The sequence below is a fragment of the Harpia harpyja genome, chromosome 1, assembly GCF_026419915.1.
Source record: "Harpia harpyja isolate bHarHar1 chromosome 1, bHarHar1 primary haplotype, whole genome shotgun sequence".
NCBI lineage: Eukaryota > Metazoa > Chordata > Aves > Accipitriformes > Accipitridae > Harpia > Harpia harpyja.
In genome coordinates this window covers 92,761,518-92,873,907 of record NC_068940.1, presented here as the reverse complement: position 1 = coordinate 92,873,907, position 112,390 = coordinate 92,761,518, and the positions used below count along the sequence as shown (strand labels likewise).

At 40.0% G+C, this 112,390-nt stretch overlaps 1 protein-coding gene across 12 annotated transcripts; it reads left to right on the top strand.

Moving 5' to 3' along the window:
• Positions 1–8,142: 8,142 nt before the first annotated feature.
• On the top strand, positions 8,143–111,936 carry ARHGAP12 (Rho GTPase activating protein 12). Of its 12 annotated transcripts, none has more exons than XM_052805717.1 (19): positions 8,143–8,390; positions 37,873–38,627; positions 66,251–66,514; positions 72,532–72,672; positions 74,271–74,351; positions 82,695–82,820; positions 86,431–86,505; positions 89,314–89,375; positions 90,999–91,080; positions 93,066–93,188; positions 98,039–98,143; positions 98,493–98,591; positions 101,207–101,309; positions 102,340–102,459; positions 105,347–105,445; positions 107,566–107,643; positions 108,502–108,636; positions 108,921–109,023; positions 109,439–111,936. In XM_052805717.1, exons 2-19 carry the CDS (start codon positions 37,959–37,961, stop codon positions 109,611–109,613), a joined length of 2,640 nt encoding a protein of 879 aa, XP_052661677.1. In that variant the 5' UTR covers positions 8,143–8,390; positions 37,873–37,958; the 3' UTR covers positions 109,614–111,936. The 12 variants fall into 12 exon arrangements, with proteins under 12 accessions (XP_052661677.1, XP_052661695.1, XP_052661668.1 ...); XM_052805735.1 differs by lacking the exon at positions 8,143–8,390 and adding an exon at positions 31,642–31,773 and having other exon boundaries at positions 102,343–102,459; XM_052805708.1 differs by lacking the exon at positions 8,143–8,390 and adding an exon at positions 31,642–31,773.
• The last annotated feature ends 454 nt before the right edge of the window (positions 111,937–112,390 follow it).

Genomic DNA, 112,390 nt, shown 5'->3' with positions numbered 1-112,390 from the left:
CTCAAACCCTTTTAATTGTACACAAGGACTAAGGGATGCTCAAAAAGGAAAGCAAATTTCCTTTCACTCTGAAGTTTCTTAGGAGCAATGGCATGACCTGAAATGACTTCTGAAATTAAGAAAAAATGTTATTACGTCCCTGACAAGGAAAAACTGCAGTTACCTGCACTGATAATCTACAAACTGCTAAGGAATTCATTGACAGAAGAAGATTGTTCTGTTGGCTGGCTTGGGGTGGCTTCCGTCTTGAATGTACCAAGAAGTTGTAACACCAATTTAGGAAGTGTCAAATGCATTACTGTATTTAAAATGCGCTATGTGCAGACTGTCTCAAGTCACTTAAGTACATGATATAACTTCTCTAAATGACGTAGAAAACATATGGAAGATGATTACTGAAGACTGTTGGGTGCATCAGAATTTTTGCCTGTGGAGTTTTGAGCTGATGAATCTTCCTGAATTCCCTGCAGGAGTGTTCATCATTTTATGTTTAACCAATCCTTGCTGGGGGGGAATGACAAGTGAAGTGGGACTGGGCAGGGAGAGTAATTTGAGCTGCTAACTCCTTTTAGTGTTTCATTATGAAAGTTGAAGGTGCAGAGGGTATCAGTCAGCTAGGCTATCCAGTGTGACAGGAAAAGTTACCTGAAGAAGAAAAATATAATGCAGAAGAAAAAAAATGCATGCAAATATGACTATTGTAATAAAGCATATTTAGCCTATTTACTTTGAAAAGGAAAATAAGAGGCTAATGACTATAAAGGGGAAAGAAAGGGGCATTGCGTAGGATGGTGTGGCATATCTGCGCCCTGGATGCCTTGCGGGTGTACGTTTCAGCAGCATACTCCCTCTAGGGTCTGTTGTGCTCCACAAGGTAGGCATACCGGTATTGCGGAATGGAGCTAAATCCATCCAGTGTCTTCACCTAAGGTACCAAGGGAAGTGTTAATATGTACCTCTGGCAAGTAGGGAGAACAGCATAACCCACATTCTCCACATTCCTAAATCCACAAAACTGGGTGTGGAAATGACTCAGAGGTGCCCCCAGGTGTGTGTTTTAGAGAGCTATTTCCACAGCGTCTGTTGTGAGTAACAAATACCTGGGAGCCCCTGTCTTGGTCTGAAAGTCAACTCAAATTATCTCCTGCAGTTGGAAACAAATACACTTCACAGCTGATGACACCATATTGGAGATACCCGCAAAGCTACTTACTGTTCCAGTGGATGTTTGATTTGGCTTTTGTCAGCAGCAGCATTAAAAATTGTGTTAAAAAGTAAATTAGCTCAGCAAAGCATAAATGTGTTATCCTGTCTGCTTATTGCCTCCATCAACAGGTCTGGTTCCAATCAGCCTGGGGAGGGGGAGTGTTGCGCTGTCAGGATAGGTGTTTTACGTGATCATTCAGCATCCTATCCTGTTAACAAGCAGGTATTTGCAGAGTTTTTTGCGCTGGTCTTTTCCTGAGAGGGTGTAAATGATTCTTTAAATGCCTTTTGCTGCAAGAAATACCTGTCAGCAGAAACCATGACAGATCTTAGACTGCTGCCCAGGAAAGCTGGTTTCAACCGCAGCTTACTGCAAGGCCTTTCTGTTTTTTGTGTCAGCTGCACACAGCAGCCTGGTGACCGTCTGTGTTTTCTAGGGCCTGGTTTGCAGTGGGGACTGCAGCGGGGTGAGCCCCCTTCCCACTGCTGATGGGAGAGGGAAGCTCCTTTAGGCGATGGTATCCTCTGATACGTGCTCTGGGAGCTGTGCCTTGCTGGGTTTCCACGTCCTGGTGATACCGAAAAGCCGGTCGAAGAAACTCTCTAAGACTCATTTTGGAGTTTTAGAAAGCAGGCATTCTTTATTGCAGCACTGGAAGCATGGAGGATAGTTCCACCTAGCGTGCATACCACAGCTTTAGCACAAACAGGTTATATAGAATAACTAATTGCATATTAATCAGATTAGTATACATATACATAAAAATGATTGTAACTGATTATCATAGTACTGCCTGTATCCGATCATGCGCAGTGAAGGATCCATTTGAGTCAAAGGGCTGCTTTTATGACCACCGACCCATTTGAAGTTCTTGTTGGCTGTCCTTGAAGTCTTTATTCTTGTCCTTGTTCTTTGATCTTGAAGCTTAACGCAGTTTCAATCACATGTGGTCAGTTTCAACATTGTTCTCATCTAGCGTACAGAAACATCTAGTCATGAGAGCAAAGAACTGCAAAACTTACGAGTAACTACCTCTACTAGTTAATTGCTTGGCTACACTTTTGTCTATTGTTTCAATCATAGTGTTAGTATAAGATTTCTAATAATTATTTACCAAATCTCACTTTTACAGTCACCTAGCAGCAAACCAGTTTCCACGGCTGGTACAAAATATTAAAACCATCAAGATATTTAGACATACCATACAGAATGTATGGAAATATGCCATCACTGGTGGGTTGTTGTGCAGAGGCAGCGCAGCTCCCTTTGCCTGCAAGCGGTCAGCCCCGAGTCCTGGTCCTGCTGCCGCCAGCCTCAGCCCCTGCCGCCTTTCCCCTTGAGGCCAGAGGGCTTCCCCCTGCCCACCTTGGGACCCTGGTGTGAGTGACGTGTCACTGTGCTGGGGGAAGGGAGGAGCTGCCTGCTTTTCCTGGAAGAACTTTGTATTCCTGCTCCAACAGGTCTGTCCTCTCTAACTGTGAGGCCACAGGGCCCCGTAACAGGAGAGGAGCTGAAGCGCAGATCCTCGAGTGGGAGAAATACAGGCCAGGCTGTGAAGTAATAAAAGTTTTGTTTGGTGTTTTGTTTTTCTAGGTCTGAAGTTCAGCTTATAATAAAAAATGAAGAGTGCTTCCTCTGTCATTGCTGAGGTCTTTCTAGCTGTCCATTTTGTTGAGGAGCCTACGAGGTCATGATGAGGTGTGAGCCACACTTGTCGTGTCGCTACTTGGGGCAGTAAAAGCAGAATTTCCCAGCTGGGGTTATAATTTCAGCTATGCAGAGCTAGTTATTAACAACCAGAAACTAACCTACCCGGTGCAAGCCCCTTCTGAGGGTGCTTTATTAACCCGAGACCTCGCGGATGCGAGAGAGACAGGAGAGGGCTGCCCCGCGGCAGAAGGGATCCCGTGCGCTGGGAACCTCTGGTGCAGGGATCCAGCTGTTGAAGCCGACGGATTATCGAATCCCTGCTCTCTCCCTTGGCTTGGGCCCCTTTCCTGCCTTTAATCTGAAACCCCAATTTGGCAGCCAGGCCCTAAACCTGTTCGGATGCTTAAAATGGGGGCGGCGCGCGGCGCGGCGTCCCAGCGCCCCTCGGCCGGCTGCCGGCGCCGCTAGGGGGCGCCATGGGCCGGCGGGCCCGGCGGCGGGCTGGCGGGAGCGCGGCGGGAGGGGAGCGCGTGGCTGGCGGAGGGCCGTGGGTTCGGGCTTGCGGGCGTTAATCACCGGCAATGGCCTCTCACATCGTTTGCGTTTAGCGGCTCTGGGGCTCTTGGGCGGTACTGCTTACCCGCCTGTATTTCTGCGTCCCTCTCCCGCCCCCCGCAAGCTGCGTTTTCTCACATTCACTGGTCGGCAGGCAGCGGCCGGGCCGCGGTGCAGCCCTCTCCTCAGAGGGCTGAAGCTTTACTAGCTCTCTTCAAGTTGCCGGCTGTTTTTCTTCCTTTAAACGTGTTTATTTTTTGTGCAACTCCTTCCCATCCCACAAACCTCTTCCCCATCTCTGATTTCAGAGGGGACACTTCACCGGGTAACAGAAGAACTGGCTTTGGCCTCCTCGGCACCGAGTCTGTAAGAATACTAACCCCTGCCCAGGGCCTGCTGGCCCCCGCTTTCCAGATGTAGCTCAGCAGGCAGTTTGCCTTTTCCGCACATCGTTGACTCTTACAGAGCCTCACGACCCCAGAACCCTGACATCCGTCGCTGCAGGGCTGCTGCTCAGCACCTTGGTTCCCAGCCTGTCCTGATGCATCCACCTACCTGTGGGGAGAAACCCTGCGGTCCTTCTTCAGGTGTAGTATCACTGCGGACTCCCCTGATGTGTGGCGTTTATAAAGTCACTTAAATAAAACCTGTAGAATTCATACTTATGCTAAATACCCAACTAGCTCTACTGGTATCGCGCAGAACGAATGGCATTTGTCACAAAGAAAAGGGCTGGGAGCAGATCCTGTGTGTGTCTTTCTATATCATGACATGTAAAGCGGCAACTGTAAAGCTCTTCTATCCTACAGAGCTGCATAGAACTGAATCTTGACATTAAAATATTGTGAAAAGCTGCACATTATGTTTCTGAATAAGTACCAGAATATTCTCCTAGGCATTTTCCACTCCTTACTTAAACCCTTTTTTTTCAGGAAGATACTTCAAAATGTCACAAAATTTGGTATCTTTATTTGAGCTGCAAAACAGTGATATAAGATGCAGAAAGTCAGACCTGTGCAGTGGATGAATCATTATCAAATCCACTCATAGATGAAGCTTTGAGGCATTTTTGTATTTTTCTCTCGTTTCCAGCTGACTTATCTCCATTGATCCACAGACACATGAGCAGCACAAGAGAGGCAGGAAGAGTCATTCCTGATGAGAAATGGATTTTTCCCCCCCACGCTCATTATTGTAGAGGACTGTCAATTTCCCTTGGCAGCCCGTACAATGGGCCTGCTCTCTAATAAATGCAGATAGCATTAAATTAATGTTTCATTCCCATGGTGACAAACAGTGGCATCCAGTTCCAGCGCAGGATAATTCAGTGACAATATGGCAGCAAACAAGTACCTCGCCTGTTATGAGCTAATCAGAGATGCAGAGTATTCGAATGGGACTCAAAGCATCCACCGTCAAAGCTTGGAATGAGTTTATTAACCTGGAGACACATTGTTGAAAATTAGCTGGAAACTGGGAAATGAGAGAATATACGTTAAAAAAAGATCCAAAGCACATAAAAATAAGTATAAAAGCATGAATCAATTTTAATAAAAATTTTCATTCTGCTCTTCATCTGGCTCTAACTGGAACCTGTGCAGGAGCGTAAGTATGTGTGGAGATGAAGAAGAGGATCCTTGGTTCATATGCTTGGTTGATGAAGCTGGTAGAGATTGGGCTGCCAGCCTGGCGAACTGTGGAGTTTGGCTTTGTCGTGTTCTTTGGTCAGAGATTGGCAACCTAGGTTAAGGCAAGGCTGTAGAGAACCAGACCCAGAGGTGTTTGGAAACTGTTACGTGAAAGAGCTCCAACGGACAAGAGCAGATATCCACAGCAAAGAGATTCGAAGGGCTGTTGAAGCCTGAAGGGTGACCGGAGCCCTTCAGCACCCTGCCATGCTGCTGGGAAGGGAGCTGCTGGCACTCAGGCAAGACCTGGCTCTGAGGTTCCTCTCTCTGCTTCTCTGCTGCTTTTGTCCCCTCCTGCTGGATGCATAGCTGGTGGGCCTTCATTAGGCCCAACAGTGAATGCACCTTTCTTTTGAATTTATAATACATATGGGTAGATACTCCAGAGGGAACAAGATACTGAGCTCTTGAGACAACTTGCAAAGAAAGAGAGATTTTGCAAGGACAGGGAATTCAGCCTTCATTATTATGACTTGCCCCAGGGTTTTGTTCTGCACATCAGCAGTTCTTCAGGAGGGGAAGGACCAGCAGCAGCCTCTTAGAACAGAGGGTTCCCCTTTCATTTGCACTCAGCTTATGTCCTGCATGTTTCTGAAAGGCTATTTTGCTGCATGTGTTCTCAGTGAGAGCAATGCTTCAGCTGGTGCTTGGGATAAAATCTTACGGGTGCTAGTTGCTTTTTTCTTTTCATCAGATTAGTTATTTAAAAGCATCTCATTCATGTCCCCTAGAATTATTCTAAAGATTCTCATCACACTTGTTTTTTTTTATTAATGAAAGCTCTTGGAGCCACATCTGGCATGTTTTATTGATCATAATCTCATGGCTGGAAGCTCATCTTGGTAGCTATAGCAACAGAACTTTTTTTTTCAAATCTCAACTCCACAAAAAGTGGAGTAGGGGGAGCAGATCATTTAAATTACTGAGCAGCCAATAACTCTTTTTTCTGTAACCAATTCTGAGTTTTCTAATTTGATACAGTAAATAATGGATAGGAACAAAGTCTTTTGACAGCTACATCTGCTGTGGAAGCTCATGAAAGAGAATAACATGGATGCACATGGTGTCTCGAGAGTCCTTTTTGCTGGTTGTGCGTTGCTCCCATCCTCCGCTGGGCTGTAGGCATCACGGGCAGGCTGAGGGCATGGACCCTGGAGGAACGGCACCATGGAGCACATATTCACAGCCCTCCCTCTGCTACCCAGCCAGGCAGGGGTCTCAAACACTGCCCACGGCAGCAGGGCTTGCTCCAGCTCTTGGGGGCAAGAGGCACTCCTGAAATGTGCCTAAGGGTTAAGGTGAAATGATATGCATTCTGATGCCTAAAGACCCCTGTGAGGTCGGCACCGCCAAGTTGTTCTTATCAGAGATTTTCTCAGGTATGTCTACTCAGGCAGAAGTTACCTCTGAACCAGAGGACTAGCAGGTAACCTGGCCTTCATTGCAGGATGGCTCTTTCCTCTGCTTCCAGCTCCGATGTTTGGCTCCGAGAGCATTCGGAGCAGTGTTTCTTCATCCCGCTGTCCTGGTTTCAGCTGGGATAGAGTTAACTGTCTTCCTAGTAGCTGGTACAGTGCTATGTTTTGAGTTCAGTATGTGAAGAATGTTGATAACACTGATGTTTTCAGTTGTTGCTCAGTAGTGTTTAGACTAATGTCAAGGATTTTTCAGCTTCTCATGCCCAGCCAGTGAGAAAGCTGGAGGGGCACAAGAAGTTGGCACAGGACACAGCCAGGGCACCTGACCCAAACTGGCCAACGGTGTATTCCATACCATGTGACGTCCCATCCAGTATAGGAACGGGGAAGTGGGGGCAGGGATTCGCCGCTCGGGGACTGGCTGGGTGTCGGTCAGCGGGTGGTGAGCAATTGCACCGTGCATCATTTGTACATTCCAATCCTTTCATTATTGCTGTTGTCATTTTATTAGTGTTATCATTATCGTTATTAGTTTCTTCTTTTTCTGTTCTATTAAACCGTTCTTATCTCAACCCACGGGTTTTGCTTCTTTTCCCGATTTTCTCCCCCATCCCAGTGGGTGGGGGGGAGTGAGTGAGCGGCTGCGTGGTGTTTAGTTGCTGGCTGGGGTTAAACCACGACACCTGCCTAATAGCGGCATCCTGCTAGCACTTGAAAATGGTGATGCTGGGACAGTGAAATGAAGCAGTGGGTGGATGCTGTTGCCTTCCTTGCTTTCCCTTAGGGCTTTCCAGCAAGGCAAGTGGAGAACCGCCCTCAGCCTCCAGCCAGAGCAGAAAGTCAGATCCAGCTGCGGCTGCCTGCCTTTTTCAGGTCTGCAAGAAACTACATATGGGTATAAACTGTATTTCTAAAAAATTCCTAGAGATTCAACCCTTGACATCATCTTTTCAGCAGCTGACAAAAATAGCCCTTTGGAAGTGCTGGAGAGCACAGCCCTGAGAAAATTGCAGAGGGCAGGCTCCTTCCCTGGGGCCCCTCACAGCTCCCCAGGTAGGGGCTGGAAACTGTTCCCATCAGCTCCCCGGTTGGTGATCCATGCAGAACGCTTCGGTGGCCTTGACGTGTTTCCTCAGTTGACGCTTGCCTTCCCCAAGTCCCACTCCCGGCATGGGAAGGTCTCCCTGGGGCACACAGCCTCAGGCAGGGCTGAGGTTCTTGGCAATACCCCACAAAGGGCCTATATTTATTATTATTAATTATTGAAATCAAGCTCACAGCTGGAGGGCAAGTCATCTGGGGGCTCTGCTGCTCTAAATATCACCTATTTGACCCCTACTTCTGTGCAGTCCTCCCTGCAGCCCCACCAGCAATGCAGTGCAAGGCTTTCCCTGCAGATGCCCTTTCCACCCAAGAAACCCCATAGATCAGCCTGTTCTTTTCATCCTGCTCAAAAAACAGGGTGGATTGGGGCTTTTTTTGCAATGTCTTTCCTGAGTTATGTTAAATGTCCATCCATCCAGCGGATGGCTGCGGCTGGGTATAAGTGGCCGATGCAAAGGCGTGCCCCGGCCACTTACGCCCGGCTGCAGCCCCGGCATTTTTTCCCTGTGCAGATGATGCAGCCGCTCATGCGTGTTAATCCCAGCGCCAGGTCACTGAGCGGGAACAAGGCGAGGATTGTTCCTCTGGAGCCCAGGGGAAAGCAGGAGCGCAAGGCACGGGGAGGGGAGAGGAAAGACGCGCCGCCTCATCCCAGACAGCGGCAGAGGGTGAATTGTGTCTCCGTTTCGCTCTGGGTAAAACCAAGGGCTGGTTGCTGGAAGAGATGCTGGATGATATGCGAAGACCTTCTTGCTGCCGAATAAAAGGGTGAGTTGGCGCGGGTTGGCGCTGACTTGTGAAACACGTTTCTCCTGGGCTGCACCCACAGAGCACCCCGGGAAAGGAGATAACCATCGGGAAAATATGTAGCTACGGTGCTGCCAGGGATTTGACACAGCAAAATACTTCTGCTGTTATCGGTTTCTGCTGGTTGAAGCGCACATCCCTGCCGGGGCAGGTCCCTCGCTGCTTTAATGCTTAGAAATTTAGGGAGGCGAGGTGGTGGGTAGAACATCAGCGGGAAGGACCAGTCTGCCGTGTGGTTAAGGATGGGCTTCGTGATGCTTTGCTTCGAGTTCAGCCAGTCAAGTGCATTGTAGTAAAGAGTGCAATTTTATATGGTGAGAGCAGAAATGGAAGAGTAAAGTATGTCCGTAAGAGTAGACAAAACCAGTGTGCCTGAAGAGAATTTCAAAGACAAAATGGCTCATGTGGTTGGGGGAAAGTCAAGGGGACTTCTTCAGAGAAGTGGGTGTTGTGTGGGGCTGGAAAAGAATAAAGGTGTATAGAGCTTTTCTTTCCTCAATTTCATTTCTTCCCCTACCCCTACATTTCCTGAACACTATCCTGGGAAAAGCCTTTCACCTCAAGCAAATATTTTCTTGTATTAGCATAGCTTAGGGCGTCTATCAGAGCAGAGCTAGAGGAGTTTGCCTGCTGCTGCTACTAGCAAAGGGCAGTGTCATTGGCAGGATCATCAAAAGAAAATTCAGTGTCCACTGGGAAGTTTTGGACTCATACAGACCTCAGATATTTTAGAAAAGATTAATGAGACCAGCTTTTATTTTAATTTGTGTTGTATCTTTACAGCAGTGACTTGGTGGTGATTATGTACCACCGCACACATCTAAGAGGAGCCTCAGACAACATCATAACCCAACATTTAGGTGTATTCACAGCAACCTGCCCTGACCTTGTAAAGATCTAGTTCTGTTACATCCTGCTTTTCCACACACGCAGTCATCAAAGTCCCTACATGTCTGTCCCCTCCCAGGCCACCGCAGCCAGGGAGAGGGGAGGTGCTGACCCCTCTTACACCCAGATTAGGAAGTCTTGGTGGCAGGCAACATGCTGGAGGGAACATTTCAGTATTTGGTATTCAATAATTATAGGAGCGAGGATGGGAAAGGGCTTTTCTGCCTCTGATGATGAGTGGTGACCTCTAGGCCAGAAACTCACTCTGACTTGACCCAATAAATATTTATGGACTCCGTACAAAAAAGGGAGAGCTTCCACAGGTGGAGCTGAGAGGGCAGCGAGAGCACGCAACTGCCCTTGGGCGGAGGAAGGGGCTGGACCAGGGTTTCCCACATCTTGGCTGACTATTTTAACCACTAAACCAGTGGGTGAAAGTAGGAGCAATGAAGACCAAACCCAGCTCCTAGATGAACCAAAACAGAAAGTCATGATTCATGTATGGGTCTACAGAGAGGATTCCCTACTCCCACTTCCTATATACCTTCAAAGAGCTGAAAAGCCTCCCCTTTTTTTTTGAAGATGGGATTAGAAAGAATATTTGCAAAGAAGTGTTTCAGCCCTCGTGGGGAGCGGGACTGGGCTCTACCCTCCCCAGCAGCTATTGCAGCGGCTGCCTGGGGCACGCCGTGCTCCCTGCACTGGCTTTTCATCTTGCGGGTAGGTACCTATCTCTTCTGTGTCCCCTGTGTAATTGGGATGTTATGAATGCTAGCTGAAAAGTTAAATATCTGTGGTGGGTTAACCCTGGCTGGACGCCAGGTGCCCACCAAAGCCATTCTATCACTCCCTCTCCTCAGCTGGACAGGGGAGAGAAAATATAACAAAGAGCTTGTGGGTCGAGATAAGGACAGGAGAGATCACTCACCAATTACCGTCACGGGCAAAACAGACTCAGCTTGGGGAAAATTAACTCACTTTATTACAAATCAACCAGAGTAGGGTAATGAGAAATAAAATCAAATCTCAGAACACCTTCCCTCCACCCCTCCCTTCTTCCTGGGCAGAACTTCACTCCCAGATTCTCTACCAAACCCCCCCAGCGGCACAGGGGGATGGGGATAGGGTTTACGGTCAGTTCATCACACATTATTTTCTGCCGCTTCATCCTCCTCAGGGGGAAGACTCATCACACTCTTCCCCTGCTCCACCGTGGAGTCCCTCCCACGGGAGACAGTCCTCCACGAACTTCTCCAACGTGGGTCCTTCCCACGGGCTGCAGTGCTTCACGAACTGCTCCAGCATGGGTCCTTTCCATGGCGTGCAGTCCTTCAGGAGCACACTGCTCCAGCGTGGGTCCCCCGCAGGGTCACAAGTCCTGCCAGAAAACCTGCTCCAGCGTGGGCTCCTCTCTCCACAGATCCGCAGGTCCTGCCAGGAACCTGCTCCAGCGCGGGCTTCCCACAGGGTCACAGCCTCCTTCGGGAACCCACCTGCTCCGGCGTGGGGTCCTCCACGGGCTGCAGGTGGATATCTGCTCCACCGTGGACCTCCCTGGACTGCAGGGGGACAGCCTGCCTCACCATGGTCTTCATCACGGGCCGCAGGGGAATCTCTGCTCCGGCACCTGGAGCATCTCCTCCCCCTCCTTCTTCACTGACCTTGGTGTCTACAGGGTTGTTTCTCTTACATGTTCTCACTCCTCTCTCCGGCTGCCGTTTTTGTCTGTCCCAACTTTTTTTCCCTTCTTAAAAATGTTATCACAGAGGCGTTACCACTATCGCTGATTGGCTCGGCCTTGGCCAGCGGCGGGTCTGTCTTAGAGCCGGCTGGTATGGGCTCTCTCGAACACAGGGGAAGCTTCCAGCAGCTTCTTACAGAAGCCACCCCTGTAACCCCCCGGCTACCAAAACCTTGCCACACAAAGCCAATACAATATCACAGGGTACCATTGCAGCCTAAATCATCCCTGTGACTCTAGTCAATATTTGCAGCTAGTCGTGTGTGATGATTGTAGCAGGATTGTTTTCTAGGCTTGGAGCCTAAAAATGCCAGAGAAGGAGAGCAGGGCAATGCATTTAGCTGAGGAGTTAGGTTTATCTTCTGTATATATTACTGATATGATCATTTGTATTTGACTCAGTCAGTGTTCATTTAATACACATGCATTAACAAATACTCATTAAAGTCAGATAGAAGCTGACTGCTGTCTGGTATAGCAAATAACTCAGGCTACTCACAGCACTACACAATGTATGCAGTATTTATTCAGGTATATATGTAAAAATGCATATGTATGTACACATATGTGTGTGAATGTATGCATGTATATATATGTTTGGATTTCTTATTCCTCGAGACAGTTACATTCTGCTGATCCTTTGATACAGAGGCAGTCTTGTGGATGCTCTCCAGCTGAAATGAGCTAATTCAGTTTACGCCATGAGTGTGGGGTTAGGCAGGGCCGTTCTCCATTGCACATGCAGCCTCAGCCCACACAGCCTGAAGTCAGCAGCAGCCCCACCAGTGCCCGGGGAGGCTGCGGCCGGAGATCCCCCCACTCCAGGGAGCAGAGCAGCCAGGGGCGAGCATCTCTCTGTCCGGCGGGAAGGGAGCAGCTACCCTGCCCCAGCAGGGCATTAGCTGCATAAACCAACTCGGCGCAGATTGGGCCTGGTGCCAAGTGTCAGAAAAGCTCATGGTTTATTTAATACGGCCACTTCCAAGGCAGAGCCTGAGTTTGCAACAGTCCTGCGTTGCGGGCTCCCTGCTGTGAACTTGCTGCCCACTCCACGGAGCACAGTGAGCGTTCGCTGAGGAGCACGCAGCACCCTGAAAATGCAGTGTGTCATCCTCACGCTGTGGCTGGTCGTACCGCCATTGCTGGCAGCAGCACCGCACCGGCTGCTCGTACCAGGGCAGACAGAGGGGGCAGCTGGCAATTCAGGCACCTCGCTGTCAAGTAGCATCGGTGGTTGCAGCCACCTCTCTTTCTGCACAAGCATCCCCAGAGCAGCAGTAAAGAGGAAGATCTTGTCCTGTACTCCAATTTACTTGGAAAAAGATATGTCACTAAATATTGACTCTCTGCAATGAGACTAATACTTTCCAAACAGCTGCAGGTCTCTCCTACCCTCTGAAATATTCTTGTGGGGGAGTGACGTGGAGTATGTTCCTCTCTCAAATGTTATTTTCATTTGATGTGTATGCTAATGTGTGTGCAATACTGTCACTGAGATTACCACAGACTGTCACATGTTGGAGACTCTGTACAGTTTGTTTCTATAATGGCACTTCTTACTGCTAAACATTTTAAACTATTTTTTTAAAAATGAAAAGCAGACAAATATTGGGAAAGTCTTGCTCGAGACAGGGAAAACAGCTCCTGGGGGAAAACCATTTTTATTGCTCCCAGTTTATGAAACACTTTGCAGAGGTCAGACTTCTTTTCTGTGTAAAGATCGCACATGGGGGTACAGAATGATTTTCTGAAACTCTCATAGCATGTTCGTGGCAGAGGTAGAATATCTGTTATTAATTAGGCATTAAATAATTAAGATGCTGATGGAGGAGATGGGGTGGTAGGGCTGTGTTCAGGCTAAAGCACCTTGCTCTTAGTCTGCCTCTTAAACTGCTCTGAAACAGACTGACACAACATCTTGCCTCTACCTGTACGATTCAGCTGCGCTAGCTGAGCTGTGTCCCAATCCTCCCTATTTCCCCTTGCAAAGGAGGGCAGGCCTTTGCCCACAGGAAAGGGAATATTAAAAGAAAAACAACAACCCCCAAACCTCAGGAAAGGGCACTGTGCTTTGGAGGGAGCCGGCCGGCTCACCCGCTCCCCGGTGACTCACGTCCTCGGTGGCTGTGAGCAGCAGCCACGGCACAAACCTGAATCAGGATGTTGATGGATGCCACGGGCAGCCGTGGGCATGTTTAGACTAAACGGGAGGTTCGGGTCTCGGGTAGCAAGGCTGTGGCTCACATCGCCGTTCCTGTCACAAAACAGGCACATACCAGACTTGGCACCGGCGCTTAGGGATGCTGCGTTTGCTTCGCAGGCACTTTTTCAGCGCTCCTGGCTGTTTACGACAGCGACCAGTGTGTCACCTGTGGGAGAGCCATAACCTTAATTGCCCGATGGCTGGGTAGCTCCAGAGGTGCAGGAGGCGGCGTGCGGGCGGAGGTGTTCGGCAGGGAGGACCCCACGGCACCGGGGTGCTACAAGGAGCGGTGACTCAGCGGAGCGTGCTGCCGGGCCCGAGGCGCCCGGCCGCCACCGAGCTGCCCCGCGGCAGGCGTGGGCGCGCTCCGGCCGCCACGCTCCTTCCAGGATGGAGTCTCTGCCTCTGTTCCTCTTTAAAAATTAGGAAATTAGCTTGTTCGGAGCGGTGTTACGCATAGTCATGTTTCGCTAGATAAACCTCCAGGTTGGGTGTGATGCCGGGAAAGGTGCGAGGTTAACGAGTCAGGGTGTCGGAATCTGCTCTTCCTACTTGACAAACACATGTATGAATTTCACTCTCACACCGTGACAGGGGGATGTACCTCCAGCTGGCCCTCAGCCTTTTGCTGGCTCTCCTTGCCTAAGATTCATTGCGATTTTACACTTCTTGAATGACTGGCTTGGATAGATCAAATCTTTGATGTGTTCCTTCCAACCCTGTGTGTGCCAACAGGAGGAATTATAGGCGAACTCATCAGGACAACAGTAATTAGTTGCAACTTCTGAATCGAAATGCACAATTAATGCTGTGTCACGTACCAAGCATCAGTCATGCAATGAGAGGGTTGTGATGGCAATTAGGAATTCCAGAGTTTTAAGGCAATTGCTGTGCCAAAAATCCCACTCAGCTTGTACAAGTGGTCCTGGGCAGTATTAATTCATTGTGCAGCATCAGGCAGAGGGACTGTTTGCATCTCACAGTAACTCTCTTGCAACCCGATCTCCAAAGTGATGGCAGTTCCTCTGTCCTGGAGCACCCCTCTGGGTGATAAAGTAACCCTGAGCCCAGCTGAGAGCCAGCTCTCTCCCTGCAGAAAACTCCCTGCAGAAAACAGTCAGTGAATATTGAAGGTCCTCCTGCTCACCTTTCTTTGGTTGAAGTCTCCTCCTATGCAACTCCAAGAGCCCCCTCCCTCCCTCATGAGCTTCTCCCCTTCCACGGAGAATGGGGAGTGGACATGCAACAGGCAGCCCAGGGCTCCAGCCCGCTGACCCATCGAAGACCAGGGGCACGGTGATGGCAGCACCCGAGCAGCACTTCCCTCCACCACAGTCACCAGCAGGTTATGTGAGTATTGCACACACACGACTGACGGTGAGTGTCTCTCCCTGACAGCGCCTGGGAAGGGACCTCCTCACCTGTCCTACAAACGTGGAGCCCCGCAGGTCCTGTGCTCTGCCGTGCTGGAAGGGCTAGAAGCCTGACAGCTTCACAAAATCATGTTTTCTAGCTCTTGGAGGCAAACAAGCCAGTTTTACAACTGCCAGCTTCCCTTCCCTGCCACCTACCAGTTTGGGGAACAGATCTCAGACTTGCCCATGCCATCGGAGATGTGTGAACAAACCTGATCTGTGCCTGCCTCAGTGCCTGCGGCTCAGCAATGCTGTCCACTGAAACCACCGCGTTACACAGCTTGTCCATGGGTGTCCTACCTTCATTGTTACACATCCAAAACACCTGTCCTGGATTTGAGACACCTTTGCAATGACTAAGCTCCTGAGTCGCCTACCAATAACATTTGCCATTGCAAAAGACATCCCGAAGGACAGCTCTGCCTGGCTGATGACACCGCATTTGTCGCCTGGTCTCATTGAAGGCTTCCAGCATCACAGAGGCACTGCCAGAAGTGTTTGGTTTGGCGACCCAACCTGGGATTTCCTAGTGTTAGGGTTTTCTCAGTCATGGTGAATGTTGGGGCATTTTCATGGTCACCTCTGAATGCAGGGAAAGGCTGGGCTAGCTGCCTACCGAACAATGGGGGGACAAAAAAGTGGTGTCCCCACTGAAGCTGTAATTTAAAATTACGATGCTTTTAATGTGCTAAGGCACTTCATAAAAGAGGGAGCTTGGTGCCGGCGCAGACAGCGTAGCGCCCCGTGCCTGTCAGAGGGAGGGGGACAGTGAGCTCCCCAGTTTCCCCATTAGCACCATCCCTGCTCTTTTTTGATTTTCAAGAAAGCAAACTTGTTTTTTCACCAAATGCCTCCTGCCTCTATACCCCAAATTCTTCATGGCCCGTTACTGGTTTTCCTAAAGCGTTTTGAACTAAATGCTGCTTTCAAACCTGTCCCCCAGCCCTGCTGGTACTGTTGGATCAGCTTTTTTAACCTTTCGCCCCTTAATGGTCCTTTTACAATATTTACTGCTCCCACTTTGAATAATGGGAGATTAATTTAGTGCTGCATCTTTTTCACATAATAATTGTTATTAAATCTCTGAATCCTGATGTAGTATTTTGAGTCGTACAGGACTCAAGGAGAACCAAATATTATTTTCACTGCAGAGTTTCCACAGGTCACTAAACCGATGCCTGCACTAAACTGACTGCATTATTATTCTGAACAGGGAAGCAGCCCCATTCCAACATTATGAACTGGTTTGAGAAAATTACTGATTTTTTTCAGTTCAGCATCTGAACAAAAATGTTAATAAAAGAAACAAAGATCTGAGTGAGCAGTATGTAAAATTTGCAGGTGTTTCTTTTAGGTTAAAAAAGCTTTGTCCACATAAACCATCCCATCTGACCCAAAGCAAAACATTTTCTTTCCTTGCATTTATAAAAACAAAAATAAGGAGACGCTCCATGCACAGCTCTGTTTCTAGACACCCAAATTTATCCCTCACCAGTAGTACCTCACACAGCAGGTGGAACAGATGGTAAAATAAGGGAAAATTAAACCTATCTGCCATTTAGGGTCAGTGGAGACTTCCCTGGAGTGGGCTGGCCCGGAGTGGTTGGGGACAGCTATATATTTGGGGACCAAATGCCTTGGGAGAGACAGTTGTTCCTCCGGCTCTTTTCCTCCCCCACAGCAGGTTTGCAGGAAATCATGTGAATAAAAGCCTTTGTAAGGAGAAAGGAGAGAGGGTCACGGAGACAAGCTGGAGAGGACGATGCCAGCCAGCGCCATGCTGACAAGTCCTCCCTCAGAAAGCAGCTGTGCTCCCATTGTGCTTGGGTGAATGACAAGGCTCTGCCAGGATGTCACGCTGACCCAAAACGTTGCCGCTGTGTCCAATTGACCAATAAATCATGTCTTGTTTGGGGATGCTCTCCTGAATAGCTGGGTAATCGCGGTTTGCTGGCTAAATGCTCTCTAATGGGTGAGGTTTCATTTGGAGTAGATATGAGTCTCCGATGCCTAGGGGTGAGTGTCTTTCAGTGGTGCAAACTGGAAGAGCCTCTGAGTGAGCAGGGCCAAGAGCATCCTGCAGCATCCCCCTTCAATAGCGGGGAGAATTGTCACCAACAATTAATCACATTTTTCTTTGTTGCTGCGTTTTTTCCCTAGAAATAACTATTTGGGTCAAATTTGTGAACAGTTTTGGGATGACCAAATTACTTTTGGGGGAGAATTTGCAATTTCCTTCTAAGAAACTGCTGAGAGCTACCTGTTAATTACTATTAGCAGCTCTGAGGATCCTTTGGGCAGGTGGAGACCATGTAGAACAGACAGAAGTGAGACAGAACATTTTCCAAGCAAAGATATAATTAGGGATTAGAGAGACTGATCCTACTGCATAGTATAATTAGGAGATTATGGCATGGCATTGGCCTGGATTAGACTTGACAGAAAAATCTCTACCTGCTATATAAAACCTTGCAGGTTTTGAAACGGAAACCTGTAAACAAAAGGTCCTCACTGTCTTAAACCCGTGTCCTACAGCAGCCTCGCACTGCTAAGGCTCACGTGTTGAAGAGTGAATGGAAACTTGGGTGGTCTCCTGGGTTAGAGGTAGAGAAACCCCTGACAGGAGGTGAGCACCAGCGCTGTCTGCTGCTTCCCCTTCCCCACAGGGAAACTGGTCCCAGCTGAGACTCTTCTGCTGTCCCCAGCCCTTCCCTGCCAAGCCTTTCTCTGAGCCCCTCCTGGGTGTCGGCACCACGGGGCAGGGGGCTTAAGGCCCCCCTGCTCTGGCTTCTGGGCAGGTTCCTGCTGGGATCTCCCCTCGGGTTTGGGAAGAGGCCTGAAGGGCACCCGCCGCCCCCCCCAGCCCTGGGCATCGCGTGGGAGGACAGAAGCACTCCCTTACGTGGTAAGTGGGGCCAAGGAAGGCACCCGGTGGGCCGGTGGGCCGGTGGGCCGGGGGAGAAGGAGGAACTCACCTGTGCACGGCCCTGGTATTGCAGAGTTCTGCATCAGCCAAGCCAGCCCCTAAATCAAATGAACACAAATAATGCTCTGAGAATCAGCTACACGGATTACATTCCCTTACTTCCTACCCTAAAGCATTTCTAAAATCAGTAACTCCAAAAAAAATTAAATCATACCACTAAATGGACCACCAGCAGGATAGGCTTGGTGTGCTTTTGGTACATCAGTTGATTAATTCTTGCTAAAAGTCAACAAAACACTCCAGTGAAGCATCCCCCAAATCAAGCAGTAAGACCAATGCTGCCATTCAACTGCAGTATTTTTTGTGGTGCCCAGAGCCATAGATTTCCCAAGTAGAAGAGGGGAGCGGGGAAGCGTAGTGCCCTCCCGCAGCTCCAAGCACTTTGCCATGGGTTTCTTTGTCACGCAGTACGGTTGCAGCAGTAAGGCTGTCCAGTTCCCACGGCATCTTATTCTCTCCCTGTACCACTTTTATCTGGTATTAATTCTTCAGCACAGAAGCCACCTTCTTACTGTATTATATCTATTACTTCTTCATGGCAGTATAGATTGTAAATGCGAACAACTCTGAGTACTTCACTTCCCTAGTTATACACTCTTCAGGATACAGGTGGATAATAAAATAATATTCTGCATCTTATGGCCAATTAACAAGAATAAAACTGTGGATGAAATGCATGTGACAAAAGCCCAGTGTGAGAAGGCCCTGCAGACTCCGCCAATCCATTTCCTGTTTCTCTTTCTGATGCTCAAAAATCAACGTATAGTAAAGTTTCAACAGTCTTCACATGTAAGTGCCAGATAGTAAGAGAATATCTTGACCAAATCAAAGGTTTCTTTTACTTTGGGGACCATTGATTGTAACAAGGTCATTTGTCTTTCTCTTGCCATGCAATCACAGAATGAAAAATTGCAGAATTTACAGAAAATAGAGTCACGAGCACATCATCTTGTCAGACTGTGATTTGTCTGGAAATGAATGACTGCCAGATTTCCTCAGCATAGGAAGGTAATCTGAACACTGCCTATGGTCTAGTAATTTTGCTAAACTTCCCAGCACTCACACCAAGACAAATATTCAGGATACTAAAATGAAGATATTTAAACATGTGATTTTAATGAAAAATTATTCCAGAGCAAGTGCTTGGATTCTCAGATCCATCCTCTTTTAAGGTATTATTTGGAATTGTTTTGCAATTTTTTCTGTAATATGAACTAAATCTTTGTGATACACCATAGGCTTGTCTAGTAAATGTAATTGTCTCCCCTCTACATTGTATTTTCCTTGATCAAGACTATTACCCCCTTGAGTACCTTACTTAGCCTTTTGCTATCTGACAAGCCAATTAAAAAGTTATTTGACATTGTAAGTAAAGAAGTAAAAGAAGATTTAGAACTATAAAAAGTAATCTGTATACTTCTATAAAAGCACCCATCTTGGGGATATTACATGACTGCAATGTACAGTCAGGAATAAAAGGTAACACAGCAAATTGGAGCTGTCATTTCATCTCCTCTTCATAAGAGATTAATTAATTTTCTTTTGACAGTGATAGCAGTTGAGCTTCAACATAACGACACATGATACAAAAGCATAAAAGCTTCTTTTAAAAGTGCATATTGATAGTCATCTGCCTGGGATCCTACAAAGTACAGTAGATTTTTTTTTCCCCACATTTGCCCCAGCAGGACCATTAGGTGGTTTGTCAGAGACCACAGAAAGGCTCAGGAGCTCCTGAAATCAGAGTGCATCCCTACTTCCAGAGTGGTTTTTTGGTTTTGTAAGATGTTGAAGATCTTACTGTTCCTAAAATACCTGCTTGCTTAGGGGAATTTTAAACATGCGTCTTCTCACTGTGTTTGGGATTAATTAACCCTTGGGAGAAAAGTCTTCTTGTATGTTTAACGAAGTGACCTGAAAAGCTCTGTATTTAAAAGAAAGCCTACCAATTGCTTGACAGCCCAGTTCTGGATAATAATCCTGTCGCTGCTGCACAGCGGTTGCTTTGGGGTTCCCCCAGCGCCCCTGAAGATGCCACTTGCGCTTCGGCCAGCCCCAGCCCACAGCTCAGCCACCCAATTTAAGGGGCCTGAGTTAACTTCCAGGAACTGGGATGAGTTTCTCCGGCAGCCCACCCTGGTTTTCCAGCAGATGGCAATAACCCATAATGGGTGAGCGGGAGGAGCGGGGGGGCTGCGCACTGGTGGGACAGGAGCCTCCCCAGCAGCCCTGCCAAATCCCAGTGGCAGGGAGAGAGGGAAAAAGCAGGGAAGAGAGAGCAAGCCAATGAATAATAGATTACTAAAATCTAGCCAGCTAGAAAGTGCATACACAGGAGAGGGGAAGAGTGCATAATTCAACTATAATTGCTCGGGGGGGGGGTTAAATAAAGAAAAGAGACGAGTTGCACATTCCCTTTGTTTCTTTTTTAAGTTTTCCAGCAGTGGAAACGTGTTCTTATTCACCCGTCTTGGCCTTAGGGCTCAAAGGTGACCCAGCTACCATCCTGCCATCTGTCAGGTGGTGTGGCTGGTCACATACAGGGTGCCAAGGCATGACTGAAGCATGACCTAAAAATGACTGTTGCCTGTAATACTGCAGGCAAAAAAACTGGTGAGCATAGAGGATGTACCTTTAAAAAGACAGGGACAAAATCCTGGTACTATCTGGACAATGGCTATTTCATAGCTCCTGAAAATACTCTGGAGGAATTTCTATCTTGTGACTCACTGTTAATCATCCTGCTCACTTTGCAAACCACCAAATTTATGTGAGGTTGGCCTTTGTCACAGCAAATGGAAACCTTTTTAACTTTCTTGTGTTTCTCCAGAATAAACAAGGGAACAGGAGAGAACAAGACAGGTTGGCTAACCTGGAGTCTATAAAGGATGCTTCCCTGGGAATCGAGCATGTTCGTGTCTAGAAGTGATGATTTTATGTGATAAACTTACACCCTGCATTTGTCAAGATTAAACACTTCAAAATTCTTACTGGCATTACAGAAAGCAACATAAATATAGACCCATGCTCTCAGCTCAGAGGTCTGTTTGTGCCAACACCCTGTCTCTGAAAGTCGAAAAAATCAAGCTCTTCTGGAGGAATAGCAAATGAGACAACATGCCCTGGTTTCCTATTCACCGGGGGGAGGTACAAAAGGCTGGTCTACGCTGTAAAACCTGAGCATTTGTAACCACCGCTGTTCCACTGCTACCTGTGTAAAGCTCCTTTGTTTTCTCATTTTGTTACACTCTTGGCCTCAGCGAAAAACTTTGGCAACAAGTTCCATGTTCTAGTTTGTGTGAAAACCTTTCTCAGTTTCTACTTTGTAACATTTCAAGATCACTGAATGTTCCCTTCTTTTTTCTTTTCTTTTTATGAAAGAGCGCGCTTAGAAACTTTTGATCTTTCTTCTTACCATGATGTTATATTTTTTCTTATAGTGTTTCCTTGTACTGGTCTCTTCCAAAGATAAATTATTTTTAAATCTCTTAAAAAAAGGCATAATGAAGTGGGAAGAGTGGGTAATGCCCACTCATAAAACATGCAGAAAAATACTGAGCTACTCTTAAAAGAAAAGGCAATCCTTCCATTTTTATGTCTCCCTCACTCTCTTCCAAGAAGCACATTAAAAGGGCTGAGGAAGGTAATTGTTTTGGGTGGGTATGTGATTGAGATCCTAATAAAAATGTAATTGCAAGAGCAATAGTTGAAGACCTGTATCTGTTAAAAGTTAGTAACTATTTATTATTTACCCACCACTGTATCGATGGACCTGTTTTAACTTCTGCTGGCATGACAGATTCTCAGCCTCCACAGCAACAATCTGCTTCATGCTTATTTTTGAACTATTGTGTGTTCAGCACCTAACGAGACACTCAGTTTGTGGCATGCATGGAGTACGCGGTCCAGATTACCAGCTCTGTGTTTATTTTACTATTCTGTTATGACAAAGCTGATGCAGGGAGGTAAGCGCTAGCATATCATTCAGTGCCAGATGGACTGGCACAGATAAATGCCGTTTGAGAGACCTGCTCAGAAGTAACTGTCTTGTGCTTTACTTGCAGACCAAGAGACAAGATGCCTATAGAAACTGTGTTTCTTTTGGTGATAACTTGTGCTTATTAATGCACTAAACAATTTCCATTAAACAAGAGTAGAAATGGATGATATATTTCCCAGTGAACAGTAATATCACAACAAATATGGTCTCATTCATTCAAAAACTTCATAGATTGGATCTGAATTCATTTGAATGATGCTGCCTAGGGAGAGCAAAGGAAAAGCAATGTCACCGCATTCCCATCACGGAGCTGGGGGAGGGGGCTGCCTCTCTTTGAACATTCACTCTCAGCATGAAAGACGCAGGTTCAGTGTCTGCTTGAGGGGATTTAAGCCCCCCCCCCCATCTTAGTCCGTCAGTGCTAACCGCCACGCCATTAGATATTCTGGGGTGCTTGCAATCCTGTTGCTGCTGTTCCACTTAGCATTAATAATTAAATCGTTACTGGCAGAGGGACTGAGCTTCAGATATCTTCCATCCTCGAGGAGCGCTCCAGGCTGAGAAGCATTCATGTCCTTTGTTGAAATGACTGCTCATATATTTTCCACACACCAAAACTGTGCCAGCCAGAGGGACTGAAGGTGGCCCACTTTAGACTGGTTAGGATGCTAATCTGAAAGAGATGGTAAACATGATTTTAAATCCAGTTTCTGCTTCATTTGAACTAAACTACAAGGTCTTTGTTGTGCTATAAGAACTCTCACATTTAAATTTGTTTTGACCCAAGTTGGGGCTTGTTTTTAATCTTGTTCCCCCCCTTCCTTTTTTTGTCTCGGCAGGAAGCCTGAGAACTCTCTCTCTCTTTTCATTAACTGCAAACATAATGATAACAAAACTCTGAGCCAGTGAACACCTCTCACTTGGCTTTGGAGTTTATTCATCCCTAAGGTATAGCTATTATTTCGTAATTGGAAGCACCTTCTAGGTATTCTTTTATCAGTAGTATAATAGATACCTACAGCTCTGCTATTACTTCCTTGTGAAGCTGCCTTGGTGTTAAGAGCTTTTATCTTGGCTCAGCTGTTTGCAGCAGCTCTGGGGCTCCTCCCTTCCAGGACATAGTTTCAATCTGACCGAAACCGGCATCCTACACAGTGTTGCTCTGTCGTTAGGGCAGACAGGTGCTGCACCATATTTCTTACCACTCTGCAGGAAGAGATCATGACCTCAGTTATGTAAAAGACCATATGGAGCATACATATTATATACTGCTAAAGTCATGATCTAGTATGCACAAGGCTTCTAGACTTTCTAATTAGGGACTGAGCTAATGAGAACTGGCTAAAATGTCCATATATTGGACATATTTCTATTTCACGAGCTTCAAAAACATAAGCATCTCCCCCTTCCAAAAATGTTTATATTTGCCATCAACATTGTCACTAAAAGGTTTAGCATTCATTAAATTGAAACCTGACTTTTCAAATGAAGTTTGTGGTTACATGAATCAATGGTTTTGATGAAAATAAGAGAGTTTGGGGATTGGCTTAATGACAGTGATACAGGTAAGAAGTTTTCATGAACACTTTAGGGAGTGCCAGCACAGTGAATGGCTGAGCCTGGGGGAAAAGGCATTAGACAACAGCTATGGTGAAGAGGTGCAGTGCAGTGTCAAGCCAACAGAGTCTTTCTTTTTCCCCTTTCTTTATCACGGAGCAATTTTAAAGTCAAGTTACGATCTACCCAAAACGTTCCAGGGGATCCTTCACATCAGCCTGGGGTGAAAACCTACGCTAGTCCTGCCAAAATACTACAAATTCCCATTCTTTCTAACGACAAATCAATTTTACTATTTAAAAAACACATACAAATAACGAAGGCCCAGCCAATCCCTTTTTATGAGTTTCTCCCATGGTTTGCTCTCTAGTGAAAAACTTGAATGACTCATTTCTGGCTAGAAACAGCTGAGACAACAGAACTAACGACAGCATTGACTGCATCACCTACAGTATTATTGCTATGCCAGTCTTAGAGCAATGACAGACTTTGTAAGGGTTTCTTTTCCTTTTTCAATGGAAAACAATTGGGCAAACAGAAAGGGCAAGGAAAACCAGCAGAGAAACTTGCAGGAAAGCAAACATAATACAAAATGGGGACTTGGATTCCTGGAGATATCTCTCTTTGAAGGAGTGACAGGATTGGAAAGGGTTTGGTCCCTGAACTCCAGTGACTCCTTGGGAATGGCTATGATATGCTGAAATTACTAAGAACTCTGAGCCAGCACATAGTTTCCTTCATACCAGCCCACTCAGGGACTTGAAATAACTTTTTTGTCAGAAGCAAAACACAGAACTAAAAGAAACACAGCATGTCATGGAAATGTCATAACCCTCTACCTGACTCTTTCTGCAATAGCTATTGGCACAGAAGGTTTGTTTTCTCTTTTATAAAGAAGAATTAAATAGAGAAGGGTTGACGCAGAGGCTATAATGAAACAGAGGAACTGGAGAAGGAAGAATAAAAGGTGGCATCTGTACTAGTAAATTAAACACGGTCACAGGCACTGGAACTTGATCATCTATACTGTGAATTGTTAGAACAGTCTTTCCCATGGTTTGGTCAGAGGCTAGCTTGCCATCTCCAACACATGTCCTGTGATGAGACCTTTCCCAATAGGTAGTTTAGATGTAAACACCAGATTTTGAAGAGTAAGAGCTCTGTGACTGTGGGCCCTTCTGGGCTGGTTGGCCTCACTATCTTGAGAGATGTTCAGGCCTGTTTAACTGACTGGTATAAGCACAGCCATAGAGAAATCAGGGACCTTCACATTCTTCTTCCTTTGACGTAAGCAACCAATGTTTAAATGTCTAAATGTCTAAACAGCGTCTTGAAACAAGTTAAGATTTTTCCTGATTCTAGTGCTCTCTCTGAAGCCATTCAAAACCTCTACCCTCCTGATGGCAGGGGGCTTTAAAAGAAACGAACAAAAAAAAAGGCCAATTTGCATCTGTTTTGCTTAGAGAGAAAAACTTCTGTTGGTGTTTCCCCTGACATTCCTCTGTTTACAGGGAGGAATCAAAATCCCTCTTCACCTTTGTTGTGTTCAGGTTTTTTTACCCTTGCTACTGCTGGCTATTCTAGTTCTTATGGGTAGAAAGCACCTCCTAATTTCCGACTCACATCTATTCACAGCTCAGATAGGAGAGCCACCCTGCACATACAGTATTTCATGCAGCAGCAGCTTGGCCAGTCACATAGACAGCCCTGGACACTAAAGCTGTGCCTGTACTAGTAAATAAAACAGGCTAAGGCTGTCCTCTGGCCCTGGTGAACTGGCAGCACCCATCAGCTAAACTCTTTCACCCTCAAAACCAGAGTGGATGCATCCAAAGTTCCTAATGGGAACAGTCACTGGTCCGTGCTAATTCTCAAACTGCTTGAACATGGAGAGATTCAGTTCAGCCAAAAACATGTGCCAAAACCATGCCAGGGAGCATGCTAACAATTTAACACGGTGGGTGGCCCCATTTGTTGACCAGCACAGCCATAACCTTAGACTGTGATTTGCAAGAATGTTTACTGAGTTGAATATCACAGTTACCAGATGAAATGTTTTTCTGAATCACTGGGATCCGTAGAATGAAACCTATTCCATCAGGATTGCTCTGTAGCTCTGTTTTCTTCAAGACCAACCCCATGGTGACCAAGCAACATCTTTAAGAGAAAACATCATGCTTATAGAACCAAAGATTTCAGAGAAAAACTGAAATATAACACATGTATGTCTATTTTTTCTGAGAATAGCTAGGATTAAATTAACTTCAGGCAGCTGAAAATTAAAATTCCAAGTCACACAATTTTTTCTCACGAATTTGTCTAGTTCTTTTTGAACATGAAATCTTTTGGCATTCACCAGCTCCAGTAGCAGTGATTTCCACTGTTTAACTACATCAACAGGCTCTAGCGTGCAATCGTTCTGATCACATATGTGCACCAACTTTAAGATGAGATGAATTATTCTCCAGACTCTTTTGACTGTAACAAATACAACTCCACTGATTCTCAAGGGAGCTTAGACATCTACCGTTGGTGTAGATACATACTATTAGACACTCAAAAATCGTGGGCAGGATGAACCTCTCGCCTGACTTTTAGCTATGCCTGGTAAGCTGAGATGAATCCCATCCAGTCTATCAATTTCTGCTGTTCCTCAGAAATAGCATTCAGTATAAACTGGACAATCTCATATAACTTCACTTTGACCGTCCACCGGGAACTTCATTGGACCGTGAGAAGCCTCTGCGGTTGCATGGGATTAGCAACGCGCAGTGCGAGTTTGAACTTCCAGTTCCAAAGTGCCCAGAAGCGAGCACGTTGCTTGCTGAGCCACGCCGGGCCCTTGCACTGGAGCAAATTCTGAACTTGAGTGACTTGGGGAACGAGAAACTCCCTCGTGTATCTTCTCTAAGCCTGAATTTTGTGCAGTATAATGAAATGAACTCCGTTACAAATAAAACATTTAACCCACGAGGTTTTAGTTCCTTCTTTTTGCACAGCTCTGTAATATCTTTATATTTATTTTGATTCTGCTTATCAGTGATTCATAAACACAATTCCTTCCTTCTTATTAGACAAAAAATAAGCTTATTAGAAATTAAAGACACTGGTGCAGGACTCTTCTTAATTCTCCAAGGTATAAATGAACATTTACTTTGTGCTTTTTGGATATCAATACCTTTCATTATAGGTCTATCCCAGAAAAGAGATACTATTATTTAAAGGATTAATTGTGTCTTTTGTATGTTTTGCCTGTTAGCTCAAACCACGGCTAGATCAAGACACGACTAGTTGTGCAGAGCTGACTAAGATTTAGCTTAGGCGAAGGTCTTAAGTCAAGGTAGCACAAAGAAATGTCCTCCTTCACCCATTGTCTGCTTTAGCAGTTCTGTCAGAAAATTATTCAATACCTGTCCTAGTTTCAGCTGGGATAGAGTTAACTGTCTTCCTAGTAGCTGGTATGGTGCTGTGTTTTGAGTTCAGTATGTGAAGAATGTTGATAACACTGATGTTTTCAGTTGTTGCTCAGTAGTGTTTAGACTAATGTCAAGGATTTTTCAGCTTCTCATGCCCAGCCAGTGAGAAAGCTGGAGGGGCACAAGAAGTTGGCACAGGACACAGCCAGGGCACCTGACCCAAACTGGCCAACGGTGTATTCCATACCATGTGACGTCCCATCTAGTATAGGAACGGGGAAGTGGGGGCGGGGAATCGCCGCTCAGGGACTGGCGGGGTGTTGGTCGGTGGGTGGTGAGCAATTGCACCGTGCATCATTTGTACATTCCAATCCTTTCATTATTGCTGTTGTCATTTTATTAGTGTTATCATTATCATTATTAGTTTCTCCTTTTCTGTTCTATTAAACCGTTCTTATCTCAACCCACGGGTTTTGCTTCTTTTTTCCCGATTTTCCCCCCATCCCACTGGGTGGGGGGAAGTGAGTGAGCAGCTGCGTGGTGCTTAGTTGCTGGCTGGGGTTAAACCATGACAATACCTTTCACCACTTTTAATTCTGTGCTGTGACTCAAGAGGTACATTTTCATGCTCAACATAGAAGTGATACAGTTTGGAATACTATGCTCAAGAGGAGAAAAGCGATAAACAGTTTAACTTCACAGGTAAGTAGTGAGCCTGGTCTTGGAAAGAGCAGAATTAAAGGATCAGTTTGACCAAAACAAATCTCACTTTGATCTTCAGTAATGCTGACAATCAGATAGTTGTAAAAAATTGTTCTTTATTTGCAAACTGAGACTGCTAATACAAACAATAGGCACATTTGAATTTTTGTCACAGTTTCCATTGGATGATCTCAGAGAGAGATACAAATACTGAACCCCATAATGACCATGTGGCAAATGAACAGAGCAAAGTAGAAAAGCATGTGTTGACCACAGTCCATTCTGGCTAATACGATTTACAAAAACAATCTGCTGGCAAGATGGAAAAATCTTACAAATTCCTCCCCGATTTTTCACAGTAAAACAAATTACCTTCTCTGAACTGTGGATAAAAGTTCCTCCTTAAGGCAGAGAACATCCCTTTGTAGTGTCATGGTGAAAGAACTTCTTCACTGAACTGAGAAATCTGGGCTCCTTTTTCTACATTCTTCACTTTCCTTGTTCCCTTTTCAATTGATTTTCCTTATAATGCACAGTTATGTAAATAAAAATGGCTCATCTGTTAGTTGAGTCAGGAGATGGGGAGTAAATTGACAAGTTCATGCAAAAAGCCCACAGTATCTGCACTTTGTTAAAAAGTGCTTTTGTAGTAGTGGGAAAGAACAGAAAGGAGGAATTGATTGTATGTATATGTGTAGGTGGTAAAAGAATTTTTAGATGGAGGTGAGAGGCTAGAAGCTGTCAAAAAACTGAGAGTAGAAGCAGAATAGACAGGAGATGCCCCAGGTGATGTGCTTTATATCAGGGAAGTGGAACCATTTTATAAAATACACTTGTAAGTAGTATTTGAAGTAAAATAAAAATATTTTCTGTTTATATCAGAACTGTTTGCTTAATTAAGCGCATTTCTTTGTCTAAATTCAGAATGGTTTCTCTAGTGCATATCACTACTGAGGTTATAAGACCAAACACAGAGAAAAAGTCTCTGAAAAAAGGAGGGAAAACCCAAGAAAACAGCAAAAAGGGCAAGGTGGATAGTTGCAGTATCTGCCTGTTGGATGTGAGAAAGCTTTTCGTATTTGCCTTCCCAGTCATTTCTGAGGGAAAGAATCAACATCGTTCATAATGAGATTAGTCTGTTTGGTAACGGGGGGTGGCAAACAATGAATAAACAACCCGGATTTAATACCGATCATGTTTTAAGCAGCACATTTCTGTTGGTTACCTAACATCAGTCCTGGCATTATGAGTAACAGGACAGCAACGTCCAATCTCAGATACGCATTTCAAATTAATTAAATCACGACATGCATCTAGAATTACTGCGACTGGGGCATAAAATAATGGACAGCTGAACTTGTAGAGATTTGAAATAGAGGACTCAGAAGGAAAAAAATAGCAAAAAAGTAGAACGGGAATTTGCCCTTCAAATTTAATAGGCTCAGATTTTTATATACATGACCCTGGTATTTCAGAACTTTGAATCTAAGGAGAGAAAGCATCCTTTCTGCATCTAATTCAAACACCAAAAATGGATTTTTCCAAGACTGGATTTTCAGAACTATGAAACTTGTTTTCTATGGATTTGTGTTTTATGATAGATAGTAAGTATTGGGTCAACTTTTTCTCCACAATTGCAGCATTTATAACATCACTTTCTTATGTGGCATTTCCTGCACCTCTATACAGCTGCCTGCTTTCACAAAACTTCCGAGAGCTTAATTACTTTTGAGACAACTCCCTTTTGGCAAACATAGTTAAATTTGAACAAAGGTTTTGAAAGTTTAGCGTAACAGGACAGACGGACACAGTTCAAAGACTGACTTTTCATAAGGTATCAGTTTACAAAGACAGAGATTGACGTCTTTGTGTGTGAGTTATGACAAAACATTCAGAACGCAATAGATACATGAATTAAGAGTTCCATAGGTTCTACCATAGCTCACACATACTACATAAAGCAATTGTAGTTGGCGATTCTTTCAGTCTGAGATTCGTGAGGTCACTACGTGTACTGGATCTTTCCAACTAACAAGTACATATAGTCCCATCTGAGGTGTCAGTATGACAGCCATCCTACATCTCCAGGGAAAACAAGTCACAGTGAGGAAAGGTTGCAAACTCTAGCTCTTTCTGCTCCAGTGAAATGACAGAGAAATCCTTCACAGGCGGAATATGTAACAGATGCTAAAATTGGAACTTGGGCTGGACAGTTTAGTTTATTTGTAATGTGGAATCTTTCATGACTGCACTTGGGCAGGGACACAAAATTACATATCTTCTGGCACCTTTTGACTCTATTATGCATGTTGATATTATGTGGGACCATTGGTTTTCAACACTGACTCAGAGGGAAGAGTGCTTCAGACTGAATCACTAATGCCATATCCTGCAGCACTCTAGTGAAGCCTTGGCAGCAAGGGAGGATAATTACAATGTGGTTACTATGACTGATTTTTTAGATGCTTTTATGTATACCTCAGGCATGTCAGTAGGTAAAATGCAGTCGGCTTGCTCAGAAATATCCAAGTATATTATTTTCTACCACAAAACTGGACATACAGACAGAATCCTATTAGACAAAAACATCCAGCTGAACACGACATCCTGAATTATTATATATCTTTTTCACATACATGTAATTTACAAAAGAATAAGTACGAATACAAAACTACTGTCCTTTTACAGGCTTCTTTTGCTTTTTAGTGATAAATAATGGACATCTATACACAAGATGTTGTTTCCCTTACAATAGAAACACTAGTCTCTAGTCTGTTTTTCCGGACGCTGTGAATAACTGCTGAACGAGTAGGTGCGACAGTAGCATCAGCCTTACAACATCAACAGAGTTTTAATAATATGTTTTGTGGACAGACAGCTCAAGGTCAAATGATCCTTGGTGTCAAGGGGACATTTTCACAGGTATTCAGGTTAAGATACACAGAAGCAAAGCTTTAAGATATTTGCAGTGTTTACTACTTGCCTTGCATGTTGTCACATACCACCTGATAGGAGGCATCAAGGAAATATCGATATTGGAAACATCATTCAATGTGAAAATGTGTCCACGTGTTCAGTTACACCCGTTGATGCTATTTTTATCTTTTCCTCAAATAGCATCTCTGTTTTTCTCTTGCTTGCACTCCTCAGGTCTCTTCCCATTGCCTTTCTTTCCCTTCGGCAACCCTGTTCTTCCCACCTTTTGAGGATTTTACCCTCTCCTTCCTACTTCCATGTGTTAAAATAATCAAAGAAAAAGTTAGGGCCAACATTAGTCTTGATTAGATGAATAGAGCGTGGACAGTTTACACGTCTCAGTGCCATTGTTTCAGGATGTTTGCAGATTCATTCAGATGCCACTGTATCAGTTACAGTCAGTTCATGCTTTCAAGGTTATCTTTGCCCCCAGGAGGACGAGATGCCACTTTTTTTAAAAGAGAAAGATAAGATTACTTAAAGTTTGAAAATGCTGTGAAGGCCACGTAAAGGTTCCCAGACTGGAAGTTTGACAACTTTTACTAACACAGTAAGAAATACCAAGCCAGTTAACTTGGAATAACCGAATAGGACTATTTCTTATTATTTCTTTTTGGTCAGACTATTAAAAAATTGTGGTTTCTTCAGTTATCAGCTATTAAACACGGAGACAGACCCCCTGGCTGCAGCAAGGAAGGGGCGCGGTTTTTGTTTTCCACCTGTTCTTTTTATTACGGACAGAAAGGCCTACGTATTTCACGTTACCATGTGAATTAGAAAACGATCTCGTCACTCCGGCGGTCGCACCGGATTCCTTTAGCAGACTGTACTGAAGGCGGACGGCGGAACGGACGGGCTAACCCGCACGCTCACCACTCGTGAGCGACACCCCCATCGGGAGCCAGGACCCGCACTCCTCCTCGGGCTGCCGCCCCTCGGGCTCTTCTCTGGAGGAGAGGGGCGGCCGAGCCAGCCCTTGGCCGCGGGCAGGCCCCACCGCTGGGCGCTGCCTCACACGCCGCCGGCCCGGCCAGGCCCTGCGCGCCCCGCTGCAGGCCCAGCCTCAGGCCCGGCTGCGTCGCCCACCCAAGACCCCGGCCCGCGCCGCGCGCCCACCGCAGCGCTCCGCGGGGCAGGAAAGACCCGACCGCCGCCGCGGCGCTGGCACCACCGCACCGCACCGCACCGCACCGCACCGCACCGCACCGCACCGGAGCGGCGGGAACCAGGACGCGCTGCCGCTGCCCTGCACCCCCCCCGCCACACCCCCCCACCTCCGTCTGGCCCCGCCCCGCGCGCCCCGCCCCCGGCACGTGACGGGGGAGCGGTGACGCCGCCGTGCCCCAGAGCTGACACTCGGCGCGGGGCGCTGGCGGGGAGGGGGAGCGGTGAGCCGTGAGCCAGAGCAGCCGCCACCGGCACCGGCGCGGGGACTGGGCCCGGCCGCGCCGCCGAGGCAGGTGAGGGGCCGCGCCTCTCGGCCCGGCGGCGGGGAAAGGAAGGAGGAGGAGGAAGAGGGCGGGGAGGAGCGCGGCGGCGCCGCCGCCGGGACAATCGGGCACGGCAGGGTGGCCCTGCGGCGGGCGGAGGGCACGTCCGCGCCCGGGCCGGGGCCGGCTCCGGCTCACGGCGGCGGCGGCGGCTCCAGTCCCCCCCACCCCCCCGGCGCCGCCCTCCCTCTCCCAGGGCGCCGCCGGGAAGCGCCTGCCGTGCCAGGCGGCCGGCAGGGGGTCTGGGCGGCGCCGCCCCGCCGTGCCCCCGTTGGCGGCGGCGGCGGCGGCTTCGTCCCCCGGGCGCCGCCGGCAGCGCCAAGTCGTCGTCGTCGTCGTCGTCGGGAGGCAGCTGCGCACCTGGGCGCTGCCGGTGGGCCCGCGGGGCCGGGGCCCGGGCGGAGGCCGGGCAGGGCCGCCCGACCCGCCTTGTGCAACCGCCGCTCACCTGCTGGGGCCGCGGCCGGCGGGAAACAAAGGGAGGCGGCGGGCAGCGGCGCCTCGGCGGCCTTCCCCGCTGGCCCGGGGCGGGGGGGGTTTGACGCCCCTCCGTTAACTTGAGCGCGGCAGCGTGCCGTGCTGTGGCTGGGGTGAGCCGGTGCGGGCTTGCCGCGCTGTCGGTGGTGGCCGGTCGTCGGAGTCGACAGCTCGGCAAAAGCCCGCATCGAGGAGCAAGGGGGCTGGTGATGCGCTGGGAGCGCGCTGAGGTGTGGGGTGCTGCAGCGTGGCTTGAATAGTTGTCCTGACAGTTGTTTGAAATGCATCGCTTGTTCAGTACTCTGAGCCACGGGCAATTATTAAGCGGTTGCTTAGTATGCCTTTAAATTTTAAGGACGTGTGAGCTCTGGGAAGCTAGTTTATTTGGAAGTGGTGCTGGATTTCTAACCCGTGTTAGTAAACTCTGAGGAAACAGTAAGGGATCAAGCTTGCTTTCATAGAGCTCATAAGTTGTCTGTGTTTCGTCTGTATCTGTTGTTTGCATTTGCATCTTTGCATCTATTTTTATACAACTTCTGCATGCTCTAGATGCGCACTTTGCAGATGGTGTTTTTTACAGGCACTGGTGAGGGCTGGTTGTCTGCATGAAAATACTAGCTGAGGGGTTAGTTGCACTGGATAAAGAGCGGTGCCCCTTGGGAAGAAGGGTATGTGAATAGGGTTGAATTCTGACAAAAGTTATTGTGGGACCAGTCTCACAAGCAGCAGTCATGCAGCACAGCTGGAACCCCTAAGAAAACTGCCCAGGGAGAAGGACAACCTAGGGAGCTGTAGCCAGGGTATCTCATCTGGCCTGAACTGGTAAGAATTTATCCTAATTTAGCTTCAGTAATTGAGTTTATTTCTGTATCAGCACTGCGGAAGGGTTCATTTCAGAAGTGGGTGAAGTTTGATGCTGAAAATGGAAAAAGATTACACAAGTCAACTGCTGCTGCTTTGTAGGACACCGTGAACAAGGTCACACGAACAATTTTAAGGCGATTGGTTAATATCCTCAGTGGCGTTTTTAATAACTTACCACCTCTTTGTGTTATAAACTAAGTAACAGTTCCATAGCCACAGTGAGTAAGGCTTTTTCCAAGAGAATAAAAGAAATACACTAAAAAGAGACTTTTTGCTATCTCAAGTCTCAATTAGCTGGTTCTAGAAGATCCAAAGAAAACACTCTGTGCCTGATAAGTGTTTCATACCTCTCTTTCGAAATTATTGTGTACCTCCTGTTTTTTGGGGTTTTTTGTTTGTTTTTTTTTTTTTGGGGGGGGGTGTCTTGAGTTCTAGGATAATGCTGAAGGTAGGGGTGATCATATCCAGTACGATATATGATCATATTATCTACATATCATATATACTCATACTTGTGATTCTATGTCTGCGTGTGTGAGGACCACGCTTCTTTCAAGACCATTTACGTGTGCTTCAAGCTCCATTTAGTGAGCGTCGCTCTGCAGTTGGGACTGAGTGCTGTCCGGAGGTGACCGTGTTGCTGTAGGGTTTAGGTTGCCGGAGGAGAGGCTCACCTGGGAGCAAACCTAAAGCTCTCCAACCCCACCCGTCTAAGGGTGGCCGAAGCTGTGATATTGGTGTCTAACTAGAAGAGGTCTAGTCTTGGGTGGACATGCATAAAATCTAGCTAGAGGCAAATATGTGCGTCCTCCCCGCGGGGAGAGCCCCCCCCCCCCCGCCCCGGGCCGTGGCTGCGGCGGGGCGCTGTGCGGGCCCGGCCCCGGCCCCGGCCCCGGGGAGCAGCGGGCTGTGCCGCCCCACGGCCGGGGCGCGGCGGGGGGGAGGAGGAGGAGCCGACCTCTGTGAACACCGAGGGTTGCCAGCCTGACTCAGCCTTAGCTGAGTAAGAGGTGGGAACGGTTCCCATCGGCAGCCGGAGCCCGAAAAGTTCCGTGTGTGGGTACCGAGCGGAGGGGCCGCTCGCCGCTGGCTTCCTCAGCGTGGCAGGGTACTGGGCTGCTGCGGCGGGGGCCCTGCGTGCCATCACCCATGGCCTCGCTTCGGACAAGGGGAGTGCTCTGTGAAAGGGCAGAATGCGTTTCCAGGTGGGGATGAGGCCCACCTTGCATTAGTTACCCTGTAGCAGTCGGGTTTTTTCTTCACCAGAAGAAAAGTGTGGCCTGAGTCTGTTTTTTGGTATTCAAGAATACAGTTTTCTTAGGTCTTTGTTGCCAGTGGGGCCATTCGTTGTTATTAATCTCTTAATTGGGTATTGAGACTTTATTGAAGGTATTAAAGCTTACAGATGTCCTCTGTGGAAGTAAATGGTTTTTCATGAGTATCATCCTCTAATTAGGGTTCTTAAACCTTCTTCACCAAAATGGGTGCCATCCAGCATTATAGGTAATGGCAGAGAAAAAAAAAATACAGTGAGGTTACAAGGTCTGACCTGCCGTATAGCTTCAGTTATTGACTAGTAGCACAATGAAGTCAGTACTCCAAATGTCAATATTGTACATTCACATCTGAATTATTCTAAGCCCCTTACATACAGTAGAGGTTTGGCCAAGGCTTCCATGGCTCTTTAACCCGAGTTCTATGAGACGGATACATGGACCCTTGAAAGGATATTACAATTACAAAAATTCAAACAAAATAAAACTTAATGCATTTGGATCTGTGGACTCAAGGCCATGATAGTTTGCAGACCTACAGGGTTAATGTTGGTATTTGTTAAACTTGCTGAGAAAGATTTCCCACCTATGCCATAGGTATCTCTTGCTTCTCTCTGTTGAGGCAGAGAATTAGAGCCTTGCCTGATCCTGATGATGTGATCTGTTTATAAAACTGTTTTAGTGTTCTGGCCAAACGCAGAACACAGCCTGTCTCTTTTTGATCATATGTTCAACGTTACCAAATGTTTGCTATTGACTTGATAATTTTGCAGCTTGGATGCAAGAACAAAAAATTGTGCTGCTTACTTTTGTTGGTGTTTTTTTCTGGGTTTTTTTGGTTGTTTTTTTTGGGGGGGGAAGGGGTGAGGCTGCAACACTGACTTCAAAAGTGGATAGAGCTATTTTTGTAGCTGCTGTATTTTATTTACCTTGTATTTCTCAAAATTCTGTTTTTTAATGCATAAAATGCAACTTAGTGAACCTGTCTGTCTTGAAAAAATGTTGAGCATGCATTCTCAATAGTTATATGGAATTGGCAAAAGAGAAGTGAAAAATCCAAGCTTTTAAACGCTTGATAGCCCTGTGGGAAACCATAGGCTTATGTTCTCTTTTTGGTTTCTGTATGGGAGAAGGACAAACAGTGTGAATGGGTGCTTGTCCTACATCTCAAGTTACAAGGTAGCAGACCTTAGAGGTAGCCTGTAACTTGGAAACACTTGTATTTTTCTGGTATATGACCTCGAAGCAGTGAAAGGGTTTGCTAGTGGCTTTGAAGAAGTGTTGGGAGGAGTCAGGTTTAGTAACAACGAAAAAAATTACATTTGTATGGCAGAGCTTCCAAGACTAGGAAGAGAGTGGGAATGGCTTGCAATTAGTTCATGTTTACCTTCTGCTACAGTTGCTAAACAACTGCAAAGCTGCACTTAAAAATACCTATTTATGTAGAACAGCAGGTAAGCAAGTTGTTTTGTACAGAGGCTGTAAATAGACTATAATGCTGTGAATTTCAATGTACCCGTTTTATGGTAGAGAGAGTAAACACCAGAATCGTAGCATTCTTTTCTACTGCTTTGTGTTCTTACTGTCAGCTTTGTTGAATGTGGTACCATCATGCCTTCTGCCAAGTCCTCGATTAAATTGTAAGTCTGATCTTGTGATTCCATTTGGAGTCTTGTAAACGATGGTGGCTTTCAAGTTACCTGTAAGAAATGCTTCCTGGAAGTAAAAGAAGATGGGCTGTGGGTGAGAGAAAGACACAGTTTGCAACAGATGGACACTTCTGTCTTGGCATCATACTTAAGCTTTTTAGCTGCTTCTTTTCCTACCGAGTGAGGTGGGAAATGTTTTTTTTTTGTTTGTTTGTTTGTTTGTTTTTTTTTCCCAAGGCTGAGACCAAATAGCAGAAATGGCAAAAGAAAAATTGAAGAACTGTTAGGGGTTTCTGCTTCAGCTATCCCCAGAAGTCCTTTGTTGTTGTTGTTTCTGTCCTTAGTCCCATTTAGGGTAGCTGAATTCACTCTACATTTGTCTGCCTGCATGGAATTGCATTAGTTCTACTCTGTGGCAGGGTGAATGCTATGAATCTCATCACAAAGTCTTAACTTGCAGAGCTGCAAGTTTCTACATAATTTTTCTCATTCATGAAACATGCTTTTTTAAAAAAAGACTTATTTGTTAATCTTTATAAGATTAAATGTGGTAGCATTTTACTTGAATTCTCCTACGTTCTATTTGAATGCTAGAGATCTTCCCCTTACATGCTTTGATTTTCAAGATTAAGAAATCATATCTTTCATGTTGATTTACTATGTTGTGTTCAGTGTACGTTGGCAAGAATGATGCTTATCCACTCATGAACTGTGATATTGATGCTACATGATTAAATAGAGAGAACTTCTAGTTCATGGGTGCAGATACAATGGTGGTTGTCTGGATTATAAGATGCTGAAAGTCCTTTTCAAAATTTTCATGTATTATCTTTTCATTTATTATCCTTTTTTGGTTTTGGTTCGTAGTCCTGTTTCATTGGTTTTGGGTTTTTTGTTCGTGTTTTCTGTTTTAGTCCTTAAACTTTTGGTTGGATCAGGTTTTCTGTAAGATAAGTACCACAAAAAGCTCTCTTAAGAGCAAAGTAAATATGCAGAATTTAAACCACTGAAACCAAAGTATCTTGGAAATGTTGAATACTTTTATCTAACACTACCATGGTTATAGGTGAAATTCTATGTTGCAGTTATACTAGCAATTTAAAGAAATAAATAAAATAGTCATAATGCCACCTGTTTTATAGAAAACAGCTAGATGCAGAGCCAACATGACGTGCAGCCTCAGACAGCGTGGGTCACATAGTCCCCATGTCATCTCCTTCTGCAGTTAGGTGAAGGTTAGCAGGCTCTGTAGGGCATGCAGCACATGTGGGTCAAGGATTGTCAGCCCATGCTGAACCTGATGACTGGTGTGTAGCATTGGAGGAAGATTTAAGGGATTTTGTAAGGAATTTTGAGCACTCTGAAGGGACTCTTGAACTGAAATAGGAATCAAAATAAGCAAATAATAATCTTCTTTTGAATATTTTGATTAAAAGCAGGGTAGTAACACAGCTCCATGAAGAAATTAACCCTGTGTGTAAGCAAGAGGTTGACTCAGACTAGTCCCCCCACCAAGCCCCTGATGATCAGTCAACATTGCTTAGTAATAGAAACAGGCTTAATGAGCCACTTGATAGCAGGAGGCTTGTGTGAATAGGGGAGTTAAATCGGTAACTAAGTTGTTCTACTGGCTTTCTGTTTTATCACTGAGAAAGGTATCTGAAAGTCTTGCATTTTTCCATCAATTAATTAGTCTGAGGTTGACATAAATTGAATAGGCAGGGTTATTTTAAAAATGATTTTCCTCTGAAGTGCTCTTAAACAATTACTTTATTACATGATACGTTGTTTTTTTTTCCTTACAGCTCTGATTATTAACTGGAAAATAACGCTTCTGAAACAGAATGTGGCTTACCTTTTGCCTGAAAAGGTGAAGTCTTTTCAAATAGAAATGGCTGATAAAGGTGGGAAGATCCTTCCAGGACAATTGTATATTGAAGTGGAATACGACTATGAGTATGAGGCCAAGGACAAGAAAATTGTGATTAAGCAAGGGGAGAAATACATCTTAGTGAAAAAGACTAATGATGATTGGTGGCAAGTCAAAAGAGATGAAAATTCCAAACCCTTTTATGTGCCAGCACAGTATGTGAAGGAAATACCACGAAAAGCACTGATGCCACCTGTTAAGCAGGCAAGCATGCTGCCAAATAATGCTTTGAAGTTGACACATGGATTACAGAGATCAACAGAAAATGTGAATAAGTCACCAGAGCTTTCTAGTTTTGGAAAATCTTCTCCAGTTCAAGTGTCTTGCTTAGTTCGAGATGCCAATCAAAATCTGGGACCGAACAATAGCCCCGGTCAAACTCTTGGTTTGAGTCTGGACCTTACCCAAAACAATGGAAAACTTAACAATGAGTTGCAATCTCCCAAGGTTTCCAATCAGTATAGAACCGTCTCCATGGGTCATTTCCCGTGTCCAGAGTTCCTGGAAATAGAGAAGACCAGCTTTTTGCATGAACAATCTTGTGATTCAGCAGGAGAAGGCTCAGAAAAAATTCACCAAGATTCAGAGTCTGGAGACGAACTCAGCAGTAGCTCCACAGAGCAAGTGCAGGTAAGCTAAAAAATGATCCCAGTAGATTTGTCTGTGGTTTTTTTTTTCTTTTGTTTCCTTATTGCCATAATTGCTTACTATTGTTTTGAGGTTTATTCCTAATAAACTCAGGTTGTTTAAGTAAAAATGTCTTATCTCAGCATGAATTAATTCCATTTACATTATCCTGTGATTGAATGTTACAGAGATGCAGTTTTTCTTTATTAAGATTGTTTTGAAATGACACTGAATTTGGGTTATATTTTCTTCCAGAGGAAGGGAGCCTACTGCAGTAACCTCCTTACTACTTGGCTTGTTGAAATAATAGTGCTAGCAACTGTCAGCTTTTCCTAACTATGTGAATAGATGGCATAAGAGCTGTCAATTGATGTGTTAGTGGGTTTAATAGTTTAAAAATGGTACACTTAAGATTTATACGGAGTTTAATTTCAGGCTTGATTATTTTATTTGTAGGCTTTTGTAATGAGTCAGCCTTGCCAATTCTGCTTCTCGCAACTTTACTCTGGATTAAAACTCAAAACATGTGAGTTTGTTAATTAGTATGGAAGAATCTCAGGAATGATGTACTCCCACTTCAGGCGAAAACTGAGCATTGATGGCCTTTTTCCTTAGTAAAGTGGTTTCTCTCACTTTAATTTTTTTTTTTTTTTACAGGCTTCCCCCACCCCCAACAAAAGATTAGGACTCTTAGGTAATCAGGTCACTTCGCAGCCAAGTTAATTGGTCTATTGTAATCCAGTTTTTTTCTTGAACCAGTGGTGTATGTGTACATGCACATAATTATGTATGTGTCTGTATAGACAATTCCCCTGCTTCCCTGCCACCCCCCCCCCCATCTTTCTGTAGGGAGATGTTAAATTTTTTTTTTAATTGTAAGGTTAAAAGTTCCCTAGTCTTCAACTTTAACTCTGTAATGTGAAACTGTTGTTGCTTGGGTACAAACTGATCATTATAGTAAATTCCACTTAGCAGCATGTATTCAGAGTACCAAAGGAATTCACTCAAGTGTAGTATTAAAATAAAAGTTGATGCTAACTTTAGAAATAAAAATCTTATCATGGAGAGCTGTGAATCAGTACTTTGCTAATAAGACACAATTAAGACAAAGCTGCTGAGTGAGTGTGGGAAGATCTTAAAGATACAAGATTGATTGGGTGATTTATGTACTCTTGAACTGTATGAGCTCATACACATATATTTATTGAAATATTCAGAATCGGTGTTTTTTTCAATATCCTACTCTATTCTTGGCCTCATTCCTGAAATTCAGAGTTTCTTTAGTTATGGGACTTTTACGACAGTTTTATTTTACCCCCCCCCTAATAATAAGGAATAAATAGGATTACTTAATTTAGTTTCTTTTTTTTTAATAATTTCTTGCTTATGCAGTGAAGATTGATCAGTTTTCTTGCACGTTCTTTACAGCAGTGTCCTAGCTCGCTGTAGTTGATATAAGCTACTTAGAACTTGGAAGGATAAAATAGTTATAAGATGCTTATTTTGGAAGCATGTGTAGTAGCCCATCTACTGCCATAGTAATCGATTGCCAAACAAATTATGAAACTACTAAGGAATGTTTAGAAAGTATATCCTACTTTACATAGTTTACCACACTAAAGTTTATATTGTATGTTAAGAGTGCCTTCTACTGTGTTGACTATAGTTTGATGCATCTCATTCTCTAAAGTAGATGAAATTAATGTTACATGGGTGTCTTGTCAAACAATAAGAAATACGTGGCCTGCTGCTCAGTTTCCACTGGACTTTGTGACTGTTTATGCAGTGACAGTCTTTCCGCCTTTCTCCCCCCTCCCATACCCCCAAATATACTTGACTCAATGCTACAAGCTATTTGTGAGTTTGGATATGAGTGGGACAGCTATGCACGTATTTGTAGACTTCACTGGGTTATGGAAGGTCTGAAGATGGGAGTTTTCACAGTGCTTAAAAATTACAAATCCTAAAAATGCTACATACTGGCTGTGGAAAAAGCACGGCAGTTTCTGACTACTGTTACCGAAGAACTTGCCATTATCGTGGTCTTGGGTGACACGAATGCAGATGCTCACTGTGCCTTGCAGTTGTCTTATTTTAAAACTGTGAAGTAACTTAATCTCATTGTGCGCGATCACAAACTCTTTAAATACGATGAAAATGTTTGACATTTAGTAGCCATAGGGATTAAAGCAGTAGTAGCACTGATGTCACTGTTAGCTCAGTCTAGATATTCAGAGTGTCAGCCTTCTCACTGGAACAGCCTCGCGTTTTTTTTAGAATTCTTTCAATAATGAGCATTGTTCAGTAGAAATCAGCTGTGCAGAAATTAATGGCTCAGAAAGCTGTTTTTATTGCTCTTAGTCTGTAGTGAGAACATCAAGTTCCCAGCTTTCACGCACAAACAGGATTTCACTTCACAAGACTGACTGTGGTTTTCCCTCCCCTGCCTGCTGTGGAGTTCAGTTTTATGCAGTCTGCATTATAATAAACTCTAAGCTACAGGTGTTTTCTCTTAAAGTTGTAATATTAGAAGCTAGAATGACCTTAATAATAATACCTTTGTGTAGGTGATTTTTTGGAGGGGGTTGAGGTGATAGTGTTCAGCCCTAGCCCAATCTTCAGTGTGTTTTTAGTATCCTGAGTACAAATGTATGAGATGCAGAGGAATGCTGCTGTTATGAGATTCTTCTAAGAGGTGGTTACATTATCCTCCTTCTCCTTTCCAGTAATGGAGTGCAGGTTCTGCAGCTGTACAGTCTTCAGCTCATAGGCTTGCTGGCTGTGGAAATACTGGAAGATCCAGAGTCTGCAAAGTACTGCATAAAGGAAGGATTTTTTTTTAGCAGCTGAAATATTACATGAAATGAAGGATAGAGAGGTGACAGTGTGAGCAGAAGAACTTGCTAATGAAGATATGAGCAAATGATCTGCTCAAGAGAAAGATCAGACTGGGTAATGAATATTCTTGACATTTTACGCAAAGAAATTCCAACTATTGAGTGCAACTCTGGTGCATAAGGCATTTTAAGAATCGGATGTTACTTCATGGACTTGAACTGCAGGAAGGCTGGAGGTAACTGGAGGAAGTAGGGCTTGAGAGGAAACAAGCTCCAACTTAACCAAATTTAAATCTCTGGTGGACACAGTAACTGTAGGTAGCACTGGAATTGAATGAAATGGTTCAGGAGTGCACAGCTGGGCGTAAGACTCACTGACATGGTGGTGGCACCTGAAGCTGTGAGAATCAATGAAATTCAATAGAATTTTAGGAAAATGGTGTCAGGTGTGATGTCCTGATCCCACAGTGAGGGGCAGAAAATACTCCTCAGAGAGGCCAGGGATGGGGGGAAAAAAGAAAATTTTGAAAGAGGAGAATTCTGTAGCAGAAGATGGACAATGCTTGAAAGAAGCAGATGGGAGGTCCCAGCAGTATGCAGTAGAGCCCCGAGTAATTGTTCTGATGAAAAAAATTACATGTTTAGGTATGCCTAAACAGGAAAGAAAAGTTGAAGCAAAAGTGGAAGACATTAAAAGTGGTCTTGAAAAGGAGCTTTGGGCAGTGTTTGCAGGTAAAATCTACCGCCAAGTTTTGAGAGAGAAGGTGTGCAGATGGGGAAAGAGTTGGGTAAGTTCAGGGATCATGTCTAGAATGGTTAGGTGTTATCTTTATGAGGATGATACTTTGGAATAAAATAGTTACAAAGATTAAAATGTGCTTTCAGCAATGCTAATGCATAACCTATGTGAAATAACTTTGTTTCTGGTGAGTGTTACCTCCTCTTCTGTCGTAGGAGACATAGAATATATTTAAAATACATGCACTGTCTTAATGTTACTTTTTATGCTTATTAAAAGTTACTTTTAGTAGCAGACAGTTTTAATCATTATAAATATAGACAGTGACCTATTTGCAAAGATTGTTCTGTCTTTCATCCTCTTTAGTAATTGACTATTGCATAAACTGTGAAGCACTAAAGGGGATTATCATTAGGATGGCTGTTTTGCTTTGATTAATTCTGAGTAGTAAAGATCTTGCAAAGACATCTTTCTGTTTTACCTCTGCAATTTCTGTGGGATTGCTGTAACTTTTTTTAAATTAAGAAAACAATTTTTTTTGTGTTTCTGTAGAAGATGCAAGCGTGCGTCTTCTGGAGATCTTGGCATTCTTGACTTCATCACTTAGTTGAAAGACTGGTGGCAAATCATTAGTGTTAGACTGCCTTGTGGGTCAAACATTAAACCTCTAAAATAAATGGCTATTACTAGTTTTGTGGGGCCCAGAATTAATTTGCTTCTATTATAAGAAATTTCATGCTATTTTTTTCATTCATTTGCCCAAGGAATAAACAATTTGACAGTATGAAGGAAGCATGCTATATACAAAGAGGTTTTTTTTTCCTTAATGAAAATGAGCATGTTTGCAGATTCATGGTGGCATGTATAATGCAATATTCTGAATTGCATTTTAAGTACCATCTTTTTAATCTCTTAACTCCTTAAAATCAGCATTTGTTATTCTAATGATGTTAAATGCTGAAATATGCCCGTTATAATGAGGTAAAGAATAAGTTTCAATGACAAGGATCTAAAAGCTTTATAATTTAAAGAATTTTGTAAAACATTGGCACTTTTTTTTTTTAAATTCCAGTAACTGCTGTTAGAACTTAGAAAACATTTCAAGCTGTTTACAAAGTTACATCAATAATTCTGAACGTTGTTGGTCCAGAACCTTTAAGAAATATTTTTCCTGGCTTTTTTTTCCCCTACCCAGTGACAGCAGGTCTCGATAGTTTCACTTTACAGTGGTGCTGTTTGTGATCAGCTCTGTCTCAGTATTTTTAATACATAAGTCAGCTAGCAGATAGCTGTCCCTCTCGGTCTGAGTGAGTAATTCTGGATTTAGGTGCCCTAGAATGAGAAGGCTCTGTGTCCCACTTAACACTGCCTACAGCCCGTACGTTCCTCTGAACTTCCCTGCTGCAAATCAGATTGACCTTCTTTAAAAAAAACCAAAATAAAAACCCACAAGTATTATCTATGTGACGCAATTGTCAAAAAACCATAACCTGGGAGACAAGTTGGTTTTAGTTGCTTGGCTTGTTCTAACAGTGGTGTCTGAATACTCAGCTGTGTAAGCTACAGATCTGCTTGGTACATGCAGTTTTGTGTTGTGCTTTCAGAATTGAAACAAGCATCTGGAGCACTGTTAAAATTCTGCAAGTGCCAACACAGTTGTCTGACTTTTCACCCCTATTTACCTTAATTTCATGCAGAAAATGATAAAGTGGAACTTCCAAGGCATCAGCTTACATTAATAAACCTGTGCCTTTCATCCTGGTAGAACTACTTACTAGCTCAAATGAAACTGAAGCTGCAGTGCTTAAGGAATAAAAGCCATAATATGGAATTGATTTTCCTTTTTTTCATCTAGAAGAGTGTAATTTCTAGTGTGCAATACGAATTTTGGTGCCTGCTGTCTCACCTGCCTTCTCTTTTGAAGTAGTGCAAAATACCACCCTCAGCAGGGGTGATGGCAGAATCTTTAGGGATGGTGTGGAGTAAATGCTTAAACAGAAAAGCAGCCCTAGGAAAAGGAATGGATGTTTTGTCTGACTGCTGCCTAAACTGAAATCGACTGGAGATACTGGGGAATTGCTTGTTCTCCCTTGGCAGTGCTTCTGTCAATTTTAAGTGGGGAATCTCCAGACACAGAACGAACTTAAATTGCTTTGTGATAAACAAAACTACATTTGAGAATATTTGATCATATCTTGTTCTTGCACATAATTGAATATAAACGATTGTATTTGGTATGTCTTTACCTAGTTACTATTTAGGCAGTTGTTTAATATTGCAGTGCTTGCCTGTGGAATAAATGTGCTGTTATTTTGTAGAATTCTAAAGAAAGTATCATTTGTTTCACAGCAGTGTGACAAAACGGAACATATGACTCGGTAGAATAAAATGCAGAACACTTTTTTCTTTTTTTTTTTTTAGGCAGTTCTCTAGAATAGTAGACATTTGTGCTTAAAAAAAGGAAAGTAAAATCTATGTGTATCTAGTACCGAAACAGCTGATATGTCTCTGACGTGCCTTGCCAGATATGTTTGATTTAAAAATGAGGGAGAGAAACGGGTTTTGCCCTTATGTGGGGTTTGTTCTAATGCTAAAGGACAGTGCTTTTGGACAAAACAATCTTTCAAGACAGTAAGAATTGAAGGTTTTCAAAAGACTTTTGTGATGGTAAGTAATTGAGCAACATAGGGTTAGCTTACACTTAACAATTTTGAATTTAGTCTATCTTAATGTGGCTTCTTAGCTAGTTCTTGGGAAAGACTAACTTTTCAGTAGATTGTTTTATGAAAGTGCTAGGTTAATGCAGAGGAGCAATCAAACAAGCATGGAAAATGTCAGCAGTGGGAAACAACAAAACGAAAATGCAGAACTCTAATTCCATGGTATTTCTGTATTTTTAAATAGTGTGCATTTGCTGGCCCCTCTCATCTTGAAAAGTAGATAGTAGTGCTGAAAATAGCATAGAAGAGGTGAAGAGTATGAGCAGAGACATGGAATAGTTCCTGTGTGAAGGCTTTGCAAAAACCTTACATGCTAGTGGGTGCACACTTAGTACTGCATACAGAGGACTCCTGATTTTTAAGTTGGTATTGTAATTATTGATGCTGAAATGGCTGAGAGTAAAGCAGCCTAAATTTTGGTGGTTTTTTTCCCCATTTTTCAACAGTTTTTATCTGCTTGTCTTGTCTTTTGTAAAATCTTTTGACAGAGACTTAGAGCTTGTGTACAATGATGCTCTGAAGAGTGGCATAGGTGTTTAGAGTCTGTGTTTCAATTAATTCTAGTTCTCTGTCTCATAAAACAGTTTTGTACATGAAAGCTGAAAGTTGAGGAGCTTTCTGAATGAATTGAGCTTATTGCTTATGTTGGGTTTTGATGTTACATTATTTGGCTTCAACTTCTGTTTGTAATCAAATTCATGATTAGAACTTACTGGCTCCTATCTTAAATCTGAAATTACATATTACATTTTGAATTAAATTAACATAGTTTTAATTGTTCCCTTTTTTTAATGGTTTGCCTGGGGCTTCTGGATGATCTTTGGATCATTCAGTTAAATTAAGTAGCTTCCCTGTGTTTAGTGCTGAAGAGCAGAGTTTTGTGTATGTTTTCTGGTGGTGTCTAGTGCATGCAGTTGCCATCTTTCTCTTGCTTTCGTGGATTATTGTTCCGTTGAATCACTTTGCTGCTGTAGTCACCACCTGGCTCTATGAATATTTATTGCCAGTACGGCACTGAGATGGCGTGGTGCTGGCTTAAGCAGTGTTGTGATCCAGTATGTCAATAGCCCATACATACCCCTTTACTGCAATTTGGATAGTCATAAATAGTCCAGTGCGAAGTCTGCAGATCTGATGGATTGGAGGACACACTTGCCTTTTTAGTGTCATTGATGTGATGGGACTTCTGCAACAAATGTGCTAATGTAAAGATATATTCTAATAAAATATCTGATAAAACCCAAAATACTGTTAACAAACTTTCTGGACTCTCAACTGGTTGTTCAACATATCTAATAGTGTTATATACACATTTCTTTTCTAGATGGCTTGATAGGTTGCCAAGATATTGTTTAGAAATGATTCGTGCTACAACAGAAACTCTATGCTGTGTTGCACATAACCATTGTTCTTGAAGTATTTAGAAGAAGCTTTATCCTGTGGTAAAGCATTGTAACGCTAAATATGAGGTTCTTGGGTGACTTTGATTTGACTGCTTTTCCTGTTGAAATTGAATAAAGGTGTTTCCCACCCCACCCCTGCTGATGATCTATCAACATGCTTGGCACTATCCATATCAATTTCTGGTTATCTGCATCTGATTCAAAGAGCTAATAGATGGCTGTCATGCATAACTGCATCGTGCTTTAGACACAGGGGACTATATATGTGTGTATGTATGTATATACATATCTTCTATATATATAATTACATATATAAAGATATAAAAAAAACAGGGGCCACCGTTCTGTTTCTTGGTAGCACTTTGATCTTGATTTGCACCTCATATAGTGCAACTACCAACTTTACACTCCTTCACAAAAACTTCATGAGATGTACTCATCAGTATTGTCCTTTTTTTTTTTTCTTTTTTTTTTTCCCTCTTATTTTAATCCTCTAAATAAGTCCATTTGTCCTGGCTGTGACTTTGTCCTTATCCTCCCTCCCAGGTGCCACACTCTAACTTTTAATGGCATCTTCATGCTACCCTAAGGCCCTGTACTTTTCGTTAGCATAATGTGTGTTACTCTTTAGTGCTCATGGCCACAAGCTATGCCAGAGGACTTCATTACTTCCTCCCAGGCATGCTTTTCACAGCCAGGCTTTGTGGCTGCCTTGCTTTAGGCAGGGAGCTGAAGCCTGAGCTCCCTGGAGAAGCTGCAGTGTGGCCCAGCTGTCACGCAGCACTGTTCTTCCAACCCTTTGCTCATCATTCGTTCACTCGCTGAGCTCAGCCACTCGCCCTTGTGCCCGTGGCAGATCCTAATCGGTTGTCCACTGCAGCCTTAGCAGTAACCAGATACAGCCTTCGCTTTACTTGCTTTGCTTCCTCTTGCCTTTGCCAACCTGAAGGGTTATGTACTTCATGTGACTGCCTGAGAAGAGAGGACATTTAGGGTGAGGGAAGTAAAACTCTAGAGATATTTTTTCTTGTTGTTCTTTCATGCTCTTCTCACAAGGACAGACCTGTCACAGTTCCTTTTCTTCCCAAGTTTGAGAGCACTTGTTCCTATAGCAGGTTGTGGGTTATGATGTACCAAGGTATAAATTTTCCTTTAAGTTTGTTTACTTTTTGGGTAACTGTATGTGTAAAAACTGTATTGCATCCCTTTTTGCTTTTTCCTAGTTCATAAGTTGCTATTGTAACCATCAGTTGAGCAAAACTTGAATATGTGCATCTGCTCAATTTTTTTTTTTTTAATCTTTTATGGAGAACTGGAGAAATCCAAATCCCAAGTGCTTTGCTAAAATCTAGCTCTAAATTGTTTTTTCATTCTTTTCTTGCTTTATAAAGCTCTAAACCCTCAGCAGATTTTGTCCAAACTTACGGTGTGATGATACCCCGTACAGCATTTGTCAGGGCTGTAAGAGTGCTTTCTAGCTGCTGCATGTCTTTGGCATGCTGTTTATTAAAGCAAATAAAGAGAACGTTGTGGGATAAGAAAATGTTACACTGACAATTTCTTTCTTTGCAGTTGATTTTCTGAGGAAAGTTTGTGATTGTAGCTTGAAGGGCTGTATTTAAATACCGTGTCCATAGGTGATCTCAGGAATTCCATACGCTTATCCTGCTCTCACTTCATCTCACAGTGCCTCCTTACTGTCTGTCCAGAAACTGCTGCTTTGCTTCACCATGTATTATGTTAAACTGTGATTTGAGCACTGAAGACCAGGCTTCTGTGTTGTCCTTGGTATGGCTGGATCTGGGCTTGAGTGCAGCCTCAGAATTGTTGTAAAGTAAATAAAATTCCATGAATACTAAATCTTTTTATATCTTCTTAACTGTCATCTGAAAAAAAAATGGTGGTTTAATATCTAATTTTATTGAAGCGGTAGTTGCAGACTTACTTTAACATCTGTTTTAATGTTGAAACACAAAATTAAGTGACAAAAGTATACTTATTTATTCTGGATACTGAATTGCAGAAATAGCTGTTCTTAAAAGCGAAAGAAATTCTTGCTAGTGTAAGGAAAATAAAGGGGAAGAGTGCAGATATGCGTGGCTGAGGGTTTCATGCTTTCTGCCCTGAAACTGGGTGCCAACAAACTGTCTGCAAGTAGAGAGAAACAAACTAAGAAATACAGTTAAAGGATAAATATATCTATTTTTAGTTGTTGTAAGGGCAGGAAAAAGATGCAACCTGGTTGAGATTCCCATGAGAATTTTATTGCTTTGCTTAGTTCTTCTGTAAGCAGTCCGTATAGCCTATTGCTGAGTATTTCTGGGATTTCGAGATAGTCTTTAACAGTACAATTGTGTGCTTGCCTTTAGCATTTTAAAAAAACCTCAGACATGATCTTAAAAAAAAAAAAAAAATTCTTGTTGAAGTTAGGCACGGTGGGTTGAATGTATTTCTAAAAATATTCATCGTATGATTTGGTACACTTTTGCAAAACAGAGTAATGATGTTAAAATTTGAGTGACTGTAGCCTATTCTAGGTCAGTTAAAAGTTGAGAATTAAAAAACCCAAATCTTAGAAGTACCATGGCATAATTACTTACAGCCTTTTTTGTGTGGTCTTAAACAGCCACTAAAAGAAATATTCCTACTTTGATCAAATTTTGAAATAACTCTTATATAAATGTGCCAACTAGTAACAGTTATTTTGTTCATCCTACTATGTCTTTTAAGGCAGAATTTTAAACTGAACTCTTGACTTAAACTGTTGTGTGTGTCTTGTCTGCCATGACACTTGGCTTTCTATGTTATCCTTCACTACCAGAAAAAAATGTTATGCATGGTGTAATAGTAGATGTTCTTTGTCTTAAGTCATTAAAACATGTGAGTTTGAGGGGTTCAAGTAGCCCTAAGAAAACTTCAAAGTTTTGATTGTGTGCTGGAGCACATATATTGTGGAGGCAGCATCTTCTGAATTTAGAAGGACTTGTGACATTTTGTCTTAATTCTTCATATCTCCTCTCCAATATAAATGATGGGTGCTAATATATGTGGGATTTTTATGGCTTATTTGGAAACTTTTAACATACAAACTAAACAGCTGAGTAGGTATATATACTGGAGGTGACAATACATAAACAGCCAGCTTCTGGTCCTGTTAAGAGCCCAACTTGTAATGGGAATTAATTTTAAAATGCTTTTCCAGTGGAGCTGTGAACTTCATTTCTGTAAGTGCCAAAACCAGAAGTATTTTTCCTGGTCAGAGGGGTTTTAAACACAAAACACATCTACAGTACTGGAAAAAAAAGAAATATATTCATCTTAATGCCAAAATTTTTTTCCCTCTTTAGCTTTTTGCCTGAAGGTTTGTTTGCTTCAGGCAGCCTGGTCAATATCCCATTCAGATAGTAGTAGGGAGACAGTAAGGATGTCAAAGAAATGCAGTATCCTAAAATACCAAAGACTCCTTTGAAAATTAAATTGCAGTCTCTGCTCTAAGTTGTTGTACAGTGACTTTGTCTTGCACCTTGTACAAAAGCTTTCTGTCTGTCATGGAATCCACTAATTATATTCAGCGTTACACAGTAAACATGTGAGAGAATACTGGATCTGAATGCAGATTTAGTAAAGGATAGTCCAGTACAGTGACTGGTGGTTTTTAAAGGCAGCCAAGTCTAATCTGTTCACTGTTGGTTGAAACCTGCCAGGTGAAGATGAATTTTGATGTTAAAATAATGAAATTTTAGATAATATGTTTTAATGAGCTAAATGAGTAAGTGGGAGCTTAACATCTAATTTTAATTTAACCATTTAAAAGATCAGTTGTTAGTTGAAATTATGTTTACATATGTGAAAAATGATGAATAGTGTGTGAAAATGACATTTGTATCATCTATAAGCTTCAGTGGTGCTTGACGGAAGGTTTATGTGGAGAAAGAAGCCTCCAGAAACAAGCTATCAAAAACATATCAAACAGCTGCTTGTTCTAAATCCTTTTCAAGCTGGGGGATCTTTTCATATTAACTTATTGTGTTAAGTGTCTCAAAGACATGCTTTATGACAAGAGTGACTTGTTTTTTTTTTAATTGATTTGTAACTTCTTGCTGCTATTAGATCCATTTTGTTAGGGTTTGCCAGTATGGCCAAAAGCTCCATGCTGCCTTGGAGAACAGTGGCATAAAAGTTGAGTTTCTGCTCAAGATAGATGATTCTGTATGCTAAAATGTAAAGTATGCCCATGTGCTCTTAGCAGAGTTTAGCAGTTTAACATCTTCCTGTAACTCTTGTCCTGCTTTTCTCGAGAGGAATGAGGGCTGCGAGGCTCATCGTACCTTGAGGCTTCATTGTAGGTTTTGTTATGGTTGCTGTACTGTCACCATGCCAGATTGTTTGCCCATCCTCTAATCCCCCATTTCAATGCCAATCTAAAAAGCACAGCTATTAATACCTCCGGTAAGTGTTATTCAGAAGATACAGCTAATCCCTTTATATACTCAATTGCTGCTCTTGTGAAGACAAAAGCATTTGGAGTAATGTTAGCCTAAAGCCTATTCAGGTATTTAAAGTTTCCCAATAAGCTTTAATATTTCTAATATAGCTGTTGTACTAGATGTGACTGAACAGCAAAGTCTTAACAGTCATCAAGCAGAATAGGTTCTATTCATTGACAGCAGTATTGCAGGAAGCTTTCTGGGCAGCTGGCTGATCAGCTTGCAGCACTGTTACTTTACAGACCCTTGTGGGACCTGGAGCTTCTACAATGCCTGCAGTTGCCTGTAATTCAGCTCTTTAGAGAAGCTCGGTGGAAATGTCTCTAGAAAATGGCATAGAAATCAATGGCAAAGTATTCTTGTGAACACTTGTATACAGTAATTTTAAATACATAGAAAACCTTGGGTTTCGGTCTGCTTTATTCATGGCAAATTATTGTTTTTCCAGAAATAGTAAGGCTTTAAATGTCACTTGTTTGTGATACTCTGCTTTAGCTAAATCACCAAACAAATGCAGCAGACATCTAAAGGTGCATCATTTACTGATGACCACAGTAGAAAAATAACATGCCCTTTACCCTAGTACATATTTTTCTTGGAGAGTCCCAGAAAATTCAGCTTCCGTTCAACCTGTGTTTTCTGTGGCTGAAAGCTGCTTTCCATCAGCTTTCAAGAACAGCTTTATGTGCTGAGCTTTGCTATATACTTTCACACAGAGATTTTTAATGCATACATGTCCTTAAAAGCATTTTTTTTTCAATAGCTTGGCAGATAGTGCTGCAATACTTTATTATACTTGTACTTTCAATGAGAATGTTCTCTAAAGGCTGGTGGCTCCAGCTGATCTGCTGAATGCTGAGCACAGAATTGTAATTCAGCAGCATGGGGGAGGGCCGTGTTTGCCGTAGCTGCTCACTGGATGTTGCTTAATCAGCATGAAACTATTATTCTTGCCATCTCAGCTATAATGTACTGCTAATAGGTTTGCTTTATTGCATAGGATAGTCGAAAAAGCCTGGAATGTTTTAGTAACTTTAAGTAGCATAACATTCCTCTTAATGAAGTTTGACAGCATTTTCTAAACTCCCTCACACTGTATGACAAGAGTACCATAAATGCGTTCCTGTTACTAAGTGCTGGTAACTTATCTGTGTCTTTTCCTAACAAAAGTTTTCTTACGTGAAAGCTTTTGATGCAATTTTACATTCCAATGTATATAAAATAAGATTCCTGGCAACAAAAGCATCTGTATAATTAGTCCATTTTAATGTACTCTCTTAATTTTGTCAAAAAATTATGTATTTGTCAGAAGACTTTGTAAATCTTACTTCAGTCAAAAAAAACCCAAACCAACTTTTGTAAGGGTTGTTTTTGTCTTTTTTTTTTTTTAAATTACATCCCCCCCCCCCCCCCCCCAGTATTTTAGGATGTGCTTTGTCATCTGGGGCATGCAATTCTACAGTATTAATCCAGCAGTGCTGCTCATAGTCAGAATGGCTCTAGTTTGAATGTAGTACCACACATGGGAAGACCAGATGCCATCTTTATGATCAGTGCATCTTTGGCAGACCTTGTCCTGACTGATCTATGACAGCAGGCCTTTGGAGATGGAGCCTGTACTTGAAATATCAAAATACTTGACTGCCCCCCCCCCCCCCCCTTATTTCTGGCAGGCTGTACCTCTTTGTTTCAGCTTTTTGTAAGAGGTCTTAAATCCTATGCAAAACTCTGTTTGAGAAGGACCTGCAAACAAGTGGGGGGATTTCTGTTAAACTTTTAACTATGATTAATTGTTGATATGCATCTGAAGGAATGAAATCAATACAGAAAGCTGGAATAAGTGTGTGGTTTGGGGTTGTTTTTGTGTGTCCTGTTACTCACACAGTTGGCTTCTACAGAAAACACAGTATTTTATGTTGAACAGATAGTTCCAAGCCTTTTAAGTAAGAAATTTCAACTTAGGATGTCAAATGTTAGGTAATGGGCTAATATTTTTCTTTTTCTTTTTGAGTTATCGAAGAACTCAAAGATATCGCAGTGAGGGATAACTGTAGTGACTTCATTGTCTGATTTATACCAAAAGTTGTAGAAAAAGTTACCGTGAAGCAGAGGAAATATCTCTGTTGATTATGTTAATTATCAGTCTAATCTACAAGTGGTTTCACCTCAATATACCTTCCTAAAATGGGTGCTTAAAAAAATAAATATTCTGAACTATGTTATGGGGAACTTGGCTGACATGCTGTGCTGTTTAACCATCCTTTGTTTCAGTTTTTGTACCAGTGTATAGTTGGAAGTACTGAAGGGGAGCTGCTTCCTATTAAGTAGATCTGAGGAGTCAGAAAATATAATATATATTTTGATTACTGAAAGGTTGATGAGATGTTAATTCTCAGAGCACCTAATTTCTTATTTAAAATCAGGTAGCTTTTCTATGGAGTGGGCCTGTAACCTCTTGATATTCTCATGGTGCTTAACCACTAATCCATATGGCTGCCTGTTCAACAGTAATCATACTAGCCTGGCAGTGGAGGTACTTTCAGTGTTTTGTTTATGGTTTTTTCCTTTGTCATAATTTTAGGTGAATGTTAAGGTTTGATTTATTTTTATTTTTAACTTTTTTTAACTTGAATTGCTCAATAGTTCATGTAGGACAGAAGGGACCATTAGAACCTGTTCTAACACCTCTTTTGTAACGTGTACCAGTGAACATCGTACAATAATTTTCTGTGTGAAACCTGTAACTGTTATGTTTAAAGATGATTGTTGGAGGAGGGGAGATACTTAGATTTAGTTTTGGCTTTTGAGGGTGGATGGTTGTGCTAACCTTCTGGGGATAGGCTTAGTCTGTTGTTGAGGAACCCATTTGTTATTATTTGAATATTCTGGCATAAACTTTTTTGAAAGTAAGTTTCTAGACCATGTGATGCTGCCTTAGTCTCTTCACCAGTTCTTTTATTTAAGATACAATAGGCATACCATAGACTGTATGCACTGATGCTATTTTGTGGTTCTTTCTCAATTACTGTAGCATACAATCCACAGAATTTTTTTATCCTAATGGCCACATTGAAATTATATTTGAACTGCAAAAATTACAACTGACTGCTTCTGAACAAAAAAATATTGAAGTTTAGATTGCACTGCAGTTACTCAGAAGCTTAAAAAAGCCAAGCAAAAGTCCCAAAGCCCAGTTCACTTAGTTTGCAAGACCTCTATTTTGTATTACAAAATGCAGCTTGTTTCATCATTTGCTTATTTGCAACTTCTGAGGGAACACAAGTGACTTGAAGTTTCCTGTAAGTGCTGCAGCTGTGAAAGCGAACCAGGGGGAAATGGCCACAGGTCTCAGTAAAACTGCTCTTCATTAAACATGTGGGGCTTGCCATCTAACTTACAACATTTTGTGTTTGTTTTTTTTTTTTTTTTTTCCAAATTGCACCTGGAATTGACTTACCAGCTCTATTTCTGAGGGCTGTGAAGTGATAATTCATAGTCAAGGAAGAATAATTGAAGCACAAGCATTTGGAGCGTTTCAGGATGTTGCTTTGGATGACTTAAATTCGGTGCTGGAAAGCTTTTTAGTCTAGAGATGATTTCACTGTCTTTGTGATTTGTCTCTGAACACAGTAGTGGGTTTGGCCAATGTTGAACTTGCCTGCTCTGAAAAAAATCTATGTATTAATCACACAAAGTATAGCATTGTGTATATCTTCCTGTCTGGTTTATTTTGCATCTTACTAATTTTTTGGGTTAACCACCTCAGTGAACAGGACAGGAACCACTATGGGGTTGATGTGACTGAGTGAATGGTGGCATGTCCTTATTTTTCTGAAATCTGAGAAGCTCACTTCTCTAAAACTTATCTCTTGGATCTGTGGGAATGTCTGAAATCGGAAGCATGACTAGATCCGGTGGAAACTTCTTGCTTTATCCATGTCAGTTTTGCTATAGGTTGAAGAAAATTGTCCTCAGCCTTTTTTTTGGGGGGGGGGGGGGGAGCAGGGAGGAATCTCCCCTTTCCTTGCTGGTATGTTTCTGAATGTTATAACTCTTCTGGGTTGTAACTTATTTTAAGTATTGATATACCCTGGAGGTTTGCAGAGGAGAGGAAAATATAGCATCTTTTCTTGCTTTAATCGATTAAGATATTCCCACCATACCTGGGTCCATATTACTAATATTAATTTTTAATTAAGTTTTGCAAGAAGTGACTATAAGCACTCTGAACAATGTACTGTTCCTATTTTTCTTAAAGAAAAATAGAGAGACATGGCAGTCCAGCATAGCTGAGACTATATATTAGACCTTTGCCTCACGAAACTTTCCATTCCATCTCATTTGATGACAACTGTGGCAAAAGTATCCCTTTTCTGCCTAATTCTGTAAGGTAATATATTAGATACAGAGTGATAGGCTTTTTTTTGTGCCTGTCCATGCAGACTGGTGGAAGATCTTGAGCATTGCCAGAATTGGCAAATGCCTCACTGGTAAGTGGGCAACTCACACCGTAGTCTGTGCAACAGCTGAGTTCCCTAGATGTGCTTATTTTGCAGTTACCTCGGTTTACCTGTTGCCTGAGATAGTCATAATGAGTAAAGCTTACCATCAAGTTTTATCTTGTAGGTGCATCAGGCATCAGTATGATACCCTTTTTCCTGCAGTTGGAAGGGCTTGGGTGGCTGTGAGGAAAATGTTTTGGTTTATATTGCATATATAAAGTATAGCATGTGTTATATTTTGTGTTAAAATAGTTTTTCTCAAACTACTAACAAAAAAACTTTCTTCAGAGATGTTTTTTTTCGCTCCAAGTGGAGGACTTAAGCTAGTGAGCAAAATTGTATTTCTCTCTTCACTCTTATAATTCATACTACTACTGTGCTCTGTCACTGAGGTGACAGGAAGAGCTGTCCTTACTCAGCTTAAAAATCTTTGTTATCCTCCATCCGAACTACTTGGGGTACTACTTTCTTCCTTTGATGGCACGTGGCCTCTTCTACTTCAGGTATGTTCTTTAATGCTCTGATCACTGTGGTACTATATTGCTTGTTCTTATAGGCTGTTGATTTTTCCTACCAAAAAGCAAGGATTTAAGCCTAACATTTTAGTTGTGCATAGTTGTACAATAAAACAGCTTCTTACTGTACATTTTTAATAGCTTGCTCCATTTGTTTCTAACTTCAGATGTGAATGTGCTGCCTTTCAGGATGAGGGTTACAAATGTGTGAAGCTATACAAAACCTTGTGAGAGTAATGAAAATAGAGAACCCCCCCCAACGTGGTTCTTTCTCACTGCAGAGGGGCAGAAGCAAGAATCCCAAAAGTGCTCTTGAAAGTTGTTGACTAACCTGCAGTCAAGGAGAATTCCCTATTTTCCTGATCAGACCGTTGCAAGGTTTCATTCGTTGTACCTTGCTTCCCTCCATACCTAAGTTAACTTTTTTCTTAATTTAGCCTGTTGTGTCCCATCCCCCTGTCCCATGTTCCCCCCCCCCCCCCCCGGCAGAAATAGACACCTCTTGACTTACTATTGTCTCTATAACTGATTCTGTTTTAGGCATTTGAAGGTAATGCCTTTTTCCAGCCACCTTTGGAGTTTAATGATGCAGCTAAACCCCCTTAAGAGCTAACAGGTTCTGAAAGAGAGGGTCTCGCTCTCCTGTCTCCTAAGTCATTCAGATACTTCAAAGACAACTCTAAATATGTTTTTGTTTGGTTTTTGGTTTTCAAAGTCTCAACGGGATTAATTTACTGCCATTCTAGTTTCTTCCGTCAGCTTGCTGAAGGGGTCACATCAACATTACGGAGAGGAAGGGAGATGGCATTGCTCCTCTTGGTCGCAGTTGGCCAGTAGACCAGCTTAGCTACATCTTAAAACTGTATCAGTGGTCTTTTATTTTCTGAAAGAAATAAATTCGTGGTTTTTCTTGTTTTCTAAACGTCGAGTTGTTGGCTGAGTCCTTTGAACTGTGTACTTTATTAATTTGGTGACATGAACTGAATTAGCAAAAGAATTTGCTGAACTTCTGGTATAAGCAGAAGTGTCACTGTGGCTTCTGCTTTTCTAAACAAAGGAAATTCTTTGCTTGTGTGCATGGGGAGTTAGGGTAACTAACTCATTTAAAATGGCAAATTACTTTTCTCTTGGCTTCTCTTTCTGCTAAGGTGAGCAAACCAGTTTTTCCAAAATGAAAAAGAGCAAAAATGAGATTATTTATTTTTTTTTAATAGTAGATATTCTGATGTGTTAAAGATAGCTGTTGAAAAATTTGCCTGAAATTAGAAGTATGGAAACAATCAGGACTTTGGGTGTACAGACTGAAGAACAATTATATCCTGAGATTCATATTTCCCTAACCCAGGTCTGTTTTATGTTAGAGTATGAATAAATTACTTGATGAACAGGTTTTGTCATAATTTTTCTAGACTTTGGGTATATAATTTGATTTTTGGTTTGTAGAGGTGTAGAGCTAGCATGACACTATGTAAAACATGGTTCTTCAAATCATATATTCTGAAACCGTATAGCCAGTCAGGATCCCTAAAACATACTTTTCAGATGTTGCTCTTAGTTTATAAATTGGGCGGTATTGAAACTTGTTTCTCAGGTTTTTAATATAATGTTTACGGAAGTTAGTGTACATAGCTACACTGGCTGTTTTCTGAAGGGATTGCCTGTTTAGTCCCAAGTGGGACATTCTAATCAAGGAAACTACCTACGGGAGATTTGGGGCACGTGAGTAGTGCAGTACCTTGGGAGTAGTAGTTGCAAGTAATAAACTCAGGGAAAGCTCTGAGAAGCAGATGTGGAGGGTAGCAGCTGCCTGGGTGTTCAGGAAAGGGTAGAGCCTACCAGTTGCACAACAGAATATATTATTGTTAATATATTAGTAAGGCAAGCCAACAGAAATTACTCTAGTATCTGATTTCATACTATACCATGGTTGCTTCCTAGGCCAGTTAGCTGTGTTATTCACTGGGGTTTGCTGCCTCAAGTTATTCCTATAACATATTTCCAGTATATCAGCAAGTGTGCTGATACATTAGCATTGTTCATACTGTTTGAATACAGGTGATGTTCTGCAGCTGCATATGTTATTAAAAACTTTAAAGTGTTGCAGTTCATAAGCTCAATAAGATATTTTGAAATTGTTCTAACACATAACAAAGAAATACTAGCATAACAAATGCTTGCAGAATTTGCTGCTACAAGCAACATTTAGTGAAGCAGAGTTTCACACAAGTGAAATCTGCTTTTACAGCAGAGTAAAAGGACAACAGCTGTAAATTGTGTGGGAGTTCTGCATTTTTTTGTCAAGTGTTTGGCATTAAATACCCTTTCTGACAGAACACAGATTTGGTGGCTGCTGTGTTTTAGAACTGTCTCTTGCAAATTGTTCTTTTCTCTATTTAAAAAAAGCAAACCAACCCTTAATATTTGGAAAGTAAGCCATTAATATACACATATACAGGTTTTAAATTCTTAATGGCTCTGCCTTCCTTCTGTTTCAAATAGTAGAATATTACAATTTTTTGTTCTACTGAGTCATGGGTTTTTGGTAACTTGCATGGTAGTAGTTAGACTTCATTCTGTTTGATCAAATGGTACTCAAGGTATCTTTTAGGCTTTTGAGCTTGCCCAGTAATACAACTTCAGTAACTTTTGAGTAACTTGGGAATATTTTCAGAGGTGATGTTTACTTTCCCATCTGCACTTTCCATGGGTGTGTGGCTTTACACTGCTTTGTGTAAGCACTGGACCCTCAAAAGTACACTTAAATGCTATGGGATCTGTACTTTGGAAAATGTAAAGTGTAGAAAAAATTGCTATTCAGTTTGAAGTGACTTAAACTAATGGAAACTTTCTTGACCTTTAAGCTATTATGATTTCAAATAACACCATTCTATCCCCCCAATTATATTTCATATGAGCTAACTTTTTAGATGTGCTATGGTACTGTAATGGTGACACGTGGAAGTGTTCCATGAAGATGTTAATAATCTAATCTGTCTTAAAAAATACTTTGATCTCTCTGAGGCAAATGAGATGTATGGCTATACATTAAATCAGTTAAAACAGTAAATGGCTTGTTAAGCGAGGGCTTTCCAGTACTCCTGAAACTGAGATCATTCTGCTGTATCAGTTGTTCTGCTGTAACGCTTCTAAAACAACTGAAGAACTTGTTGTGCTGTTGTGATACTGCCCTTCTGAAAAGCAGTAGCTGTTGGCATATTATAGGACAGTTTTCCACTGGAGAAAGCAAGTTCATTTTTTTTGGTGTGTTCTATCTTAGTTTTTATAGAAAATAATCCTTGAGAGATACCACAAATGATTCCCAACGGCTTTATTCTTCACAAATCTGCATTCAGACATGTACTGCGGGTTCCCCAGAGGTCAAGAATTGACAGCAGTTAAACTAAAACACAGAATAAACTTGGTGTTTCTGCTAGTATTGTTGAGACATCCTTATTACAGAACCAACTTGATACCACTTCCATGAATGTGGAAGAAGAATAAATGTGTAAATCTACTACTGTATGGCATGTCCAGGTTGTTCAAGATGCTGGCTAAATTTCTGAAATAGGTTACAGATACTACATTATGTCTGTTGAAAGCATCAGTGTTTTATATGGTGAAGTGGACAGGGTAAAAAAGGAGTGAAGGAAATCTACTGGCTGACTTTTCAACAGTGTTAAATTCGGCCACTTTCCTAACTGGGGTAAGCTTGCTGTGTAAGCACGTATGAAGCAAAGTGTTTCATATGGTATTTAAATTTTCTACTATAGGAAAAGCAGCTTTGTATATATCCTTGGACAAAAGCTTTTTTATGGAAGGGAGAAGCTAGATTGTGCAAGTGGTGAAGTACAAGCATGGTAAACACTGTCATCTTTGTACATGTTTTACAAAGGATCCCATTGTAAGATCTTATTTCCGTTTTTTAAAATGTTTGACATCACTGTTGCAATCTTTCGATCAATTATATACTTTCTTTTATTGCTATAAACTTCTGAAGTTCATATGTAATAGTTTTGCTCACTGAGATGGTTTTGAGCACTACAGAAATGTGAATGGGAAATCTGTAGAGTGTACAGGAAGAAAAGGTTTCCCATTGATTTTCTTTCATCGGTCAGTTATGATGGATGATCTGGGAGTGTTGTCTCTGGTACTCAGAGACACAGCCAACTGCTCCCCTCTGTAGCAAGCCACGGCATGCCAGAGAGCCCTCCTGCTGCAGCAGCTTTCCGCTGCTGTTTGTAAGTGCTTGTGAATGTGACAGAAGCAGCCACCTCTTGGCTTTCCGTGCTGCAGGATTTTTGCAGTACAATTTAATAAATCATTGTCTTGATGAGTATGAAAATAATTTAAGGTACTTCTTTTGGGCTACTGAGAAAAGGGAAAGTCTTTAGTTTTACAGGCTTTTTGCTATGCATCTAGATTTATTTTTTTTTAATTGATAAGGCATTACAGTATCACCAGTTGAAGACTTATGCTTTCGGCAACTTTGGGATTTCTTTTTTGTTATTGGAGAGCTAAAGCAGAAGGGAACTTAAGCGGCTGAAATAACACAAGCACGTTCTCGCAGAACACGCCATCCCATGTACTAAGACTCTTTGTTTCATAATCTAGTTTCATAAAACAAAATATTAATAGATTTATTTATATTAAAATGCCTTGTATGTAAATATCTCCAGAAATAGAAGAAAGTAATAGCTCAGCCTGTAATTCAGTGTAAGTAATTTGCAAAATTGACCAAAAGAGAGAATTAAGTAAATCAGATGCTTAATTTTCCTGTTTTCAATCTGATGAAAAGTGATTGACTAGCCATTTGAAACAATTACTTTGAGTGTACCTGCTTAATTTTTAAATTGGACATTTTAAACATTTAACTGTTGAATGGACTTTACTAGGCAAATTTATTTGAATGCTTGGTATGGGATGATTTTAATTCTGTATTGCTTTGTAATGTCATTTATTTTTTCTTACCACTTTATAATGGCAAATCAACTGAACATTAGAACTTAAATGCATTTAAATATTTGCATTACTATAGCTTGTCTGAAATTTATAGTCAACTAGTAACAGGCTTATAATATTTACTGTCGTCTTTTTATGCATTCCTTAGACTTAGAGAGTGAATTATCCAGTTAAGGTTGGAGAAGGTTAGTGCATTAAAAAATTGTTTGGGTTCCCATTTCAATTTGGCTTGTTAAATTAGTTTGCTCTCTTCACCTCTGACATAGTAGAGGACTTGCTGAAAAATCTCCCTCATGGATTTTTGGGTATTACAGTAAGTTTTAAATGTGCCTGAATATGTCAGAAAGTAAGTAGCGTCCAGAACATGTTTGTGAAAACATAAGCCAAGAGCAGAAAGAGGAAGGAGGAGATGAGCTAATTATTCTAGTTGAAGCTGTCACTTCGTGAAAATGAAACTGTAGAGTTTTTGAGATTTCTTTATTCAACAGGAATGATATAAAAGCTGGTATTGAAGTCGCAGGCCTTCCTAAAAGGACAGTGGCGATTCCTTGGCAAGAAGCTCGGTTGTTGAGGGAACTGGGATGCTTCGTTGCCTGTCTTGGGATGCTGTGGGATGTGCCTGTTATCCTTTCTTCAGCTTGGTGCTGCAGAGAGCCAGTATTCACTTGTTTTCCTTCAGCGTAATGCTGTTCTTTTGCATGAGTATGGACCATCTGTTGCTTGTAACTTCATGAAGAGTATTAAGATGAGACTTGCTTTTTTTTAATTTTTTTTTTTATTTTTAGTAGCTGGTTTCAGCAATTGGAATGCTGCTACTGAAATGGAAGCTTTTGATTTCAAGTTCATAACACTAAGAAAAGCTGCAAACAGAGGCACGACACTAAAGCAATTTATTTGTAAAGGAGGGAAAATCACGTGTGGTAGGTCAAGTTTTGCAGGCTAGCATTGCAGTTATGTTCTAGAAGTTTTTGTCTTGGATTTAAGTGCTATAAAAGGAAAAGGGTAATTGCCAGTTTCGAGGAAGCTATGTTTTCTTTTAATTGCGGGCATCCTCGATGCAGTGTGTTCTCATTGCATGAAAATAAACCAAAAGCATTTTTAGGTGGTGGATAGGGAAGAGTTCTGTAGTCCTTGCTTCTCCCAGCACTGCAGTCTTACCCTGTTGGAGTGCACTGACCCCCTTTTTTTTTAAGTTTCCTTTAATTTTGAACACTTAAACAAATACTGCCATCTGAAAAAAGCCATTTGTATAAGGTAACATTAAAATTTAAGGTGTCCTCTGGGAAGCTGATATGCATTTTGGTAATTAAAAGTACCTTGTGAAGTATAGTAAGTTTGCTTTTCATTGCACTGCGTTCAAGTGCTCAGAGGCCTGATAGTGTATCTGTGGCCTTTGTTGAAAATGTTGACTGTTCGTTCATGAATGATTAACAGGTTGTTTTATTTAAAGGCACATATCTGCTTCTTACTGTGCCAGTATAAAAACTACATTCTGAAAAAGCTGTGTGTACAGTCTCTGTTTGAAGAATGTTGTGTGTTGATCCTAGAAACTTTGTCCTGCCTGCATGAAACTCTCTTCCTTATCAATTTGCAAGGATTTAGTGGCAGCAGACTTTTCTGTGAGACTGAACTTATATATGGCAGATTTCTAAAGTATTAAAACACATAGCATTACTGAGCTCAGGGAGAGGTCCTTATATTCATAAAGTTGTCATAGTGCTTAATAGGCTGTACCATTTTCATTCAAGATGTAGCATCATAGAATTATTTCTGCTTTCTAATTTTTCTTTATCACATTTCTAGCAAGAGTCCTTCACTGTTCTTAGCAGGAGAAAGCAACATGAAAAACTGTGAAATCCATATCAAATAGCAAATGAATGTTGAAATGTTTTGAGTATAAGGTGTTTTGTGTGTGCATGTATGGGCCTGTTGAAGGACGTGTTCTTGTGATTCTGATAGTGAGAAAACAAAGAGTCTCTTTTGGTAGATTTAATTCCATGTTTATGAGCATTTGGAGCTTGTTAGTGCAAAAGTGAAGCTCAGGGAGTGAAGTTCTATCTGGAAGTCCTCAGGTACATACAGAGCTGTTTAGTGTTTAGCATATATTTAAGTTTCCTTAACGGTGTATGTCTGGTTTTGGGAAAACACTCATGGAAGTGGTCAGAAACTATTTTGATCTAGATAATGCTTTCTCTATTCGGATTTATACATTGGTAATGAGTAATGGGTTTGGTAAATGAAAGGAATACAGTTAAATTAATATGCTTCTTGGCTTGAAACTATTAAAGGTTTTTGCAGAACACAGTCTTGGCACTTAATAAAACAGTCATCTGAAATGAAAGGAGATGGTGGAGGGCCGGGGAGCTCTACGGGGACACCTAGTGGGACCTGCCTCTGTGCAGGACTCTCCTTCCCAAGCTGCTGGGGGGGAGACGATTGACCTTCCTGCCGACACTGATGTAGAAAGTACACTAAAGTTAATTTCAGGAAACTTTTGAGCTTTCTAAAAGCTGTTTTTCTCATCAATAAATGAGAAATTCTTCACAAAATTACCCTTGATAAGGTTGGGTGCTGTTGAACTGAGCATTACTGTAGACGTAACAACGTACCTCCTTGTGTGGCTCAAGGTATGAGGAAGTATTATTGTATGTTACGTGGTTATTTAAAATAGTTCCTGGTAAGAAAGTTGTATCCCTGAAAGACGTACTTAAGCTAAGCTGTGTGTTGTAGTTAGATTGATGGCTTTGCGTTTTCTTATGCTTTGCTGAAAGCAGTAACTTACAGGTGCCTTTCAAAAATCCTGTAATTCTTCCCAAAGAATCTGTCAGAAAAGAGTGCAACAGGGGAATGGAAGTAGCTGGAGGCTTGGTTGGCAGGTCAGTTAGCTGTCTTGTTTGTTGTTCAGGACAAAAGTTCTGGCTTCCCTCGAAAACCAGAAATTGGTATATTGAGTTTGGAAGTACTGAGCATTCAGAAGAAAACCCCTCGTTATGCTTTCATATCATGTTACTGTTTTAAACTTAACTAGTATGCTGCTTGAATTATGTGGCAGTACGCTGGCTGTGAGCTTCCAGTATTGGCTTAGCACATACATGTCCTGCAGTTTCATCTGGAGTTGTTCTGGTTATAATGCTAAAACCGTTGAAAACCTCAGTGTGAAACCTTTGAGCCATATTCCTATGTGTTGCTTGAGAAACTGTTCTAAAAACTATATTGAGCATTCTGTGTCATAGGCTTTCTATTTGGAAAACACTTTTATTAATACACAGAACTGTTCTTTTAATAATGGCACTTCATGTCTTAATTAGAACAAAAAAGTAACTGGCAAATGCAGGCCAGACAGCAAATCCTTCTTATTGCCTTGTGTGGAAGAGCAATTGTAGGAGGACTGGAGTGTTGTGCAAGCCACTGGCCTCCTGCTGCAGCAGCCAGGGTGTTTGATGGTGCTGCTTTTGCCAATTGCTTGAAATAGAGGAAGAACCTGAAGGTTTGTGCATTTGCCGGTGCAGGTGTATGTTGTTGCTTCAAACGACAAGCTCAGGGGTTTAATGGCAGGATGATTTACGTGGGAAATGCAGCTCTGCAGGCCGATTGGGAAATGAATGCAGAAACTGCCTCTTGAAAGAGGAGACCTCTAGGCTGCTCTCCCAGCATCCCAGGGAATCGAGGTTCATCCCTGAAGACAGTGGAGTGATGTTTCATTCATAGTAGCATTTTTTATGGTGTTACTGCTTTCAGGAGCAACTCCACCAAAGGCGGCCATTCTACCCTCCTCCTCCTCAAAAAAAAAAAAAAAAAAAAAAAAAAAAAGCTGGGGGTTGGAGACTTGGATAGTAGAAAAATAGTCTCTTACTGCTCATCAAATTTTGTAACAGTTGTTTGGTTTTTTTTCCTTTGAATTAGGTAGAGGAGGATACTAATTGGTTTTGGCTCTCATTTTGCCAGTGCTGCAATTTTTTTTTTTTTTCCCCCTCTTGTGGTTTGCCTTAAACATACTGTACTTGCTATATCTAGTAAGCTGTGTTTTCTCTTTTAAAGGCACACAAAACAAGTCCATGCCTGTTTTAATCTCATTAAGTTCCTCTCTAGCCGTTTCCCTTTTGGTTGTGCGTATTGCCCATATTTGGTTCTAGCTATGGTGCAATCAGTTTATATCTGATTGTGTGGTATGCTAAGCTGTCTTGCCTGAGCAAACCCCGATAATTTATGATTAGATGTGGCCTAGATTAGCAGCTTATGATTTTAATGTTTAAAAGTACATTATAAAAGATCTTTTATGTAATGCAGTGTGTTATTTTTTCCTGTGAAAGATGCAACAAGAGGCACAAGGACTTGCCTGCAGCAAAGGTTCTGAATTAAAACAAAGCAGGGGGAAGGGATGGTATAAATTATATAGTTCCTTCCTTTAGAGTGCCTAGATAATGTGTCCTAAAATACAGAGACGGCAGTGCATTACCAGGAAACTATTCGATTTGGTTTAATAACAAGCTGCTTTCCCAGTCTTATAATCACAGCTCTTATATTCTGCCTGGTATGTTTTATATACTTGTATTATACTTTAAAAATTGAACATCTGAAAGTCTATTTCTCTCCTAAACACTTTAGTGGCTTATTTGAAAGTACTTGTGGTTTCAGTGAGTGCCATGGACTCTTAACCGTGCTTTCTGCTGGCCTTCATGTTAGCAAACTATTTATTAATGAGAAATTAGGGTTTTGTTTTCTTGTTGGTATTTGTTGTTCTACTTGTGTACATGTATATGAATAAAATTAGGTGGATAAGAATATCCACTTAATTGTTACAAGAGGAAAGTGGTAATTAGAACACTCAGCGATATTGCCTAAAATATTTAAATAAGCATCTGTTTGGAAAGGCCTACAGGTAAACTGTCCAGGTGTTTTCCAGAGTCTCTTAGTCACAACATTGTGCTCATCTTTCTAACTGAACTGTCTGTTTAGATTTGCCTGAGAAGATAGAAGTGCTGCTTTACATTCACCATCATCTGTACTAGCAGTGAGGGGGCAAGGTTGGGGAACCATCTTTGCTTAACAAGTGGCATCTCAGAAATGCTACGCATTGTCTTGAACAAGATCACATTACTCACAGTTCCTGAGCAATACCTGAACTGTAAAGCTGAAGTTTTTCAATAAGGCAAGGATATAATTATTTTCATGATGATGCCAGTGTATTTCAAATCCACTGTAAGACATAATTATCAGCTGTCATCTGGAGATATGCTGAAAAATTGTTTCAGTATAAAATAAATATAGCTTGTGCTATCTACCTTATAGTTAATAATTTCATGTTTTCACGTCCCAGCATCTTGTGGCTGTCCTTTGTGCTTTTGTACTTAACAACAAAAAAGGGAGTTTGTTGGTTTGTTTAACTACTGTAATATATTCTGATTTGCAAGGGAGCATTCTAAAACTCATTTGCTCTTTAACAATACATTTCTTCTCTCAATAGCCAACTACTCCACCAAGCCAAGGGAGGCCTGATTCACCAGTTTATGCTAATTTACAAGAACTGAAAATATCTCAGTCTGCACTTCCACCACTACCTACAAGTGCTCCAGTCCAAATAAATGGGGAATGGGAAACCCATAAAGATACGACAGGACGCTGTTATTACTACAACAGAGGATCACAGGAACGAACCTGGAAACCTCCACGGTGGGCCCGAGATGCAAGCATTAATAAAGGGGATTCCCAGAGCCATGCAGATCATGAGGTAGTTCCTTCTGAGATCACAAGCAATGAGATTGTAATGCATATGAATGCTGTTTTGCTATGGAATTTGGTATTGCTGAGTTTCGAGGTGTCAAGGAGTGTCTTCATTTGTCTTTCTGGTCATGTGTCTTGGTATGAAGTAGTAAACAATTTAGCTTTTCAGTCGCTTTTGTATACAAGAATGCATACATGAACTGTGTACAAGAGTAGTAAGTTGTAAAAATGCCTTACAGTCCCTCAGCAGGTATTGCAGCTTTTCATTTAAAGGTAAAGGAAAACTAAGATATTTTGAAACTAATAGGACTATAAATGATGATTGAGTAAGACAACCATTCTAAGTTCTCTGACATGGAGTGTGTTCTCTTTCCCAGTGTATTTGCCACATTTTTGGGGGGAGAAGGAGGGGGAATGTGGCAGTGCTTCTAGCAGCAGGATTTATGGGGATGCATTGAAAAAGGCAAGGGGAATTTTTTATTGTTATCAATATCAGTTAAATACACAGCAAAACAAAGGCAGGGGATATGCAGGTGTTTGCTACTGCTTGGTTAATGCTGTGGCAGTAAATTTGAATATGAGATGCTTTTCTTATAGAGGAAAATATTTTTGAGGGAGGAATTAAGATGGATTTAGAGATTAAGATGGATGTAGAGAACTCCAGAGTTCTGGACTCAAAACCAGACTTAATGGAGTTCCACAGCAGTTTCCACCTGCATCAAAAATACTGGTGTAATTGAAGCTTCTATCAAATTAAAATATATTGATTTTTATTTTCATACTTAGATTTATACTATTAATAACTTATATATTCTATGATTCTTTTAAAATTTTTTTTTTTTTAAAGTGGCATATGTGACTGTTCAAACTTGAGTTTTATTTAATGAATTCTTGAAGAGGTGGAATAATCATAGTGAATATAAAAAGCAAGTTTAGCTGGATAACTTGTTGCAGCAATTTATTTAACCATTTGCTGAAGAGATTTGAATTTACACACTTGTCAATGATTTCTGCCTTGGGTAGCTGTAGAACAATCTAGGAGAAAGGGCAGTTAAAGGAGAAATATTTTGTTATCAAATTGTGTTAACTTTGAGAAAATCCTTTTCTTCGTTCTGTGAATGATATTCTAGAGAATAGGAGAACATTAAAATTACTGTGTTAGAAGCTCTGCCTAGCCAAGTGTCTAGGTGCAAGGGTAGCAAATACTGATGGGGGGAGGAAATCCACCCTAGCTTTTGGCAATTAGCCGTAGGAGCTTTTGACTAAATTACATTCAGGCCATAAACATATTCTTTAGATAGCACAATGAATTTTTTTTGTTGCTTTTGCAAAACTTTTTGGCAAAGCTTTGCTGCAGACCTTGCTTAAGAGAGTTGAAGATTATCATGGGGTTATTTATGTTAAAAGATGATTTGGGCTAATATTTGAGGCGCAGATATATCCTGTGCAGCCAGTTGCTAGGGAGAGCCAGACAGTGGTGTGTGTTTATCTGAACTGCAGTGATTCAGATAAAGCAAAGGAATAGTTGGGAGATGGATATTACTATTTAAATACACTTAAAATAGTGCTTTAAATACACTTAAAAACAGTACTTGGGTTAATCAGTTTCCTGATTGAAAGAAAAAGCAAACATTTATCAAGAAATCTTTTACATATTTCACTTTTATATACCCTCTTCAAATATGTATAGTTTAGGTGGATTTCCTCCTGAGCCTATCAGAATGTTTAGTTTTAAAATTTAATTGTGGACTGCTCAGAAATTTTAGATTGCTGGAATCCCTGTTGTAGAAGTCTACCTCTGGGACGGTAGTGCCAGAAACAGGAGAGAAAGGAAAAAGGGACCCTTTCATTGCCTTTGGCAATGGCCTTCATAGCAGCTGTGACATCCGCAAGCATTTAAACAGCCAAATTTTCTTGCCACAGGCTAGTGGCAGCAACAGGTAAACTGGTGAAATGTTTGTAGTTGTCACTTTGGTATCTCTGCCAATGGTCTATTAATTTCTCACTGGCTGTTCTTTTGCTGGATAAGGCTCTGTTTTTAGTCTGGATAAGGTGATTGCTTTTTTCAGTAGTAACTTTCCCTGTAGCAAGTGTAACTGATTTTCTGTTGTCATTCTTCCTTCTTTTCATGGAAGGACTTCCAATAGTTCTTTCTCCCTCCCCATCTGCAAATGATACCTCTGACTGTCTCATAGCTCTACCACAACTTCACCACCTGGTTGCGTGTTTGGAAAGTTTGGTTTTTTTTTTTTTTTAATTTATTTTATTGCCCATAACTTATTTCAGCTCAGTTCTTCCGTTTATTTGTGATGCTTGAGGTATCACAGATTGGCCTTCAGACAGTTAGATCTATCAAGCTTTCGGTCTTAGTAAGACCAATGGATGATGCATGTTTTGGTTAATTTTTAACTAGACATAAGTTTGCATTTCCAGTAGCACAAGTTCCTTAAGTAATTTGTGTCCTCTCTGACTGGGTTATCAAAGTTTGAGTCTAGGGAGATATATGTTGCACGGTCATGTCAATCCACTTTCCAGCAGTTGTGTTGTTTTTGAAGCTGCCTTTTTTTTTCCTTCCTTTCTTTTCTGTTCTGCATTTGGGAGTATACTTCATACTCCACTGTTTGTGTTCACCTTTGTTTGACCTCTGAGTACTTAAACCAAAATATTTAGAGTAAAGGTTGAGATCCTAGCCTAAGCTATAGTAAAATATAGGACATCCCAAATTTTGTCTTGTGAAGACTTAGAGCAAATATGCCTTAATAATTAGTAAAACCAGATTAATTTATTAGAATGAAGTTAAGTTGGCTTTTATACGCTAGTCTGAGTTATGCTCCTTCCCTTCAGATTTAGTAATAAAAGAGCATATGCAGGAAAGTTAAGTGCTAGTTGTATCTCTACTGATTTGTCCTCAGAGCAGCTTGTATTGTATTAGGTGGCAAAATGGCAAGATGATGTAAAAATGAGAACTGTGAATGATTATATATTCTAATATATGTGTAATATATTAGAACATGAAATGGCTTATAGTTGGTCTTAGAACTATGTGATTAAGAAATTGAATTTTATTGGATAATTAGGAAGGGGCAAAATTGTACCTAATTTGTCAAAAGTTGGTAACAGATGCGGCACAACGAAAACAGTTGTAGGTTATGGCAGTTATTTGGATGGGGTGGAGGGAAGCAGTAAAGTCCTGTCAACAGGGCCTCTAGGAAAGTGTATAAGATTTTGGAATTACAGGTAAAATTTATCAGAGGTAGTGACTTGTTAATGTATTTGAGGAAGGAGTGCTTAACTGTAACCGGGAGAAATTTGTCAGTAAAGTGATTTAATTAAGGTGTACTGTAAAAGGAATGAGATGTTGTCATATCAGAGAAGGGCAAACTTCTAATACCTAGCTAGGAGACCATAATGTGAAGTAGAGACCAACAAATTAACCAGCAAGCTGTAGAAGAGCAACAGGATTTCATTTAAATTGAAAACTACATTTAAAGCATGTGGCTAAGATGCAATTTTGTTCCCCGTTTTTTGTTTCAAAGTAAACAAAGGGTAATAAAGGGATGCTAGCTCCTTTAATTAGTAAGTATTCTTTCTTAATATTTTGATTTTTAGAAGTAGTAGTAACTTTCAAAACTAGACTGGTTAAGTGATAGAAGAGAGACCATAACTGTTCCTTTTTTTATTAAATGCATGGTGATGAACTGGTCTCTGCCCTCAGGAATTTTCCATGTAAATGGAAAAAAGCCAAGACAGAAGTGATGATGTGGGCGACCTTTTCTGTAATTCTCTTTAGTGTCACAGCAAAGTTCTTAGAAGGTGTAAGGTTGGGCAGCTGCCTTCTTAAGATGGCTTTATTTAAATGTGATATAGTATAATTGGGGATGGGACTGAGAGGAAAGCATGGATGCTACATAAAAAGCATATAGGCACTTAATACTGAAAAAGTGTTGAAAGTTAAATTGAAAGTTGTTGAACGTGGTTTGGCCAGTGTTCTCTAACCCCTGTTGATGCAGCTTGAGCAGTTGTTCCTACTAGCTGAAGGACAAGGAATGCCTTGGCTTGGCAAACTTTGTAACAACTCAGGAATTTTGTTTAAGTTTAGGTCTGCAAAGGTAGGTGATAGTAGTTAAGTCTGGAAGCATCAAGACTATTGTTATATGGTTGCCTTACAGATAGACACATTAACAGTCATTCTTACCGAAAAACAGTGTTTTTCCTAGGAGAATTTTCATTTTGAAGTCTTCTGTTTAGTTTTACATGTCTACAGTGTTTCCTCAGTATCAGGAGTTGCTTGGAAGAGGCAAATACAAATGCATTATGTTATTTGGCCGTAATTCCTGTTAATAATGTGCCAAGTCTACTACTTTGAACATATGTCAATGCACTTAATATTTAACCATTAAAACATGATGTAAACTTAAATATGTGTATACAATATAGCTATCTTATAAAACAGTAGTTCAAATGGGGCCAATAGCACTCTTATCAACTCCTCAGTCTTAATTCTTCAAGCATAAAAAATGGGACTGAAAACTTTTTTTTTGCCCCAGTGGTTAGAAATTGGCACTTCAGAATTTCATGTTACCCCATGTGCTAGAGAGGTAGCAAGAGAGGCAGCATTGTTTAATCTGTAGTTTACATGCTTGCCTTCTGTAGGCTGCAGAGGATGCTTACATTTTTTTTCATGTTACTTTATTAATGATCTGAACATTTCCCATGGATTTTGCTGTGTTTGGTAGGCTGGCTCATGTCAGTATAGGCAGTTTGTGTCACACAAGTGGTAAGGTACTCAGAAAGGTAACAGCAAAAACCTATGTAATAATCATTTGGAAATGTCACTAAACACATTGTCTCTAAAACCACTGACTCTTTAAAACTGGTGAGTTTCTGATACCTGGATATTTTTTGGTAAGATTTAAGTTGATCTGGGGAGGTTTTTTTCTAGTTTAAAATTGAAATTCTGCCTTTCTTCTGCTTTATAGTTTTCCTTAAAACCCTTATACTTGTGTTATTGAACCTTAGTCAATAGTTAACTATTGTAATTTCTGAATAGCAGGATGTGTTCCCTCTTAAGTGTTATGCCTCCTACTAGCCAAGGATCCAAGATAGTGTGAAAGAAAATCTGCACTGAATTCCTCAGGAGACTGTGGCATAGAGATATTGTTGTGGGAGATAAATGCAGGGAGATTTTTTTTTATGCATGTAATGGATGCTTTGAATAATACTACGATAAATTAGCAAGGAGATGAACAAGGTGTATGAGGGAACAGAAATTGTTTGACAATTGTTTGACGTGTGTGTGCAAAATCTGTTTTCTGCTTTACATGTCAAACTTGTTCCTTACATTATAATTCACTTCTACCTTCAGAAAACGATCTTACACCTCAGCTAGCTGTGCCTGGTAGAAAGCGTTGCTTTTGCATTGCTCGTTGTCACACGCTTCAGAGTTGGGAAGAGGAGAGTGGAAATTCCTAATATTTTAGGATGCATTGCACAAGTACTTTAAAGTGCTGGGACCTACAAAGGTGCAACTGGAGTTTCAGGTTGTCCTTAATGATTATTGTGTTTCCAGATACTATTTGGGAAGGGAAGAAAAGGATTTAGGTATGAAAGTTGGGATGTTGCCAGAAAAACAAGGTAGCAGGTCTCCCAAGTTTTTTGAGGCAATGCGGATTACTAAAGCTAACTCTCTTCATCATTCAGTAATGTAAATTTGTGGGAAATAAAATTTAGATTGAAAAAAAAAAAAGGCATTTAAATTTAAGTAGCTGAAATCTGGTATAGTAGAATTAAAAAAAAAAATTATCAGTATAAACCAGTTGTTCTGAAAATACTTTGAATTGCCTAGCAATTGTCAAATATTTCTGTACTGTAAAAATGCATCTCTTATTCTCTGATGTAAGATATGAAAATATGAACTTCCTGAATTTATTACTATTCTCTTTCTAGTCAAATAATCTTTGATCTTTCAGATTTTAAAGCACTTTCATTCTTAAAACTGCCTTGTATGTTTCTGACTACTTGTAGCATCTTTCATCAGAAGAAAACGACCACAGTTCTTGTTACAGCCAGTCAGATAGTCAGTATGGTTCTCCTCCAAAGGGTTGGTCAGAAGAGTTGGATGAACATGGTCAAACCTTATATACCAATGACTATACTAATGAAAAGGTACTTTTTCCTTCTTCTCATCACATGTTCAAAATCTTTTCCACTAATTCACTGTTAGAAATGCAGATTTTGTTTCTAGAAGTGGAAAGCATACCGCAGCAGTATCTCCTTTTGTTTTTTAAATATGCACGAAAATTTAGCAACTGACCTGACTTTTTTTTTTTCCTTATGTGTGTTCTTCATTATTTAGAAGAAGTTTTCTTATTTCCAGTTGGGTATCAGGTTATGTTAAATGAACATAGAATGTATAATTTTTTTTAATTCCTGCCCTCCCCCATCCTCTTAGTTACATTTCAGGAATGAACTTCATACCAATATAATGTTTTTCTTACTGTCTTTTAAGAGCTGTTCTTGTCTACGTAGGCATTCCAGTTAGGATGGTTTCGAAATGAAAATAATGCTGCTTTATCAGTTTCATGGTTTACTAGAGATTTTCAGTACTGCTTTCAGATGTAGACAAACTTCTTAATTTAACTACAGCTGTATCAGCAGATTTATGTTCTATTCTAATCATCTAATTGCTACGGACAATTTACTGTGATTCTGAGCACATAATAAAAATTTCTCCCACATAGGATAAGTGACAATATTTGTTTATAAAGCAGTCCCTTTTTCTAGTTGTTTACTAAAGTTGCATTTTGTTTTTTTAACTTCAAAAAGTGTTCATTGAAACAGTAGTTTGTCTATCATATTATAGCACTACTTCTTTTCCAGTTGATGTATGCAAGTTTTTTTGAAAGAAGTCTTTAAATAATTGAGTTTTATGTCAGTTTTGGAACTTTATCCTGCTCTCTATTTCTGCTAAACATCTGTAGAGCACGTACTTATGTTTTGGCAAATATGCAAACTTTTTTTTTAATTGCACTGGGATTGATAGGAAACAGTGTTTCCTATCACAAACAGTTCATTGGAAGGCAATCTCGTGAAACCTGCTTGACCCAAGAGCCTTACTGTGAGTGTTTCTGTGCATATTTTTGTGTGATCTTGTAGACTTTTGCTCATTATGATTCTTTCCTTTCTGCATAATGAGTCACAGTTGTCATAGTTTTACCTCTTTGATTGTGGGACTTGCTTATAGAGGTTACAGAAATTATATTATCTTCATAATTTATTTAGGAACTGCATCTCATATTCCTGTTGTCTTAAAAATGGAGTTGTTCAACAAGTGCGGTTATCTCTTAAACTATCAGCAGTTGCTGGTTGAGCTTCTTGTAATTCTGTAATCTTATGTATAAAATCCTTACACAGGTATGATGCAAAGATTGTGCTTCCTTAAACTGACACTGTAATGTCAATAAGAGTGAGATATGCCATCTTCAGAAATATCTGTTTATCACAATCTCTTGTGTGATTTTGCAGCACAATGTTCTGAGGCATTACAGAAGGAAAAAATATTCGTTAACCCAATTCAGGAAGCTGAAAACTGTGTTGCTCTCGTTGCTAACTAACCTTGGTTAGTTAATGGAGGCTGTGCACTAGATGCTGCTGAAGTGGATGGCACTTTATTAAAAATTAACTTCCAATTCCAAGTATGAGAGAGTTACTATGTTATGACTGTCACTCTGATTACATTTCCTATCATCGCATTTTTCCTACAGTGGATAAAACACGCAGATGAACAAGGTAGACCATACTACTACAGCGCTGATGGTTCCCGATCAGAATGGGAGTTACCTAAGGTGAGTGACCTAAAAAAGAAACTTTGACAACTTGGGGCTTTCCCCTCCTCCTCAATAAAAGTTCTATGGGGCCTTTAATGGGAGTTATTCACAACAAGAGGACTTATGTATTGCACTTGGTTATTTCTTGCATTTTTGTGGAATTTCTGATTGTGAAGAGAAAAAAATATGCTCAAGGACATGAAAAATAGATGTAACTATTCAGATGTCAGAGAAGATCTTGCATCTTTGCTGAACTGAGCTTTTCATGCAAGGCAGAAGAATAGTATCTGTGATTTTGCTGTGATAAAGAAAACCTCTATAGGAAAAAAGAAATTTTTTTTTTTTATTTTTACTACAAAATGTTCCTGAGAAACTGTAGTCTATTTTTATACCCTCCAAAATGCTTATACAGACAAGTGTTGAAAAACAAAAGTTTCAGCAGAGTTTTGTGGTATCTTTGAGGATGACACAGTTTCACCAAAAGTGTGTTCTGGTATTTATTAATTTCATAATGAAAATGGGAATTTGTAGGAAAGTGCCAGAGCTAGGGACAGTTGGTAGTCTGAGGATGTACCTAATACTATGTAATTCTCACTTTCACTTTGAAAAAACTATAGGACATTTGTCATAATGATGTAGTTGTATATGTCTTCCCTGCTGTTAGGATGTTTGTTCAATCCTACATAGTAAGGTCAGCATTAAAAAAAAAAAAGTTTCACACAGAATTGTGTGCATAAGTGTATGAAAGAGCATGTTTCTCAATTATTGTTTCATCAGTCCAAAAACCTGGTGTCTGAAGTCACTTCCACTTATAAAGGAGCAACCCTAATAGATAGTGCTTTCATAATACTTGTGAGAAAATATTTGCATTGAAATTTATGAACGAAGCTATATACTAGACTGTTTTCTTATGTTGGTAAAAGAATTGTATCTGAGTCACTGAAGAGTTGAGTTAGCTTTGTGAATTCTCCTATGTTGGTCTGATGTGTTAGATAAATTTTGTAACATACATAAACCTAACAATCTGTAACTATTGGTTTTAAAAAGCTACTTAGCTATTAGATTAATTGGATGTCTGAAAATCTGCTAGACCAGGTTTTACTAGAAGCAATTGTTAGTTCAGTATGTATAATGGAAGTGAATTTTGGGAAATAATGTCTTGCATACTTCATTCTGTGACTTCTGCAATGCAGAAAGTTTTGACTGTGAAGAAGTTGCTTTCCACTAAAACAGAATGGATTTGCATTTGAACTAAATAGCAAATTAAGTTGGCTTTAATCCAACTGCAATAAGTCACAAAGATAATCCAGAACTGCTACATGAGGCATATTAGCATACAGGGATTGGGTCTAGTATTTGTGTGTTAGTCCATGATATTCTAGTGGTTCTAAACAGACATCTGAGCTCCGTTGTACTAACAGCCACCTACAGAATGAAATATAGCCTCTGTTTCAGAGTTTGTGATCTGATATGCTTTAGTTCTTGTTTACGTGAAAATCATCACCTATTGCTGTTACAAATTTTCCTTGAAAATTTTCTCATGAGCCATTTGGGCCGAATGTACTCTTTAATTCCTTCTTGAAACTAGTAAATCTTGGGTGGCAGCAAATGTAAGGTTAACAGAAGTAAATGAGCAATTGACTCTTGTATTCATGATCCAAGAGCCTATGTATTTCCAGAAATCCTTAGCTTTCATCTTTAAATGCTGTGGAATAGATTAAATATTTCAGCAAAAGATTTACCTGGTTTATGTAACTATATATCTGAAGAGCATACAGCAGAGATGTTACACTTGTGAGTAATTGAAGCATGATTGAAGATTAGTCTTTTGAAAATCTTACTGAAGCTGGTTCCAAAAGTGCTTAGGAACAAATGAATTGGAAAGACAATGTAGACTGCAGAACTGCTTTGAAGAAAAATAATCTATATTGAAAACTCTCATGAATGGTGAGAGAAAACTGTAAAAAGACTTCAGCATTGTAACTCTTGCTTAAATGAAAATTAAGTTCCTGGGAAAAAACCCTACTCTGGGTCAGTTTTTTCCAAAATTTGTTGTGAAATAAAGTGATGGCATAGCATGGTCATGTAGTGCTGCTAAACCAGAAAAAGAGGAAAATCCTTTTGTTAGATGGTTCTTAATAATCTGGACTTCATTAGAACTAGATATCATCTGAAGGTTTCTGGGAATAGCACATTAGCTGAGCTAATGCTATAACATTAAAAATCTTCACTGTTACAGCATTAACTGTAAATGTGAACATGCTTGGGAATAACGCTTCCAGTATTCTTGTCTGTGTGTTAAAAATTGTGAGGGTATATGTTGGGGAGGAAGGGCAGTTACAAAACAAATTACTTCAGGCAGTCTCATAGAAAGCCCTCCAGTCATGTATATTTGAATAACATCTAGGAATAGCTGAATGCCTCTGGTTAAAAATGACATCTTGGGTGGAGTAGCTTTGACAACTGCTGAAAGGTCTATTAAGGCTCATGATGACTGTGACCCAGCTTTTTGCAGTGGAAAAGAAGAACATGCTGAATTATTCTTTAAAATGGATAATAATCTTTAACCATAATTTGTACTACATCTTGCAAAAGACTTTGAGTTTTCTCCTATGCCTATGCATTCTGCTGCATTCAGTTGTTGGTTCTTGCCAATTATTAAAAAAAAAAAACCCAAACCAAAAAAAACCCCCACCCCCCCCCCCCCCAGCAAATAAAAGTTCATTCCTGTGTAGATCACTGTGATAAAAATGTTTATTTCCTGTGTAGTGAATGAATAATATCTAAATTGTGTTGAAAAAGGCTACAAACCTATTCCAGAAACCTAGTTTTCTAATACGAGTTTTATAATTTAAGCAAATGAGAAATCATTTGTATTAAGTGGGGAAAAAAGTTAACTTCATCTCAGGAATAAGAACTCTATAACTTCTAAAGTTTAAAAAAGGTAATCTATCAAAATGACAAAAAAGTGAGGAAAACTATGTAATAAATAATGAATAAGGAGCTCAAAGGGGAAGTAGAGAGGACAACCTAATAAGAATTAGAGATTAACGGTGTCTCAAATTTTCAAAATGTGTTCTTAGGCTGATATCTAGCATAACAGCATGATGCTTGGCCATCCTCTGACTGAGCTCTCTGATCCAAGAGTAGACTTTGAAAGAAAATGTGTATACTATAAGCCTCTGGAGTGAACTCATAGTTTTGGTGTTAATATTTACAGACTGTGATATTGCAGTTGCGCTTTCTCTTCTCAGAAGTTCCTGCAGCATTAGCTGCCCTTGCTGTATCCACAGAGGATGTGCTAGGTGGAGGAGCTTCATTTTTGGCAGTCTTAATAGACCAGCAGTCTGTTAATTTACTCTCTGTGCACTGTCAACGTTGGGCCTCAATTCCGATACTGAGGTGAATGATTTTTCCTGCTGGAGACCTGAATGCTGTCAAACAAAGCATGCTATCTGAAAAATTACAATCAAACACGATGCAGGCAGTATCAGGAAGATATCATGCAATCAAATGGTGAAAGAAAATAAAGATGAGAACATGTAAATAGGGCCTGGTTGTCTTATGGTAAATTTGTCTTGTTCTGAGCTGTGCTACTCGATTTGAGGTAAAATACTTTGTGTGTTGGCATTCATATCTACTGTAAGTCAATGCACTAAACAGTATCATTAGCAGTAGTGAATCATCTTCATATTCTCGTCATAAAATTTGGGATTGCTTGGCAAAAGTTGAGATAGTCTCAGCTGATGTGAGGATCTAGATGTTTTTTAAGGACAAAAGTGCAAGTGATATGACAAACCTGAGATATGTATGTGTGTATTTGTACCCAAGAGGCCTGGTCTGGTCTTCCTCATTTGTCCTGGTGTTTGGTGGTTCCCACCCTCTTCCCCTCCTTCCAAGTAAGATGAGGAGGGGGTGGAAAGTGCCCCCAGCTTTTGCTTGGGCAAGCAGCAGGACCTGTGGCAATCAGTGCTGACTTGGAGCAGTCTTAGTGATTTCAGTGAGGGTTTGGTGAGGCAATGGATGTCCAAGGCAGCAAAGTGAATAAAGTGGGTTATCCAGAGGTGTCTTTCAGTCACTTGTACATTTGAGATAGAACTGCTTGTCCCAGCGGCCTCCTCGTTTTGTGTAGGTTCTGTTCCTTCAGTGCGGCTGGTGCCTCCAACTGCTGCCACCCAGGCATCCTATGGCAGAGAGTGAGGAATCATCTTTCCTAGAGAAAGAAAGGGAACGAGGTCCTTAAGAAGACAAAAATGATTTTTTTTTAATGTAGGTTTAAGAAGAATGTGTTACTGATTTAGCTGAGAAGAAAAGCAAAAGCTGTAACATAGGTGTTATGTCTGTTGCAGCACCAAAAAAGTTTATTCAAAGCCAATGACAGTAGTAGCACTAAAGAGTGGTTTTGTTCTGAGGCAACATTTAAAATTTTTTTAAAAAAATCTTCGATTTCAGACAGTCTGTTGGAACAACTACAAATAACATGGTAGAGTACATAAGGTGCTAAAGGGCACTAGGATATCAGAATATTTTTAAATGCTGCTGGTTTGATCTCTGATTGCAAGAAGGTAGAGTAAAACGCTTAACTTTGGGTCTTTACTAACTCTCATTGTTTGTTGCTTCCCACTCTTTTCTCCCTTCAACCACCCAGTTCCTTTCATCTGGCTGAGGATGTTAACGCAAACCAAGAAAAATTGTTTTTCTGTTTCTTAAAGCTGACAGATCTGTGTCATCCCCATAAAAATGGGGACAACTGCTACAAATAACTCAGAGGTGTTACATTTATTTCAGTCACAATTAGGCTAGGATAGAGCCTTGAGCCATGCCACGTATCAGGTTAAAATGAAATACAAATCACTTGGCCAGTTGAGAGGGTTAGGAAATTTTATACTGAGGCAAAGAAAGATTTTAAGTAGCTGATGAAGGCATTGAACAAATTCAGCAGTGAATGTAACCCTATGTGACCTAAATTTACACTACTGGTGTCCTTACCCTACGCCAAAAGCTGTTACAAGAAGTCTGGGTTACTTGGTGCACGCAGTCAGAGTATGAGCAACTTGCTCATGTCCTCCCTTTGTGATAGGAGGTGCTCCCAATGAAATGGGGAACAAACCTAGGTGATGTGCTGGAGGGGTTAATGTAATGGGATAAATTTGAGTTTGTGGAGGATTTTCAAGGAGCAGTAGTGTGTATATTTGGAGTTGTGTGATACATTATCAAAAGCTTTAGAATTAAGAAAATAACATCGCACCCTAAGAAGATGCTATTAAGGCATGTGGTGTAGCAGAGATCGTCCTACCAGGCAATGTGTAGTCTTGAATGGGCCAGTTTTATTGCAATGTACAGCCCTTGCCAGATATCAGTCTTCAAGATTACACCAAGGCTTAGGCATAGAAAGCCTGCTTAGAGTTGTATAAAAATAAGATTTTGCATGAGGCAAGGAGAGTCCAGCCTAGTTGCTTATTGTGGCTGATAAACAGTGGAAATATCATTGTAAAAGCTTGTAGGAGAGGCAACAGCTCTGCAGGTAGGAGTCCTATAGAGTGTCAGTAAGTGAATTTGACCTGAAACGGTTCTGCAAGGCTTTTTGAACTAAGAAGCTTGGGTGGGGGGAGACCAAAAAGTAGCAGGGGTGGTGTCATCTGACTTGGCTAGGCTACTAGCTCTGGCTACTTCTCTCTAGCCAGTGGACTCTACCTGATCTAGAGGATGGCTAGTTCAGCAGAGTCTGAAACAGTATCTGTATCTCACTGTGATTCTCTTTGGAGGTCACAGATCAATCCATTTATTTTAGAAGTGGAGGCTTGTCTTGAGCCCAGAAATACATAAGCTTTGTCTTTTTTACCCTTAGTAGTGTGTTCTACTAGTTGTAATGAATAAAACAAACAAAACCAAAAAAAAACCCCAACCCTCCCCAGCAAACCACCAAAAAAACCTGTAAACACCCGAGTGAAAAATGTTTACTTGACACCTCTATTGTGACAAAATGGGGCAAAAATGTCAAATGTTCCCATTAGAGACTTGCCAGTTTACTAACGCTGCTTGTATTACCAATGCAAATTATTTAAGCTGCTAATATGCATATAGATCAGTGTTCCTGAGTTGTTACCAGTGTTTTGTTTAATGAACTCCATATACTGTTGTTTTGCTTGTTAATTGTTTTGTAAAACTAGAATTTCATATTACTTTACAGGTCCTTTCTCCTTCAAGATGGAGGTTGTCTGTTAGATAAGTTTAACTCCTGATGGCTTGTGATGGTATCAAAGGCACCTTTTAAATGTAGATCACCTACAGATCATATTCTAACTCTTAACATAGACTTAAATTCAAGATAAATTACTTGAAGTCTTTGACTGCTTAAACTTAAATTCCTCAAGTTACTCAAATGGAAAGTGCATGGAGGATTTCCATAGATAATACTCACCAGTGTCACTGAATTGTAAATCTATTTCTGAAATAAACAATTCTGTTTCGTACCAAGAAATATGTTTGAATTGCCCACTTAAATGAGTTAGAACTGCTGCAAGGAATGCTGTTTCTGGCAACCTTCTTCAATTTAGACATAGTTTCGCTGAAAATTTAGGTTTTAGTTGTGGTATGGGTGGGCAATTTTGCTGCATATTGATTATCTTGCTGCCGCAGTTTTGAGTTGTAGGAACATCTGCAGAGTGGATATTCCCATCACAAGAAAGTAAGCTAGTATTAGATTCCTTGCAGCATGAATGATGGTTCAGCTTTTGTTTTAACAAGGGGACAAACTGAGAGTTCCTTAAACCTCACCACTGTAAAGCAGCAGTTGTCGTGTGAGTGTAAATGTGCTGAACCCAGTACAAAGTCAGTGCAATCTTGAAAGTGAATTTCTGCAGTGACAACAAATACACTTCTCTCTGTATGTGAACTACCAAATTTTATCCTCAGTAGTGCAAGATCCATTCACCTGGGAGTATTTTACTACTCTTGTGGATATTGAAATAATCTAATGAAACACTAAGTTATTTAACTTTTAAGCATCTATTGACTTATTGGAGCATTAACTCTATTCATAGTAAAATACAAAGCTAACACATGGTGTCTGCCATGGCAGTAGTAATGCTGGTTCTTTATTTGGGCAATAAATGTAACTGCATTATGCAATTTAGCTTAAACTTAGCTTTTATGTTATTTAGGTTAAACCTTGTCATGCTTCATTGGAATGTGTAGGTGTAGTTATTCTGTCTTTGAAGACCTGAGGCTCTGAGCTTACAGTAGGAATTGGTAGCAAAACTATAGAATTCAGTGTGCTTGCAAAGATTATTGCTTTAGCCTTTTTAAATAAAAAGGACACTTGACTTTCCTTTGTTACTTCTTACCCAGTGGATTCTAGCCCTTTACGTGACTCCACAAATGCTGCCTTATTTTTCTTTCTACATGCAGACTTCAGTCTTCTGATGTGGAATAGAAAGAATGAGATTTTTAATGATTTAAAAACCCCATATGTTGATGTTGTCGTTTCTTGTTTGTATTTTCGGTATTAAACTTTGTTTGAAATATTTTTATAATTCTTTATAATGCTACCTTAGTGTTGGTGGTGATGATTTAAAATGGCAGGTAAGTATGCTGCAATGCTGAGATCTAATTAAATGCTGGGTCCTTCTCATGACCTTCACATTTTCTTAGCCCGTACATCTTTGGATGCCATTGAGTTATTAGAAAACCTATGTTATGATAAATTCATTCTCTCCTTGGCTATTACAGCTCTGCTGAGTCTTAAAATTATTTCCTGCTAAAGATTTCTTTTCTGTGCTTATGTACATTCCACACCAGCAAATCCTTTTATAAGTAATTTAATGTGATTATTTTGAAAAAGCAAGTCCTCACCCTCCTGTCTCCTCTCCTAGGCATCCCAAACCATTTGGGTTAAAGAGAATCTTATCCAGGCAATCATAACTCTCAATCTAAATACCTTACTGCAGGACAATAGGGTTTTCCTTTTCTTACACAAGAGCTGGACAGGTGGTATAGTACTGTCAGTGCGATATGAAGAGTGAATGTTTACATCTTGTATTTATTCTAATTCCTTGGTGGCTCTCAATATGCTGGTTGGTTGCAAAACCAGCAGTAAGCTGTTGCACAAGAAATCAAATATCTGTCTGCCAATGGAGAGCATTGTCACAATAGGCCAGTCTTAGTTACTGCCTCGGAGAGGACTACAGCAAAAAGGACAGTTCTGAAGACTAAACGCAGAATAAAACCAAGGCTATTTTCACGCCCTTGGATGTTATCAGGAATCTGAAAGCTTGCACTGTTAAGGTGTACGAGTGGTATGTCCAAGTCTTGTTTGCATGAATTAGATTCTACTTATAGTTTGATTTTTCTCTTCTTTAGTATAATGCTTCACCACAGCAGCAGAGAGATATAATAAAGAGTAGGAGTCTGGACAGGAGGCTACAAGAACCAATAGTTTTAACAAAATGGAGGCACAGCACAATTGTGTTGGACACCAATGATAAGGTAGGAGCAAGTTAAACAGCATGCTGGAATACCAACTATTTCTGATGTGTGAAGTATTTGATCTAACAAATGAGTATGCATAAATTACTGAAATATCATTTTTCTTATCTTCTGTTGTATCATTGTGTATAACACTCAGCGAAACCAAGGGCTGTTTGGTAACTTTACTACTGTTATTTTGTGAGTAGTAGTTCTTTTCTTGTTATCTTTGAAGTATTTTAACTAGTGTTAGTTCAGGGTTTGGCGTGTACAGCCATTTCACTTATAATTGGGAATCTCCCAATTCAGTTTAGGCTATGGAGTGTAATTAGGGTATGAATTCAAGAATTATGGATGTGGATGAGGTTCTCATGTAAGGTGTAGTGATGTTTCACGCCCAAATGTTTTTAGCTGTAGGAAACACCAAGTAGGAATACACTTGAAAGATTTCAGATGAATAACTGAAATACAGAATTGAAATAAAATAAAAGTTGCACTTGCTAAAGTAAAAACTATGACTTCAAGATGTAAATAGTAGATTTTATATAGTGGATTTATCCCTTTAATGGCTGTTCCATTGATCTCCACTGTAATATGTCAAGGAAAGACAAAAAGCTGTGTGTGGTTACAGCAGGGTTGTTATCTTGTTATTGAAGGACAGAGGACAGTACTGAAAGTGCTGAAATGCTGGGCTTTGATCCTGTCCAGAGCTGAGCTGGGTGTTTAGTCTGAACAGAGCTGCAGGTCAGTAACAACAAAAGCTGTTTTCTGCCTGTTCTTAGGGCATGTTCTTGATGGTCTGTTTTGGACTGTACAGTAACAGATGCTGTTTAGGCCAACAAGGAGACACAGCCTCTCCCTTGCTCTCCCTCTGCCTGTCTCTCTTTGGGTTGATTTTTGTCCCAGCCGTTTCTGCTTGTGCTGCCGGCGGGTGAGGAGAGTTGATGTGAGCTGGGCGGGGAGAACTGAAGGGTGTTGTAGGGTGGTGACTTGCTGGTTTCTGTAACTTTGCAGCAGTCCATCCCAAGATCCATGGAAACTGAAATACTTTGTAATGCTGAAATCTTAGCACAGACTACTGAGAATGAGATACCAGGAAACGGCATTGTAAGCTCCCTTTTTCTAAAGATACAAGGAAAAATGAAATGAATGTAGGTTTGGAAGTATGGAGAAAAGCCTGTAAGTGGGTCTGTGTAATTGCATATGTTAAAGACAAACTTAAATGGACAAAACACAGTAGTTGTAATGAAAATGGATCTGCTGCCCAGAATGTTACTTGCTTGACCTTTTGTTTCTTGTATGTTTTAATGGCTTTCCTCGTTGAAATGGTGTATAGGAGGGTGGGTTGTCATGAGTTGACTTAGTTCCTCAGGGTAGGATTTATTGGATTTGATGTTAAGCTTTTGAGCTGTCAGTTTAGAATATATCATAAGTGGTGCTGAGGGGGCAGTGGACCATGCTTGGCTGGAAACCTTGCACCTGTACACATTAGTTTAGCCTGAGCGATTCTGGGGTCCCTCTACTGCTCCTTTCCCCTCCCAACTCCTTCTTACGCATCCTTCTGTACTGAATGTGTTGTGGCACTGCAAGAGAGAGAGCCTAGACGGAGTCCTAATAAATCAAAGCTGAGTGGACACTTCTAGCCTCATGTGCAATTTACGCTTCACAGGTATGAACAATTCTGTTGGAGATAGCTTAAAGTTTTGGCCTCACTTTTAAAGGAAGACTTATCTTTTTATTTTTTTGGTGTAAGATTTACTTATGTTTTGGAACAACCTCTATGTAGTGCTGCACTGAATGAAGAAGCTCATGTAGAACATTGAATACATGGGCTGTTTACTTTTCTTCAAGACCCAATGTTCAAATACCAAGACCTTAAACCTAGTGAAGCAAACATGAAAGTGTACAAATGCCTAGTGTGATAACCAAAAGAAACTATATATGAGCCACATTTGTAAAGTCTAAGTCAGTAACTTAAAGTTCCTTTAACAGCTTCAAAAGATGCAGCATGCATTTTTTAATGGTAAGGAGACTATGTAGCTCATATAAAGCACAATGTTAATGCTTGGAGAAAATTAAAAATGTGTAGTGGAGCAATAAACTAGTGTTTTGTGGAAAGAAAATTTGTTTACTGCATTGATGTACCCATTTTATTACCACTGGCAGGTACACCGTTATGTATTCTGCTTTAAATTAGTATGTGGAAAGGGAATAGTTCATGACCATAAATACTGGATTTCTTGTTTCAGAGTTGCTTAGCGTGTGAAAGCTATCTCAAATTCAGAATGAAATAGAAAAACAACTGGTATTTGTCTGGATAGGCACATCAACCCCAAGTTAGCTTTTTAGCCAACTCCTAGGGAAGCTATTTTCTTTTTGTTTTCCTTATTTGTTTTTCCTGGAAAAGCAACACAACTCAATTCTGTGAAAATAGGCCAGTCAAAAGAGTGCTGGAAATGTGTCAGTGAAAGTATGGGTTGCCATGGCTGATGAGAATTTGATGATACCAAATGTACTTGTTAACTGTTTATTGGCTGTAGCACGTATCTGTATGTAGTCATCAGCTAAAAAATTTGATAAGCAGAGGAAAAAATACCTTCCTGGGAGGGACAACATTGACTTCCTGAATTTTGAACATATCCTCCGCCCTGCCCCAACATCTGAAAATATGGAGCATTTAGGCTGTTCTTAGGATTGCTAATATTGTCTGTTACTATGCTACTAAAAGAACTAGTGGGCCACTTCTGTAGGTAGATTTACAAGTGAATTTTTAAGCATGGGTATGCGGAGCGTTATGTAATGCAGGAAAAGCAAACTGAATTTGGGAAAGGTATCAAGGGGATTAAAAAGAGGGAGGGGGAGAAAAGTGCTAACAGTAACAGAGAACAAATGATGTTTTTCTTCTGTTTGAAATTCTTCACCAGATTTTTAAGCAGTGTATTTGTGCAAAGCAATCATTACATCAGAGGAAACGCACATGCCTTTTTTTGTTCCAGATGGGCAATTTTTCTAGTTTTCAGAGATTTACTACTCTCTTTTGGTCCATAGTTAATGTCTAGTTTAAAACAAAAACCTGAATCTCTAGAAATTTTCAGTGCTTGATTATAAGGAAATTAATGATCATGACTCACAAAAATTAATAGAGTTGGTATATGATTTTCTACATGTATAACAATTTATTGTATTAATTTTATATTTACTAACCACACAGAGGCATAATCTGTTCTTTAAAATCTTGGTAATTATATATGGTGCCCTGTAATAAGTTAGTATTATAAATGTGCTTCATAATTTGATAGCAATGTCATACAAAAAAAAATCTGTCCCTCAATAAGGATGAAAGCTTTGCTTTAAGCTGATACTGTATGTATTAACATTTTTTTTTCAAATGGATACGTGCTAATTAACCCAGTTTGAGTGTTGTCTGTAAATCTTGTAAGAACACTGTTTAGTAAGCAGGTTTATAATATAACTATCTGAGAATATAATGAATGCTTTAAAAAAAGTACTTTTTTTTTGGTAATGTGCGAGTGTGCAGAGAGAGAGAGAGAGAAAATATCTTTAGGGGTAAAAAAAATTACAAGAATTATAAGAAAGGTAATAACTTATGTTGCCTATTTGAATTTTATAGGAATCATCAACTGCTTCTAAGGCCAGTTTTCCTGAAAATGAGTCCTCTCCTTCTTCACCAAAGCATCAAGCCACAGTCAGTATGCAAAGTATTTAAATAGATAAGTAGATGTTGTAGAAACTGGGCTATTCATGATTAGAGAATTGAGGGTAAGCCTGCTTGTTATTGAGAAAAATAATGGGATAAAACTATTAAGAAGGCATTACATTTTAAAAGGAATGCATTGTATCCAACTGTGCTTTCAGAAAAAAGGTAAATGTCTTTGGTTTAAATACAGCTTGGCAATAGAAGATTAAGTTAAAAATTCACAATGGAATAAAGTTATGTCAAATTATGTAGAATTTGGTTTACTTCCTCCAACAGTCATGTCTTCTCACTTAGCAACTTGGAAGGTAAAAACAGAAACAAACGCCCCCCTCTCTGCAGAATCTCTCACTGTCAGTAGTCAGTAATAGTTTGTAGTATTTCATATCTTTATTTTTTACTTGTCTTTTCAAGGAGACTGAAACACATAGAGGACCTGACATAAATAAACTATGTCTTCTTGATTTAGTAGAGTAACTACTGGGAAGAAAACTTAAGCTTGTTAAACTTGTTATGAATGTTTAACAGATTTTTTTTGCTTCAGTTTATACTTTAAATGTGATCATTGCTTTCTAAACAGTGGGAAATAATTCGAAAAATGAAGCTTTTATCTTTTTTTTTAAATTTTGGAAATGTACTACAGTAGCATTGAAATATGTGTCTTGATCAATTTTAGCAGCCCTTTAGTAGGTAGCTCAGGGCATCAAAGGCACAACTTCTCCTATTTCATTCTTACTCTGCACACAGAGGAATGGTTCTCTGGCTTATTCATGCTAATCCATTCTTACAACTCTTCAAACAGTTTTCCACAATAAAATAAACATTGTTTATTAAGCAAGCATAGTTGATAGCCTTACACACAAGCAATTATTGCTGCATGTATTCTAATTTCTTTAAATATGGCTCAAACTTTGCATTATTAAAATTGTATTTTGTAGAAGAGCTCACTGCTGCTTTAGATAAATGCAGCTTATTTTTTTATATTTCTTTAGCTGTCCCCTGAGATTTAAATATTAGAAAGCAAGCTGGTGAATTTTTGTGTGTTTTGGCCCTTAACTTGCTTTCCACTTCCTTTTCCCCAATTACATTAATTTTCCCATTAGTACCCCCTAGTGTTGCTGCAAAGTAGGGCATTACGATGCTTTGTCTGAATAATTCTTTGGAGCATTCCCACCGGTTCCTCCATGAGTAATTTATTAAAACCATAATTTATTTGAGAAAGTAGGCATGGGTTGCTCAGTCACTGTGAAAGATGGTGACAGGCTGTTCTACTTACTAAAGCCAAAGGTTTGTTACAAGGGTGCAATGCATAGGACTGTTAGTGGTGGTCTGCGTGGATCACAAATAAAGAGATCTAAGGAATGGGCTATTTTTTTTTTTTTGGGGGGGGGGGGGAGCAGGGAAGTGACTCATTTTTTTCTATTGAATGTATCAGTTTTGGAAAATAATGTATATATCACTGGCTTGGGAAAACATTCCAGCACAATGGAGAGATTAAACTGAGTAAGAGTAGCAGTTACCATTGGACTGAAATAACATCTGAACCACCAGCTATACACTATCATCTTTGAAAACATGTCTTTTTTTCTATTTTATGTGCTGTGCTTGAAACATGCAGGTAGAATTTTTAAGGTTCATGAAAAACAGATCTATGTCTTTGGTAAGAGTGTTGTCACAGTATCCCAGCAAAAAATTTCTGTTTGATACTGTGTTTTGCAGTTATGGTCCACTTAAATTTGAGATTTAGAGGAGAATGCTGAAGAGAATATATCTTCTATTTTGATTGGATCTAGAATTGAGGACATTTTTCGTTATGATAAAACTAATTTGGATCCTTTCCCTAGTTGATTGTTTCAACTAATAGCTTAGTTCTTAAATTAGGAACTGTTACAAGCTGATATTGAAAAGGAATTAATTTTAAAAAAATAATTTAACATTTCTTTAGCACCATTCATTGGTAGGACAAGGACAGGAGAAAATGATAGAATTTGTTACTCATATTGAGAGTCACAAATGGTATAAATCAATGGTTTTCCTTTTTATCTCAGAATGTTTTTTTCAAACATTCCTTTATATTTTATTATTTTTGTATAGAAACTAGAAATGTTCACTCTAAATATTTGAAACGTGCAAATACACTTCTTGTTCAGCAGTGTGTTTTCCACCATTTACTGACTGATCTCCAAATTTGTCCAGAGGCATACCAATATAAATGATTTTCATCAGCAAGACAGAACTAAGTAGTTTAAAATTCTAATATTTTGCTTGGGGATAGGAAAAAATAGGACATCAAAGAAATGTTTCACTCATCTGTTTTTTTGAAATGAATATGTTAATATTCTTATGCATTTCAACCATGTTGTATTAAAATATGCAATTATGTTAAAATAACTTGGAAGAATTTTGTCAGAGTTTAGGCTGGCTGTTTGTCATCCATCTCCTTTTTTCGTAAAGAACACAAACACAAATGTGCTATTACACAAATTATTATAAATTTATGTTTAAAATTTCTACTGTCTAGTACCACAAATGATTTAGTTTGGCTTGTCCGAAAAACATAGGCCTTGAAGAAGGAAAGCTTTTTACCCTCTGAATGGTAATGAGTACTTTCCCAGAGGAATTTTGATTTTGTTGATCTCTGCTTATTTAAATATACTTAAGACAGTTTCTTGAAGTTATAACATGGGGAAAGATGACTGATTGCCAGAAATGGATTATTTGGGGGATTGAATTCAGTGCTGTGATGGCAATAGAAGCAGATTTTCTTTTATATTTCTTCTGTCTTACTCTATCTTACAGGGTCAAGAGAAGTATGGGTTGTTGAATGTGACAAAAATTACAGAAAATGGGAAAAAAGTTCGGTAAGTCTTGGACTTCTAGAAGTACATGTGCATAAGCGTCTGTGTAAGGTATCTGACTTTTATATTGGAACAGCATACTGGGTGTTGCAATTTCTTACTTTCTGTCTGATTTTGCCTTAGAGGTTTTCCTGTAGGACATAGTGTTTCCTTATTGCGAAGTATGTGTTTCTCCCAGTGTGCTAAAGGTAACAGACTTCAGAGAGCCAGAGGCTCGTGTATGCCAGGGGTCCACACAGGGCAGTGATTTCGTGGAAGTGTACTGATGAGAGACAGCTTTTAAAAATGGAATTGATGTATTTATTTAAGAGAAAACCTGTATAGGTTATAGCCTGTCTTGTTTCTTGGATAGAATCGGTGTAAGAGGGGCTTTCAGACTTTCACTTCATCTCCTTTAATTTCCAAGGAGTGTACATGTCATGTGCTCCCTAATTCTTCCTTCACTTTGCTTGTGAAGGGTTTGAAGCAGAATGTACCACCCAATGTTGGTCTCCCTGGAGGAGACGAATGACCTCATTTCTAACTACTCTTTTCTGCCTCACAGGCAGGCATTTACATTATAAATCATAATGTATAATCAAGTAATGCTGTCTAACTTACATTTCTGGTGTTTTGCTAAGAGTCAGTGTTAAATACTGCGTAAGTGTGGCACATCTTCAGATTTAATTTAGGTTTACTTTTTACTTTTTTTAACTTTTTAAAATTTAATCTTTTAGGTCTAATACTGTGTTATATCTAGCTCAGTGTTTCCCAGATTTTTGATATATGAAGCATGCTTTTCCTGAAGATTAAATAGTCAGCACCCAGCTGATATTCCAGAGCCACCCTGACCTAGTACAGTGCAGCTTGGCAGCATATATGACCCCCGCTTTGGTTCCTTAGAGCTGTTCCTAAGAGCTTGGTAGGAAAGAGTGGACAGTGGCTCATGTAAGCTGCTACTGGCACAATATACTCTCACCATTTATGTTGCATCTGTTGGAATCATTGATCTGGATTACTGTACAGGAAGAGGCAACGTGGCCATCCTATCACTTTAAGAGCTGTTGAATAATAATTCATGTTTGAGCAATGGGAATAGATTGTCAGGGCTTGTCAAGAGTTTTATTTTTTTTTAACCTCAGGAAGATGGGTACCCAGGCATAAAAGCAAATAGACAGCTGGAACAACTCATTTGTTCTTTTTCTGCATTTTTTAGATGTGTAGCAAATATTTTATTGCCAATATAAATGAGCTTATTACATAAACGTGAGACGCTTGCATCCCAGTTAGATGTGATCAATCAGTTTCAGAATTATGCAGTACTTTGACATAATCTACTAAGTAAACAGTAGGCTGAGTATTCCAGATTAGCCCCTTTGAAATTATAATTGTATGGTGTTTCTCCTGGTGAACTGCTTTCGCTACTAATTAGCTTTCTTTGATTTAGTCTTTGATGGTCAGGCTGGGACTGTTAACATATGTTCCCTTCTACAAATATGATAGCAATTAAGACTTACTGATGGCACTAATGACCGTATATATAGTTAAGTATATTAACATACAGGTCAGCTGGGCAACAATGATAGACAGCTTAAATATCTACTTTCAAAGTCAATTTATCCTATGTTTGTTTACAAATATTTACAGAAAGAATTGGATGTCATCATGGGCAGTGTTACAAGGTTCATCACTGCTGTTCACTAAAACCCAAGGAAGTGGAACTGGCTGGGTAAGCTCAGGAACAACCCCCACCCTCATATAAGTGTTAATCACAAAGCACAATATATTAAAGCCTTCTTATTTGTAGGGCTTAAATACTGATATGCATGCATAATTTAGAAAAGATAAATGTGTGTAAGTTAGCAGGAAAGTAGTTTAATGTAACAATTATGATGTAGAATGAGAAGAAATCCAGTTCTACTTTCTTATATTTCAGAAACATTTTATATGTGATAAGTAAGAAACTGATAAAGAGGTATTCAGGTGCCCTGTAAGCTTGAAATTTTTGTTCCAGGCCAAATATTTTTGTGTTCCTTACTAACGTGTTTGTCTAAACAAACTGTTTGTTTTACCATTCTTGGTTATTTTTTTCATAAACTTCAGGTAATTTTGAATGTGATACACGTAATAAAGAAAATAGTCTGAAACTTGGCTTGTTGTGTTGGACTATTTGAATAATGTAGTATTGTTGTCTTATTTAGTCTTTGCCTTGCTGGATTCCATATTTTGTTTTAAATCTGCATAGTGCATGACAAATATTTGTATCTATTTTGATGTCTGCTGAAGACTTAAAGAGAAACATCACACCGAAGATGATGAAGATTATTCAATTTTTATATCACCTCTAGTTTATTAGTACTATAATTAAATTGGCTATATTTATCCAGCTGCATTCCTACATTAATAGGTATAGAAATGGTTCTTTATCTACAGCTTGCTTACCTACTTTTGGAGATCTGACATTAAACTCTGTGGATTTCCTATAATAACTAAAGAGAGGTCAGATTCAGTATTTGTTATTCCAGTGTATTATCATGCAAATTCCAGCAAAATTGCATCTTACAGATATATGCTATCTTGCTTCTCTTTGCTGATCTTTCTACTTGGCTTACTTTCTCCTGCTGTGCTTCTTTTTGGGTAGTGAATTGGTATTGACTATTCTAAAACATTAAGTTCATTTCAGAGCTGTAAACATCATCCTTTTTGCCCTTCTGTTGCTGTAGAAGGGGTGGTTGGAAAAAAATGGGTGAGGATGGATGTATAACATTTGGGGTAGAAGAGAATGGGAAAAGTGAAGTTGGGCAAGTTAGTCAAGCAGAAGGAAAAGAGAAGGGAAGGAAAAAGAATAGAAATTAAAGGCATGAGATAAGGTAAATTACGCTGTCTGGTAGGAATTGGACTTGGTGACTCCTGCAATTTACTTTTATAGTAAAGGATCCAAAAAGTACTTTAGTTTTACAGGTATAAATATGCATGTCTGGAAAGTATAACTTTTCGCCTCAGTAACTAATCAAGTTCCAAAGTCTCAATTACAGCTACTAATACTCCAAATGTAGCTGTAGTTCAAAAACCACATTATTTTAACTATACAGTGATATCATTAAAAGACACAGTGCTAAACTAAGATACTGTTTATGAATGTATGATACAGTTATGAATGAATGTGTGTCTAAATGAATTATCCATAAAAGGTAATCATGCAACTCTGCTTATTGCTTAGGGATACTAGTGTAAGTTATGTTACACTTTCCAAATACAGTCATTAGGAAAAAAAAAAAGTTGAGTATGTGTACTGTCAAGTATTGGAGTAAGGTCAGCAAAATAAGTATCAACAGTATGAACAGAATAAAGTGAAGCTGGAAATATTGAGAGAAGCTCTTTCAAGGACTTTGTGTTGTATACCTGCATACGTGAGGTTGGCTTTGTAAATATGTAATTAAATATTCAGCACACACTCTTTTTGCTTTCTGTGTAGGAAGTTTTTTTGGGGGGTGTTAAAAATTCCACCTCCCTTCTCAAACTTTGATCTATGTCACTATTTTAATAAGGTGAAGTCAAGTCTTAACAGTTTGACATAAAATAAGAATTACATTTCTTCTTCATCTTAGGAGAAGAATATATGTTTAGCATTTGTCTAGTGATTGATATAACCATATTTTTTTTTTTGTGCATTGTTTTGTGACTTCATCAATTTTCTTCCTTTTTCTCATCAAGTCATTTTGCCAAGGGGGCTCAATTCCTGAGCTCTTGCTCTCGCTGCTTTCTTCTTGGAAAAATGCTCTCAGTCGTCGACCTGCTGTCACCTATGTAAACTCTGACCAAGTTTCAGCTATCACTGTATGTGTTCTTGTTGCATGCCTCTTGTCACTGTAAGGCTATTTACCACTAATCTTGAAAGTAAATCTGAATTTTCCCAAGGTTTAAGTTTTGTCACTTCATATAACACCTTGTGTATCCTGTTTGCTGTTTTCTGAAAGTCATCCAAGATGTGAATTAACACAAGTGATTGCAATAATCCTGTAATTGTTCTAATGGAAGGAAGTAGAAAGAGTATCTGGTTCATCAGTGCCAGAATTATAATCCCAAATTTGCCTACTGTTTGAACCAGTAGTGTCTTGACTAATAAACAGCATGATATGGTGGTCAGTTTTTTAACAGATATTTTATGTCTAATTCTTTCTAACATAACTAATTTAGGATGTTTGAAAGGTGCCTATGATGCCTTTGATACAATGATGTACATGTTATTGGTTAATTCTAGCTATAATTGGAATACCCCAAAAATGTAAATGTTATGCATAAAAAGCTGAAAGGAAAAGAGATCAAGGATGTTCTGGCTATATGCCACATACAGAAAGCTGATGTAAATTTGTAGGACTCCATATATAATTTAAGCATCTGTAGTTAGTCATGTTTTGAAGTGTAGATGCCAAGCATAGAAGTGCTGCTTATGAGAAACTGATAAAATGTTGGTAGCTGATATGGTAGCTTGTTGCTCAAGGTGGATGAGGAGGAATTTTTAATGATACTAGTGTTAGAAGAAACAAACAGGCTTGACTGGTTGTATAATTGGTTTTTAATATTGCTTTCTCAGCACTCTTATCAAAGTAAAGCTTTCATGGAAAAAATCATATGCTGACAACATTAAAAGCAATGTTTCAATAATTTGACTTCTTGACGATTTGAAAGTGTCAGTGATGTTTAAAACTATTTTGGTATCTTGACTTGTATTTCCTGAAGAGTGGAGAGCGAGCTATGTATTTTGAGATCATTTAAGATTCCTGAGACTTCTAGAATGACCCTTTTGATGACCAGTCCTTTGATTTTTTTTTTTTTTTTTTTTTTTCCCTGTCGTGGGGAGTACCTGTAGGCTTGTTCAGTTAACCTTGTGCTAAAAATGATGCAAATGATGCTTTTTCTTTGTCAAATTCATTGCTATGTATGTGGAAGCCTGGAACAGATAATTTGTACGCAGTTTGGTATCCTTTAAAATGCTACTTTCTATAAGGAAATCTGGAGTTTTTAATTTGTCTTTTCACAGAAATTTAAATTTTCAACTGTTGGAAGAAGGTGTCTCTCAACTTTTGGCGTGAATGGGTTGTAATAGCTATTGCCAAATTTTAGCAATGGGGCTTCAAAGAATACAGCAACTGATGGCTGCTTGGAAGGATTCATCTGTCAGCCTTCTATAATAGGCACATGTCCTCAGTGTCAAGTACAGTGGTGGTAAACTTCTCAAACATCAAGGAAATAAATGCTCTTCAAGGTTCATCTGGGCAAACTCTTGTTTATGGTGTTACACCACTGTTTAGAGCCAAGGATGTTGTATGTATATTGCTACAGTTCATTAGTGTTGCACAGCTGATTATATGGGGGCTCAGATGATTATCGTGAAAACTATTTGGAAGGCAAACACAACTATCAGTCTGGTTTCAAAAAAACTTCCACCATTTTGCTATGACATTAAAGAATATCTTTTATATTTTTCTTTTTTTTGTTAAAGCTGTAAGTTCTGAAGCTTACCTACCAGCCACAAAGGAGCATCTGTCTCCTCAGCTCTATTTCTGCAGTCCGTCTGCGGGTGAGGAGGACTTGAAATTAAAACGTTCTACCTGACTCTGATTAGAAACAGAATTACGAGAATGGCAGGTGTCATTTGTACATCCAAAGTCTTCCCACAAATAACACCCAGTTCTGTTTCCAAAGAATGCTGGAATATATCACAGTACAGACTGTGTGGCTTGTCCTGTGGAGGCTTCCAGGAGTTGGAGAAAACTCCTGAAAAGACTGAAAAGCACTTCTATTTATTAGTGTCAGCACATGTCAAGGCAGTCCTTAAACTACACAACATCTACTCTACAGCACCCCCACCCCCTGCCCCCTTCTTTCCAAAAAGTGGAAGTTATTTCTGCCATATAACTACCATAAGCACATCTCATGACTATGCTTTTTTTTCCTAGAAAGTGACTCTAGGACAGCTTCATATCTAGGACAGCTGGCAGCACCATGTATAGACCTCTCCCTCTTTGTCTTGCACTGCTGCCCTTTCCAAACTTCCTAGATGGCTCAAAAGAGAAATCCAGTAAGAAAAAGGTGCTGCTCGGTAAGGGTTGAATTTAACCCTACTAGTGCTGACTTGGTAGCGCACTCTGTTTTGAGAAAGCAGACTATGTTTAGGTGGCAGCAGATGCTAAAGAGAAAGGTTTTCTTTTTACTGCTCTCAACAGAACCTGCTTGCTTCAGGAGGGTTCGATTGCCTTTAGCTAACCTTTGTATGCAGGGCATCTGAGCAGCCTTGTACAGGATTTGCTCCCGGAAGCTTTCAAGAAGGGAAATGGCTGTTGGCATCTTGTTTTCATACACCCAGGAGCAGAAAAGAACCTTGACAGGAAAGCTCATAGGAGAGCCTGCATGGTAAACTTAAAATTTCCTTGAATAAAGAAATAAAGTTTGTGATGAGTATATAATATGTTGGTATATCAGAGGAGCTTTGCAGAGAGGCTGGATTATTTGCATAGGTTTCCCCATCCTTGGATCTCACACAGCAGTTTGGGCACTGCTTGTGTGAACGAGTGGGGGAAGACTTCTTTTTTCCCCCTCTGAGAAATTTAGCTTCTAGTTTTCAGGTTGTTCTGTGCTTCTCTGAAATGCTGAAGGGAGTCAGGTCAAGAAGATGGGTAGAGTGCAAAGGTGTTTTGAGGTAGTACTGCAGTCTGTCAGGTGGGGAGTTCAGCAAGGTGATGTATTAGAGGGCTTTCCTTCTGGTAAAAACAGCAGTCACTGTTACATTTTTGTTGTTGTTGTTTGTTGATTTCACCTGTAGCAGGTCATCTCCTGTGCTCCTCAGCATCATCTGGGTGGTGTTTTTAACGAATTCCCCCCAATCCTGCAGAGGGCTTTGGCACGAGTCTGCTGCTCTCTCCAGTGCCAAACTCTATAAATTGATTTCCACCCCAACACAGAGCAAGATTGATCTAGGCTGTCAGGAATTGTGTGGCTGGGACACTTTGGTTGTATGTGAAGCAGTTATGTGAATCTCTCTTAAATAGGCAGCTGCTGCGTAGCTGCCCACAACTGCAAGAGCCATAATGGCCCAGAGATTGTTCCTGTGGACTCCACTGCCAAGCTGGGCCTCTCTCAAAACCTCTACTGTAATTAATAAGAAATGTTCTTGGATGTATCTGAGAATTAAGTTAGAAAGCAGAAGGGATTTTTTGTTGTTGGTTTTTTTCCCAAGTGCTAATTGGCATTTGGTAAATTAGAAATATTCCCCTATTCTGATATTTCACGGGCAAAATAAAGAAGTTAAGATGCTACTTTCCATTCAACACTTAATTGCCCTTAGGACTCAAGGCAGGGAGATTTTCCAGTGGTAAACAGCCTTTCTAAAACATGATTAGCATTAATTAACATCTATGCTGGGAATTTAATCAGAAGCAGCAGATTAGTTGTGTTTTCTGTACTGTTTTTTCTCCCCTTGGATATGGCTGTTCTTGTACAGGCTAGAAACTTGTGTTCGCAGCAAGGAGCTCGTCGTGGGGCTTACGTCCCCCAGAGCTGTCACACGAACAGCATTTGCACATCAAAGACTTTTTAAAGAAATAGAACAGAACCTTTCTGATGGATCAGATGCTGCAAGGTTCCCCTAGAACTAACTCTACAGCATTCAATTTCTGTGCTACAACCAAGTGACTTGCAGCTTTCCCTGTTCCATGTTTTACTTACTTTACTCACAATTAGAGCTCTTTGTTTGTATGGGTCACTGAACTGGTTTCCTTGAGGAATGATATTTCAAAGCTATGTGGTGTAGGTTGAAACCCCAGTAAAAGTACTTTATTTAAAAAAATTGTGACACCTAGTATAAATGTAAATGTAGTAGGTAAAAATAGCTCCCTGATGTTTTCCTCTGAATTGTTTGCAGGGTTACTTGTGGGTTAAATGCCTTTTTTTATCACTTTGATTATTTGCTGTTTGTTTAGTAGATAGACAGTGAAATTGAGTTCTGTTTACTTGCTAGTATATGCTCTAGTATTGCAGTAGAAGCACTACAGAAAAATATGAAATAATGTGAAAAGCATTGTTTGAAATATGTATTTATATCTATATATCTCTCTCTATATCTCTCTCACGAAAATGTGAAAACTGAAAGTGCTCTTTCAGTGCAGGAGGGATGTGATTCCTATCTAGCAAAACTACTATTTCTGGTTTGATTTTTGGTTTTATATACAACCATTGATTAACTGACAGAATGTGGTGGTTTGTGGGGGGGGGGTTTGGTGTTGTTTTGTTGTTGTTGTTGTTCAATTACTTATTAGCCAGTTTTGTTTAAAGCTTGGGACTATCTTTACTAAAATCAAGCTACAATCAAATGTTGTATGGAATTCTACCATTTGTTATAGGAAAAAAAGCTCAGCTGGAATCTGGTTGGCATTTAAAGTTATGGAATTTTAAGGGCTTTAAGCTGAGCAGCTTTTAATAGTCATTCTTGAAGGGTGTTTTGTGTGTGGTTTTTGTTTGGGTTTTGTTTTCCTGGTATCATGCCTGTTGATTTGTGGCAAAGTACTGTATTTGGGTTAAGTTGTATAGACTCTAAATAATGTGTATTATATTTAGAGGATTGCAAGACTGTGTACCTGTTAGGAGTTTGTTTGTTTTTAAGTTTGTCATCATTGTTCCTTTTTTTCCAGAAGTTTGGTGTCAATCAGTCTAAGCCAGAATTTACAGTGGATCTCAAAGGGGCGTTGATTGACTGGGCCTCAAAGGACAAATCCAGCAAAAAGAATGTTATTGAGGTGAATTATTATATTTAAATGCAGAATTATATGTACTTTAATTAATGACTTAAGAAATTTTCTCTAAACTTAAAATAAAAACTTTGAGTTTTTTACATTTCTTACTGCTCAAATGTAGATGTATCTTAGTACCTGCAAGAAATGCCTATTTTTAATATGTCTGTATGGGATATGCTTTTAAATTTTAAGCAGACTGTTATTTACTGTTTTCATTAGTAAGTGTTCTTGAGTGGCTACATATTATCTAAAAGTTATGCCAGGGAGAAGTTTAATTAGATTTAGGTAATTTCACTTTTAAATTCCCGTGTGTTTATCAATTCTGATGATATCTGTTTTTATTTCTTTAAAGCTAAAAACCCGCCAAGGAACTGAGCTCTTAATTCAATCTGATAATGACAGCTTTATTAACGAATGGTATAAAGTTCTTAACTATACCATCAACAATCAGGTATGTGTTTGAATTGTGAAGGCTCTGTTTTCAAGGTAATGTTATTTAGTAAAATAATTGATGCAACAACTCCTAGTGCTTCACATACATCTTCATTTCCTGATTGTGGGCAGGAGGTTGAGTATATGGCAGTTCCTGGTGGTGACATGTGAAATATAATTAATAGTGGCAAAGGAATAAGGATGGTCCACTGGATTAAGAACCAGGAGATGTGGGCTGACCTCCAGCTCAGAAATGAGCTTCCTTCTGTGGCCAAATATTTTTTCTGTCTTGGTGACCTAAAAGGTTCTGATAGAGTGGGAGTAAAGGGGGGAGGACAGCCAAGGGATTGCTTCATGACATACATTAATCAGCATTTGATACTGCTATTCACTTAAGGCTGTACTAAAGTACCAATTAAAAGCCCTGGCAAAATACTGTATTATCTCTTCTTACCAGACAGCATAATGCCAACTATTTAATCACAGAAAAGTGATCAAGCATTTCCTCTTGATATTGCCAAACAAGATTTACCATCTTTGAATTCAGAAGAAGTTGGAGGAGATCTTGGAGAAAATACTCCTCTCCTATCAAGTTGACTTCATGTGTTCTTAATTTTTATAGTTACAGGCCTGGCTGCTACCCATAAGCTGCATTTATGTTGCTTTCGATGTCAGTCAGTGGCCTTCATTTCTCCTAGCTCTAATAGTGTTTTCCACATATGGGTGTTTTCTGCACAAACACAGCAGGCTAATATGAATGGTTTAATTTCTTCCTGAGTGCTCGTGGTTTAGGCTCCTAATCTTCTGCTCTCTCCTGGTGTGAAAATGTCATGACTCTTAAAAACCAGGCAAGGCAGTCACTTGGTGATACCCATCTCCTGTTTGCCCCATGTAATGCAACTGAGGCCACTTCTTCCCTGCTTAAATATAAAGGAAGGTGGAAAGGCTGACATATGCTGAGATGAGAGCGAGGTATTACGTGTTAGGTTGAGGAGGTGGGTGGTGGAATAGGGAGAGTTTATCATCGCTCAGGAGGAAATGGTGATGTATTACTGCTGGGAGCTGAGACACCTAAGATTCCAAGGGAAAAGTTAAAGTAGGTTATTAGACTACCTGATAATTTGGAGCACTGAACCTTTGGGTACAAAAATCCATCAGATCTGAAGCAAACTTTTAATTTTGGGAACTTTATGGTAGTAGTAGCTGTGGATCTCTTTCCCAGGACAGGCGCTAGTTCTAGTGTGACGAGATCTTCCTCAAAAGAAGGTACAAATGAGATTCTGGTCTCTCTGCTCCTTCACGCTGCTATTGTGGCAATATGCTGTACAAGAGGAATAGCTATCTGCGAAGGATGTGGCTGCTCTTTTTTATGTACAGAGATTTCCAAGTTACTAGATTAGACTTGTTCCATAATACAAACTAGATTGCAGGTGACTTTTTTTTTTCCAAAGCAGTTAATGGTTTTAAAACTTACCAATCCTAAAAAGCTTTGAGGCCTCTTGAAGAGAGCACTGTCTAAATGGTCTCAGTGGCAGAGGGATCCTTAGTGGCGACATTAATTGGGCAGTTGAATATATTGATCTTTGATGTGTAAAAAGGCTATCCAAAGCTTTTGAAAAGCCACAAGGAATGAGGGTGTTTAACATCTACCCTTCAAGTTAAAGTGCAACTTAGTCGGTGAAGTCGTGCTTCTGCTTGTTCAGTGCTCTGGAGTGCGCAACTTTGCCTTATTTTTAAAATGTCTTTCCTTGTAACAAAAGACACTTTACAGTCAGATTTTTGTAACTGCGTAGAAGTCAAGTTCACTTCAGTAGAAGTGAAGCTGCAAATATGTGGTTTTGGAAGGGAGTATGTTGCACTGAGACCAGAGGAAGTTTCTTTTCCTATTTTCTGATATGTCTGCAATCATGGGTGTAGCATAGGTATGAGGCTGCAGGTGGGCAGCTTAACAGACTCTGGTATCTGCCTCCACAGCTACAACATGATCTATGTTTTCACTTGACTGTGTTTAATGAGAATATGCTGAGAGCGCAATAACACAGGGCAAGAATTTTAGGTGCTGGTACATTTACTTTTTCAGAGTGAATTCAGTGTATGTTTTGACAGTGGTGAAATTTTCCAACTGGTAGTTCTGTTTTCTATTAAGAAAATTTTAATTACAGAGATCAGAAGTAGGGTAAATGCTCTAGAACTGTTTTTTAGACTCTTTCAAGCAGGTGCTTCTGTAGCAGACCATGAAATAGCTGATGTTTGTCTACTGGATTTAAAAAAACAAACAACCCCCCCCCACCCCCCCCAAAAAAAAAAAACCAAACCCCAACAACCAACATTTCTGTTGGTTGATGTAATGAAGTGTTTTCATGAAAGGCTGGTTTTACTTTGTTCAGTGTCCAGCAAAACTTTCTTTATTGGGTCTTGTGATCAAATAGTGTTTCTCGAAGTTATTCACTCTGACAGTGAGAATGGTATCATCTCTGAAGATACTTGGAGCATCTAGAGTTCAGGAAAGAACCAACTGAATATTATTATAGGGAAAAAAATATATATTGTAGAACTGTCTACAGGAAATGTGTTTGTTCATGCTATATTCTATGAGTTGTCAAACTGATCACTGTATCTTCTTAAATCTAATAGGTAGTAGAGTCTGATGAAGCATTAGAAGATGATGTACCAGATTCCCCTGGGGTGGAAAAACAAGACAAAGAGAAAGAGAATAAAGACTCTAAGAAACTTCGTTGTGAGTTGAAAATTTTCCATTAATTGATTTTAGCAATGCCAATTCTTATTTTTTGCATCGTCAGTATTATGTGTAAATAGAGAAGAATTCGAAAAGACAGCTAGAAATGAAACTATTCAAGTTTGGAAACAGGCTTTTGTATAGTTCATTCTACATCTTGGTGCCAGTTAGTAGATTTTTCTTCCATGTTTTATTAATCATACTTAAAAAAAAAAAAAAAAAAGAAAGAAAAAAAGTACCAAATGTCTTTAGCTCCTGCTGTATGACACATGAAAAATAGGAGAAACTAGGCAGTGGTGAGATGGATTATTTTCAAGGTACTGTCAAATGCACAGAAGTAATTAGACATTTGTTTTCTCTGACGTTTATAAATGGTTTTGAATAAGAATTCTTTTGTCCTTTCACGTGTTCAAAACTGATTAGAATTGTTTTACTTGGTTTTTGTCTGGGGTACAGCATCTGTAAATATTTGCATTAACTTAAACTGCAATTTCACTAAGTTGCTAATGATGTTATATTGGCCCATTTAGAGAAACAAAACAGTTTTAATTACACCTTCAGAATTTTAGAGCTAAATTTCTGTTAGCCACAGAAATTTCTTCCCATGCACAGAAAGATATTAATCAGGAAGACTATTTCTTGTCTTTTACTTGCAGGCCTTATATGTAATTTGCAAGAAAGTATTTATTTCTTTCAAAATAGTTAATGAGAGGCAGGACCGGTTTTGAAACATAGGTATATTTTTTAAATTCCACATCAATTCCATATGTAAGCTACCATTTAGTTAGTTTCACAGGCAATACTTGGTTTTAGAAGATTTTTGCGACAGGGTTGTCTCTTAGTGGTTTGAAAAATGGATGTCATTTACAAGGAGTTCCAAAAAGGTAAGGAAAAATATGTGGATGCATTGCAAATTTGGATAGGTTTTTAATGTGCTTTGAGCTTAATTTTTTTTTTATGTTCGTTTATTAGCAGATAAATGCTGTGTTGGTTCTGTGGATATTCATGCCAAATGCATTTCTCTTTTCAGCAGTGAAAGCACCTAGCAATATAGATACCACAGATCAGAAAAAGACCAAAACGAAGCTCAAGAAGTTTCTTACACGGCGCCCTACATTACAAGCTGTCCGTGAAAAAGGATACATTAAGGGTAAATGAACCTTTTTAACAAAGGAAATAATTAGAAAAGCTGAATTTAGTAGTTCATGTGTACAGTAGGGTTAAAGTGGTCTAGTTTTAGAGTAAAAGATGTGTAATAGCTGGTTTAACAAAAGTCTTGGATGTATAGCGGAACTGGTAATTGATTGTCATTCTTCTGAGCACTGCTACTAGCCACTAAACTTCATGGAGGATGTCCTCTCATTCAGCTCATTACTGGCAAAACTGCAGTGAAAATTGAGGGTCCAGGAGCCCGTTTGGACTTGGGAGTGCTTCTGGGCTAGAGAGTCCGTTTGGTCTGCTGTTCTGAGCTGGAAACTTCAGATGACTGATAATCGTTTGTGCATACAAGGGAAAGAAAAGTCCTTTGGGTACAAAGCTGAATGCATGTGCTCATCTGTTTCACTAGGGTGTTTTAGTCTGAGTGGAACCAGACAATCATGTGCCATTTCATAAGAAATTAAGTATTTAGGCAAACCAGGATGAGGCTAATGGAATTTTAACTTAAACATCTTTTTTTCCTAACCTTTTTTGAATGTATACATTTTTTTAATTGTTTCACAAACAATGAGTCTTACAGATATTCTTGAATCAAACTTATGAAAGAATTGATTTCCATTTGTCACACTTGTAGAAGCTTAGAGAGAACAGTATTTGCACAGGTTTAAGTTAATGTGTTTGTGTAAATTATTGACTTGGTACTCACTGTAAAACTTCATTTATTTATTTATTTGTATGCTTTAGCAGGATTTGTAGGTGGTGCTCTACTAGGGTCAAAATAGCATATGGGTAGGCAAATATCAGACCAAATCCTACTGTGATTTGCCTAACTACATACTTTAACAGGTGTGCTTCTGTTGCATGTGGCATTTGATATATTTGTGTATCTGCAAATATAATTTAACTGTAAATTACAGAATTTTTGTTTGGGATAAGAAAGCATTATTCCCAGACTTTGACGTTTTGCTCTGCTTTACAGCTTAGTATTCATGTCATGGCTCAGTGACATAACTTCTGACATTAGCAACAGTGAATGCTAAGCCAAGTTTAATTTGTACACATGCGTGCTGATGATTGGATTTTTAATAAAGATGTTAAGGAATGAAGAGTTTGTTTTTATTTAAAAGCATGGTGTAAATTTTAAAAGTTGGATCTGTGCTGTACAGTTTTACATTTACTGTATGAATGAAAAATACCAAAGCCTTTATTTAAAAGCCCAGTGTACTTTTGTGGCTGCTACAGAACAAGCTTAGTAAACAGAAAACTTGGCAAACCCAGTGTAAGCAGAAAAAATAATGAAAAGTTCTAGAAAAAAAACCCACTTGAAACAGCATGCACTAAGCAGAGAAGTAACTGTGCTGAACTTTTGTTACATGGAAAAACAAAATTACAGAAGTTACTTTAAGATGAGAGGAAAAATATGATTCCTGTATATGTGGAAATTATTAAAGTTGGAGGCAATTGTAGCAAATCAGTTTGTTACATGCTAATATTTTCTTGTGCTACCTAATTTGCATTGCTTTACCTGCTACAGCTGCATGCTAGCTTGGCTTTCTTACTGTGTGAGCTTTTTCAATCCCTTGCTACTGATTCTGCTTGTACAGCTGGCTGCATGAGTAGCAGCAGCAGGACTGAGGTGTTTTGGGTCACCAGCATTATACGTATACGGCTAATAATACCATTACATGCCAGTTTTCATACTGTATAATTGGTTTGGTGTGCTGTTTGGATTTCCCAAAGCAGTGGTCAGATGCAAGTGTTGTTAATGAATCTACTTAAATTACTAAATACGAAAAATGGGCTAGGTGCTATGCATGATGCAAGTGCAAGAGTGGTTTCTCTCTGAAGTAAGATCTACTAGGTACTGCGAAGATGGCTGCCTACATACCTTATTTAACAGATTAAAAAAATACAAACAAACAAAAAACCCACCAAAAACTTCCTTCCCTTTAAGACTGTGAGCTTTGCTTCTCTATCTCAAGACCCTATTTCAACGTCATGCATCTGAACAGGGGAGGCCATCTATTATTTGGGCATCTTTGATGAAAACCATAGAAACGGGTCTGAGATTTTGGTGATAACATAATCTGAACAAGAGGAGTTAACGTTGCTGAAATACACTGAGACATTGCAAGAATCAGTTGTCTGCCCAAGCTGATTTTCATTTTTGCTCCAGTTTTTGGTAGAAAACATTCCCCCTAGATTGTGTAGTTTTGAAAACAACACTCAATTACCTTTGCCCATAAATATCTGTATTTAGATTCTAACCTTGCAGCCAGGTTGCCTATGCATAGTCATACTTGCACCCATTCAGAGCTCTGTGACGTAAACGTCTGTCATTTACAAATCCATGTCAGAACTTAAAGATGTTAGAAATTAAAGACTCTACATTAAAGTAAATTAATATGTAATGCTGGGTTAAACAGTAGGTGCAATGAAAGATGAAATTTTACAGGTTTTTTCCGCAAGCAATGCCAAAAGCTTTCACTATGGTTAATTATCTCTGTTCAGATTTTTAACAAAGATTACAGTAAATGTATTTTGAACTCAGAACAGGAATGGAGTGTAACAGGACATTTGAATCCATTAAATTTCTCATTACAGTAATGACTATATGACTCTCCCAAGTATCTCCTGGTGAATTAAAATTATTTCAGTAGCAAAAGTTCCTTAGTCAGAGACTCACATTTGTGTAACTGCTGACACTTTCTTGCTGGGAGCTGCCGAGAACTCTGTTCAAAACTTTCCTATTTTCACTCTAATACCGTGACAATTGTATCCAGTAGTCTTTGCCCTTTGTAGAGGTTTGTTTTAACCTGAACTAGTTCTGTCACTTGAGTCCTGTTCCACTGTAAATCAGTCTCTTTACTTGGTTCCAGATCAAGTGTTTGGTTCCAATCTCACCAGCTTGTGTCAAAGAGAAAACAGCACGGTGCCAAAGTTCGTGAAGCTGTGCATTGAGCATGTTGAGGAACATGGTATGGTTGAAGTTTTTTGTTTCCAAATCTCTCTTGCTCACCACGCTATCTAATTTTGAACGTTTTAATCCTTAAAATGCTGTAGATTTATTTGGGGAAAATAATCTGAAACTTGTATCTGTAGTTAGCAATGAGTTTTCAAGTGTGGGGAGGTGGGTGGGATCCAAAATGGGGAGAGGGGAGGAAATCTTATATCTGAGAAATTGATCTGCTACAGTATATTTCAAGCTGAGGAGAAGGCAGGACAGCTTCCTAGCAGCAAGGCTCTAAGGAAAGAGGGGTTACAAGAAGTAATAGAAGAGCTCAGCCCATCACGGTTTTTTTCAGATGAAAAGAGAGTGACTGTCAAAATGCAACCATTCGTTCTTTGAGGGTTTAAGCATGCTAACGATCATTTATATTAAAGCTTCCTTGAAACAAACTTCTAGGAAAAAGTTGTGTTCCTGCTCTGGATATGCGTTGACTGCCAGAAGACAAGTCTATGGTTTGATGCCCTTCTGCCAGCTACACCAATTGCTATGCAAAGTTTTATGCAGTTCTGGAGATTATCAGTGTCCACATATTGACTCAATTTTTGTTTGCTTTCATTGAAAATAAGTCTCTCTTACCTAATAACTGAGAAAATCATGTTTGAAAGCTACATGTGACATTCTGGGTTGTCTGATGTAAAGGACATCTTCACATTTTTGTTGAAAATATGTTGGTTGCAACTCCTGACTTAGCTGTAGTCTGTGCTGGTTTTCTTGCTTATTTCTTGCTGTTGTTGTTGCCCTGTCCTTGGAAAAGATGACTGAGAGGGGATTATGGAATCTCCATAATCATCATTCAAATATATACCAGTCTGTTAATCTGAGAACATTCTCTTGAGAATCAGGGTAAGTGTTACAGGGGAATACTACATGTGAATTTTAAGGCATCTTCCATGGGAACTTCATTTAGGATTTTGTTGCAGCCTGTAGTCCTCTTTCTCAATGCTGCTATTTTATGGCCTGGGAGGGGAAAAATAACTGCTTCTGTTGCCTTACTCCAGTTTGACAAACTGCCACCTTGCTTGTAACAGCAGGCTTTATTCTGTTTGTGATCTGCAGTTTGTGAGAAAGGGGTTATTTTGCTTTGTTCTTTTTTTTAAATTTCTTTTTTATTTTAAAGGCAGGACTGCAGTGAAGATAGTGGTGAAGTTTTCCTTTTTTAAATACCTGAGGGGAAGCTGACAGAAATGAATAGCTTTTTTTCCCCACTTCTCCAACTCTTCTTCCTACTGCCAATACACTTCAAATCAGTTCTTTCTGTAAAGGAATGACTAGTGGATTATGGGGAAAAGGGATATGTCAGATGGTGCTGGTAACTGTGCTGTGTTGCATCAGACAACATCTTGAGGAGCTACAGGGACTTGCAGGTATTCTGGCAACACTCACCCTCTCAGTGGCACTGACTCACATGCTGCATTCAAGTGGAATTTCAATTAAATTGTTGCTCTCCTAATCACTTCTGAGTAACTGCAGTAGCAACCACAGAGACACAGTTTTCTTTTCTGGTTGAGTGTGCAATACAGTAAAGGCAAGGGCTACCTGTTTTAGTTTTGTAGGCTGTTGGGTAGTGATGAGTGTGCATGCACATCATTCCTTCTCCATGCAAACCCGGTCACTTGACAACTTTGAGATGCTCTCTATGCATGACTTGACTTGGTTTTTCTTAACAATGCATTAAAAAATTGAACATCCACAAAATACTTGGTTCTTGCATGTTGAACTCCCATATACTCTCTGCTGGCCTACCAAGAGCATCTTAAACTAGACACCTAGTCTCATTGGGGAAACTTGGAGCTGTTGCTTCATTACAACTATTCTACTGTGTAGGAAGTTTTAGAGATTACTCTGAGCTTGATGCTACCAAACCTGTGTCAGCAAACTAAACCTCCTGTGATATGCCCTGCCCATCAAAAAAGCTAGTTTAACCTTTTTTTTTTTGGTGGTTGTTGTTGTTGAACCAAGTGTTCTTTGTTACAAGGTGGGTTTCTTTTGTTTTTAATTTTGCTGAGTATACCTATAAAGAAGCAGCCTAATGATTTCAGAATTCATACACATGTGAGGTATTAAAATGGATTTATGCTTTTGTTTTAGGATTAGATGTTGATGGCTTATACCGAGTTAGTGGCAATCTTGCAGTGATACAGAAGCTAAGATTTGCAGTCAATCATGGTAAGCTTCCTTTAACTATATTACAGTTGTGTATGTTTTCAGATTGTTGAAGTTCGTAGAAAGCTCAGGAAAAAATTTCTTAATGTATAACTGCAGTCTTCCATGAGAAATGATTGTCCTCTTTGAAGTAAAATTACGTCAAAATTGCAGAATTTAGTGTGTAATATGCATCATTGGAAAAACCTAGCATCCTGAAAGTTTGGTCTTATGTGGAGCATAGAGGCATTTCTAGAACATAATTCTAAAGAAGGGTGGTAATAGAACTGGGGTGGGGTGAATTATTTCAAACAAAATCACTTCATACCTTATGGAAAAACAGTAAGCATATTAAGCTTCCACCGCCATTAAAATTGTAAGTTAATGCTTTTTAGCGAGATGTGGCACTGTCTTTTAGTATGGGGGTGGTTAGCTCTTCTTTGCCATACTCTGTGTATAAAACCCTTTCATGTGGCTTTATCTTAGTGTTTCGTTCAGTGGGAATCAATAGGCAGCTTGCAAGTAGGAAGAGGACAGTAGCCCATCTACAAGCTGACCTCTCATTTCCTGATTGACAGGGTCTAACAGTAAATTCTGCGTTATGTCAGCAGCTCCTGTTCCCCTCTGGAAAATGCCCTTGGTATAGGGGAGCTGCATTTAGTGCAGTAGGCAGAGTTTGGCCATCTGTCTGTTGTGGTTGAGTTTTTGTATCCCCTTTTATATTGCTGCAGTTCTGTATCCCAGCACAGAATGGGCTGAAGTGGAGTAAGAGTATTCACTGATTTAAAAGCAATAAGTACAGAAGAGTAGTTATGTTTATTTTTTGAAAAAAAGCTTTGATAGTTAAATTAGTAACAGTAATTATTCATTTTTCTCTCTCAGATGAGAAACTAGACTTGAATGACAGTAAATGGGAAGATATACATGTCATCACAGGAGCTCTAAAGATGTTTTTCAGAGAATTGCCAGAGCCGCTGTTCACTTATAATCACTTCAATGACTTTGTCAATGCAATTAGTAAGTCTGGAAAACATGCGTGTGCTTTTTGTATAATTCTGCTCAATATGTACAATTCACTTAATTATTTTGGACAGTAAAAAGAATGTTTTGGTTATAAACATGTGTAAGGCTTACCTAAAATACTGCCTGTCAGTACTGCACGGTCTGGTCAGGAGGTGGCAGTATTTTATCTCATATTAGCACTGCAAAACGTTTGCTTTTATTCCCAGTCTGTTAAATTTTACACTAAAGTTTTAAACAAAAATACTAAATTTTTGCTTCTACACCTCATCCTTTTGCAGAACAAGAACCAAGGCAGCGTGTCCATGCTGTTAAAGATTTAATCAAACAGTTGCCAAAACCAAATCAGGACACTATGCAGGTACTCTTTAGACACCTGAAGAGGTAAGTAGCAGATAGAAGGAGAGGCTTTGTATTGCTGATCTTCCCTTAAAGCTAAATAATCCAATTAAAAGTACCAGGTGCCTGTTCCCACTGCATTTTCCTTGGCTATATTGGACTTGATTAAAACAGTGTATCTGTTTGTATTTATACAAGCTTGCAGAGCACAAAACAGACTTTAGACAGTATGTGTAATAGTTCTGATGTTTACTGCCAAGTCCTTTTGTTCGAGGGATTGTGAGAGGATCAGGAATAGCATTTCAAAACAAAACTTTTCTGTAGAGAGGGGAATCACAGCAGCTGTGTGTCCTAATAACAAGACTACTCGTTAAATAAATACTGTGAATAGTCATTTGCTTTGGACTGTGTCTTTTTCCTGTCATCCTAAGTCTCTTTTTCTTTATTTTTTCTCTTTCAGAGTTGTAGAAAATGGAGAAAAGAACCGAATGACCTATCAAAGCGTAGCAATAGTTTTTGGTCCAACCTTATTAAAACCAGAGAAAGAGACTGGTAACATAGCAGTCCACACAGTATACCAGAATCAGATTGTGGAATTAATTCTACTGGAATTAAATTCCATCTTTGGACGCTGACATTTTTCTGGGAGTAGAAACTGGAAGTGATGGGTTGGCAGCAGTACTCCATCAGAAGGAAAATCTCTCAGTGTACATGATGTATTATGTTTGTGGACCAAGCAGCAACTTGTTTTTTGCACTTTTGGGGAGGGGAGAAGCAGAAGAAATGTTTGACCACTTTAATGCGAATTAAAGTCAACACTCTGGATTTCTTTGAAAAGTTCAATGTAAAAAGTGAATTGAAAAGTTTATAGTTTGCCTTTTTTAAAGTAGCATTGGAAAAATGTAATATAGGTTCATACACTGGATTTCTTGGAGAGTAAAGCTATTAATCTCAAACTGGATAATCTGGAATTTAATCTTAAAATTCTTCCACTTGATAGGGAAAAGTCCTACCAACTGGTATGGAAAAATTCAGTGAAGTTACATCTTAAGCTTGTGTATTACAACCTACTCAGATCTGTATGACACTTTTCCAAGGGGTTTCTGCATGCAGTGACTGTCTTAAACTTGTGCTAACAGTTTGGTTTAGTTATTCAGATCTAATTCTTCACTTGGTATCTGCTGTCCTTTTTCTTTTTTTTTTTTTCTCCCCTTTTTCTTTTTTTCTTTCCATTTTTTTGCCCAGCAACCTTTCTGGAACTTCTTAGTTGCTTTATAGAACAGCACACTACTTCAAACACTGAACTTGTGAGAAGATCTAGCAACGGATATTTGTCTTGTGATATAATAGAAGTCATATTTAATAAACATGTTCATTTTTTCTGGGTATTTCCTGAGCTAAGTTTTGTGTTATACTGATTTAAAGCAGCTAAAATCCTAAGTAAATACCAACTGTAACACTGTATTGAGTTCTTGGTATAATGCTGTGGTAGTGGAAGTTTCTTGATGTAAATACAGGCTGTCCTTTTGATTCTTGTATATAATTCAGTTCCTGTATAGTTCAAGAATACTTTAGTCACACATTTCTAATCATGGGTAGATTAGCTACAGTAGCATAATGTTTCCAGTGGATGTCTGGGTTTCAGCAGGGAAACAGGTTATGGGGAGGGAGGGGGGGACCTAACTGTGTGCACTTTTAGATGTTAATTACATTTGCAGACAAATAACTGTAATGCAAATGGTACTGGAGAAATACTGAGTGTGCTTGCTAAATTGTTAATGCACTACAAGAGGAGCCTTTTAGGTTATTTAATATGTACAGGATACATTAGAAAAATGTATTAAGAATTCTAACATCTACAAATAGTGAAACTCATGTTTTGATAGATGTTTGATGGAATCCATGATGCTAAATTTAAGATTTTCTTTTTACATTAATGTAGAATAATTTGTAAAATTGGTTTTGAAAGATTTTGTTACAGGGAGCATGGTCTGCTGAAGATTTTTTTAAATGTATTTTTCTAGACTAACTGCTGTATCTGACATATTTGTTATGTCTAACCTGAATAAATAAACCCGTTAGTTCTTTTAGAGTTTGCCACTCCGGCTTCAGACAACGTGAACCCCCTTTAAATAGTAAGACTGATGTATCTTATCGCTTAGCATGGATACTACTTGTGGCAAAGAGTTGTCATGCTGGATTAAAAGACAGATGCTTACTTTACAACCTGATGATTTTAGCAACTTCCTAATCCTTTTCTTTAACAACTTAAATTCTACCATAAGATTCAGAGAGGGCAGAAGTAATTTATGGATATAAATTTATGGTCTTTAAAATGTATCCCAACTTACTTGGAACCTACTGTACAGAAAGATACATTGGGGAATTAATTGTATTTCGCCTTTGATCTGTTGTATACCTTTCACAATGCAGTTCTGGCTTACAGCAAAGGGGATGTGTGGTGAAGTACTGAGGTGTAATCAGATGAATGGTACGAGAGTTTCATAAGCATAGGGCTTGCACAAAGAGTCTTTGGAGATAAAAGAGAAGATGAGTTACTTTGTGGCTTTCTCACTGTCTTCTTGTGGTAATGGTGAAGTCTTGTGGTTTGTTGCAAAGCAACCTGGGTGAGAATTGCGAAAGCTCCGTCTCTGTGTTGTTGTCAGCCACCTGGTAGGTTGTCAAACCAGAGCAGTGCTGAGTGGCAGGTGTGCCCCAAGCTACTAGAAAATATCAACAAAGTTGAAATCTCTTGCTGTAGATTATTCAAATCCCAACTTCAGCTGTAAAATAAAAAAGAATTCCCACTGCTAAATGAGAGGGCCTCTCCAGAGGTCACCTTTTCTGTATGAGTGTTACGTTTTTTCAAAGAATACCTTTTTAAAGCAATTTGATAATGAGGATGTCACACTTTTCCTTGTATTTCCCCCAAATAAAGCATTTTGTTATTACAATATATAGTATGGTTTTGTGCAGTGAAGTTGTCATATGTTTTAATGTTCTCATTTTTAATTTGGGAAGGGGAGAGTATTCTTTCTAATTGAAAGAGGTGTAGCTAAACACTCAAAATATTCAGGAAGAGGAGGCCAGCCAGGCTGACAGTATGCTGCTTGTGACCAACTTGAAACTGTGTATGTCAGCACATTGGGTTTCTTCACTCCTTGAAATACCTTGTCTTGTTCCTGCAGTTAGCTTTCTTTTAAAAAATCAAAAACAGATTTTTGCACAACAGCAGGGGAAAGCTATTTGTATTAGATGAAACAAATTTATATATTCCTCAGTTTGGGCTTTAAATCAGCTTTGGTTCTGATTTAAAACCAGTTTAAAGACTGAGTGTAAGCTCTTGCAGCAATAACCACTCAAAGGTACTGGAGGTCCAATATTATGTATCGGTGCCAGTTGAAGTTTTGTT

Bases quoted from the DNA above. Each gene is read 5' to 3' on its own strand.
- ARHGAP12 (XM_052805717.1), top strand. From the start codon at position 37,959: ATGGCTGATAAAGGTGGGAAGATCCTTCCAGGACAATTGTATATTGAA. The intron at 89,376-90,998 runs GTAAGTCTTGGA...AAATATTTACAG, and splicing joins GAAAATGGGAAAAAAGTTCG to AAAGAATTGGATGTCATCAT. The intron at 107,644-108,501 runs GTAAGCTTCCTT...TTTCTCTCTCAG, and splicing joins AAGATTTGCAGTCAATCATG to ATGAGAAACTAGACTTGAAT.